We start from the raw sequence: 119,335 nt of genomic DNA on the forward strand, positions 1-119,335 counted from the left end.
ATTTTCAGAATATGTAATCAAGACAATCATCTTGATAATGCTGGTTTATATCTAAGTTGGTTTGGCACTAGGACTAAACCATTGCTTATGAGTGATGTTGGTCCGAGATATGATATATTGCATACAACAACACTTGTATGCTTGAGAGATCAATAAATTTTGATAAATTCTCCCCTCATATTTGGTTTGGTCGGGAACTAGATATTTACATCTTTTAGCATTTGACGGTACATGATTAATGGATATACCATGATGCACACGTATGGATTTTCCCAAAGAAAAATGGGGACATATGTCACTAAAATAAGGGGAGAGAATAGCGGCTAAGAAATATGTTGTGAATTATCATCGTATGATCCTCGGATAATTCAAGTCAAATCTTTCGGAAGCATTTTCGACCCAACTATTTCATATTTCATCTGCAAAATGCTTCTAATGTCCCTGAAGGACAGAGTCTATAACATGCATGGAGCATGGTAGACCAATCGGTTCCAAATATAATAATCCTTGAAAAAGGGAGGAGCAAATGATAATATTAAGGAGGCAAAGTGCTCTTGAAGAGCCGACGACATAACACTTCATGAAACCTTATGCGAGGTTCAGGTACCTGAAAATAATTAAGTATTGAGATCTCAGTAAGTTATGTCGAATTGCGAACCGATACAAAATGATATCTTGTCGACAATATCTTTGATACAATATGGCGCGCAATATTGTATAAAATTATGAGTATTCGAGTTCTACGTTTCTTAAAGCATGCTGACGTAGAAATAATTACCAAGTAAAATGATGCATCTTGGTAAACGTAATGTTTATTGGAAGTCAAACATCGAGAAAATGTCACATTATTTATGTTTGTACGGACCTATGTGGCTTACTTGATGAAATTTAGATGAAAATTCTGAAGGATATAAAATGCTGAAGCATTTGGTTTAAAGTCTCGGGAAATGTATTCAAGATTACAAAGATCACTATATGGTTTAAAACAATCGGGGCGCATGTGGTATAACTAAGTGAGTACTTGATAAATGAAGGATATACAAATGATGCCATTTGTCCATGTGTTTTTATTAAGAAAACAAAATCGGGGTTCATTACCTGGTTATGTTGATGACATAAATCTCATTGGAACTCGAAGAGCTCAAAAGGCGATTGAATATTTGAAGGAAGAATTTGAGATGAAAGATCTCGGAAAGACAAAACTCCGTCTTGGTCACGCAAATTGAACATTTCACAAAAGGGATCTTTATCCATCAATGCATATATAGAGAAAGTTTTAAAACGGTTTTACATGGACAATGCGCATCCTTTAAGTACTCCAATGATTGTTCATGAATGAGTAAAGATCCGTTCCGACCTCAAGAAGAAAATGAAGAGCTTCTTGGTCCCGAAGTACCATATCTTAGTGCAATTGGTGCACTTATGTACCTCCACCTTACGGAGACCGACATAGCGTCTCGTTAATTTGCTAGCAAGATATAGCTCTTCTCCTACAAAACAAAATAAGCATATATTGCGATATTTGAAAGCGATATGGGTCCGTTTTATACTAACAAAAAGTTTTGTTATTTATCCGATCCACATAAAGCTTATCCGTTTATGCGGAGGTACTACTATATCATGGCGATCCACTAGTCCATTGTGCTACTTCTTCGAATCATCGAGATAATAGCTATTCATGAAGCAAGTAGAGAATGTGTGTTTGAGATCGTTGATACATTCCATCGAGAAAGATGTGGCTTGAAATGTGATACAAAAATACCCATTTTATGAAGATAATCCATGCATAGCTCAATTAAAGGGAGGATTTATAAAAGGAGATAGAACGAAGCACATTTCACCAAAGTTAAAATGATCTCCGGAAGAATGGTGATATTGATTAAAAATTCGTTCAAGTGACAATTTTGTTCACCAAATCTTTGCCAACTTCAACTCTTGAGAAATGATATTTAAGATTGGAATGCGAAGACTCCGACATCCGAATCTTGGCGGGGAGTGAAAATACGCGTTGTACTCTTTTTCCCTTAATCAAGTTTTGTCCCATTGGGTTTTCTTGGTAAGGTTTTTAATGAGGCAACTCTCAAAGCGTATTTAGATATGTGTACTCTATTTCCTTCATTGAGGCTTTTTCCCACAATGGTGGTTTTTCCCAATAAGGTTTTTAACGATGCACATCAATGGACATCAGGGGGAGTTTATGAAATTATGAATGTCCATTTCTCAAATATAATGCTCCTTCCACCATGTTAATGGTTCTTCCTTTTTCTTCCACCATGTTAATGGCTCTCCCATTTGCTTCCACCATTTCATATATTAAATACATATGTATTACTATAAATAGAGGCATAAATTTTCATATGAGAGACACTTGTAACACATTTTGGAAGAATAGTAAAAATCTCTCCTCTTTTGTCATTCTATTTCTATGGTTTTCATCCATTAATATTGTTACTCTTTTAGCTTAGTTTTATAACACCCACTAATTAAGAAAAAGCAGTAAGTACTTGTACCTGATACTTACGCCCCTGTATTCATAACCGAACCATGTACTAACATATACGGATACGGCTAGTACTAAAACTGAAATGTGATGTCATAGTGTACTTCATACAAGTGTCAGACCTCCACCTTCCGGAGGTTAACGCAACCACAAGGAAAATAGAAAAACAAAAGTTTGTACTTACTTATAGCCTGTTTGATCAAGTTTTGTTTATCTTCAAAAATATTTTATTTTTTTAAAAGTGCTTATTTAAAAAAAAAAATGAGATATTTGGCAGTGCTTTTTTTTTTTCTAAAAATGAGATGTTTAGCTATACTTTTGAAAGAAAATAAGTATTTTTGAAGAATAGCAGAAGCAATTTTTTAAAAACTAAAAAAAGTAACTTTTTTCCGGAAGCACCTTTTTAAAAAATACTTTTGAAAAAAATACACTTAAAAACACTTTTAAAAAATTTGACCAGACACTAATTGCTGCTCAAAAATATTTTTTAAATTAATTGGCCAAATATAAACTGCTTCTCGTAAAAACTACTTTTTAAAAAAGCACTTCTCAAAAAAAATACTTTCAAAATAAACTGATTTTAAAAGCTTGACCAAATAGGCTATTAGTAATATATACATTGTACTCTTATCCTTGAGCTCATATGGCTTTTGGTTTTACCGTGTCCTCGCATATAACATTGAACTCTTATCCTTTGTTTCATTTTCTTCCCTTTTCATCAACCTTGCACTGCACGCTCTGTTTATACATTGTACTCTTATCCTTGAGCTCAGATGGCTTTTGGTTTTACCATGTCCTCGTATATAACATTGAACTCTTATCCTTTGTTTCATTTTCTTCCCTTTTCATCAACCTTGCACTGCACGCTCTATTTACAGATCTTTATCTGATGGAATCAAATTTCCAAATTTACGTTATTCATCAGATCCAAAATGTCAAAAGAGTGGCCTCCGTTCCAATGCTCTAGAGACAAAACCTAGATGGATTAGACTAGCGTGGCTTTACAAAAAATACAAGCCTAAAATACCTCCCATTATGAAGTTGAGAACCACGCAAAAGGAAGTGAGAACAAATATTTATTCTTATGTAGCAATCGAAATCGTTTGCTTTCTATATTTTCCTAAACATTTGCATCGACGTACCAGCATTGATCACTCAATCAGGAAAGAAATGCTTTTGAAGCAGAAATTTAAAGGGCCAAAGCAATACACTCAGCGACTAAATCAAAACTGATTTCACCCATAAGCTATGTTACTCGGATCCTCCAAAATGTGGCCGCACCATGCCGGGTCTTCCAAAAATAGTGTTTTTGGAGGATCTAACATGGGTGAGAGTTTTTGGGAAGTCCGACCAACATAATCCACCAGTGGCAAAAATTAACGGAGCAATTGAAACAGCAGCCGAACTGAATAATTTTACACTTGAGCCTCTTCCATACTTGGAGCCCTATGTTAAATTTTCTAAAGACCAGAAAGGGATTAAAGTTACAAGAACAATGTTGATGTATCAAAAGAATCAAATGCTACATATATGGTACACGCTTAGAAAATAAAGATCATTTTACACAAACCATTTCAGAAGCAGCATGACATTCTCCCCAGCCATCTTTGCAATGGATGCCAATCTGATCAGACTTTCACTACTTGTTATGCATATAATAATGGATCTTCCCTTCCTTTCCTTGCTCCGAATGGTGAGTTTGAAAGAAAAGCTGTGCCAACTTAGACCAGGATGGGGAGTAACACGTAAACCAAGTATATCCTATGGTATAGCATCACCAAAATCATAGGAGTGGAATCAGACACTAGCTAGACAAAGACTAAAAGTACATAATCTAAACGAACTAACTGTGCAATAACTTAATACATAGAAGAAAAACATGGGGAAAAAACCTAATTAAGGTTAATTTGAAAGGAACACATTTGCCAACAGTTGATTATTCCAGTATACCTAAATAACACATCAACGATCCCAACCAGAAGGCCTCCGTCTTTCTCTGGACTTCTCCTTTGAACTGCAAGGGTGAAAAAAAAAGGACAAATAGGTCTCACAAATTTAATTAATTTAATGTTTGTGTACTTCATTTACACTAATTCAAAAAACTGATAAGATAAGGTAGGTATAGTCACCTCTCTGAACTCTTCTGGTTAGCTCCATCTCTGGCTGGCTGACTAGAAGTATATGCCCCAGATGTAGCAGCAGTAAATGTGGAACTAGCACGGGAAGTGTTAGTATCTCCACCTATAGTCCCACCAGAGACAAAGCCTTGTAAGACCATTCTCTTGTTGGGATTGGCGGCAGCTGTGTTAATCATTCCTTGATTTTGAGAATTTGATGATGCAGCAACAAAGCTATTTTTAAATTGTGTCATCATGCCAGTCCTCAGGGAATTAACTGCTGCAGAACGGCTCGGAGCAGCGCTCTGGGGAGGGTTATTTGATTCGGCATTGTATCCAATACCTAGACCAAAATCCACACCTCGTACACCTCTATTGCTTCCTCCTCCCCTTCCTTTGGCCCTTTTTCCACCTGAAAAAAAAAAAAGCATAAAATTCTCATCAATAGTTTGGTTAGGCAATCAAGAATCTAAAGGAAACCCCACTTCTCTTCTTCCTAGGAAGAAAAAAAAAAAAGAGGTGTGGTTTTTTTTTTTTGTAGCGGGGGGGGGGGGGGGGGGGGGGTGGCAGCATTTGGTGTCCTCCAATAGAACAAAATCTTGAATCATAAGAATAAGTCCATACCTCCTTTCCTTGCATCCCTTTTGGACCGGAACCTCCCGTCCTAAGAGTTCACAAAAAATAAATATAATCATGCAAACAGGCAAAAGATCCGAGTATTTTAAGCAACAACCCAAAAAAAGAAGCACAAAACGAGGAGCAAAAAATGATTAGACAAAATTAAAAATGACCACATAGCCTATAAAATAATGACAATATTTGTCAAAAGGTGCAACGCACACAAGGATGATAAATAAGAGGTCGAGTGAAGGAGATAAAAGGATGTAAAGTATACCTTAAAATCACATGAAAATTTATCTCAAAGGACCTACAATCTATTGGAGTCTATGCAGCCGTAGCCAAAAATAAAATTATTTGAACCCGAGACCTCATGGCTCTCAACGCACCTCATTGACCACTAGGCCACACCCTTGGGCAATCTCTAGATAGTACATACTTCTCAATATATTTTCATATCATACCTTACCAGGTGCTACCCGATATTACATAGTGCTAATAACAATTATACCGAGGTTTACATGCTCTTTTTTTTCCAATTCACATCCATAAATAAAATAGTTAATATTCAATATATTAGTGTGGCATCTCAAGCTACTCGTTCTGCTAGAGAAGTTACAGATTTCTTGTGTTACAATGTCTCTGGCACCTCCAAATCATGTTGAAGCATCTCTGATTCATCCTTTAAATGTTCTGAGAGAAAAAGCAATACCTTCTATTTTTTTACTTCATCGAATACTTCAACGTGAACGCTAGCAACCCATGACTGTGCAATACTATTGGATCTCAGCAACCCACAACGTTACATCTTTGGACTCGTATATCGTTTCAGACACCAAAAGAAAAAACAAGCTTCTCTAATCTATGTATCATAGTTTTCTAGTAAAGAAAATCTCCGAAAAGGATGTCATTATAGATATTGACTTCAAAAGGAAAAATGCTTCCCTTTTCCTTGGTTTATCTTTTCCTTTTAGATGGGAGGAGGATTTGAAGGCGGCTACTTTAAAACTTGAACACAGGGTGCTGCTCGGTTTTATGAAAAAATCAAACACAAACTTTAGCAGTGGCAGTGAATGGACGTGAATGCATGTGATGTAACGCACTTGGTGAAATTTAAGAAGCTAAAATAAAAATAAAAAAGGAATCCCAAGCTTCAAGCATTTCAAAGAAAAATATAGAAGTACCTTCATAGCAAGGTCCATTAGTTCCACGGACACATTTTGACCAGCAGCAACCAAACTGTTCGCCAGTTCACCAGCAAAACGCGCTTCCTTATGAGTAATAAGAGTGTAGGCAGTTCCATCTTTGTCACCAGCACGACCTGTTCTCCCAATTCTGTGGACATGCATATCCATATCTTTAGCTATGTCATAGTTCACCACCGACTTAAGTGATTTGATGTCAAGACCACGAGCAGCAACATCAGTTGCGATAAGAACATGATATATGCCAGATTTAAATTTCTGCAGTGTCTCCATACGAGAAACTTGATCCTTGTCACCATGGAGAGCTGCAACTCTAAATCCGTTCTGAGCCAATTGGGATTCTATCTCATCCACTGTTGCCTTTTTCGAAGCAAAGACAAGAACATCACCATTGTCAATAAGTCCTGGGAGTTTTTCCAGAAGCCAAGGCAATTTTTCAGCATCTGAAGGAATCACTTCAACTATTTGTGTAATATCCTCATTAGCCATGCCAATCTCACCCACATTAACTCTTACAGGATCCGTCAATATTTCTCTGGCAAGCTTTTCAACTTTGCGGGGCATAGTTGCTGAAAAGAGCAATGTTTGGCGATCAGGTCTAATTTGACCAACAATGGACCTTATCTGAGGTTCAAAACCAAGGTCAAACATCCGATCAGCCTCATCAAGTACTAGGTAAGTTGCTCTCAACATTGTAAATGCCTTCTTTCTGATCATATCTATCAACCTCCCTGGAGTAGCAACAACAATCTCACACCCTGCCTTTAGTTCTTTGTATTGATCCAATTTAGACATTCCTCCATAAACTGCAGACACACGGATACCATGCGATTTCGAGAATTTCTTTGCCTCCACAAATATTTGATGTGCTAATTCCCTAGTGGGTGCACAAATAACTCCAATTGGACCTTCTTCTTTCTGAAGTTCACGCTGATCCATGATGTGGACAATCATAGGGAGCACAAAAGCAGCAGTCTTACCGGACCCAGTTTTAGCAATACCAATAATATCTCTCCCAGAGAGCACAATTGGTAATGCTTGACACTGTATTGGTGTAGGCTTTTCATATCCCTGTTTACTGATAGCTTTCATCAACTCAACAGAAAAACCAGAGTCTTCAAATGTCTTAATTGGCCTTGGAACATCAAAGCCGGATACACGAATCGCCAAGCTTGTCCTATATTCATTAACTTCCACATCGCTCATACCTGCATAGAGAAAAGCATTAACCTGGATGAAGGGAGATACTGATAAGGATAACGTGCAATCTAAAGAAGAACTAGCAAAACAATAATGGCTAGATGTGATCACCGTCAAGAGCTAGGCTACTTATTGACTGCACTAAACAACCCTACATTCAAATTACACATGAATACAAGGAGAAACAATAAGCTGAACCAGGGATCATCTCCAACTCCGTACAAGTAGTATCAAATTACAACAAGTCCCCAACCAAACATTTCTAAAACGGCTTCATCATTTTAAAGTTTAAACTAAGGATCAGAGCACCAGGGAAACGTTAGGGATTAGTACAACCCGATGAACCAAATACTGTATCTCGCTCCAAACGAAACTAAGAACAACATATCTTTGTAAAGTGCCAAACACTTGCTAGCAAAAAACTAAAACCACACAACACAAACTTTTATTTGATTGATAAAGCCACCCAACGCAACTAATCTTCACATGATTTACTAGAAGCCATTATTTATAACAAGCTCTAAAAAAACACCAGGACTGTCAGATCATCAACCTCATGAGACAAAAACTTAGTGGCTCTAATCAATTCAAAAAAAAAAAAAAAAAACCTTTGGTGGCTCTACTCTCCCCATAGGCGAATGTAATATGCAGGCGGCATCATTTTAAAGCTTAAACTAAGGATCAGAGCACCAGGGAAACATTAGGGATTAGTACAACCCCACATGAACCAAATACTGTATCTCGCTCCAAACGAAACTAAGAACGGCATATCTTTGTAAAGTGCCAAACACTTGCTACCAAAAAACTAAAACCACACAACACAAATTTTTATTTGATTGATAAAGCAACCCAACACAACTAATCATTTACTAGAAACCATTATTTATAACAAGCTCTAAAAAAACACCAGGACTGTCAGATCATCAACCTCATGAGACAAAAACTTAGTGGCTCTACTCTCCCCATCGAATGTAATATGCAGGCAGCTGGTGCAGCCGTACATTTTCCTCTGCTTGAACTACAAATATTGTGAAGCAAGAAAATTTGTGTTTATACTGAGTTTGCAAGTGCTGCTACAAAGTAGCAGCTGGTCCGACAGTGCTTTGTACCGACTAACTTAGAATCCTGAATTCGCCTTTAGTTTCTCACCTCTCATTAAAACAACAACAACGTACCTAGTGTAATCCCACAAGTGGGGTCTGGGGAGGGTAAGATGTACGCAGACCTTACCCCTACCTTTGTGGGGTAGAGAGGCTGTTTCCAATAGACCCTCGGCTTGAAAGAAAAGAAAATAATTTGAAGAAAGGTATCTAGTAAGATATGACAGCACAATAGCAAGACAAAGCAACTGAAACAACAGAAAATAATACAGATTGAAGAAATGAAGCTAAGTGATTACTAACTAGATACTACTGATAGGAAGAACCCTCGGCTACCTACTAACCTTCTAGCCTAATCCTCGACCTCCACGCCTTCCTATCTAGGGTCATGTCCTTATTTAAAATTTGGCTTTTCAGTGCACCTTATGTTATTTCTAACCAACAAAAGAACGAAGTTAAATTGTGGACCACAATTAAACTAGATCAAGACGAGCAACCGACAAGCAGAACACAGTGTACCTGAAATAGAAGGCTTTTCCTCATAAAAATCCTTGTTGAAGGGCTCATAGTCAATCTCACTATGCTCCAGTGCAGGAATAGGCTCAATCTTCTTTTTATCAACAACAATAGGATTATCGTCGGAATCATACTCAACTAATCCTGCATCAACAGCCTTTGCTGCAGCATACACCTCCTCATCCGAATTGTAACCAGCCTGAAGAGCATCAGCAGCCAATTGTAACCCTACATCCTTCTTCGCTCTCAAAAAACTCTCCATTGGATCATCATCTACATCATCCTTATACTTATCCAGTTTCTCTTTCGGCTTCGGCGGCGGCGCAGCCTTCATTTCTTCATGAATCCCTATGAATAAGCGCAATCATCGAGATTCAGGAAGCTATTTTAGTTTATTAATGATTCAAATGGATCAATAACAATAAAAAGTTGTTCAAATAGGGATTTCAAGTTGAAGGTTCATTATTTTAGATTTGAGTTTAGAGTCTTAGTTTTTTATTTATTTAACCTTGGACTTCCTTATATATTCTGCTTTCCTTGAATTGAACTCTTGTAACTAAACCGAATTACGGAATAGATACATAATGTATCAACTTTGTTTAAAGTGTATAATAGTGTATGAAAGGTGTTTATAGACAAATATTATGACCTAAATAGGAAAACAAACTCAAAGTATGGGCTAAGTGGCATAAATATTTTCAAAATTAGACATAAGAGTGTAATTTTCCCAACAAAAGATGGATTTTGAAGACAAAATACTCCCTCTGTCCTGAAAATAGATGTCCACTTTTACTTGTCCAGTTTAGAAAATCTAAGAATCAGGAGTTGGAAACTTCCGGGAATTGTTAGTGGCTGCACAAATTTTAAAGTATGTTTGATTGATTTCAGTTATTAGATTACTTAGCAATAATTAGGGGTGATATGGTAAAACTATCATTCCATTTTTGGCTTCTTAATAGGCGTGTCAAGTCAATACATGATGAATAAAAATGGAGAGAGGGAGTAGAAAGAAAACCTTCCATAAAGGCATCAAGTGGATCAATCTCATCATCTTCAGCGCCGCCATCATTATTGTTGTTTGTTCCGACAGCATCGTGTTCATCGTAGTCGATGTTATCTAAGTCGGTGTCTTCGTAATTGTCGTGGCTACTACCCCCGGCGCGTGAGGATGGAGGTACGTACAGTCGCTGAGGAGGTTCGTTTCGCTCGAAGTTGTATGTTGTTTGCTTATTAATGCCGAAACCTTCGAATCCGAATTTCCTCTTCGACATAGTATGAAGTTCAAACCCTAGTTTTACTGAACCCTAAAACTGAAGGTACCGATATGGCTTGCGTTACAAAACCTAAGAAAGTTTGGACAGAGCAGAGACCTAATCTAAACCCTCATGCTAATTATTGTCGATTTGCTTCTAAAACGCTTGTCCTTTTGCCGCTAATAGGAGCAGCGAGGGACGGCGACTGAACTAAGGTCGGCCCACAGGCTATCTTTTTCTTTTCTTTTCTTTTTATTTTTATTTTTTTAGTCTTTCTATTTGTTAAAAATCCTATTTTTATGGGGACATTTATGTGCCACTGGAAAAGGAAAACGTTTATTTTGGGGAACAAGTTTTGGGATAAATTTTCTTTTCTGAAAAATAAAATACATAGGAGTATTTGATAATGTTAGACCAAAGAAAGAGAAAACATAATACTATAATATATTGTACATTCGCTCTAAAATTGTAGGTCTCACTTTTAATTACACATGGCATATTTGGGAAAAAGATCATCAAAATAGTCATAATAAGCAAAACAAACATATAAAACAAAGCAATTTTTGTGGTAAAACTAAAGCAAGTTATAACTGAAAGATAGAATTCAAACACCATAAGTGATATCTCCTGAATTAAATCTATCATTAAAACTCATGGTCTTTATTTTTTTTGTTGGTATATAAAAACTTTTTATTATACCAAGTGAGTTTTGTACAAACAAAACTATAAGTAAGAGCAAAAGACATCTAAAACAGTGGACATAGTCTCTCTCATCTATTAACAGATACTTCTAGTCTACCAATTAACTACATCAGCATCTTGGGACAGCATGAACAAGTTTTACGGATCGTAATTCATGGATACCAATTTTACAGCATTTTTGGTATTCAAAATTTCCTCTACAGTGAACTTTTGAATGAGTAGCCTAATACGCAATTCAAATGTTCTCTTTTTGAGATGAAAGATTCTTTGATTTTCTTCCACTCATAGGCGTTTGTAGGAACTTCTTATGGACATGAAGCAATAACTTCTCCAGCGAGGTTTTGGTATTATGGGACACCATTTTGTGCTATGACTTGCTAGATCTTAATAATAGGTTGTATAATGTTGACATCATGAGAAAAACTTGTACATATAGCTCTAAAGTCAAATGAGCTAGTTGTACATATTGGCTTACTTGGTTGAATGAAAAGTGTTGGTGAAAATACAACTGAAATTACAATTACAAATGAAAAATAAAATGAAGAAATAAAATATCTTCAGGCTGAGGCGCGGATATCTCGCTCTCTTTAAAGAGATTCAAGCACACTGCAGCAAATCTACCAGTCCAGCAGTAATTTTTCTGACTTGTCTCCTCCAGGATACAACAGCCCGACCACGTCGTATAACTCAACAAACTCTGGATAAGATGTTTAGTCCAAAGCTCCACCAAAAAGAACACCTTCCTCCAACTAAACAAAACTCTTTTTTTTCTCACTCACTTTTCATGCACTCTATATTTTCTTTCTACCCTCACAAAGTAAGGATGACTAACTATTTATAGCTAGGAAAATTATCCTTGAATTGAATAAGGTATGAATGTGGTACTAAAGTAGGTAGATAATGGAAGAATTATTATTTGGAGGTTACATGAGTTACAACACTAAAGAAAATGAATAAGGGTGAGTAATGAGTAGGAGTTTACAAAGGAAAATAAGACCACATTCATCCATAACTCATATGAATAATGAGATAGTGAAAGAATAGAAAGTAATGGCCTATTAAGGCACCAAAACGTAAAGAGCAAAAGAGATCATTTCTCTGTCAATTTATGGCCACAACGGAAAGATGGTAAATGCTCTTGAACAGCCACTTTAATATAATAATAATAATAATAATAATAATAATAATAATAATAATATTAAAATGGTAAAAATATCCTTCAATCCCCCACTCATTTTAATATTAATATCAGAGAGTTTATCAGCTGAAGGTAGACTATTATGCGTAATGAAGGTGTGATTTGCATTGAACCTCCACTTAGTAAAACAATAATCTTTACTCTAAAGTCGTAGTGGTCTCAAACTTGAACTATGACTGCTTAAGGAAAATAAAGAATTACTGCTTACACATAATAATCAAGGTGTTTACATGAGCTTTCACAGCCAGCACATTACGGCATTGTGCTATCCCGGCTTCATGAATGATTTTGAGAACGAGCCCAATTCTCATAGGAAGCGGCCTACTTCCACACTCACATAGGTGAAATCGTCAAGGATGCTTCGTAACTTAACACCCCACTCATACTAGCTAAAATTTCATTAAGAGTTTATAAACTCAACCTCTACAAACCACTGCGAATAATGCACTCACACCATAGGAAGGAATAAATAAAATAGTGCATTTTCTCAATAAGTCATCATATGATTCGTTTTTTCCATTTAACCTCGGTTATAGGATCTCTAGTCCCCCGGTTGGGTTTTCTATATACGACTCATGAATTTACGGGCTTCAATCCCATCCCTCTCGATATGCTCCGTACCACTTTCTCTTGCCAAGGCCTTGGTTAGTGGATCCGCAAGATTATCACAAGATTTGACATAATCAACGTTAATGGTACCACTTGTCAAATATGATCTCACGAAAGATCGTGTTTTCTCCTTATAGTCCGGATTTACCGTCATAATAACGGTTTTGAACTCTACCAATTGCAAATGTGCTATCATAATGAATTAAAAGGCCAGAGGAATTGGTTTTTCAAAATAAGGAATTTGAAATAATAAATCTCTTAACCAATTTGCTTCTTCACTAGCCGAAGCTAAAGCAATTAGTTCGACCTCCATGGTAGAGTTAGCAATAATAGTTTCTTTTTTTTGATTTCCAACAAATAGCACCACCGCGAACGTAAAAATATAACGGTGGTAGAATAGGAATCACAGATAAAGTGTTCCAATCAGTACGTAAAAGCCTTCAAGTACAAAAAAGAGATATTTTTTATAAAACAAGCCATAAGTTTCGTACTCCACTAAATATTTCATAACTCTCGTTATAGCATGCCAATGTTCACTACTTGGCTTGCTTGTACCTCGCTTAAGTACTCCAATCGCATACGCAATATCGTGCCTAGTGCAATCGATCACATATCTCAAACTTCAATTAAGCTAGCATATTCCTTTGATTTATCACATCATTTTCACTTTTGAACAGAAAACAAGTGAACACTTGAATCAAAAGGAGTTACAACATGCTTGCAATCAAGAAAGTTATATTTTTTCAAAATTTTCTCAACATAATGTGTGTCGTGGAAAAATTACATCACATGTTTTAGTAATTTTTATTCCAAGAATAAAATTTGCCTCACCAAGATCTTTCATATCAAAATGGCTTCTAAGAATATTTTTAATTTCACCAATAACATTCATGTTAGAGCCAAAGATCAATAAATCATCAACATAGAGGCAAACAATAACATGTGAGTTATTCCAAGACTTATGATAAAGGCACTTATCACACTCGTTTGTTTTAAAACCATTTTCAATCATGTAGGAATCAAACTTCTCATGCCATTGCTTTGGTGCCGTTTCAAGCCATATAGGGATTTAGTAAGTTTACACACTTTGCTTTCTTGCACCGTTTCAACAAACCTAAAGTTTGTTCCATATATATTTCCTCATTTAGGTCCCCATTTAAAAAAGCAGTTTTTACATCCATTTGATGAATATGCAAATCAAAAATTGCAGCAATAGTCATTAAAAGCCTTATGGATGTAATTCTAGCGACCGGAGAAAAAGTGTCAAAAAATTCTAGGCCTTCTAGTTGTTTAAAACCCTTAGCAACTAATCTAGCCTTATATTTATCTACAGAACCATCCGGTTTTAACTTTTTTCTAAGGACCCACCCATTTACACCCAATTGTTTTACAACCCGGCGGTAAATCCACTAACTTTCAAGTTTTATTGAAAATAAGTAACTCCATTTCATCATTTACAACATCTTTCCAAAAAATAGCATCATGTTAAGATAAAGCTTCTTGTAAAGTGAGAGGGTCATCTCCAACATTAAAAACATAAAAATCAGGACCAAAATCTTTTTCTACTTAGCTCTTTTACTTCTTCTTAACTCAAAATCGTGATATTCTTTATTTTTCAAAACAGAAGTAGAAGAACTAGGTAGTGACAAAATATTTTCGTTAGTCCTATGACCCTCACTATTTTTAGAATCAAATGGAAATTTATTTTCATGAAAAATAGCATTACCTAATTCTATTATTATATTATTTTCAAGACTAAAAAATCTATAGGCTGTACTATTTGAAGCATAACCAAGAAAAGCGCAAGTGGTAACTTTTTACCCAACTTAGAAATTTTTGGATCCATTAGCCTTACATAAGCTAGACAACGCCAAACTCTTAGATATCACAAATTTGGCTTGTGACATGACCTTTCCACAACTCAAATGGTGTTAATTTTGTCTTTTTATGAGGCACACGATTCAACACATAACAAGCAGTCAAAATAGCTTCGCCCCAAAAATTTAGAGGTGCACTTGACTCAATAAGCATGGCATTTGTCAACTCAACTAAGGTTCTATTTTTTCTTTCTGCTACACCATTAGATGCAGGAGAATAAGGTGGAGTAGTTTCATGAAATATTCCCAATGATCTAACAAAAGAATTAAACTCATTAGACTCATATTCACGGCCTCTATCACTTCTAATTCTTTTTATGTCACGCCCCAAATCTGGAACGGCGTGACCGGCATTCGGTGCCAAACAAGGCCCGAGTGAACCACTCTAAATCTAAAACTCTACTAAGGCCTACCTGCACACAGATAATACCAACAAGCCGGTGAGGCCGTAATCTGGATATATATATATATATGCTGACTATCTCTTCTGAACTGGGCACACACATACCCAAAATATATATACACAACTGAGCAAGCCGATGAGGCTGCTATGTAGCTGACCAACAAAACTGAGAGCCGACAAGGCTACCTGACATTTCAACTACATACAACGTCGTTACACGACTACTCAGGAACACGAGTCGCGTAAAAGGATAGACAATACCCCGTCATACCCATGCATATACATGTCAAAATAACATAGAAGGACTACGCTCCGAACCAAGCGGGAGCACACCGACCGTAGCCGAGTGGAAGGCCTACCGAGCTAGATCGGCTCGTCTCGCTACCCGAACTGCGGCGCATGAACGCAAAGGTCCCCAAGCAAAGGGACGTCGGTAGCATTTAAATAATGTACCGAGTATGTAAGGTAAGATAACAACCTAAATGAAATAATAAGCTATACTGGATATTTCAAAGAAAGCATACCAGGGTGTTTCTACCCGGGATTGCCTTTCATCTGAGGCAAGATAACATAACTCTATAGATATAACTTCATGACCCGAAGGTCAGGCATAGATAACTCCATGAACCATAGGTCAGGTAATAACTCCATGTCTCATAGGCCAGGTATAATTAACTCCGTGACCCGTAGGTCATGTAATAACTCCATGGCTCATAGGCCAGGTATAATCAACTCCATGACCGTGGGTCAGTAATAACTCCATGGCTCAGGTGTGCATAATCAACTCCATGACCGTTGGTCGTGTAATAACTCCATGGCTATAGGCCAATTATAATCAACTTCCATGACCCGTGGCAGTCGCAATAACTCCATGACATCCGTAGAGGCCATTCTCCGTCTCACCGACCAAGTGGCCAAATAAAAAAATGTAAATATATGTATATCATGCATGTGTTGAAAAATACCGATCCTGTAACATGTCTTTTCTGTCTCTCTATGAACTCCAGGACATAGGAAGGGGATATAGCCCTTCAGAAACAATAACAGAACACTCGAAAATCATGCAATAATATGTCAAGCTCTACTTAGACAATTTCTGGTCACAAGGTTATTATGCTCTTACCTTATATGGAAGCATGTCAAGAAAAGAAGGAACAATTATTATAAGAACTTTGAGAATCATGAACTTCTAGCTTTTTGGGAATAAGAACATTATGGAAATCATGTAGGGTTCATAAGAAATGAAGGGACTAGCCTTAACATACCTGGACGCTTATTTCTCGACTTTCCAACTTACTTCCTGTCTTGCAATTTACTTAAGATCATTCGTAGTCTCGTAATCTACATATAAAACAATTCACACTATTGTTAGTCTCATCCTCATATGTTCGTCTTAAGCCTTCAATTTAAATCCATTTAGAATCTGTCGAAATTCGGGCAGCATCTCCCCTATTTATATGCCTAGCCCAAAATCATAATATCAACAACCAATCAACAATAACAACAATACCAACATCATCAACGTCATTATCCATACCAATATATTTCATTAAACATCCCACACGATGTTTTCCAAATTTCTCAACTAACCAACTTGTAATACGACTATTTAATAACTTTATCTCCGTAAATAAACCTAAATCAATATTAATAAGGGAAGATTCATACCTTACTTCCGCTAGAACCATAATATCTTCCATATCCGCCTTGAACCCAAGCCAATATCCTTTGCAAGACGATATTACAATCGCAACTATATGTTGTCCGAACCTAAATATGGAGATTTTCACTTAATTTGCGCTAAAATTTGATGGACGGAAGTTGGGGGAATATCCCAGAAAGTTTGGGGGAGTTTAGAGGGGTGTTTTGATGAAAATGAGGGGGTTTAAGGTTTTAGAGTCGGTTTCCACCGACTCGAAATTTGCCCTTCGCGTTCACAGCCTTGGGTCCCGTTCGCGAAGGGTTATTCAGCCCTCCTTTTCGCGTTCGCGGCCCTTTAATTTCTGCTCCGGCGGCCTAATTTGTAACGTCCATGACTCTCTACTCCGATGTCCTATCGACGAGCGGTTTGTTGCGTTGGAAACTAGACTTCATGAACTTCAATTTAGGCTTTTTCTTTGCTCTAAACTCCTCATATACTAAAATATATTCTTTCTCCAAGTTGGACTAAAATTTCTGTCCAAAATTCTGCCAACTTTTCTCAAATTTTTGATAAACTTATTTTCTTCGATTTGCTTGGTCCTAAAATCTTCCGAAACTCTCCATACATGATATTTATCATTAATCATACTTGATAATGGTCATGTTCTTTGGTTCCAAGGTTGTCCTTCCCGGTTAAGACTTACGAGATCGTAATTCATCCTTTACTTCATTGTTACGTATTTCCCCTGGCTTGTACCTTTTAAAACTTCATGGGACGTCTCTGATACTCCATTAATACGATGAAATACATGGCGTACTCATGCTCTGAAAGTGCAAGGTGTAACATTTTATTTTTCTACCAAACTGATTTTCAACTTCATGGAGATAGATTTTAAAATTTTCGAAAGCATCACTTTTATGTTTCATCAAGAAAACACTTGTATACTTAAAAAAAATCATCGATAAAAGTGATAAAATATTTATTTCCTCCACGAGTTAAAATTCCTCCAATTTCACAAATATCAATATGAATTAACTCTAACAATTCAGTTTTTCTTTCAACTTGAAAATGAGGCCTTTTTGTGATTTTGGCTTTACTACAAGCCTCACATTTTTCAAAATCCTTTTTAATCATTGGGATTAATCCTAAACTACTCATGATTCCCACATAACGATTATTAATATGATACAAAATGCCAAAAATTAGTAGAAGAAAGCATGTAAACAGAATTAGAAACTTTATTCATCTCAACATTCAACTTGAACATCCCATCACAAGAATACCCCTCTCCCACAAAAACACATTTTTTCACTATTACATATTGATCAGACTCAATAATTTGCTTGAAGCCTGCTTTATTAAGAAGAAAACTAGACATAAAAAAAAATTTCATGGAAGGAGTAAAAAGTACATCTTTTAATGTTAGTACCCTTCCAGAAGTGAAGCTCAACTCGACATCTCCCTTTCCAAGCACTTGAGTGGTGTGAGAATCACCAAGCATGATGGTTTTGAGCTCCTCAAAAGGAGTATACACTTTGAACCAATCTTTGTCATAGCATACATGACGGCTTGCACCAGAATCAGCCCACCATCCATCAACATTTTCAACCATATTTATGTTTGTTATCATCGCCACTCGTGGCTCTTCGGTAACGTTCGCCTGAGGTGTAGGACCACATTTCCGAAACTTGCAAAATCGAGCAATATACCCACTCTTGCCACAGACAAAGCATGGTCCTCCATTTTGTGCTTGGTTATTTCCACCATTATTTTTCTTGAATATTTTCTTCTTAGGCTTCATATAGGTATTTTTGTTAGCATTAGGAGCAGCATTATTTAAAGTAATTAAATTTATCTTATTTGTGACGGGTTGTAAGTTGCTCTGTTGCGTTTGCAAAAGTACATCTTGGCCCCTTGCCTCTTCTTCCATGCGGATTCGCATAATCAACGTCTCAAGTGAAGTTTCTTTTGTTTGTGATGCATAGTTTTTTGAAATTCCTTCCATGAAGGTGGAAGTTTATCTATTATGCCACAAACAATAAGGTTATCTCCAATTTTTATCTCCTCGGACCCGAGCTCTCCAGCAATCATTATAAAGTCTTGAGCTTGGTCTACCACTGATTTGTTGTCCACCATTTGGAAACGAAAAAATGCTAGCTAAAGATATTTTTTCGCTCCAAATTCTCCTGGTATCATATTTACTCTGCAATGCTTTCCAAATTTCTTTGCAGTAGAGTAAGTTCTATCATAATAATCATAAAAATTATCTGATAGACAATTAAGCAGATCATACCGACACTTGTAAGAATCCTCATCGTACTTTTCAACTTTTTCTTGAAGAGAAATAAGTTCTTCATCTTTCATGTAAGAGTTATCTACTTTGTTTGAATTCTTCTCAGTTAACACATAAAAAACATTGAGAAGACCTAAGTAGAAAAGTACTTTACCCTTTCATCTCTTAAAATGAGTACCGTTGAACCGAAATGACTTGTTGAGATCTCCCACTTTGACATCCGCAGATTTTTCAATTGTAGCCATGGAATCTCCTTAAAATTGTTGGTGAAATACAACTAAAATTACAATTACAAATGAAAAATAAAATGAAGAAATAAATATCTTCAGGCTGAGGCGCGGATATCTCGCTCTCTTTAAGGAGATCCAGCAGTAATCTTTCTGACTTGTCCCCTCCAGGATACAACAGCCCAACCACGTCGTATAACTCAACAAACTCTGGACAAGATGTTGAGTCCAAAGCTCTACCAAAATAACACCTTCCTCCAACTAAACAAAACTCTCTTTTTTCTCACTCACTTTTCATGCACTCTATATTTTTTCTCTACCCTCACAAAGTAAGGATGACTAACTATTTATAGCTAGGAAAATCATCCTTGAATTGAATACGGTATGAATGCGGTACTAAAGTAGGTAGATAATGGAAGAATTATTATTTGGAGGTTACATGAGTTACAACACTAAAGAGGATGAATAAGGGTGAGTAATGAGTAGGAGGTTACAAAGGAAAATAAGACCACATTCATTCATAACTCATATAAATAATGAGATAGTGAAAGAATAGAAAGTAATGGCCTCTTAAGGCACCAAAACGTAAGAGCAAAAGAGATCATTTCTCTGCCAATTTATGGCCACAACGGAAAGATGGTAAATGCTCTTGAACAGCCACTTTAATATAATTATAATAATAATAATAATAATAATAATAATAATAATAATAATAATATTAAAATGGTCAAAATATCCTTCAAAAAGTTTTTCTATTGGACCCAAAAAAAAAAAGCATAACCAACATATGTTTCACACTTTTTATGTCGACACGCTCTTTATATATTGTGGTGCAATAATTATAGCATATAATGCACATTCAAAATTTATAAGATGAGTAATGTGTGTTCATGACTAGAAGCTTTTAATATTGTATGATGATGATTTATTGACAACGCTTAAATATTGCTGCATGTAAATAATGGATCTCATACCGAAATAAAAAGAAATTGTTCTAATAAGAAATAATCTAGATATTAATTGGATACATTTGATAAATGATTCAATAGTATGAACATAAGCAAACAACTGTTGTTTCAGTTGACATACACTTATCACCCAATTGTCTTAATTGCACATTATGAATATTGTGTTCTCAATTGAATCATTAAAGTGGGTAATATCACAAAAATTAATTTACGAGCTGAAAATAAATATTTCTATTATTGTCTAATAAATGTATTTATTAATTAAAATAATATAATTCTAAATGATCCACATGAATGATAAATGACCCTGCATATATTACATTGTTTACGGTTTAAGAGCTGAAGATCAATCTATACTTTAGCAGTTAATGAACTAGTAATTGATATATATTGAGAAAAAGCAAAAAATATATATTCATTAAGGGATGTTCATGTATTTGAGTGTTTCATTGAGATACAAAATAAGATTATAAGAAAATAGGAATAATCTATCATAACAAAAAATTATCTCAACGTTACTCTTGATAATAATGACGCGAGACTAATTTTTCATTTAGCATTCAATATGACTTATTTTGTCAACTTTTATTGAGAACCATTAATAACTCTGTGTTAAGTATTATATAATAAGAATGTAATTGGACATTACCCTATAATTTGAGAAACAAAAGACCGAAAAAGACCCCTCAAGTCTTTAAATTAAGAAAAATGAATTTCTTTCGCTCGTTAAACAAGGTCTATTAAGTCTAAAAGGAGATTATAATTATTAAAGTTGAGATAAATAATTAAAATTCAAAAAAAAAAAATTTAGAAAGGTCCACATTACACGATCTCTCTGTCCTCCTCCTCCTCCTGCTTCCTTTACTCCTCATTATTCCTCTCCTCTTCCCCCTTCTTCCTTTTCATTTCAAGTTGAAAACAATTAAAAGTCAAGAAACATTACAAAAAATCACTCGAAATTTGGAGTAATTTGAATCATATTTGGATCAAAATTTGAAGTTCACTACTATTCAACCAACCTTTAAATTTTAAAATGGGTATGAAGATTCAAATATGATTTTTGTTTAAACCTGACCTCAGAGATGTTTGTAAGCATTAATATTTTTGTGGGATATAAATTCGTAAAATAATTTAGATTATATTTTAAATTTAAAGTATATTAGTCAAAATAAATAGTTTGGGCTCATATTACTACTTATAATAAGGGAGAATTGAAGATGTTATCGTCCTTAGTTAGGTTGCAACTAATGGTTACTAACCAAAAGGCTTCTCTTCCAAATTCAACCTTATACAGTTGTCCTTTATTCATCTACTAAAGAGGGTGACGTACAATGTACTATTACTTCTTTTATATGCCTCGGTTACTCCTACTATAAATTGATTTATAGGCTCAATATATTTAGTAAATTTTATTTAGACACATAAATTACGATTTTCCAATCGAGCACCTGAACACATGATAAAATATTTTTATTAAACATTTTCTGTTTAAATTTTAAAAGTTTTGTATTCTCAAGTGCTTATTACATAGATAAGTTAACCACTTAAAATATGTCATCTCCTTTAGTTATACGCATTAGCCTTAATAACTTGTAAAACCTCAGAATTGTTCCAATTATAACTAATGTGTATAATTAAAGAAAATGACATATTTTATGCATGTATACCTAAATATTACATAGTTTTTAGTTTTCCAAGCAATAGTAATATCAAAACAATTGTAACAAAAGGGAGCAAACTTTTTTTATGTTTTTTTACTATCATATTTTTTTGGAGGGGGGGGGGGGTGGGGAGGGAGATTTAAAAAGGATTACGCACTGTCAGTTTAGCATAGGGAAACATGATTAAATGAATCATGAAGCGTTGAAGCTTTATCTTTGTTTAAAAAAAATGAGTAGAATGTACATTTTATAAATTAATGTTCCACTTATAAACTAACAAAGGAAAAAATGTCATTTCCTCATCACATAAATTTTTGAAAAGCAAAAGGATTTAATTATATTAAGAAAAGTAATTAATTTTCTTCATAATAACATCTACGAACACTTCAGCAAAAGAATAAATATAGCATATAAATTGATGTCTCTTGAACCAATTTTTTTTTTTTTTTTGGAAGAAAATGTTATAGTTCATAACAGATGTTGTTAATCAAGTATGTTGCAGCTAAGTTGGATTCCAAGATATTTCCAAAGTTTAAATCTAAATAAAATCCAATAAGTAAATAAAATATATGAGACTTTATGTCATGTATTTGTTTGAAGGTAAAAAAAAAAAAAGGTCTAAAATAAGGACAAAAAAGTCTTTGTTCAGTTTTTAAATACTTTTGTGCAATTTAAATTTTTGGAGAGCATTTAGTTTTAGGAATTTCCAGCAAATATCGAACTAATCTTTCAATAACTTAATATTGCAAAGAATACAATAGCATCCACAATGTAGTCACTAAAGAGTCTTGTTTATGGGAAGATTATTCTCTCAATAGTTTTCATCATTCTTTTATATTAGTTTTTGATTTGATATGTAGGCCAGTTGGCCAAACTATATTAAATATTATGCTTCTTTTAGTAGAGCTTTCTTTATCGTCTGATTTATCGTCGTTCAAGGTTTGCAATTATTAGCCTCCGCATGACGATCATTTATTTTGATCCCAACAAGTGGTATCAGCGCCAATGGTTCAGCCAATGATTCGGCAATGTTCAGGACATGTTCAAGACAGTTTCAAATCAACAGCAATCAATTTCACGATAATGAAGATTTTATTCAGGAATACTACATGTAAAGATTAATTTCAACCATAATTTCAACATCCCTGCTGCTACATTTTTAAAAATAAAGAAAAATATTTTTAAACCAATTTTTACCCCATAATATTTTTAACCTTATTTTTTAAAAAAAAAATATTGCAAAGAGCGGGAAAAACGTTAATTAAAAATTTAATTTTAATCTTAGAGCACAGGCCAATTGACATTAGTAATTGAAATACTTATTTACGTTCAATAAAATATAAATTTAATTAATAGTTCAATTTTTTGGATTCGTCCATTAAATTGAGCTACAGATGATGAACTCGCTTTGTTAAGTCTAAGATAAATCTTATACTAGAGGCCTGATCTGATGTCACATGTCAAATGATATGGCACACAAGTTAAGTGAAAGAGCTAATAGGAGCATGGCACATGTAAAAATGACATAACATTATCAGTCAAATCAAAGGCCAGTGAAAATGCACCACATGTACAACTGACATGTTCCTGGTATCCTGCTAATCAAATATGGTCATGTCACTTCAATCTGATTTGTCGAAAAGAATTTGTCCTCATCACAACTCTTCCCTCCTACAACTATAATAGGGGTCTTTATAATCCAAAAAGACATTAGAATTTAAATAAGAAGCGACCAGGAGCTCATGGATCGAACATTATAAACTTCCCTACAAGTCACAATCCTGCAAGCAGTCAAGCATTTCTTTACAAATTTCAAATACTGAAGATCAAGAACAAAGACCAAATCAAATATCTGTTGGGTTTTAATGATTGGTTGAATGAGAAATGTAGGGAAGAAATATAGGGGGACAATGAATTGTTCCCCTTTGCTTTATGGAGGAAGAATTTCTCCCTCATTAGTAGTAGAAAGAAAAGTCCTTGTACTTAAATATAGAAGCATTCCTTCTAGTTGTTAAAGGGTTGAGAGGAAGGCAAGCCTCGCACCGTCGTCATCACTCGCTCGGCTCGGCTTCGGAAATGATCTGATTGATTGATAATCTTTTCGGACCAAAATTATTTAATTGTTTAATTAGTAATTAATTATCCAAAATTCTGACGCGGTTTCCGGATAAATTAAAATCCAAATTATGACCCGGATCCGTTTCTGACCCGATGACCCATTTTTCTTTCCCGGATTATTTCAAATATTCCCGCCACTTGAAAGGGTGCCACTGAAAGGTTGCACCTTACGCTTCCATGGCTATTTATAACATGTTGATCCCTAGATTTTTCCTTACGAAATTTCTGATATTCTTCTCTCTTCTGCTTTTGCACTTCATAAAATTCTCGTGTAATTTACAACCTTCGAGTGAGTTTGTTGTTCACCAAAGTTTGCAGTACCACTACTACGGTGAGTAAATCGTTCTATCTTCGGAGGATATATTCCACAATCTCGGTACATTGAGGGGAATAATTTCCGTAAGGACATATTGTACATTCAGTGGGCTTGATTTAATTCTGATAATTTTTTTTAAGATACTCTTTCTTCTAAAAAAATTTAGATTCTGTTGTTTTCTTGAATTTTTAGCTCCTGGTTTAAGTGTATTTTTGGTTACAAGTTTAATAACAATCTCAAGGAAATTAATTTATATATTTTTGGTAATCTGTATTTTGTTTCTGGAGATTAAAACCTTTCTGGTTTTCTACTCCGTTTGAATTTTTCTAGTCCAATTTGAAGAACATAAAAACTTCATTGGATTATTAAAGTTCATAAGAGTGAAACGATTTAAAAAACATAAAAACTTCATCGTTGTGAAACAGTTTGAACATATAAATCTTCACTGTTTGTTGTTCTGTTTTTGTTTATCATTGATTAAACTGATTGTCAGCTATTGACAGAGAAAAGAAAAAATGGTAATAGGATATCAATATGTCTACTGGAGCGGAGACTGTTGCGGCGGCAACTGTTGCATCGTCAAGGCGTTCAACTGTTGCACATGCCATGGTGCCGGCAGAGAAACCAGGATTCTGGAATTAACTTCAAAGGATGATAGCAAAGAATGTTATTTTGGTTGACCACTCTTGGTATGCAAAAGTTCACAAACGAAGATCCTCCTGTTCCTGAAGAAGGAATGCCAGAAACTTAGTGCTTCATGGTTGTTGAGGCTTGAAAGCATTCGAATTTCTTGTGCAAGGGTTACATCCTTAGTGCTTTAGAGGATGATCTGTACAACGTTTATAGTTCTGCGAAAACATCAAAAGAATTGTGGAGTGCACTTGAAAAGAAGTATAAAACTGAAGATGCATGCTTGAAAAATTTGTGGTTGCCAAGTTTCGAGACTACAAAATGGTGGACAGTAAGACTGTTGGAACCCAAGTTCAAAACCTCTTAGTCCTTATCCATGACCTTATTCTTTGAAGGTATAGTGATTAATGAGGCATTTCAAGTGGCTGCTGTGATTGAGAAGTTGTCTCCTTCGTGGAGAGACTTAAAAAACTATTTGAAACACAAGCGCAAGGAAATGTCACTGGAAGATCTTGTGATTCGCTTGAAGATAGAGGAGGATAATAAAGCGGCCAAAAGGAAGTCGCGTGGAAATTCAACGATTATGGGAGCAAACATCGTTAAGGAAGCTGCTCCAAATAATAAGAAAATGAAGAAGCCTTCAGGACAGAGGAAGGAAAAAAACAAGAAAAAATTCAAAGGCAAATGCTCTAATTGTGGCAAAGCTGGACATAAGGATCCAGATTGTCGGGCCCCGAAGAAAAATAAGAAAAAAGATCAGGCAAACATGATGGGAAAGAATGATGACATTGATGATCTATGTGCTACGCTCACGGAATGCAATTTGGTTGGAAACCCAAAGGAGTGGTGGATTGACTCTGGAGCCACTCGACATGTTTGTGTTGTCCAAGAAGCATTTGCTACATATACTCCAGCGGGACCCGAAGAAGAGCTTTCAATGGGAAATACTGCAACAGCCAAGGTTGAAGGATATGAGAAGATATTCCTGAAGATGACTTTCGGCAAAGTGCTGACGCTCAACAACGTTCTTCACGTTCCTACAATTAGGAAGAACTTAGTCTCAACTTCCCTACTAGTCAAAAATGGATTCAAATGTGTTTTTGTCTCTGATAAAGTTGTTGTAAGCAAAAATGATATGTATGTTGGAAAGAGCTACCTCACAGAGGGTCTTTTCAAACTCAATGTAATGGTTGTTGACAGTATTAATAAAATTCCATCTTCTTCTTAATTATTGGAGTCAAATGATTTATGGCATGTTCGTTTAGGACATGTCAACTATAAAACCTTGCGGAAATTCATCAACTTAGAATTATTGCCTAAATTCGAGTGTAATAAATTAAAATGTCAAATATGTGTTGAATCTAAGTTTGTTAAACATCCTTATAGGTCTATTGAGAGGAATTCCAATCCTTTAGACTTAATTCATCCAGATATTTGTGATATGAAGTCAATACCATCTAACGGTGGGAAAACGTACTTCATAACTTTTATTGATGATTGCACTCGATATTGCTATGTTTATTTGCTTAATAGTAAGGATGAAGCAATTGAAGCATTTAAGTAATACAAAACTGAAGTTGAAAATCAATTGAATAAAAAGGTAAAAATGACAAGAAGTGATAGGGGTGGAGAGTATGAATCTCTTTTTGCAGAGATATGTTTAGAATATGGAATCATCCATCAAAGTACTGCCTTTTACACACCACAATCCAATGGAATTGCGGAAAGGAAAAACTGAACATTAAAGGAAATGATGAATGCTTTATTGATAAGTTCCGGTTTGCCGCAAAACTTGTGGGGGGAAGCTATCCTTACAGCTAACCGAGTACTCAACACAGTGCCCCACAGCAAAACACAATCTATTCCATATGAAAAATGGAAAGAAAGAAAACCTAACTTGAAATATTTCAAAGTGTGGGGGTGTTTAGCAAAAGTACAAGTTTCTGTACCCAAAAAGGTCAAAATAGGACCAAAAACTGTGGATTGTGTTTTCATTGGATATGCTACCAACAACAAACATGTCAATTTTTGGTTCACAAATCCGAAAATCCCGACATCCATGTTAATACGGTAATTGAATCAGATAATGCTGAATTCTTTGAAAACATTTATCCTTATAAACATGAATGTGAGTCATCCAACGAAAGATCTAAATGACCACGGGAAGAACCAAAGGAAAATACACCAAGTAAAGAAGATCCAAGGCGTAGCAAATGTCAAAGGACATCGACTTCCCTTGGACCAGATTTTGTGACGTTTTCGCTTGAAAATGAGCCTCAAACGTTTAAAGAAGCCATGTCCTCTTCGGATTTACCATTTTAGAAAGAGGCAGTCAATAGTGAGATTGAATCAATCTTGAACAACCATACATTGGAATTGGTTGATCTTCCTCCCGGAAATAAACCATTAGGTTCGAAATGGATCTTTAAAAGGAAAATGAAAGCTAATGGTACTATTGACAAATATAAGGCAAGACTTATTGTTAAAGGTTATAGACAAAAAAAAGGTCTTGTTTATTTTAACACATATTCGCCGGTAACAAGGATAATATCTATTCGGGTGTTAATAGCACTAGCGGTCGTGTATGGTCTTGAAATCCATCAAATGGAAGTTAAGACAACTTTCTTAAATGGAGACTTGGAGGAAGAAATTTACATGGAACAACCTGAAGGTTTCGTGGTTCCTGGTAAAGAACAGAAAGTGTGCAAACTTGTTAAGCCGCTTTATGGACTAAAACAAGCACCCAAATAATGGCATGCAAAATTTGACCAAACAATGTTGGCAAATGGATTTAAGATTAATGAGTGTGACAAATGTGTTTACATTAAAAATACTCCAAATCATGAAGTCATTGTTTATTTATATGTTGATGACGTGTTGATAACGAGTAGAGATATTGCTGACGTAAATGCTACGAAGCGTATGCTGGCTAGCAAATTTGATATGAAAGACTTAGGAGTTGCTGATTTAATCCTAGGAATTAGAATTCATAAAACTCCACAAGGTCTAGAATTATCACAGTCTCATTATATTGAAAGGGTACTTGACAAGTTCAAGTATTTGAATTTCAATGTTGCAAAGACTCCAATTGATGTAAGTTTTGCAATTTAAAAGAATGAAGGTGAAAGTGATTCACAATTGGACTATGCAAGAGTATTGGGAAGTTTAATGTATATCATGAATTATACACGACCAGACATAGCATGTGCTATTAGTAAGCTGAGTCGGTTCACAAGTAATCCCAATCAAACTCATTGGATGGCAATGAAACGAGTTTTGGGGTATTTAAAACACACCCAAAACTATGCTTTACACTATAATAAATATCCCGCAGTAATTGAGGGATATAGTGATGCAAACTGGATCACCAAATCATCTGAAGTTAAATCCACAAGTGGATATGTTTTCACTATTGGTGGAGGAGCAGTGTCTTGAAAATCATCTAAATAGACATATATCGCCCGCTCTACAATGGAATTTGAATTTATAGTTGTAGACAAGGCCGGTGAAGAAGCAGAATGGTCCGAAATTTTTCGAAAGATATTCCATTTTGGACCAAACCTTTGGCACCTATATGTATATATTGTGATAGCCAAGCGGCAATAGGTAGGGTAGGGAGCGTTATGTATAACGGAAAATCTCGTCACATACGACGGAGACACAACACTGTTAGACAACTACTCTCTAGTGAAGTTATCACTATCAAATACGTAAAGTCAAGAGATAACATGTCGGATCCACTTACAAAAGGCCTATCTAGAGAGGCAGTTGAAAGATCATCGAAGGGAATGGGTTTAAGGCCTACGACAAGTCATCATGGCGGTAACTGTACCTAGTAGACTGGAGATGCTAAGAACTAGGTTCAAAGAGATCAAACAACGTTATGAATAACGGATCAACATTGTCAAATAACTCAACCCATTCTCATGATGAAGACAATGTTCAGAAATAAGGATAAAGCGTTAAGGCTTTTGATGAGTTAATAAAGCATTAAAGCTTTTTAATGGTTTCTAAGTTTGGCAGGATATGACCGAATAGTGTATCTATAGGATTACACGTTTCGAAAACACCTATGTGGGTGTGAAGTGTAAGCCGCTTCAAGGAGAATGATAGTAAAGACCCATTCTCTATGCACTCATGAAACCAGGCAATGTTCATGGCTGAAACGAACACAACCTTGAGAACCATAGCCAATTAAGGGTTAATTGTGTGACTTATGTTGTCTAGGTATACAATGAAGCTCGACGGTTCAAAGATATTACATCTACCGATTGACCGAGTATATCCGAAAGTTCACTACGGAAAGTTCAAAGGGAAACCTACTTATCCAGATGCAATTAATCTTTACTTGTAAATCACACACTTATCTGTGCATTCCTTTATCTTGTAGCCATTCCCCATTCATGTGGGGGATTGTTGGGTTTTTAATGATTGGTTGAATGAGACATGGAGGGAAGAAATTTGGAGGGAAAATGAATTGTTCCCCTTTGCTTTATGGAGGAAGCATTTCTCCCTCATTGGTAGTGGAAAGAAAAGTCCTTGTACTTAAATATAGAAGCATTCATTCTATTTGTTAAAGGGTTGAGAGGAAGGCAAGCCTCGCGCCGTCGTCGTTACTCGGCTTCGGTCAAATAATCTGATTGATTGATAGTCTTTTTGGACCAAAATTATTTAATTTTTAATTGTTTAATTAGTAATTAATTATTCAAAATTCTAATGTGGTTTTTCGGATAAATTAAAATCCAGATTATGACCGGGATCCGTTGATCCTCGGATTTTTCCTTATGAAATTTCTGATATTCTTCTCTCTTCTTCTTTTGCACTTCATAAAATTCTCATGTGATTTACAGCCTTCGAGTGAGTTCGTTGTTCACCAAAGTTTGCAGTACCGCTACTACGGTGAGTAAATCGTTCTATCCTGGGAGGATATATTCCACAACCTCGGGTACATTGAGGGGAATAATTTCCTTAAGGACACATCGTGCATTCAGTGAGCTCGATTTAATTCTGACAATTTTTTTTTTTAAGATACTCTTTCTTCTAAAATTTTCCAGATTCTGTTGTTTTCTTAAATTTTCAGTTACTGGTTTAAGTATATTTTCGGATACAGATTTAATAACAATATCAAAGAGTTCTAGATCAAAGTTACTTGTTCGTGAGATAATTATTGGTCGTCGTTGCGACCAAAGCGTTTGTGATGAATAAATCAAATCCACATCCATGTTCAAAATTACAATTCAAGATAAAGCTTCAAGTCCTTGGATTAAATACAAGCCAAGATCAAATTCAATATCAAGCTTCAAGCTCTTGAATTTAACTGTAACTCCAAGATCAAATTCAAAATCAAGCTCAAAGGCCATTGAATTTATCTCTAAAAAGAAGAATAATAGAATTGCAGATTCACTGTATTGAAATAAAATATTACAATTTTTTTAGTCTTAATTATTTTTTCGATTTGATTTGAGGAAAACAATTCAAATTCAATCCAAATAAATTCGAAACAATCGCAAATTTTGTATTCAACCTCAAAATACTATTTAAAATAATTCGACCAACACTCAATCTAAAACAGCAAGACAATCATGTTCCAATGTTCAAACCACTTCAAAACTTCAAGGTTGGTTCAACAATGGTGAGCTTTAAAATTTACTCCAAAAATAATTGAAATTACCTCAAACTGACCCCAAAATTTACACAATATTCTTTGGTAATTTCTAATACTCACTAACAATATCCATTCGATAAATAAAACCGATTTTTAAATCTGAATAAGAAGAAGAAACAAGAAAGGGTTTGGCAGGTGGGTAGTATTTTTTATTTTTTATGTGTGGATATTTTCTTACTTTTATATGTAGGGAGCTTTATGTAAACAAAAAATTTAAGCCTTTTCTTAAACACTTTTTAACGTCATTAGCATTAATGCAAAGTATATTATTCCTAGCAATTATTAATAATTAAATTTGTGCTTTTTCTTTTTTAATTTAAGACTCACAAGTCTCTTTTAATTTTAAGTCCACATTTGCTTGAGTATACATGACCAATTCCTCTAATATCTAGTGAAATTCTTTAAATTTAAAAATCATATCTGTTCAGAGAAGCATATATTAAAATACAACAATAAACTACAACTTTTCAGCTGAAGAGATTATATGAGCTAACAAAATTTTAACATTTTGTGAAAAAGATTCTCATAGCTAAAACAAATTAGTCCCTTTTTTGGCAACAGACTTGAAATAGTGCCAAAATTGAGTCTACGATTTTCTCACTTACCGTTATGGTAAGATTTAGCTATCAGAGGCGCACGTTAAAAGTTGAACCAAACCAAAGTATACATACCGACAACTCCAAAGCGGAAAAAGAGGAAATAAAAAAGAAAAAAAGAAAAATGGAAGTAAAGCTTTCGGTATACTAATTACACAGTGAAGCCAGCGACTCCCCCCCACCCCCCTCACCCAAAAAATGGCTAGATATGAAATTTATTCTTTGTTTGTTACTCATTTGATGGCTAATACATGTTGTTCTTGCTCGTAGTGTTATTTGTTGTTGTTGATGTGCTTTTCGATCTAGCCGTTGGTTTGTTTCAATTTGTTCAGATCCGACACGGTGTTGATTTTCATTGGCGTTAAGAGTGATGTTGGACTTGGAAAAGCTACTCTTCTTACCCCGTTATGCTAGTGAGTTTTTCTGCTTCTTTAGGTTTTAGGTTTTGCAGTTGTATTTCCATGTAAATTGTGAAATGAGAACTGTTTACTGATTGCCAAATTTCGTGTTTGTTACTAGTTTAGTTGGTTAATTTAGGGTTAAGTACTGTAAAAATTGATCTATGTATGCAAAATTTCTGAAGTAATAATATTGCTGTTGGATGCTTGGGCAAATGATATCCTGTTTTCTTGTTTTGCTGAAATTAGTTATTGCCATAGTGGCATCTATTTCTTCTTGTGGTAATGAAGAGTATTATTCCATTTCTAAAATAGGAAAATGAGAAAATTAAGGGGAAAGAAGAAGAATCTCGGTAGATTAGTGTGTGTGCATGTTCATGTGCAAAAAGAAATTACCCGTGGGAGTATATAAATCGGTGACCAGTGTATTTAGTTTGAGTGACTATCAATTCTAGGTGAATTTGAAGAAAAAGCAGAAGCAGGTCATAGTTTGGATTTTGGAATACAAATGTCTGTACTTATTAGCTATATGGTGTTACTACCAAAACTGGATGGCACAAACCTGTCGCAAATCTCTAAGGAACCAAGAAAAGGAATGGCTCCTGAACAACAATTGCAGAGATAACTAAAGAGAAGAAGATAAAGAGGGAGAGAAAGATCAATATTATTTCACACTAATTCACAATGTATTTCACAATAATTCCTTATCTAACCTTTTTTTTTTCATGCTTTCTCTTGAGTCAAGGATATTTCGGCAACATCCTCTCTACCTTCCATGGTAGGGGTAAGGTCTGCGTACACTTTACCCTCCCTCCCTAGACCCCACATTGTGGGATTACACTGGGTATGTTGTTGTTGTTGTTGTTGTAATAATTCACAATGTACAAGTCCCCTTTGTTTATACTGTAATCCAGCAGCTAAACTGCTCAACTGACTTAATTCCCCTCTAATAAGTTAACTAATATCTGTTATATATATAATATGGCACAGTTATACCCCTCACTTATTACACAGTTACAAGTATGCCCCTTAACACTAACTAGTTATCTTGTCTCTGTAATTGAATATAACATGTGGTGTAAATTGGAAAATGTATACAAAGTGAATATATTGATAGCATTTCTGAACTCCTCACATGCATAGGTTGAATATCTACTTAGATATACTTTTTGCACACCATCACTATCTTAATGTTAGTTTTCACTGTTAATGATATCCTTAATTTTAATACGAAAAAGTGACGCAGAATTAGTTACTTCTCAATTTCAACAGTGTTTACTCATATAATTGAAGGTGTAAATGGTGTGATTCTTTTGAGAAGACTAGGACATTGTCGCATTTTCCTCCCTAATTGTGAACAAATAGAAATACTTAGGCGTATGTATTTGTAGATTTGTCTTGAACCACAAATGGATTGTGTAAGATACTACCATTCATTAAGGCTTGCCTTGCGGTAATTTTCTGTAATTATTTCTCGTCCACCACGTATGCACTTTAGTGGGGCATCTCCATCTGTCACGTTTGCCTTTATCTCTTTCTTTTTTCTTGAGGACATTTGTGGCGACCGTTAATTTCTTCCTTTTAGATGCAAAATCTTAAAGTGAAGTGAGAATGGAGTAACTCATTGTGACCAACTTGACTATTTGATCCCTGATAGAATGTTACTTTGTTGTATTGATGCTATTTCTGCTGCAATCTCAGCTCATTATTCAGTTCTGTTGGTCCCTTAGCTTCATTTATCTAACTTATTGTTAATATGAATTTCAGAGGAATCAGAGAGGGGCCTATCTTTGACGCTGAAGCATTTAACAATTTTATTTTGTGTCTTGTGCGTCACTAATGCCGAGTTGCCTGATAAGCCATTTGAACAACAGCCCGTCTCTCTAGTCAACAAACCTGTTGAAGCACCTGGCGTACCTGATCTGCCCCTGCCGCCGAATGTACCTGCATTTCATAGGCAACATAGGAAACATTTTCCTCATGGTGCGCCACGGCTTGGGCTAGCTCCAGCTCAGCCTCCTGATTACGGTCCTTTAGTTACTGCTGCACAGCCTCCTTCCAGTTCCGGCTTATCGAAGCCATCAATGAAGAAAAGTGGATTGGTGCCTCCTAGTGCTGGCCTTGCACCTCCACATTCGGCAGATATTGCTCCAACACAATCCAGTCCTAGTACTCTACCGGCTGGTTTGGCTCAGCCACCACTTTCTCCTCACACTTCCAGTAAGAATCTTTCTGCTTAATGAACTTCAACCGAAGACCTACTGCGGCCTTGTGTTTATATGTCCTATTTCCTCCATTCTCACAAAAAAGACAAAAAGGGGGGGTGGGGGGTGGCAGGTGGGGGGAAGAAGACACTAATAGATACAAGGGTCATAATTTGGGGTTATGAATTATACTTTATGGGGCAGGAGAGTTTCATAAGCAGAAACTATATAAGAAGTACCATAAGACCATTTGATTTTAGAAATAAAGAGTCTGGTTGTATTTGGCTTTGAAGCTGGTTATGGATGTACTGGTCTGGTTCCGTTTCCAGAATCTATGAGTTATGAACTTTTGAAAATAATCTCTCCGAGGCTGAAAATATTTTACACTTGCATATGATTAGAAATTACTAATAAAAACCAGCTACACATCTTAGATTGCTGCCAAACTTCTGAATAGCTGAAAAATCATAGAACACTACTTTCTCTCTGTATGGACCCCCAATGGAGGGGAATACCAAAAAAGTGATGAGTGGGGTGGGGACAGGCCATAAATCTGAAGAAGAGTTTTATACTGAAATGCAAGGACCTGAATGAAAAAGAGGCCACAGTTTAATGTTGAGAAATCAGAATACAGTGTTGGTTTTGTTTGGAAAAGCTTATTTCCAGAACCGACCACTCATTTCGAAATTTGTTTTATACCAAACAACACTAGTGTCTGGTTTCCAAAATCATTCCTACTGGATTTGAGACCAAAAATCACTTGAAAATACTGAAAATAATGTTTAAATAATCAAGAAACAAGTCGATTCTCCAAATTACATAAATAAGGATAATGGGAGTGTGAATATATTCGCACTGGTGCAACATACAGGGCACATTTAAATACTGACTCATTTATTAAGTATCCTTTGGCGGCTAAGTTCAAAAACATTTATGTAAGAATCAAAAGCAATCTCTTTATAACATGTCAGTGAAGTTATCGCTAGGGGAGCTTTATATCCACATTTATGTATTTGTTTTTCTTGCTCATTTTGGCAGACTGTTGTGGACCAGATATGGTGCTCAAACGAGGAAGCCAGGACTGCCAGTGTGTTTACCCATTAAAGATCGACCTTCTCCTCTTGAATGTCTCATCAAATCCGAATTGGAAACTTTTTCTAAATCAATTTGCTTCACAATTGAATTTAGGGGTTTCTCAAATTGAGCTAATTAACTTTTACATGGTGGATCTTTCAAAGCTAAATATATCCATGGATATCACACCAGATAAGGGAATTAGCTTATCAACTAACAAAGCTTTTGCAATAAACACTTCATTATCAATGCATAAGGTCCATCTAGACCCAACACTAGTGGGTGGATACCAATTGCTCAACATTACCTGGTTTAAGCCACCAGTTTCATCACAAGGTACTTGCTTCTGGTTATATTTCACTTCTGATGTGCTGATAATTTCCTCTAGCACAGGCTAAATAATGGTTGGGGTGTGGGTTGGCGGGGGGGGGGGTGTGGTTTGAATGATTGTTATTAACCTTTAAATTCGACAGGTCTATTCATATTTTGTGAATTCTTTGATATGCAGCTCCACGTTCTGCTATGTCACCAGTTGAAGCATCTCCGAAGCTGCCTTCAGCTCCTGCAGTAACAGTGTCTTCGGGCAAAGGGAGACGTCCGAGTTTAATTCTTATTGTTGGGATTGTCGCTGGCATCTTAATCATCACTATCATATCAACACTCTTTATTTGTTTCTGTGGATCTAAGCAAGGGCAGAAGAAAAGATCACACAAAGAAGCTGGTAAGTGAAACTGTATATTCTGTGGACTTATGAAACTATCTAGGATTTGGACCATCTTCTTTTTAAAGTTCCACCTGCTAGGAACAGAAAGTTGGATTGGTGACAGAAGAAACAAGGATGGAAATGGCTCTCTTGTTAACTTGGACTTGTGTTACTTGAGAAGTAGTAGAAGCTTGATCAATAACTCTAGCAAACTCCGAACTTCTGGTCAAATAAGAAAGAAAGAAAAAAGTCTGCAGAAGGCTTTTCTTGATCTTTCGTTCAAAAGTAGGGTTAAAATGAGTTTTTCCCCATCTGCGAAGCTTTGGGTTGCCTATGACATCTTGAGCTCGCATAATTTCCTGTCTACAAGCTACTTAAAATGGTTATTCTACTTGAACTGGTTGGTCAAACCCAAACTACTGGTATTTAACAAAAAATATCATTAAATGACTGATAATAATGTACAGTTACCAGTTTCAAAAAATAAAATAAAAAAATGACTGATAATAATGAAGATATTGGAACTCCGTAAAACTATTTTTCTGCTGACTAGAAATATTTTTATCGGTTCTTTAAATGCATGAGATTATAAAGGAGATGTTTTTGTTTTTACTTGTAGCACCACATAAGTCTCTAGCTTTATAAACTTTCACTTATAATTTGATTTCTTGATAGCAAAACCAATGCGTGCGGCCGCTATTCCAGCTGAGGGATCGTTTCCCCATCCAACCAGTACACGGTATCTTCCATATGAAGAACTGAAAGAAGCTACAAATAACTTTGCATCATCTAGTATACTTGGCGAGGGAGGCTTTGGCAGAGTTTTCAAGGGTGTGCTGAATGATGGTACTGCTGTTGCAATAAAAAGACTTACTAATGGAGGTCAACAAGGTGATAAAGAGTTTCTAGTTGAGGTTGAGATGCTTAGTAGGCTGCATCACCGAAATCTTGTGAAACTTGTTGGTTACTATAGCAGTCGGGAGTCCTCACAGAACCTACTGTGTTATGAGCTTGTTTCAAATGGGAGTTTGGAGGCTTGGCTTCATGGTAAGTTTCTTTGTGACTTCAACTAGAGAGCTACAATTCTAAAGAAAACTAAAGAGCTAAAATATCTGCCTTGCTGTTTTAATTTGTATTTGCTTAACTGGTAAGAAGTCAGAAAAGGAAAAGTAACTCCAATTTTCAACGTGTTCAGCTCTCCTTATATGGCCTGTCTATTGAGATACAAATAAATAGGAATCGTCACATATGTTTTACAAGGTCTCAAAAGTCATTACAACGGTTCTGAGCTATTCAGCCATTACCCTAAAACTTGGAATGGATACTTAGTGGGCGTTTTCCAAATTTGAAATACAACTTCAAGTTGGATTTGGAATTTTCATGGCCAAACACTGATTTCAATAAAGTGAAAAATTATTCCGAAAAAAAGTGAATAATTTTTATGGCCAAACGGGTCTTCTATAACGCAGTAATAGAGTATGTAGATATCCTTCAAGTCTCAGTTTGCGTGTCTTGAGCCCAGGAAAAAAATCAGGCCTGCGCCTGAGGATGAGCCATTTAGAAGTTTAAGTGAACGGTTAAAATGTCCTCTTTCTAACGGTTTAAGTTTCTAGATAAGGTGGTCGTACAACTCAGTGTTGTGGCCTATTCAACTTATCAAGTTGTTTAACAACTGCAGTTTTGCTGCAGGCCCCTTAGGGTTAAACTGCCCACTGGATTGGGACACAAGAATGAAAATTGCGCTTGATGCAGCGAGAGGACTTGCATACCTGCACGAAGATTCTCAACCTTGTGTTATCCATAGAGATTTTAAGGCATCAAATATATTGCTTGAGAACAACTTTCATGCTAAAGTTGCTGATTTTGGCCTCGCAAAACAGGCCCCCGAAGGCCAGGCAAATTACCTCTCAACTCGTGTTATGGGAACATTCGGGTTAGTGTTTATTCATTAACACATGCTTCTCTAAGATATTAACATTGTCTAATTTGGGAAGCACGGTTTTGCAGGTATGTAGCCCCTGAATATGCCATGACTGGGCACCTACTGGTAAAAAGTGATGTGTACAGTTATGGCGTTGTCCTCCTTGAACTGTTGACAGGAAAGAAGCCTGTAGATATGGCACAACCTTCGGGACAGGAGAATCTTGTTACTTGTGTAAGTGTTATGCTGTTGGTACTTTTTTATACCATTACATTTCTTACTTCAGATCATGCAAGTGTAGTTGTGCATTTACTGATCTTCAGAATTCACGTCTCAATTTTGTCTACTTTTGGTTACTTTACAAAAGTAGAAACTTATTAATAGGCATTTGGCCATAGATTCCAAATATTTTTCACTTTATCTGGAATTTATGGAGTTGGAGTTGAAGGTGGAGTTGTGTTTGGTCATACTTTTTGCAAAGAATAGTTAGAGTAATGTTCATGTCTGAATGTACTTAAACACAACTTCAGAAGTGAAAAGTGAGTTGGAAAATAGGTTATAAGCTGTTTTCCAAATTTGAAATACAACTTCAAGTTGGATTTGGAATTTTCCAGGGCAAATGCTGATTTTCAAATAAAGTGAAAAATTACTCGGGGAAAAAGTGAATAATTTTTATAGCCAAACGGGACCTCATTTTGTCGTTGCACCTTCCTTGAAAAAGTTCTGTAAAAAGAAAGGGTTCTATTTTGTTTTCAGGCTAGACCAATACTTAGAGACAAGGATCGTTTGGAAGAACTTGCTGATCCAAGGCTTGAGGGGAAGTACCCTAAGGAGGATTTTGTGCGGGTTTGCACAATTGCAGCGGCTTGTGTTGCTCCAGAAGCTAGCCAACGGCCTACTATGGGAGAAGTGGTTCAATCGCTCAAAATGGTTCAGCGGGTAACGGAGTACCAGGATACTACTGTAAATTCAGGCACTCGACCTAACTTAAGGCAGTCTTCAACAACCTTTGAATCAGATGGTACCTCGTCTATGTTTTCTTCTGGTCCTTACTCTGGGATGAGTGTCTTCGAGAATGACGTGTCTAGGGCAGCTGTATTCTCAGAAGATCTTCATGAAGGAAGATGAAGATTGTTGGAAGGCCTTCCAGTGTTCTGATCTTTCGATCATAATGCAGCAGAATGGGAGAATTTGAAGTGGGTTGGCCGAAGTGAGACAGAACCTGCGCAGTGGATCTGCCAATGCTTTGGAAAATCTATTGGTTTCTTTCATCCCCTGTAGAGAGCCCAGTGTTCAATTTTCCCTGTATGGCCATTCTCTACTTGTTGGATGAGAGCCTGTATATATGTATTGGTTGATATTTGATGGCAGTGGTTCAGTTGAAGTGGGATAAAAGTTGAATTTTCTTTTCTCTTAAGTTTCTGTATCTGTGTGATGCCCCTTTGTAAATTCCTCTTTACCCTCAAATTATATACCAACTTTTAAGGGCTCTACCACTTATCATGGATTCTCCTTACAGTATCCTGGTTAGCAAAGCACAACTCAACTGGATAAGGAATTGTTTAGGGTGTGAGTGAGAGCTGAGTGTTTTGAGATTGTAAAAATAGTGCCACAGAAACTTGAGTTTGTAGAACTATGAGCCTTATTTCATGGTAAAATATGTTGTTTTGAAGTGCTTCCGAATTGTCTAAAGTATTTTCAGTTGCTGGGACTTTTGCTACTGGCATGAGCTTTGAAGGTGTTTTACCTTAATATTAGGAGATAGGATCAACCTACTATTAGCCATTAGGCCGGTTCTGTAGACGATTTTGCCTTGCTGTGAAAATTCAATACCTTCCTTAGAGGTAGTTCTGGAGATTATAGACACCAAAAAGACTAGAATGATATAAGTACGTGATAACCTTAGTTTCTTGTACAGATTAGCAAACAAGTCTCGGAAACTGCAAAAGATTCTGATAACCCACAAATTGCATGGAAACAACTTCGTTCGATCTGAAAGAAGTTGCTATGATATTCCAGTAATTAATAATAAATTAATATTTTTCTTTAAAATCATCTTGAGAGAGAAACTAAGTCTAAATTAGTGAAAATGCTAGGCCTAGCAACAGTTGAGCCGGCTCAGAACTCGACTCGATTCGCTTGTATTCTAGTTCTGCCCAACCTGGTTTGGTTTAAAAAAATACAAGAAAGGCTCAAATATGCCATTGAACTATCGGAAATGACTCATTTATGCCACTCATCAATAGTTTGGCTCATTTATGCCATCGAACTATAGAAAATGACTCATTTATGCCATCGAACTACAGGAAATGGCTCATTTATGCCACTCATCAATGGTTTGACTCATTTATGCCATTACTCATTATCAAAATGACTCATCCATGCCATATTTCATTAAAGCTGGTTTTACAATATCATATATGACACGTGGCCTCCAACTAGATTATGGTTGTGGGTGGGCAGGGTGTATGGGCCGGATTTTTTCTTAATTTGATATTTAAAATTGGGCTGGTTTAATTAAACGACGTAGACCTTTAATTGGAGGCCACATGTCATATCTTGTATTATAAAGCCGGTGTTAATGAAAAATGGCATGAATGAGTCATTTTGATAACGAGTAATGGCATAAATGAGTCAAACCATTGATAAGTGACATAAATGAGTCATTTCATGTAGTTCGATGGCATAAATTGGTCATTTCCTATAGTTCGATGGCATGAATGAGCCAAACTATTGATGAGTGGCATAAATGAGCCACTTTCGATAGTTCGATTTCATATTTGAGCCTTTTCCGTAAAAAAAATTAAGCTCGGTTAAATTTCAATTTGATCTTAGCTCGACTTGGTTAAGCTGGCTTGACTTGATATTGGAGTAGGTTTGAGTGGATTAGGCTCGACTTCGACGTTTTAGAGGAGCTAGAAGGGGTAAAACTTTGAAGTGCGTACGAAAGTCAGCTTTAAATGTTACTCCACCTTCTCAAAAAAGTTGTCTTGAGTTACTATTTGGATAGTGAAAAGATGTTTTCTTTAATCATATTTTTTCCAAAATATTTTGAATTTGTTAACTATAGTAATTTATAGTATTTTTTATGTAGTTTCTAAATGTGCAAATTTTATTTCAAAAAATAAATAAAGATACTACGTGCTAACTCACACCAAACATTAGTTAGTTTTACTCTCCTACTTCGAACTAAGACAATTTTTTAGAAAGGCAGGGAGTATTATTATTTTATTATTATAGATAAATCACTTACTTTTTATTTTTATTTAGTACGATAATCATATAAATTGAATTTACACGAAAAACTTTACCGATCCAATTGAGCCAAGTTATACGGTGTGTTTGGTATGACGGAAAATGTTTTCCATAAAAGTTTGAGGAAAACATTTTATCAATAAAAACAACCCACCCCCAACATCCACAAAACCCAACTCACCACCCCAAATCACCCACCCCACTATCAGTAGCGGAGCCAGAATTTTCACTTAGAGGGTTCAAAATATGAAAAAGTAAACACACGAAGAAGTCAAAGGGGGTTCAACGTCTACTATATATACATAAAAAATAGTTTTAACCATGTATAGACAGTGTAGTTTTTTGCCGAAGAGGGTTCGGAACCCCCTTGGCCCCTGCCCACTACCCCTACCCCAATTTTCTATTTTGTACTATTTTTTAATTTTATATAAAAAAAAAAAAATTTCTTCTTACACCTAATCCCCACTTCCCAAGCCGTACTCTCCACCATCAAAAGTTGCACTCCGAATTTAAAGACTTCGTAGTGATTTTGCTTTGAGTATACGTAAATGCTCTTAAAATGACATTTTCCAACTTGCGTACAAAATATAAAAAAAATTACAATATAGTAAACCACTTATTTTTTGACGGTGCCAAACACACCCATAGTTGATGTAACATGAGAAAGTCAGCACGTGCGTACAATAGAGGAGATGCTAACGTGTGCCGGGGGACTACACCCTGTGAAAATGCGCACATCTTGAAGCATAAAGACGTATGTGACCACGTATAGAAAAAAACGAGGGAAAATAAAGAGGATTATTGAGTCTCGGATCGCTAAGAAAAGGGAAAGGCAGTCCAACAAAACAAATTACAGGGTTGAGAGAGAAAGAGAGATAGTGTGGGGGTGGGGTGGTGGGTTGGGGGTAGGGGTGGGGGTGGGGTGTTGGGTGAGTTAGAATAGGAAAGGCAAAAATGGAGAAGATATTGAGACTCTTCTTTGGCTCTAACGCTAACCCTAAAACTAACTTACCCAATTCCCATCTTTCTTTCTTCTATATCTCTATCAAAATATCTCTATCAACCCTTTTACTCCTTCTTTATCAATTTGCTCCAACCCTATTATCTCTACCTTTCCTTTATTTCACTCTTTTGTTTGCCACTGCTTCTTTTTCGGTTCTGGGTCATTCACAAGGTATTTGCTTTCATCTTACTTTTGGTTCATGGGTATGTCCTGCTTCATTAATTGGACTGTCAATTTCTTTCTTTTACTGGACCGTATATGAATTGGATTTGTAAATGGGTCTACTATGATTTAATACTTCTGGTCTCAATTTGACTGTAATTCCTCTGCCAGTGTATGTTTTTGGGTCCGTCTAATGGGTCTCTTTTTGGCTAATCCAGTTAACCCCAAGTTTTGAGCAGGCCATTAATTCAATTAAACAATCAGCTAATTCGGTTTTGATTTTGTTGGTATTGTCGATATGAATCCTCAGTATCTATTCGGCTCTATTCAAGTGTGGGTACTTTTCAACTAGTTTTTTATTTGGAGGATTCATTGTTGTTTGGCTATTTTAAGATAACCATTAATCTACTGGAACTCTGGTTTATCCGTGCTTGGGATCACGTATAGGCGGAGTTACTTAAGGCCATTAATACATTATTGAAAATCCTATGACATCTTGTTGATGAATTGTCTTTGCACATAGGCTGAGTTATTTAGCGCTATTAGTACGTTCCTCAAAGCTCTATATGACAGACATTATACTGTTACTTGCATTTATCGAGGATACATTCATTCCCCGTGTTGTGGAAATTGTGGATAGCCGAATTGATTTCAGTATCATGTTTCTTAGTTGTTGTTAAAGGCACGCTGCAATACTGTATCAATGATGATAGTTTTCCTTACCGTTTTTTGTTGTTGTTTGATTTATTGGGTTTTGTGTGATGTTATAAAAAGTGATAGTGCGATGGTCTAGATAGCGGGTTCATGTATACTGCATGTGTGGGTGTTGCATCCCCTGGATGCATCTTTAAATAAATTAATTGCTAATGAAAGGAACTTCTTGTTAATTGTTTTTGCTTATCGATGTTTCTCTACATAAATGAATTAGAAAATAAAGGACATGTCTTTGAATATTTGCAGTTTCCTGTTTGGTGCAGCAATTGCCAAACTCATTTAGCAAGAGCCATCTTTTTGCCGTGATTAGTACACGTGTTGCTGGTGGGCCCTAGTCTTTTTTCATGTCATGGATGAGTCTGGTGGAACTAGATTTGAAGGGCTCAATCCTACTGTTAGGAAGAAAAGAAGCCACATGTTGCGGCGACCTAGACCTGAGAAGCCGTTTTTCCATGATAGCCGCGATCAGTCACCCTTAACACCAGTTTCAGATGATTTTGGTAGGGTTTCCAGTGATGAGAACATTGATGATGCCAGTGCTGGACGGAAAATGTTCAACCTTAATCATTGCATGTCTAGAGGCTCTGCTTCCAGAGTGGCTGACGGGGGATCTAGTCTTTTACATAGTAATGGAGTTCCAGGAGATGATACATATCCCCAGCATGGATCCTCTCTTAGGCAACCAGGAACTGTTCAGGATGGTGTTGGCAGTGATAGCAAGCTGAAAAAAGTTAAGTTGAAAGTTGGGGGTGTGACACGCACCATACAAACCAAAACCGATTATCGTGGTGCATATGGCGGTGGTTTGTCTACTACAAGTGCACGAGCCTTGGATGGCTCGCTGCCACGGCAGAAACTGACTCCACAGGTTGGTCACGTGTTTCTTCTCAAGTAGTTAATTATTTGGATTTCTTAAATCCTTGAATCATTAATCAAGGAAGTAATCTACTTTTATTGCTAGTAAATCTTTGGCATTTATTTCTTTGGTCAAATTTTCATTGTAATAAAATTTCAATGCTGTCCAATTAACCCTTTCCTCCCAATTTTAGGACACTTTGAGCAAAGACGGCCTTTCGGAAAGGAAAAGTGGGTTGCAAGGAATTTTATCGAGGGATTCGCCCAAAGGCTCTTTTGCTGCTGGAATGGGGAAGATGCCAGTGACGAATGCCTTTGAAAAAGGAGGTGACAAGTCAGATCCATCTCGTAAGAGTAAGAGGGTGCCAAAGAGGCGTGCATCGGAGTGGTTTGATGAGGATGACAAAGATGACGAGATTCGATACTTGGAGAAGCTTAAAACCTCGAAGATTGCAGGATATAAAGATTTTGAGGAGGAATTGACCAATAAAAGAAGTCTTTCCCGGGTTTCAAGGGTTAGCAGGTATGAAAAGGATGAAAATGTGGGAAGGTCAAGGAAAGATGTTAGGAAGAAATCAGAGCAAGGTTCTGAGGACACTGCTTATGAGGTGGAAGAGCTCCTGTCTGATGGCGAGCCTGAAGGAAAAAAGAAGCAAAAACAAAGGAAGGAATCCTCAGATTCATCGAACGAAGGGACGAGAGGAGAAATGACTCTTACAACACGACAGCGAGCTCTCCTATCTAGCAAGGATTCTTCTGCTTCTTCTGTGAGTCAGATTGAGTTCCCTAACGGTTTACCACCGGCACCTCCTCGAAGTAATACACTGTAGTTACATATATATGTTCCGGTCTTATTTCTTTGTTTTAGAACTTTTTTTCTGATTTTCAAATTTGTCTTGCCATCTTTGCTTTTCGACAGAGCAAAAGGAGAAGCTCACCGAGGTTGAGCAGCAACTGAAGAAAGCAGAGGCTGCTCAGAAACGTAGAATGCAAAATGAGAAGGCTGCTCGGGAATCAGAGGTTTGCCCTTGTTCCTTTTCTTGCTTACTGTATGTATTATATGATGATGAAATGAGCATAACCTTTTGGAATTCGCAGGCTGAGGCAATTAGGAAAATTCTCGGTCAAGATTCTAACAGGAAGAAGAAAGAAGATAAAATGAAGAAGCGGCAGGAAGAGTTGGCTCAGGTAAACTGCTTGTTGATAAGTACATTGCCTTCTGTAGCGATGTTACGAAACTGACAATTAATGAACATTCTATCTGGCAGGAGAAGGCTGCCAAAGAGCAGATGCTTGCGAAAAGCACTGTCAGAGTGGTTATGGGCCCTACTGGGACTGTGGTGACATTTCCTGAAGATATGGGTTTACCTCATATTTTTAACTCTAAACCTTGCAGGTAAGGGTTTTTCTCCATCCCCATTTTTGTTTTGTCTTCTGTGAAATTGGAGCCTGGATATTTTTGATTTGATACATGAAGGAACCACTATTTAAGTTGCTAAGGGGTTATGATTTGTGTTTTTATTGCTAAATTGCAGTTACCCTCCCCCTCGTGAGAAATGTGCTGGTCCTTCCTGCGTGAATCCTTACAAGTATCGGGATTCTAAGACAAAACTTCCTCTGTGCAGTCTCCAGTGCTACAAGGCAATTCATGAAAAGGGACAGGCTTGAAAGCCTGCTAAAAGATGTTATGACATATGCTCTTGCACATTATTTAGATTTAAGCTGGTATAATGAGGATATCTTTTCCATATACAGGAATCAGGACCAAAGATATCTGGGAACAAATTGTGTACAGGAATATTTTGGTTCCTTATATAAATGTATGCCCCGCTGCCCCTAGTTCATTGGTCATTTCTCCTTTTCTATTTCATTATCCCTATTTGTACATGTTATATTTTTCTAATTATTGGTCACCTCATTGCTGCACAGTCGAGCTATTTTTGGTGATTGTTGCCTTCTTTTTAGGAGTACATTCTTTGGGGAATGTCAAATTTTGTGTGTTTTTCTGCTGCAAGTTGTCATAGGAGGGTCTTATTACTTCCATACAAAGTATATCTGACGGAAACTCTGATTGAAGCTATTCTCAAACCTCTAAAGTTTGAATTGCTGAATGACTTGTAGTAATTACTTATACCTTAATATTGCTGTGTGGGCTTGCTCAGCTTACCGGATCAAGGTCTTGATAAAGGAGAAGGATTGCGGTAGCACAAAACTAGTCAATTTTCTACTTTTGAGTGTTGAGCGATAGCAGGATACCTACCAAAACAAAAGGCAAGTTAAGTTCGAACAGTTGTAACTTGTAAAGGGTTGTAAGGCAGACAATGTTATATGAGAGTGAATGTTAGGCCTCTACGGCCCAGCATGTTGGTTATACAACACTAGAAATAATCACGTTTGACAGAAGGGGCTAGTAACATAAGTAGAAGATAAACTGAACGTTCGCTGGAGATCATTTCGTCACGTCACAAATAGACTTCCAGATGCAATGATCTTAGGTGTGGAACATGGTTGAAAGTGTTAAAATAGACAAGGTAGAGCCAAAGTCACATCACATATGATAGGAAGTTGTCTTGAATGACCTACTACGTTGGAATTCACTTAGACTTGGCAAAAAATAGAGTGCAATGGAAGAAAAAGATCTATATAGGTGATGTCACTACTCAAGATTACTACTTAGAGGGTGTTTGGATTGGTTTATTTTAAGTGCCTTTTGGCTAATAAGTTTTTTTCTATTTTTTGTGGTGTTTGAGAAAGATCAAAGTTATTTTTAAGCACTTACTTTTAAGCACTTACTTTTAAGCCAAAAAAGTACTCCCAACTTATGACTTCTAGCTTTTAGCTTATAAGCTATTTTTAAAAAGTCAATGCAAACACCCCTTAGTCTTGTTGACATGCTCACATAGCCTAATATTTGCTATGTATTCTTTTTAATCTTGTAGATCTGTATGTCAGCAGAAATGTAGTGAACTTCTAGTATTAGAGAACGTAATTTATTGAATATTGGATCAAACGGGTGTAAATGGAGCAAAATGGTCAACATAGATTTTATATAATCGATCCTAGTTTATTTGGGATTGATATCATATTGTACTATAGCAAATGGCTTCATGGGTACATATTTTTTTATATTTGTGGTGCTTTTAAAATGTTTTTGGAGTGAGGACAAGTGCTCAAGAGGAGAGCAGAAATCAACAAGATTTGTGGCTTTACAAGTTTGGAAGAAAAAGCTCTTCTTTCGTCCTGGTAGCTATTTTCACTTGTAGTTTGTGAAATTAGTTATCAGCTGTTTTTAGAAACAACTTGGACCTAATTACCTAATTAGTCGTCGTGTCATAAATTTACCAGTTCCAAAAAAAAATAAAAAAAATAAAAAAATTAGTCTTTGTGTTATGTGATGTGTCAGTCACTTGACATCTTGGCTCAGAAGTTACCGTCTTAGAATTGTGCTTTTGACTAGGTGGCCATTTTCTATTATTCAGATATTCTCCCTTCTAAGAATGCTTTTTCTAACATAAATCGATGTTTCTCTAGAGAAAGAACTCACAAGTCAAAGCCCGTAGCTGAGGCAACTTGTTACTTGTAAGCAACAAATACTTAAGACAGGCTGTAAACATAATTGATCAAGGCCAAATAATTCCTATTGAATGTCACTGTATGTGAAAAAGGCACTTTCATTAGCAGACGTTATCCTCAATCCTCATCCTTGGACCCACGAGTGTGAGTCGTTCACAATTGGAATTTTTAATGGCATCTAAACCTCCTTTGAGATGCGGATTCTGGCATGAGAACATATACCCATTTTGAACCATTAGTGCAGCAAAATGCCAAAGAAGCAACATCTACAATGCACGCACGCACCTATATGCCTATTAGTATACGTACTATTGAAAAGGGTACCCATCAATATAGGCTCAAATATATCCTTATTATTATACTTTGGGTTCAAATATACCTTTGTACTATTGAAAAAGAGCTAATTATACCCTTCGTTATACTTCGAGTCCAAATATATCCTTACTGTTATATTTTGGGTTCAAATATACCCCTGTACTATTAAAAAAAAGCTAATTATACCCTTCGTTATATTTCGGGTTTAAATATATCCTTACTGTTATACTTTCGGTTCAAATATACCCCTCCTCCGTTAAAATTATTCAAAGTGGACACCAAATGATTTACACTAACAACAAAAAGCGATACACTACGTATGTCACCCAACCCAACCTATATCCCCAATTTTCTTTGTTCACATACGTGATACGCTTACCTCATCATATGGAATTCATTCTATAAATAAAATTATGGTTCATTTGAAAGATACACCAAACACCAAAATCATTTGCTATACACCAGCGAGAGCAGGTATTCCAATTATAGTGATAATCGTAGTAAGGTGGAAAGTCAAGAGTGTTTTTCTTTTTCGCGGGTTGGTCTTAGGAGTATTTATATCTTGGTTCGGTTTCCAATTTTATATAACCCGGGTCCCCGAGTACGCTTTGCGTTAAATCGAATATTTTGGTTAAAGGATTGCCCAACAAGTAGCTAATTATACCTATGTCTCATCGTTAATATAAAAAAGCTTAAAGAAGTTTGCGGCTTTAATGACGATAACGTGTCGAACCATATTTCAGCATAGGAGACATATGCCCGACCCCGCGGGAGCATCTTGAAAATTTGTATGCTCCTTCGGGTAACAACAAGATGTTTTTTGGCCGGGTTTAAAAATGGTTCCGCAACGACATCATCCGAATATTTTTTCAAGGGATATCTGACGAAGAAATTCAAGGCTTATTTCTACTTGGTCTCTACCGCCGATTCTCGGGGAAATTATTAGAACTCATTATATGATTCCGCGGGATCTTCGAAGAGATGAGATTAAAAATGTTCCTCCTCATCGATGTCTGTGCGACCGCGACTTTAAAATTAAATGTGAGGAAAACAGCAGCATGGACGCAAATGTGACATTATCCTTGATGCGGATCCGATAAATATTGTCGTTACGACGTTCGTCGGTCGCGGGGTGCCGACCGCTACGTGACATCACCAAGTTGAATTTTTCTCATCCTATACTCCGGTGACTTCGGGAACTTCGAGTACGGGTAACGACCGTATCTAGGGTCGGTGTCAGAACGATTTGTTTGAAAACCAGTATCGAACCAAACCAGTTTTAAACAATGTAAAACGCAGTTTGCACTCGATCTCCGCTGGGTGTTTTACGTAGGGATATGGAAAGTGGGAAGCTTACTAAAGGTTCCATGATCGTGGCTCACGGTTATACCGGGACTACGCCTCCTCCGTGCTGAGCATGGTAAATGCAACAGAGCAATAGCTCTTCAACGTTATGGCATAAGAGACTTAGCCACACAAAAAAGAAATTATTCTCATTTTCTCTCTCCCCCTTCTTCATCCACCACTACCATCTCCTCTCCCTTCACAACCACTACCGCCATTAGCACTACCACACCACCATCTCCACCTACAACGATGCAAAAAAGCTTTGCAACGCTTTTGAAATTCGGAATATTAGAATAATTCTGCTTTCCATTTTCTAATCAGTACCAAAATCAAAAGCATCCATTTGAAGAGCAATGAAAATAAGCTCTCTTGAAGGCTGATTTTTCTGGGAAAATTCAAAAGGAAATATATGTAGAGGAAGCAGCGACGCTTTGGCTTATTAGTGAGAGAAGAGAGAAAAGCACTGAGGAATTTGGATTTAATGCAGCAAAATAGGTTCTGCCAAGTATACAAAGCTAGATTGGTTTTTTAGAGTATCATCTAAGCGTAGAATAAACAATACGATTTTGTAAAAGCTATTTATGTTTAATCATTTTAAAAGCTATTTATGTTTAATCAGACACCTAAATAATTGACAAATGGTTGGTCACAGCTAATGGCGGAGATGGTGGTGCGGTGGTGCTAATGGCGGCAGTGATTGTGAAGGGAGAGGAGATGGTAGTGGTGGGTGAAGAAGGGGAAGAGAGGGGAAAATGAGTTAAGTATTCCAATCATTTGCTATACACCGCCGAAAGCGAGGTATTCCATAATCGAAAGAAAAAAGTCTCGCAATAAAAATATGAAAGCATGAAAGTGAGGTGTGTCATTATTGCGGTTTCCACGTAAAATTTGGTGTCATTTCACGCATTTTATTCTATTATTTAACCATAACTTAAAAAGCGTTTATCACTAATACCGCGAATATTATTTTTGCGGCTCATTTTTATTCCCATCACTCATTTACCCCTCTCTCCCCTTCTTCATCCACCACTACCATCTCTCTCTCCTTCACAACCACTACCGCCATTAGCACTACCACACCACCATCTCCACCTACAACGATGCAAAAAAAAGCTTTGCAACGCTTTTGAAATTCGGAATATTAGAATAATTCTGCTTTCCATTTTCTAATCAGTACCAAAATCAAAAGCATCCATTTGAAGAGCAATGAAAATAAGCTCTCTTGAAGGCTGATTTTTCTGGGAAAATTCAAAAGGAAATATATGTAGAGGAAGCAGCGACGCTTTGGCTTATTAGTGAGAGAAGAGAAAAGCACTGAGGAATTTGGATTTAATGCAGCAAAATAGGTTCTGCCATTTTTTAGAGTATCATCTAAGCGTAGAATAAACAATACGATTTTGTAAAAGCTATTTATGTTTAATCATTTTAAAAGCTATTTATGTTTAATCAGACACCTAAATAATTGACAAAAATCACAGCTAATGGCGGAGATGGTGGTGCGGTGGTGCTAAGGATAGGGAGAGGAGATGGTAGTGGTGGGTGAAACAGGGAAGATTGAGTTACGGGCGGTGCCAAGAGACGTGGCGTGGATCCATCATCACGTTCATTCGAAAAATTTTAATGGAGGAGGGATATAGAACCCAAAATATGGATTCAAAATATCGAAGGATATATTTAATCATTTTTGGCCCTTTTCCAATTAGTATAAGGGGCATTATATTATATATCTTCCCCATCAAATCAAACCACTCCATGAAAAATGTGTGTTTACCTTTGGTCACTATCCTCGTGTCTAGCTATCCTTCTGAGACACTTGGTAGTTGGGTGGCTCAGTGGTCCCAAAAACACAAAAAATTTAAAGGTTTGAAAAGTATAATGTCCCTACGCACACAAAGATGTGATGTGTTAGCTGAAAATAACAAGTAGATGATGAAATAATCGAGATATATGAAAGTTTGTTAAAAAAATCGTCATTATAAAAAAAACACCACTCACATCCAATTTTGAAGAGAAATGAGGAGCTTATCAATATTTTAAGTTAAGTCATTCATACCTTAAAATTTCAGTTTGGGTGCTTGAGTCTGCCGACATAGCACCAGAATAACCAAATATTCTGAGTTCGAAATTTAATAATCAACAAAATATTTTCACACACAGTGAGAAAAAAAAAAAAGAACCAAGGTTAACACAACATGTTGCAAACTTAAAACAAATAAATGAAACTGTCCATCCTATTGAAGAAAACAAAGCACCAAGTTTCCTTTACATGACTACAAAATGAAATGTTTGATGGATATCTTATATACAACGTGCCAAGTGACATAATGGCAACAAAACCCATCAAGCACTTCACAAACTTAATAGATCACTACTATAACCTATCTGAAACTGTGACTGATATCTGCATTTTACTAAGAGGGATCTACAAGGATTGCCTCCTCAAAAATGCCTGCAGAGGAAGTAGAAGATGGAGGTAGTTGCAATTCTCCTAGTTCATCATAAAAGTCATTTTCTTCTGATAATTCTGATTTTGGGAATTTCATTAGTTGAGGGTAAGAAAGGGGCAGAAAATCATCATGTGAAACTGTTCCCAAGAAATTATCAGTGGATAGATTCTCTTCAAGTATGCCTTGGGAAATACTGGTAGTAGTAGTAGTAGTACTACTACTATTTAATGGGGATTTTCTTTGTGGGTCATCATCATCATTGTCTTGGAGGGTCACGTGTTGATCCACTGTTGGTTCTTGATCTTGCTGCTGCAGAGTCAAGGCAGAATCTTCATTATTAGGCAAGTTTTGACCAGGATGATTATGGGTGGATGTGTATGTGATGATGAAAAAAGATGCATCTTTACTGCACCTTTCTACTTGTTTTTTAGCTGAACAACCTTTTGAACTGCTGCATCTGTAGTAACCCCTGTATCCAAAATCATCCATTTCATGTTTGCTGAGTTCTTTGCATGTAAATACCTCAAAAGCATAGTTAACTAAGAAAAGATCAAATGTACAGTTTCCACCAAAAGCAAGAAAATAATTTCCCACCATAGCAAATACATCACGATTATCCTATCCTTTTGGACGGACTTCGCTTTCCTTCAAAATTATATTTTCCACACTTCAACCAAACACCGAAGATATGTTTAAGAAAATAAGTAATAACTTCCATGATAGCAAATACACCAAGATCACACATAATTTGACCAACAGAGTCTAAATCTTGAATTCGCCTCTATAGCCTGACGGTTGGCACTGTACTAAATAACAGTTGACAGATTTAGAAGGGGAGAAGAGTAGTAAATGCACCTGGGATAAGGGGATCCTTTAATGGGTTTTTGTCCATATTTTCTCCAGGACCAACAATCTGAGGGTGGCCCTTCATTTTTCTGCTTTATATCTTCTGCTTCCATTTGCACTTTGATCACAACTTTCTGAGCCATCTTTCTAACATGAGAACATTCAGAACTGTCAGAAAAAAAACAGTAAAAAGTCCTTTTTTATGCTCACCTATCTCTGTGTTTGGAAACAAAAAGAAATGCCAAAAATTAGCTAATATAAATATATGCTCTTTAGAGTTTTTGGTAACTGAAAGTGAGCTGAATCACCTCTTTTTGGAGGCAACAAATTGTGGTTCAGGCAATCTTGATGTTTTAGACTCTGATTTTGGTGGCCTACTTCTACCCATGACTATATGATTTTCCTTCTGCTTTCTTGTTTTCTGTTCTTGAAAAAAATATAAAATAGATGGAGCTGCAAGGAGAGAATAAAGGGAAGAAAGTTGGAGCACTCCAATTGATTAGGAGAGAGAGAGAGACTGAGAAGATGAACTAGGCTTGAGAGAAGACAAAACTACGCGTTAAACAAGTTGTTTTCACTCCCATCTTTATCAGCTTATTAATTATAGAGCTATACCTCCACTGAACTATAACTGTGCCTATATGGAATATTGATTCATTTTCACCCTCTCCACTATCCTTTCCAATCATAAACTACTCAATATTTGCTCTTTTTATCTAGAACTAGGGTGTAATATGACAGCCAATGAAAGGTTTTGAAATCATTAGATATTTGAAATTTATTAGTTTGATTAATTTGAATTCGCATTTGGTAAGTTCACTAAGAAGATAAAGCGTTCCATATAAAACGAATTTTATTCTTAAAACTCGAACCCAAAACTTTGATTAACGATATAGGGATCCAAACTGTCACAAAGCACCCCATAGTGGGACGGAAACTCAGAGTTACTAGTAGTAACCCGTTTGGACAATATTTGGTTGAAGTTGAAAAATATGAAAATGAGTATTTGAAAGTTGAAATTGTGTTTGACCATAAATTTCTCGTGAAATACTTCTCAAATTAATTCTTTTAACTTTAAGTTCTCTGCTTCAACTTTAATTAAGTAATGGATAAATTATAAAATATTTTATATTATTTGCAAATACTCCATCCGTCCATGTTTATTTGTCCATATTTGACTTGGCACATCACTTAAAAAGCAATAAATAAAACGAAAAAAGTATTTCTACCACGTTGATTTTGGGTACAATGGCCCAGATAGGGGTAGCACAGCAAATTCACACGGGTATCTAGGTTTTTTATACGATGTCATTGCTACCTTTCCCTTTCAAAGTTCACCTTAGTTCAAAATTTGCATGAAATATCTCTCACCAATTCAATTTTAGTTTTTTCCCAATACATGAAGAATAGTCTTTTCACAGGTGTGACCACATTTGGGCCAAATCGGTGTGGCAGTTTAGCAGAATAAAACGAATGGTAATTTTACTACTATATCATCCCTAATTAATGGTAATTTTACTACTATATCATCCCTAATTGTTATAAGTCATATCATTCATTGAAAATGAATTAGAAATAATTAATAATTAATAATAAAGGTAGAATAGTATAACATGGTAAATTATTTCTTAATTTTTTAAACTGGACAAATAAAATTGCACATCTATTTTTAGTACAACGGACAAGTAAAAATGAACGGAGGGAGTAACATATATATCCAAAGTAATTGGAAGCCTCCAAATATTTGATTAGAGCCGAAATAGGAGTAGTGCAAAGAGCCGGTTTTCAAATAAGTAAATCGAATAATTCAATGTTTAGTTGGAGGCCGACATCAAGTATTGACGTATTGTCCTTATTCTGCGTGAATGACACTGTTTTCTCTAATAATGACTTAACTTCGATAAATGAGTTTAAGAGAAGATTAGAACCCAGTTTGATATGAAAGATTTAGGAGATTCAAAGTCTCTTATGGAGATTAAAGTGATGAGGTCGCAAAGAGTTTTGGAACCAAGTGTAAATATTCATTGGATTTATTGTTAAAAGCTAGTCTTTCTACATGCGTAGATGAAGGGGAGTTATTGGATGACCAACCTAGAATTTCTAGAAGATGGGTGCACTACTAAATAAAGGAGAAAAAAAGAGCTTCAAGCAGTGTTTTAAAAGGTGCGGGCGTAAGGCGAGGCGTTTTACATATGCCTCGCCCAGGCGTAAGCCCCGAGGCACGGGACGTAAGCCTCATGGGTATTTAATTTTTAATATTTTCTAAATTAATAAAATAAAAATATGAATAAAAAATATATTAAAATTATATAAATCAAAAATAATTAGTATAAAAATGTATATATTTATTATTAACATGCTAACATATGCAAGAACTATTAAAAAAATATTGAAAAAGTGAATGTAAAGATGTATTACACAATAACATGACTATGATGAAACATAATTAAAGTTGACAAAACGATAGTCTGTCCTAATACTTCAAAGATAAAATTGACAATAATACAAAGTTATAATTTTAAAACCTAAAACTAGATACAAATTAATACTCATTATAATACAAATAGCGCAGTAGAGTCTTCAAAACATTATCTAAAGTAGAGTGATATCAAAAAAATTCTAACACTAAAAATTATCTTGAAAAAGATAAATTGAAGAATGCTAAAAAAATCTTGAAGAAAATAAAGCATAAAGAAGGAAAATGCAAACATGGAAGATAGTAAGAATTGGAGGACAAAACTCTTTGCTTTATAGTTTAATTTGCATACAAAGGTGTAAAGTGTGTATGTTACTCTGTAAACAACAATGAGAAAAGCTTATGAAATTAGGATAAATGATTAGAAAAAACTTTTGACTTTTTGAGATATTTAGTTTGAGAATTTACTATGAGTTAATTACTGGATATTTAACTTCTTTTTTTTTTTTTTTTAAATCTTAAGCAATTTTGGCTCAAATTTGTAAAAGTTCCCGGGGCTTACGCCCCAAATGAACGCCCCAAATGTTGGGGCTTACGCCTAAGTGAACGCCTCAAGATACTTACGCCCCGCCTGTACGCCTCGGTGAGTTTTTAGTACGGCTCGCCCCGGGGCTACCCCGAGGCTCGCCTAAAAAACGCCTTTTAAAACACTGGCTTCAAGTGGGGATGGACCTTGAACCTTGAGGTAAATAACTTAGCCTTCAACCAAATGCACCACTAAGACTTTTGTACCATGGGTTTCAGAAGGTAATACCTGATACTCCCTCCAGATAAAAAAAAGAGTTCACTTAGCCATTTGCACATCCCTTAAGAAACTACTCACTCCAAGAAAAAAATATGTAAATTTACTAAACTACCTTTAATTAAATAGGCATTGGGATTTGATCACCTAACACTTAATAGGGGCAAATCTCGAAAGATAAGGTTAATTGTTTCTTAATTTTAGTGAGCACTTTTTTTGACCCAAAAAAAAAAGCTAAGTAGACACTTTTTTTTATCCGGAAGGTTATTGTAAGAATTATACACATAATATATCGAGTTTAATCGGATGATCATAGATTCACGTGACTTTTTTTTATTAACACTTTAATTCGCCACTGGGATGACCCATCTACTTGCGAGTATAGGTTTGCCACTTAATGCACTCTGAATTCATCAATGGTGGTGGTCCTTCTTGCTAGAAGCATAGGAATTTATAAGGTTTGTTTGTATCATATGCTGCTATTACCAACAGAGTTTTGAGGTGCAAATTCTTGATAGAGCCGCCATCCCATCACTACATCAGTAGAGGCTTGATTTTGATTTTCAATGTTGTGCCAAATATTCCAAACTCCTTTATGGTAGTTTCACTTTTTAGAAAATTTAAATAACTTTTCTGAATCTAAAGTTCTACACTATCTAGAGTTCTATAGCCGTACAACTTCTTCCAAAGATAGGGGACATAGGGTTTGGGGGCCAAAAGGCTACGGATAATGCCTGCATATATATAGTTGGATTTAGTGGTATTTATCTTTTTTTTTTTTAATTTAAAATATATATTAAGGAGATCAACAAAAATCAGTGACTTCAAAACTCTTTACTCTTCCTCCAGAAGTTGACAGAAGCAAATCAATCCTTTAGAGTCGGTGAGTTCAAAAATAACTGTACTGTAATTTTATTATTACATATATATTAAATACCTTTTTTATGCACACACATATGCACCTGTGCCCGCCATAATCAAATCTTTCAGTTGAACTGATTGAAGTTGAACCGTGTTAGACTCGAGTCTGGTTGAAGGTGGGATTAAGTAAAGCCATGTATAGTCACTTTTAACCTAAAGAATTTAACTCCAAACAAGAATTCCAACCAATTAACCAACAAAAAAACACTTCTTTATCGTAGCGCAAAGCACTTTTCTACTTTCTTGGGTGTAGGACTAATAAAAACGATTTTACATATACTGAAAGTATATAATTTTCTTTTATACATTAAGGTGTATGTATCTATCAGAGGATGGTAATTCCTGTAATTTTAGGTAATCAAATTCAGATCACTATTAATATATTTAGTTGATGTTGTAGGTTATCTTAATCTGATAGCTAGTATGAAAAGTTTATACATTGATAGTGCAAAATGATATATACCGAAGCAATTAAAATACACATAGTTCCAATTGCAAAGGTGATAAGTGTTGCGGTAAATGTCAGTTTTTCCAAAACATTTTGCTACAATTGGTGTCATTGCATCTATAGACTATTGTCTACAAAAGAGATGGAGAATGCCTAGCTTACTTGATGGAAATGGAACAGGTTCCTTTCTCCTTGGCGAGTGCATATGACTTTAGGATTCTTTAACCAAATTTCAGCCTTGGTATTTGGATTACTTGAGATTTTCCTTTTAACATAACTAAACTTCGTAAGGAAGAGGAATCCTTTTCTGATCTAGGACATGGATTCATACTTCACCATTTAGTATTGCATTCATATAAGAAAGATTGCAATATATATTGTATGGAGTTGGCCGGGTCCAACTTTCATGGCATTAGGGATTAGGTTTAAATTCCCTCCTCTCTGTACGATTTTATTTGCATTTAATATAATCCCATCGAAACATCCGAGCGTCGATGGTTCCTCTGAATTACAATAGCTTCCAACCATAAGCTATTCATTTTCATTAGAAACGACTAATTTATTATATATAGCAATATGAAATTTATGTAGCGAAAAAAAGGTTTACACATGCAAAACACCCAACTTTCAAATAATGGAATATAATGAAGAGACATGTCAAGGAGAGACCAGGTAAGCAACCAGCAGGGCCAGAAATAGAACTGTAGAAGGAAGAAAACAATCCCTCAATAATCTAATCCATCCCAAGTTACACTTATACATTAGATACTTTCCAGTTATATATAGCTCAATTCTTTTGGCTGAACTAAGAAGCTCGCAATCAAATAAAACACAAAAGTCTAACAAATCCATAGCAGTTAAGTTGAGGATCGGTCAATTTTTATCCCGTCAGTATATAAAAATTAAACTCTTTATATTTTTTTATACTACTACCACTTTCGTTACATGTCATGGTTTGAAGTCCCATCATGCGTTAGATTGGATGAAAACTAAGGAGGCTGCGATATGTCACCCAAAATCTACTTTTAATTTGGTGACATGAGACATCACGTTCTGTGACATTCCACCTGTGCAGGGTTCCCATATAATTTAAACTTCTTGATTAGGTGAGTGTTTTGGGAAGTTGCAATATCCACCAAATATCCCTTCTACGCTTCTCAAAAGAATATATATTGGGTTGGGTAGTTTATCCATTAGTTGAGAGGAAACAACTAAATAAATATTAGACCATATATCAATTATCATGCAAAGCATCAAACATGTTATGGCTTCCAAATAATCTAAGAAAAAGACTAAACTAATAGTATATATTATTATTGGATTTGTTGTATACAACATTAAATTATATTTATTCAACCAACCTTGATAGAGATAAGACATCGTGACAACCACTTCTTAATTAATTAGTTTCTTTTCTTCTTCTTATTCTTCCTTCGTTTACTAATCAGCATGTTCCATTTAATTTCTTCATTCTTGATGAACATATATAGTACTACTTCTCGTCTCTTTATGTGCAACAAGAATTCATTCAAGTCTCTTTTTTGTTGATTTCATTTAATGGGTTCAAGGAAGAAATTGGTTTCCCTCTTGGATTCATTTGCAAATTTTTTGAGAGAACCATTTCAATTTTTTACAACTATTCTCCTTAGCCTTCTTTTTCCTCTTTCATTTCTCATACTTTCTAGGCTCTCAATTGCTCATTATCTCATTGATCTTTTAGGCTATTCAACAGAAGCAGATAATTCTGATCTTCTAATCAAATTCTTCCTTCAAGTCAACCCCATTTTTCTCCATGTACTTGTTTCTCTTATCAGCGTTGCTTCACTGTCCCATGGCTTAACGGGTGGTACTTCGTGCTTTATAAAACGTACCCCAGAGCCAGTTTCAAGACCACGACTTTACACGGCGTGGATTTTCCTTTGCATATTGCAAATTTGCGTTGGCCTAGGAATTGAAGGTACGTTTTGGAATTAAAATTACTACATTCATTTCGGTGTTATCCATGTTTTTATTCTTAGGTGTATGATCTTTTTTATTACCCCTGGTCCATGTTTAGCCTTGCAAATTTGGCACAAAATAAGTACTATCTTATTAGAAAATCAGGAAAGGTCCCTTGAGGGACATAGCGATAAAATAGAAAATCAAGAGACATTGATAGCTTTTTCCGAAATTACCCTTTCTTCAATTAATGATCTAAAAATTCAATGGAACGATAAGAGGTAGTTTGAGAAGAGATAAATTAAGGGAAAGTTAATTAAATAACCCTTATATTTATGCTAGTAGTAAATGATTTTATTAATGAGATTAAAACCCTTAAAATAATATAGACAGGTGGTATAGCATTATTTATTTATGACTTAGGTATAGTATTATTTATTTATGACTTATGTTATCATTATGGATAAGTATTTAATAGTTGTGAGTCTAGAAGTATCTCTTATCGCGTGCCTATAAAACCCCGTCTTTGTACCAAGAAAAAACTCAATTTAAAATTATTATGTAAGTTGGATCTTTCTAAAAGTGTGCTTTAAGTTTATTTGTCTTCCGCATTTTTTGTGTCTTATAATATTTTATTAGTTTATCAAGAGCTTAGCTTAATTATATTTCGACAGGTAGCATAGCTGCTGGAATAGATGCCCATGATTTGGGCCATGCAAGGGGATTCTTGACAAGAGCTATATTCTTCTTGGGCCTACATGAAACAATGTTCTTTTGGTCCAAAACAATTGTGAAGCCAGTGGTGGATGACACAGTTTTTGGCATTGTTAGGGAAAATAGGTGGGCTGAAAAGGCAGCATTGGCAATGAGTTTTGGGGGGCTTTGGTGGTGGAGATTGAGAGATGAAGTTGAGTCCTTAGTGGTTGTGGTGGAGAAAAAAAGAGACTTATTAATTAGTATTGGATTAGCTGATTTTGTTGGTTGGTGGTTGTATTATTTAACTGTTACAATTGGTATGATCAAAATTGTGAAAGGTCTCATTTGGATAGTTTACGTAATGTTTGGTAGAAGAGTTGTTGTTGATACTGACAATAATGCCGGCGATTCTGGGAGAAATGATGAGAAGGTCTGAATTTGGACATTTTTTTTTTTTTTCTCTTGTATAATCTTTGTTAAAAAGAAAATTGATTATTTTGTTAATGAATCCTCCAGTTGGTCAACGACTTTCAATTGTGAATGTCGATTGAGAGGGAAACTCTTCTTTCTTTTGTGTAATTTTACTCCGAGGAAGTAAACTCAAATATCCAGAAAAAAAGAAGAAGCATTATAATGGAGATTAGAAATCCCAACATCAGACATAGGAAAATATTTATTACGTCCGATGTTTACAGCCAATCACATAAATTTATTTTGGTTAAATGATGACTTGATGTGAGAAAACACATTATTTAACCAACGGTTCATGAAGAAAGTGTATATAAAAAACAACTGTCATATGTTCATTGATTTGGTATAAATACCGCATATGTGAATATGTTTAGTTTCGCTTCTCCATATCAAACATAACGGTGACAGGCTAGCAGCAAGACAAATATGATCATATGAGTCCATTCAAAGCGAAGAAATCAAAGTGCTGCTAAAGTCTGCTATAACTATGTAAATGAGACAAATTGTTGTTTTGCGATTAATATCTTCCTTTACATCCAAACATGTCATTACGCTCTTATCCCTTTCTAATTGTCTTAAGCATGTTGTCCACATGCATATATTCCTTGATTAATCAAACATCTCCTGGCCGTGATCGAATTCTTGAAAGATCTATTTGGAATGTATTCTTTCACGTGGACTCTTCTGCCTGTCCATGCCAGGGAGACATCATATTGCACCAATAATCTAAGCTATGTTTTCTCTATGCACCAGGTTATGATTGGCTCCTTAGGGTAAGAATTTAATCACACCGGTGTTACAAGGAGAGATTTAATGAAGCGAGATAATCGAGTCAGTGGCGGAGTCAGGATTTTCATCTAGGGGTTCAAAAATATGAAGAAGGAAATACACGAAGAAACCAAGGTGGTTCAACATATATTATATATACATAAGAAATAATTTTAACCTTATATATACACTGTAATTTTTCGCCGAGGGAGTTCGAATGAACCTCCTGGAGCCTACCTAGCTCCGCCCCTGAATAGAGTAAGTAACATAGTTAGGCGAAAGAAATCTATATGCAAACACATGTCATTTATCTATTGATTTGATATAAACACTATGTTGTTGACAGGGTTTTACTCTTGGAGAGTCGGGTCAAAAGTTCACTTTCATTATTGATAATACTCGTTAAATCTGATTAATCCTTTGCTTATTTTCAGACGGTACTTGTGAAGCTACAAAGTCATTTGAGGCTACTTTGTTAAGGGTACCACTAATTTGTCCTGGACCATGGCCAATGTCTCGATCTCCAATGATAATTTTAGTGATTTCCAGGGTGATCACTTTCATCTTGAAGGATATGAGAGAAGTGAATTAGTCATCAATGGCGTTGAAGGTCCTTGGTTTGAACATGAAGATTGTGCAGATATTGATTCTCTTTACTCCATTTGTGGCCTTAACAATGAAGAGAATACATCTAATGAACAAGTTAGAACCAACTTATTGGAAGATCAGCAACAAAGGATATCAGATTGGACGCAAAATCATTTCCCCACCAACATGGTCATACCGGTCCAAATCCAATCCTCTATCAAAGCACCAAAGAATGATGATTTCCAACCTCAACTACCAGAACCTGGCAACTCTAGCAATGAAAAACCAAAGCCGTTTTCTTTAGCATCTTTGGACATACTGAACAATTATGGCAGACTGAGCAAGAAATCGAGTGAGGAAAACTTGAGCACTAATGCACTAAGCTGTGAGGCCTGCATAGGTAACAGCCACAAGTTGTCAATGGAAGAACTCTTGAGGGCTGCTGGAGAAAGGTACTGTCAAATCGTCTGACCATCTAATCTAAAAGTTTAAGTATTTAGATCTTTGCATACTCTGATACCATGTTGAAGTATGTGATCATCTCATCTAAAAGTTTAAGATGTTAGAGACAGCACACTTTTAATTACTTGATCATACGATGTCTCAACAGGTACGTACAATACTCCACCCAAAGGGTAGATGGTCTTTCTATGTTTATCCACGCTTATGGTTCGGCACTCTCAGGCCTTTGTATGGAGGAAACAAGGGATATGGAACTCGTCCACCTCCTCCTAACTGCAGCAGAACAAGTGAGTAATCAGCAATTCCATCTAGCTAGCAAATTGATTTCTCGTTGTATGTGGGTGGCATCTGATATAGGTAATCCAGTCCAGAGACTTTGTTTCTATTTTGCTAAAGCCTTAGAAGAAAGGATTGATCGATCAACTGGAAGATACACATGTACGGATGAAGATCGCCACCTCAAGTATATAAAAACTATGTCATTAGGAACCAACTCTGCATTCTTGACCTGCCACCAAGTAATTCCCTTCAATCAAGTTATGCAATTTGCAGGAATTCAAACAATTGTTGAAAATGTCCGAAGCGCAAAAAAGATCCATTTGATTGATTTTAATATCAGAAGTGGAATTCAGTGGACAGTCTTGATACAAGCTCTTGCAGAAAAAGGTGATAGTCAAATTGAGCTTCTCAAGATAACTGCAGTTGGAAGCACAGAAAAAGAGAACTTTGAAGTAACAAGCAACACATTACACAGTTTTGCCAAGTCCTTAGGTCTGCCATTTTCATTTGATCTAGTTTTTGTCTCAGACATGAAAGATTTCAAGAAAGAATCAGTCAATATTAAATCAGATGAGACTGTGGCTGTTTATTGTAACTCTATGCTAAGGACAATGTTACCAAGACCAGATTGTTTGGATAATTTGATGAAAGCAGTCAGAAGTATTGGACCAACCATTATTGTTGTTGGTGAAGTCGAAGCAAACCATAATTCACCATCATTCTTGAACCGCTTTATTGAGACACTTTTCTTTTATGGTGCATTTTTTGATTGCTTTGAGGACTGCATGGATCGAGGCAGTCCATGTCGAACAACAATTGAAGGGGTGTATTTTGGTGAAGGTATTCGGAACATTGTGGCGGCTGAAGGTGAGGAAAGGTTCACCAGGAATGTGAAGCTTGAAGTATGGAGAGCATTCTTTGCAAGGTTTGGTATGGTGGAAGAAGAGCTTAGTGAGTCAGCTTGGTACCAAGCTAATCTGATTCTCAAGCAATTCGCCCAAGGCAGTTCTTGTGATATTCAAAAGGATGGGAAAGGCCTCATTATTGGGTGGAAGGGAACACCAATTCATTCTCTATCCATTTGGAAGTTCTTGTAAGAAGACAACTTTCCTTGTTGACGAAACAAATAGGATGCTTACTTGCACAGTTCGTTTGTACACCATCAACGTTCTGTAGCTGGTATGACCATAAGGCATCTCCAAGCTACCTAAGTCTAGATTTTTGCTCTTAAACTCATATTTGTGGGATAGAGGGCTAGTGGTACCTGCTGTCCACCTTTCCTCCTTTGTTTTGAGCATCGTGTGAACAAAGAGTGGGCACAAGAAACGAAGGTCCTCATATAGAGTCGTATATATAGAGTCACATACATAAGCAGTGCGGGATACTAGGGAATGGATTGGTTAATTACTACTCCTATCCCTTTAGTTTGAGGATGTTAACCACAGAATTACAATATTACAAGAAACCCGTGATTAGGCCGGAAAGCATGAAGAGAAATTTTTGAAGTCCATGGTGCCAAAAGGTATAATCTCATTGCAAATGTCATGCTTCTTGTTTATCCTTTTACCAATAACCCAACTTTCCTATGCATGCAATCCCCCCACCCCCTTTTTATATATATATATATATATATATATATATATATATATATATATATATATAAATTGAATTAATGAACTTCTTACTGACAGAATATAAAAGGCAACCATGACTTCCACAAGGACAGAAAATCCAAAATATAAGCCATTCATACACAGTTCTTTATTTAAAGAAAAATCTCAAGGGTGGCCTTGTTAATTTTGTGCACACGTTCTTGCCTTTTTATTTTTTTGGTGAGGTGTCCATTTGCTTGTCCGCAATTCATGTATAGGTAGTCTTACATTTTCTTCAATTGTTAGACAATTATTATTCGCATAACCTGTCACCATCTCGATTTAGAAAATGACTACCTAGCAAAAGTACAGTATGTCCAAAAGTAAGTAGGCTGAATTTCTTAAGTTTGATCATAAATCACAACATAAACCATATTGTCCTTAGTGCCATGTCTTGTTTTATCTCTTGTCCCTTCTATTCTTATTAAACTCTAGAAAGCCAGCAATATTACTTTGTCATCTTAAACACAACGATTAACAAGATATACTATTGCATTTTTCTAGAGGATAATAACTCTTTGCAATTAACCGATATTGACAATACTACCTACTGCTAACCTTAGCGGATCAGGAGGCGCTTGCAAATTACTCTCAGCTCTGATATGGACAATCCCTTGTTTCATCGTGGATCATTCACTTCCAACCTAATCCCAGGGAATAATGGTTCTGTTAGAGGTTGTAGAGGAGTTGTTGGCAAGAGTTACAACTATTTATCAGTTATGGAGGACTCCATAGATATCCAGAACTTCTGTACCAATTATGGGTTCTATCAAGAATATGCAGCCAATCCACAAGTTCAAGAAATGAATAAACAACAAGAAGAAATGAATGTGTATGCTGCTCATTCTGCAGGTCAATTAAGTCGAGGAAAAATGAAGCTCAATGGTCTAGAAACAGGAAGCGATGTGGACAAGGTACCTTTTTCATCTCTAGCTCCTTTTGAATTGCTGAGGAACAATCCGAGCAAGAATACTGAAGGACATAAAGTTAGAGATATGAACGATGAAGCCAACGTGCACCAGAAGCTCTCAACTATGCAAATCATGAGGCTAGCTGGAGAAAGATTTATCCAATTCTCTTCTAACAAGTTCAGTAACATAAACAATCTTTTGCACCCGCATGGTTCTGCTCTCTCAGACCTTTCTCCTGAAGATAATCAAGACGTAGAACTTGCTCAAATCCTCCTAGCTGCAGCTGAGAAAGTTTCTGACCAGCAATACGACCGTGCAAGGAAATTTCTGGGTCAATGCCAACCACTTGCATCAAGCACAGGTAATCCTGTGCAAAGAGCAGTCTTTTATTTTGCACAAGCACTTGGAGAGAAGATCGATAGAGAAACAGGAAGGTTAATGCCAAAAAACTCTACAAAAGCAGATGAACTTAACAGTATCTGTGTGGCATCAAGATTCGACGCCTCATACTTAGCGTTACATCAAGAAGTTCCATTCACCCAAGTGGTGCATTTCACGGGAATTCAAGCCATACTAGAAAGTGTAGCAACAAAACCCAAAGTTCACCTAATTGATTTCCTTATCAGAACAGGGGTACAATGGGCATCCTTGATCCAAGCAGCGGCAGAGAGAAAGGATAAGCCAATCGAACACATGAAAATCACAGTAATCGAATCAGGAGATAAAGAAAGAGTATTCGAAACAGGCAAGTCTTTAGAGAGTTTTGCTAAGTCCTTGAACTTCCCTTTCTCTTTCAAGATCATCTTTTTACCAGATAGGAACCAACTAACCGAAGACCACTTCGACATAGAACCTGACGAAGGGGTAGTCATTCATGCAGCATTCTTTCTAAGGACAATGATTTGCGAACCAAACTGTCTAGAAACCGCGATGAGAGTTGTAAAAAAACTGCAACCATCATTAATGGTAGTATCAGAAGTAGAGGCAAATTTGAATTCACCTCTATTCGTGAACCGCTTCATAGACTCGTTATTCTATTACAGTGCATTATTTGATTGCCTGGAAGATGTAATGAAACGGGATGATCAACACAGGACGACAATCGAATCAGTGTCATATGGAGACGGGATTCGGAACATAGTAGGGAGTGAAGGGAAGGAAAGGGCAACAAGAAGTGTGAATCTTGATGTGTGGAGATCATTCTTAGGGAGGTTTGGAATGGAGGAAGTAAAGCTGAGTGACACATGTTTGTATCAGGCTAACTTGATTATTCAGCAGTTTGCTTGTAGGAATTCTTGCAGTGCAGATGTAAATGGAGGGTCTCTCACGGTTAGCTGGAAAGGGACCCCAATCTATTCCACTTCTGCTTGGAGATTCCATTGAGTGAATTCCTTCCTTCTTTTTGGAATTTTGTAACGTGTGTGGCCCTTCCCGGACCTTGCTAAATCAGGATGCTTTATGCTCCAGGCTATCTTTTTTTCTACATTTGTGAGTTTATCCATTGTTTGCTTTGTGTGAATTATTAGACCTTTTTTTCTTGAGTGATGCGTGTATTTGGGTGAACAATTCAAGTGATATATATATATATATATATGTTTAACGCAAAATCTGAAGGGGCAAACATAAGTTCAAATAGGTAAATGATAAACCTACTTCGACCAGTATTTATTGTCACCATGTAAAGCATTCCAATTATGAATGTGTCCGCACTTCGTTAAAATCCAAAGGGAGAACCGCGGAAGGATTTGAAGCCAAAAGGATATCGGGGTTTTATGTTGTCCTTATCTTTGAGATATTTTTCATATTATACATGAATTCGATGGAAGACAAAGAGGTTGTCGTTACTTTTTCTTTTAATGGAGGTAATCAGGTAATGCGAGGCTTCTGAATATGGCTTCTGAATATGTTGAATGTAAATGGAATGCTTCTAATATTATTTAATACACCGATTGAAGCCAAATGAATGATGTGCACCGTTATAACATCAGTTGCCTCATGACTACAATCGTTATAATCTCCAGGTAAGTGTCTTAATTTTTTTTTTAAGTTTTTTTTTTTATTATTATTTTTATTTTTTATTTTTTTTAGCATTGCACATAAAATGGAAAAATTAGGAAAAAGATCAAAAAAGGAGGAAAAATATAAATACCTTTCTTGGCCTATGAGGCATGCCGCATCTATATCTATATCTATCTATATTATATTAAAAACATGAATATAAATGTTGATTGACCAAAATATCCTTCAAATATTGAACGACTTTTAAACCCTTAACTGATAACTTTAACTTCTACTAAAAAAAGGATAAAATTGTCATTAAAAGAGGCCAGAACGCAGTCAGTTATTGATGTAAACACAAAGTCTAAATAGTCCAATCCTATTTAATTAGAGTTTGTCGAAGTTGAGTGGCCTTAATTAACGTCTGTCCAAGTTTTTTTTTTTTTTTTTTTTTGATAAACGTACTTCCTACTGTAAGACAGAAAACACATACATATACTTACATATTTAGATCTTTCCCTATTACAGAAGGTCTGCCCAAGTTTTTTAAAGGATGCCCAGTAGCAAATATATAACATATTTTAGTTTCAAATGACCAAGCAGTAAATTTTTGCCTGTATTATTTTCTACTCCAGAACTTATACATTAGATTAATAAAATATGTCAATATTTATAACATATATATTTTAATTTCAAATGACATGCGGTAAAGATTTCTATAATTTATTTCTGCTAAAAATTACTTTGGACATTAAGTAGTTTCTTATTTGAATTAGGCAAGAACTCCTAATATTTAGTAATTTAAAATTTCAATAAGATTTTATTTATATAAATCATTTGCTTAATATTTATTACTTTGAAATTAATTGAAATTTATAGACAATTCTATAATGAATTTAATTAAATAACAACGTTCAACAACGAAAATATCTCTTAAATATTGATCGACTTATAATAGAGTTTTAAAGAAATACGACTTCTGAATTTTCGTGTCCAAACTAATTTATAAATCAGTCTTTGCTATTGCGATTAAATCTATGTCCTACCTATTATTGATGATAATTATAAAACCATATCAACGAGGAAAGCGTATGAGACTCAAAATTTAAAGAAAATTGTAATAATATAAAAGAACTTAATAATAAAGATTTTGATTTCAATTAAATATTATTATCATATTAGAATAGAGATAGACATTCTTGTTGCCCTTTCAAACATATCAGTAATTTATTTCGAATACCCACCCCTTCCCAAGTTAGTCGTTACTTCGATTTGGACGAAGCTTGAGTTTTGTTACATTTGAATTTGAGTAAAAAGTGATTATATTATTTGTATCAAGATTTTGTAAACTTCATCTTAAACTAAAGATTTTATCAACATTGTTGGCAATACAATAATATTAGTCTGCAAAAGGAATTGTTTCTCAATGTAACTCTTAGGACAATTTTATGTGATACACGTGAGTTTTAACTTTAGTTTGATTTATTACTTATTGCATTCATGAGTAACTAACATATTTGTTCCTTCTCTTTCTTTTTGGATATCCTCAAATAATAAGTTATTAGTTAGTTAATTTTTGTTTTAATTTCTTGACTTCTATTATAATATTTAAGTTGTACAGGGAAATCCGAAGCCTCTATCCTTCGAGTGTGTACTGGGTAACCTGCATACTATACAATGACTCGCAAATCACACAGGAGATATAAATCACACTATGCAAGCCCGGTAGGACGAGCTCTGACCGAGAAGGCTGCTGGTGAGGGGAACCGATCCCACGTCTCCTATATGGGAAAAGACTCACCCAATCAACTCAGACAACCCTTATGGGTTTCAAGTTGTAAAATTGAACTATTGAAGTACACTATGTGTTGAATTTATTTGCAAAGTGTATTTGATGCAACGTCTACATCTAGGACTAAACAGTAGGATTGAAACGCTATGATGCATAATAACTTAAGGACCAAAGCTTCCTATAATAATTGAATGGTTGGTTAATATGCAAATTCACTTTAATTAGTATCTAATTATAATTCTGATATGTTACGAATGGTCTTTTGATTCAAAGCACTTGCTAATAATTGACATCGTATTAACGTGCGAGGCACGTTCGTTGAAACTAGTATATAATATAAAGCTAGACATAGATGAGGTGATGTGGCACCTCTCTATGACCAACATTCACATTTATCTTTTTTCTGGTTTATTTTGCATTTTCTTTTATTTTTTCATCTTTTTCAATCAATCACTATATTTAAGGCCCACAATATATTTATTACATAAAATATATTAACCCTACCGTTTTTCCCTTAATCAACCGATTAGCAGCCGTTTCATTCCTTTTGCTTCCCCTAATAAATTCATGATAACGTTTTTTTTCATAAAACATAAGGCTTTTTCTATGTTATATATAAATTGCAACGAAGAAGGTTGCCATGATCTTCCTCTTCCAGTTTGTTCTTCCAATTTAAAATTTACATGTGATAGAGTGGGACTAATTTTTTTAGTTCTTCCAGCAATTTGAGAGTCATATTATTTACTTTTTGTTGGAATTGTCCTGATTTTCTATATTATTATTTTGTTTGTAATATTGATTCGATTTGTTTCATGATGGATTTTTCTGTCGAAATTTTATGCTATAAAGGGCTTAGATTATTGTGTTATTTCTTTCTTTCACTACCAGCAAAAGCATGGATACTATGATTCAATTAAATATGCTTCAATTTCTTCTACCATTCATCAGAATTAATATTATGCATCATATTTTTCCTTCTTTGTCCACCTTTTAATTATTGTAACAACACTAATATATTTGAATTTTGGGTTTATAACTTGAGGGACTTTGTATTACAGGTATGATTCGTTGATTATATGATGTTTTGGGTATTGAAAAATAATGAGTTATAGATGAATCACTTTCTTGATCTATCGTTTATTCTCCTTTTCTACTTCATGTGACCTTTGAGTCCAAACATGAAAATTCGGTGAATAGTAAAATTTTAAATAAAGAAGTGAAGAAAAAAATATAATTACTATAAGGATACTCCTTTTTAATTTGTCATGTAGATAATAGTGCTTGAGTGAGGAGAAGATGATTTGATATACTATCTTTAAAAAAAAAAAAAAAAGTATTTTAATTGATTTAGAGTCCAGCCATGTGTGAAGATCAACATGACTATTATGAAGGGGGAAATGAATTAATAAATTATGTAAAGAAAAAAGGAAAGAAGGGAAGGGAAACAATTAAAGAAGGAAAATAGTGTATTGATTCGAACATTGAAATTAGAATCCAAATTTTGTGTCGTGCTTTCCTTCTTTGTGTCATTTTCATTTGAATTTTGCACAAATATATGTTGTAAATCAAAATCTAACTGCCTCATGAAGTTAAATACCAATTTAGGACATAAAACAGCTAAATTACTTATATACAAACTTAAGAAAAATGATTTTTCTCTTCTTTTCATTTTAAAAAGTGTTTTTTTTTTGGCAATTAATAATGAAAAATAAAAGAGATTTTTTTTTATTGGTTAAATTATCGTTGGTGTTTCAATGAAGAAGAATAATCTCACAGGGTGGATATAAATTTCTTTATTATGGCGTAGAGAATTAAATTCCAAAACACTACAATGTTTACCTCAATAATCTTGGAAATTGTAAAACTAAAATCCCATTTTATTATTGAAGGGTACCACCGAATAACGAATGCTAGAGTGTATGTGGGTACAGGACATCGGGTGGGAAACAAAAAATAAAAATAAAAAAATCATTGAATGGAGTACACTAGAATATGTAACTGCATAAAATTATTGAGTAAACTATCCAGAGCAATCAGTAACAGAATAACAAAAACTTTTAAGGATGAGTGACAACACAATTTTTTTTCCATGTATGACTAGGTTAGTTTCTCTTCTATTGGAGTTTGTTAATGGTTTTATTTGTAAAGTACATATGTTTTGATTTTAATGTCATTGTTATTGCCTTCCCATGATAAATTACATGTCTCTGTTGAAGCAAACTAAAAAAGAGTTATAGAATAAATATATGTATGAAGTTTTTATATCATTTTTATCTTGACTAATTTTATAAAAAGAAAATTGTTAATTAAATTCACTAATTTCTTTTTATTATCACGCAAAGCGCGGCCAAATTTACTAGTTTAGATTAATAACATGATGAGAAACTTTTTCGGAGCCTCCTTCATTTACTTCCAAAATCTTTTTGGCTCATCATAAACGTTTTTTATTATCTGAAGCATTAGAGTGCTATTACTTCATTTCTAATTCACTGATTCACTTTAGTGTAATTAAAAATTATTTAATAGAAGATTTCTTTTTCTTTAGATGTTTTATTACAATTTAATTTACTGTGGGGGCAAAATCGCAATCCAACTTTGAAGATAGGAGCTTCCCACTTTTAGTATAATATGATATATTCATACCGTAACAATTTTTTTAGGCTTAAGTAACTAAAACGCCCCCGAACTTGGCACAAATTGCAACTTTCGTCCCCAAATTATTGCCGCACTTCAAGACACCCCTAGACTTGGCAAAATGGGTTTTAATTAATCCCCGAGCTCATGACCCGGAGTGAGTGTAGTCACTCGCGGGTCCAGCTGGATTAAAACGCTTATGTGGCCATCCACGTGTAATATATATATGCCACATAATAAATGGCAATTAGAATCGGTTAAATAACCCGAACCGACCCTACCCGACCCGACCCACGTTTAATTAAACCCCCTTACGCCTCTAGAAGACTCCATTTGAACCAACACCCTCAAAAACTCTCTGTCTCCCTCTGATTTCTATGGAAATTTTAGGGTTCTAGTCTACAAATCTCGCTAAACACTAGTTGTTAGGGTCACATTCTGTCAATTCTTGGGTGTATTAAGTGTGGGTGGGTGGGTTCAAGTTCATCGATTAGTGTTCGTTGCAGCTGTTTTGGTGGGTTTCTTTTGGTCAATCATTTTATCTACTCCGATCGATCGTGGTTTCAGTTGTCTTCTTCAAAGGTTAGTGATTTTAACCTCTGTTTTTCGATTAGGGTTTCTTAAAGTCTATTAGCGTTCCGATTAGGGTTTCTTCAAACATGTTTGTCTTCCGAAATGCTTGATAATGCTTCTAGTTATAAAGAACATGAGTTTATGGCTACCGAAATTCATCGTTAAAGACTTGATTTTGTGCATGCATGTCTTTTGGTATTTTTGTAATTACCTGAAAAATTAGGGGCTCTTTTCTTTTTATTTTATTTGTCCTATGATAGCACGTGCTTATGTATTCTTGTAAAAATTGAAATCTTTTAGGGCTTTTTTCGATTTGTATGTTTAGGTTTTTCCGTAATAATTGAAAATTTTAGGGTGTTTTGGTTATATTGAAGTTAGGTGAAGGATTATTCTATGTAAAGGTGATGTCTTTTTCTGTATGCAAGCATGTTTTTTTTTTTGGTTTTTTGCTATTTTCTGTTACTTTTCATTTTCTGTGATTTATTGTAATTAGTATAAGTTATAGATGTAATTCATTGTTTGGCTGAGTTTTTGAATTGTTAAAACCCTCGTAGGCCGAGGAATGGCTACTAAGTACTTTCATTTTAGATGGAAAATTGGTGGTATATTGGTGAGTGAAGTGAGGCCTACTTTTGTCAGTAGGACAGAACATTCTTTTAACATTGATTTTGATCATTTGTCTATTCCCGAGCTAGTAGATCTTGCTAAAGAATTTGGGGTGATTAATTTAGGGACCACTTATATTGCACCTAAGGGGGTGCTTTGGTAAAATTAACATCGACAGGGATTTATTAGACCTAGGAGTACTTTTGAATGATGGGGATACAATTGAGATTTATGTGTGCAATGACTCTTCTTTTCGAGGATGTGGGACCTGTCAACCAGCATGTGATTGGTGGGGCTGGTGATAATTTATCAAAGCCAAGTGGGGATAAGGAATCTGCCAGTTTATTTATTCCCTATCCACCACTAGTTAATACAACACCAACTACAAGTCTAGATCTAGAAAATCCTTCTTCTCCAAACTGTGTTGAAGGGTCAAGCAAATACTAGTGGTGCTTTTGCTAGTAGTGATTTTGCTGCTGAGAATCCCACTGGTGATGTAGACAATTCTGAGGAAGAAGATGCAGTAAATGGGTCTGATTCTGAACTGTCTGATGATTATGGGAGTGATGTTCATGAAGAACTTAGGGTGGTGAGAGAAGATTTAAGAGAATACAAAAAAAACAAAGCTACTAGGGCTGCTAAGGATAGACCAGATGGGTTTTTAGGTGAGGCTGGAGTGGATGAAGGTTATGAAGACATTGATAGAGTGAGAACAAATCTAAGGGGTTATTTGGGAGGTGATGATGATGAGCCATATTATGACTCATCAGATGTAGATAGTTTTGCTTCTGAATCTGAGGGTGAAGATGTTAGTGATGATGAACAAGTTGAAGGAGGGACTGAATTGAGGGCAAGGAGGAAGACAAATAGGGTTGTGTATGATCCAGATTGTGAGAAAGTCATTTGGCAGGTTGGTCAAGTATTTCAAAATGTCAAAGAATTCAGAGAAGCTTTGACCAAATATGCTCTGAAAAAAGGTGTCCAGCTGGACAAGAAGAAGAATGACACAAGAAGGGTTAGGGTGAAGTGCAAAGAAGGTTGTCCTTGGATGTTATATGCTAGCAAGGAAAGTAGGAGTACAAACTTCACAGTAAAGACCTACAATCCTAGACACAAATGCCATAGGACCAACATCAACTTCCTTTGCAATTCTAAATTTCTGTCCAAGCATTATAAGGAGAGAATCACTTCCCAACCTACAATTAAAGGGTGGGAAATACAAGACTTGGTTAGGAAAGATTTTGGTATATATGTTGGGAAATCTGTCTGTTTGAAAACAAGGAAGATTGTTTTGAGAGAAGTCATGGGAGATCATATTGCTGAGTTTGGTAGACTCTTTGACTACGTGGATGTCGCTACAAACTAATCTGGCAAAGACATGTGTTGTGAATGTAATAGACAAGGAAGATGGTAAGAAAGAATTCAAAAATTTCTATATTTGTTTCGCTGCAATGAAATTGGGGTTCATGGGAGGTTGTAGGAGGTGTATAGGCCTAGATGGTTGTTTTCTGAAGGGTATTTGCAAGGGCCAGTTACTTGTAGCAGTTGCTAAAGATGGAAACAATCAAATGTTTCCAATAGCATGGGCTGTTACTGGAACTGAGACAAAGGATACATGGAGATGGTTTATGAGAATCCTCCAGGATGACTTGCAACTTGGAGATGGGACTGAGGTCACTATAATTAGTGACATGCAAAAGGTACCTTTTTTTTTCATTATTTGTTTTCTATTTAGGCATTATGTTCTATTTTCTGATTCTGCTATGTTTTTATAGGGTTTGGTTAGTGCTGCTGAAGAAGTATTTCGCTTGTGAGTTACGTAACGTGTGCTAGACACATTCGTCTAACTCGGGCCCAAAATTGGAGAGGTATTGAGAGGAGGAAAAAATTCGGAAGTGTGTTAGGTCAACATTTGAGGCGTAACTAAAAAATAGGTGAATGAGTTAGATCGGTTGGGTAGGGTATTGTTGAAGACCTTATTTCATACAACAAAGAAAGGTGGTGCAAAGTGTATTTCAAAGAATTTTCAAAATGTGATAGTGTGGACAACAATATGTCGAATCTTTTAATGCTTGATATCTGCTGCCTAGACACACAAGACAATTGTGTCAATGTTAGAAGAAATTAGAATCAAGGTCATGAATAGGATAGCTAAGATGAGGGCATTTTCTGAAACTTGGGTTGATGGGATATCACCAATGGCATTGAAAGTGTTCAATGCTAATGTTGAGAGGTCAATGAACTGTACACTTCACTGGAATGGAGACTGTGGCTTTGAAATCAAAGAGGGGTTAGGTACTCATATTGTTCAACTGGCAAGGGAATATTGTAGCTGCAGGTCATGGCAACTAAAAGGTATCCCTTGTGCACATGCCATAGCAGCTATGCACCATAGGAGAATTGATCCAAGTGAAAATATTGTACATTGGTACAGACAAGAGACCTATTTAAGGGCTTATTCTCACTTTATACAGCCTGTTCCAAGCATGATTATGTGGCCAGACAGTACAAACCCAAAGATAGAGCCTCCGGAAGTCAAAAAAATGCGAGCCAAGGAAGGTGCGAGTAAGAAAGGAGATAGGAGAAGTGAGAAGGGCTGGAAAGTTGACAAAAAGAGGGATAGCCATGACATGCTCTGGTTGCAAGTCTAGTACACATAACATAAGAAGTTACCCTTCAAGGCCTCCAACTGCATCAGCAACAACTTCTGCCCCTTCTAGGAGGAAATACTCAATGCCACCAACTGCATCAGCAACTTCCAAGAGCAAATACTCAAGGCCACCAACTGCTGATGGAACTTCCAAGAGGAAATACTCAAGGCCACCAGAAGCAGCAGGATCAACAAGAGCACCAAATGCACGAGCAACTGCTCCTCCAACTACACCAGCAACTTCCAAGAGGAAATACACAAAGCCACCAGTCCCTCCAAGGCCTAAAGCAACTACAAAGGTAACTGTAATATACATTACTTTGCTTACCATTAATTAGTCAAATATTAACTTATTATCTGTTAGGTTAATGCTTCCCAGCAGTCATCAACTGGAAGTACAAGAAAAAGTAGTGTTCATGACACTCAAGATGCATCTACAAGCATGGGAGGGGGCAGGACTAAGTACAAGAGGCCAAGGGTTGTTGGACAGGGTGTATTTGTGTCTGAGTCTGGATACAAATGTGTTAATGTACGTGTTTCCCAATCACCTAAGTTATTTATTATTATTTTTAGCCACTTTATGACACTAACCAATTTAAATTGCAGCAAGGAATGCCTAGCAGCAGGTTGGTGTCCACACCTAAGGCAATGAATTTAGCCTTGGTCACAGGTGATATTGGATACAAACCCAGCAAAGGATTGAAGTGGAAAGGAACAAAAGCAGTTACACAAAGACAAATCCAAGTGCAAAGTGTTAATCATAGAATCCAAACAAGATCAAAGGCTCTTGGAGTTCAAACAAGATCAAGAAAAGGAAAATCTCCAATGAAGTAGTCTGATATTTCTATGTTTAAGCTACCTATTTTTGGTGAAACTTGGATATGTAAGCAAACAATGTAGCTTGGTAGTTTTTGTTGACAGTTAGTGCTACTGTCCAGTTATTTTGCATATGACAATGACCTTGATTCGGTATTAAATGGTATTGGTTTATTGTCCAGATTTTCATTGAATGGTACTTGGTATTTTATGTCAAGGTTTTGCATTGAATGGTAGTTGATATTTCTGACCAGATTTTGATGTGAAATGGTACTGGTTACTGGTTTATATTGTCCATATTTTGCATTGAATGTTAGTTGGTGTTTTGTTCAGGTTTGCATTGAAATGGTCAATGCTTATTGTCCAGATTTGCATTGAATGGTAGTTGCTATTTTCTGTCCAGATTTTCTATTGAATGTTAGTTAGTGTTTTGTCCAGGTTTGCATTGAAATGGTCAATGTTTATTGTCCAGATTTTTCATCCCAGATTTTGATAGTGTCCATATGGCATAAATGTTGTTGGTTAGCGTGTTGAATAGGCTAACCATTACTAACCAGATGGTATAACGTATTGCTTCACACAGTCATCATAATCATATTCAATATGCTAACCAAAATTAGATTACATTGTTAATCATCTAAATAGAACTTCACTTCAACCTAATTAGTACTACAACCATTGTTAATCATCTAAGTACAATATGAGTACATCAACCTAATTAGTACTACTACCAGAACCAAGATAAAATATCAAATTAAATAGGACACTAATACATAGACAAATCTTCAATGTTTTTGACCACTTCAATTCTTGCTCATATTTGTTTTTCTTCTTCAACAAACCCCAAATAACAACATTAGCTTGCTCCGGAAATGGTGGTTCATACCAATCAAAAAATTTGCAAGAACTTCGACCTTTCACCTATAAAAAGTGAACGAAAATTAGTGACAAAACCAGGTAAAATTAGATGTAAATCAGTGACTAAATTAAACAAACCCAAAGAAAATCATACTAAAATTGAGATACTAAAAACATAAATTACATACCTTGTAATTTTGACAACCCCAAAATCTCCTTCCGATTGTCATCGGACCATGAAATCCTCACCACCGCCGGAAATCCACATCTACAAACTCTAGTCATGAGTACAATTGAGAGAGAAACTTACAATTGAGAAAGAAAATTTAACAATTAGAAAAGAAGGAGAACAAAAAGCTTGAATTTCAAGTTGTGGTGTATTTTAATGGGGGAGGGGTTAAATAAGAACAAGGGGCTGATGTTAGCCGTTGGAAAGAAATGTAAAGGGAAATGTGAAAATTGGATTTGTTACCATTTTTATGCTGATTTGGCACCTCTCACGCGCCTCTTGGCGTGTGACTACACTCACTATGCCATGTGGCAGCTCGGGGATTAATTAAAACCCATTTTGCCAAGTCTAGGGGTGTCTTGAAGTGCGGCAATAGTTTGGGGACGAAAGTTGCAATTTGTGCCAAGTTCGGGGGCATTTTAGTTACTTAAGCCATTTTTTTATTGAGTACTCTTATGATTTGCATTTGTATAGCCTACTTTTTCTCTTGCATAATTTCTTCAACTCAGCTTCCATAAACAGAATTAATCTTTCCATTTTAAATAAAAATGAGAACCTTTGGAAGGAGGATTTTTTCCAGGAGTTAAATATTTTGGTCCATGAAATATCTTTATTATCGTTGCATAAGCAACAATTAATGCAAGGCTGGGGCTAGGGTGTTTTGTATACACAACTCTGTTTAGTCCGAAATCTAAGTTCCATACATTGTAATTGAAAAATTGAGATTACACCACTGCTATTTGAATCTCACGTGAATTCTTATATTTTGCACTTGAAATGATATGGCATTTTAAAATAAGTTAATCACATCCGGAATAATTTCAGAAACTTTTTTCTCAAGGCTTCGTTATAACACTAATCTCCGTTATGGTTTAAGATATTACGCTTACTTTCCTTATTTTGATTTGTTTTTTTTTTTAACTCATTGTCATTAATATAAATATATGATTTGACTATATTGCCTTACATATATAGTCATTTATTTAATGAATTTGTAAGCACCTTTTTAATTACCAAAAGATCCATAGCGGGAGCTTAGTGCACTGGGCTGCCCTTTTTTATCCATTATTAGAGTACCAAAAAATTCAATGACAAACACAAAATCTACGACTTGGTATGTTTCATTGCTTCTAATTGTTATAAAGAAATCTAAAATAAAGAGATAAGTGTAATTTCATAAATCACAATGGAGATTAGTGTAATGAAGAGAAATCTAGGGAAAAGTCGTCTCTAAAATTAGTCCATTACATATAATATGTTTTATTAAGCTAACTGGCTATTTTGGAGTGTCAAGTCTTATTTTTAGTACAAAATACAAAAATTCGGGTGAGATTTACTTTTTAGATAACTTGGTAAGAGTCGAATGACTTTTATATGATAAATGAATAGAGAAGTACTTTTGTGTGATAAACTTCAAGTTGGATGATTATTATGTGACCAAAAATAGAATGTAACTTTTGTGTGATAAACTCAAAACTGAAGGATCACCGGTGAAATTTATTGTTGTGTTTTAGCAGGAACAAATTATAGCCTTTAGATACTATTTTGATGAGTTGTTACCATTTGAAGATTGAGCATTACTGAAGGGGATCCCAACTTGTCTATCCTTATTCCTTACCCAGTACAATTTAGAAATTGCGACAAGTAAGATAAGATTTCCTTTGCCTTATTTTATGTGACGTACTTTCCTTTTTAATTTATCCTTGAAAGAATGACATATGGTTTTTGAAAATTAATTAATCTCAGCATACCTAGTTTACTCTTAATGATATGATTTATTGGTATTAATTTTGATATGAAAGTTCATTCAAGTTCATTCCTTTATAAGAGAAGAAAATGAAACGACGTGCAGAATTCTCACCAGCACTCATTCAAAATGAGAATTTTGATACTTTACATATATTTAAAGTAAAAGTTAAAAAAAAAAAACCTTTTTTTTATTTATCGGAAAAGGGCTAACTATGCCCTTAAACTATTCGAAATTGAGCAAATATGCCCTTCGTTAACAATTTAGCTTACACGTGCCCTTACCATTCAATAGTTGGTCCAAATATACCCTTAATTTGACTGGAGCCCCTAATTAACTTAATTAGCTGATGCCCGTAAAATATGCAAAATTGAGCATATATGCCTTTCATTAATAGTTTAATATTATTTTAATATGTAAATATTTAACATTTCTTTTCTACTGATGTTTATGTAACAACAAAAGCCAAACACCAATTTCTAAGTCTGAATATAAATATCTAGCTTAAGTTAAAATTGTTATTTTTCTTACATATCTTCGGTGATGAAAATTGTAATTTATAAATATACTTTTGTTTTTCAGTTTCCTGAGTTGTTTTACAATTGATTCATATATTCTCTACACTATACTTGTGTCCTAAACTAGTGACGAGATAATTTTCACCATGTTATTATAAAATTACAAAGCAATGGAGCATGCATTAAAAGTTTAGTTATAGTGTTTAAATCAATAGTTTTCCGGAATAACAGCAATCCTCAAGGGTCAATTTTCTTAGGTGGGAAAACACTGTAATAAGAAGATTAGTGGCGTTGGAAAGGGGTTGTTAGCCAAAAACTGATTTTTAACTTGGTTAAATATGAAAAAAAAAACATATTTAATTATCATTCATGGGTATTATTAACGAAGAGCATATCTGCTCAATTCACATACTTTAAGGGCATCTTTGGCCTTTTTTGCTTATTAATTAACTAATTAGGTTACTTGGGGTGGGGGTGGGGGGCAGTAAAATTAAGGGTATACTTTGATCAACTATTGAACGGTAAAGGCATGTGTGAGCTAAGCTATTAACAACGAGCATATTCGCTTTTAGACCTTTTCATTTATTTATTAAACTTTGTGTCTAATCAAATATCTTCACGTAGAATTGGACAAGTAATAATTTAATCCTAATGATGATTTCATGTTATTATTTTGATTTTATTGATTTTTACTCTATGCTATTACATCTATTTATATTTCATGTTCGTCATTGAACCAAAAAAAAAAAAAACTTTGTAAACTCTCTAGTTAGATGAAACATTTTTTAATGAGAAAATTACAATGACATCATTAATTACTACATAGGTTTAAAATTCATGACGCAATTAATTTTTTTTTTTCAATTCTCCCTGTATCGATCATTTTGTAATATTTGATTCTTTAACATTTTATATATACTAGTTAACTTATCCCCGCTTCGCGCGGTGAGATATTTTTTTGTAAACTATCTTGATATGATGGGATAAAAAAAAAATATAATATCAATTTTAAAGAATAGAAATACAACAAAAGACATACATATGAAAATATCAAAAGTCAAAATCAAATGGATAAAAATATAGTGATGCAGTCAAGCATGTGAATGACGCTGCATATAAATTCCGCCAATATGAAAGAAGTTAACGTGACTGAAAATAAGCAACAACTCCAATTTTGGAAAGAACAACACATCAGGAGCAATAGTTTCAATTTTAGACAGAAATTGCTACTTCCTGCTGATAGACAAAACACGTGTTATTTAATAATTGTAAAATAAACAAAATATTAGTTGGTCACTATTTTCAAATCCTTTTCACCGCTGCTCCTTTAAGACATCTGATTACTACTTTAGGCTATTGTTTTGATTTTATCTGCCACAGACAGAGCAGGGAAATCCAGCTCATGAAGGGAAAATCAATCTTCAAAACTTCAGGGATTAATACACATCACAAAATCATTGTAACTAAAAGATCTTCCTGAGAATAAGATTACGATTTTCAGGTATTCTATTTATTCTTTCTAGTCCATCTTGATAGCATATTATTCAAGCTTAAATTTTGCTTTGAAGTTCATCCAAATACATATCAAATGCTAAAACCAAAAAGATAGCCAACAAAATTAAATACCCTGTCTTCTTCTCCAGCGATTATTGACTTGGATTCCCCGAGTTTTCAGCCCCTAATTATCTGCATTTGGTTTGCTACTATTAGTAAAGATGTAGATTAATCATTTAGGAAAAAATATAGACCTCATCAAAATGAGCCTTTCCTTTTTCCTTTTCTTCTCTTTCATAGGTGACTTCACAAAAAGTACAAACAAAAAATACACATCAAAATCAGGGCTTAATAACTCTGGTTGTTATCAATTCAAAGAGAGTGAATCTTAAACAAAAGCTGTATTGAAGTAATTTAACTATTGCGACAATGAATAGCCACTAAGTTTGGCACATGATTATATGATCATCTCCAAGTTTTAAAACGTGTCGTTAGCACTGTACAAGCACGGAAAATTTCTACTAAAATAACACATTCAATATACAGTGTCGTAATTGAAGTCATACTGCACAATCAAGTAGTGTATACCGACTATAACTCATGCACGCAGACAAATAAAATCTTCTTATTTTTTAAGCTAATAAACCTGAATTAAGTGAGCCGCGGCAGTGGCGACTCGCAAAGTTCAGTTCTTCAACGCTCTCTCTTAGAAAAACCTTTTCCAAAAGCACATCCCTCATAATCTTCTCCTCACTGGCAACTCGCTATGAAACCTGATCAAAACGTTAAAACAAAATCAGCCAAATTGTCAAACTCGCATTTCAAATCAAGCAAAAAACATCAATTTAATCAAATTTGAATAGGATATATCCCAAATTTAACTTATAATAGAGGACGAAAGACGACAACAAAAACGATGATGATCAGATGATGATTATGCATATAGAAGAACCTGGTATTTTCGAGATTCGTTCATGGCGAATTGAGATGATAAAAAATATAACCTGTTTGCAGTGGGGGAGCCAGGATTTCCGCCGAGGGGGTTCAAAATATAAAATAGTAAACATACGAAGAAGCCTAAGGGGGTTTAACATCTACTATATATACATAAAAATAATTTTAACCTTGTGAAAACAATTCCAATTAGTTAGTAGATTATGTAGAAAAATGAAGGAAAAATGCCAAAAAAAAAAAAAAAAGAGAAAAAAGAAAAATACCAATGCTTGTCATAGAAGGGTGCCATATCACCTTGTCTGTGCCTAACTTTATATTATATATAGATTACCAAGGGTAGAAATTGAAGAGGTGTGAATTATGAGTAGTTACTCCTTGTAAAGACATTAAATACACAAAGAGGAAAATACTTAAAATATTAGATATTGTCATTTTATAATTAGAAGAAGGCCAAAAAATGGAGAAAAAAGATAAATAAGAATGGAGGCCATAGAGAGGTGCCATATAGGATGGCCTCTTGCTAGCTTTATATTATATATAGATTTGTTATAGCAATCTTATATTTGAATTATAACTATATATGCTAAATGACGTATCAGCTAATGACATAACAACATATCTAAGACCTTCGTAAGATCATAAGAATGATATTTCTTCTTTCACAAAACAACATCCTTTTCAAACTTTAAGAGTCACATTTAGGGTGTACATACAAGGGTTAGGAATGGCAATCGGACGGGGCAAGAGGGTTGCGGGGCGGATTTAAACTTAACCCGCAAAGACTTCAACCACACCAGTGCAAGTAGACCAGCACTTAGTAAGGCTGTTACTTGTTGGTGATATGCCACATACTGATAACTCAAAAAGATCATGGTCCCCTGATGATTGTATGAGAATAAACCTGAGAGCTATTGAACTGAACTTAGTTATCATTTCAACGTAATGCCCCTCCTATCTATTCATTCTCAGGGTCAGGTCCTGTGAAATCCACCTCTTGCACCACGTGAGATGTAATGATGCATTGTCATGCATCTCCATTCCCCCAAAAAGTAAAACTTTTTTTATTGGAACTTATAAGCCTTTCCTTGAGGTTTTACTATTTTCTTCTGATAAGGCTTCTCAAACACTTGATGTGGGATCTCCAAGCCCCGAAAAAAGTTGGAACATCCACAAAAGGCTTTGTTCCGCAAGATGGTGGGCTCATACTTGGTGATCAACTGTTGTATATTTTTACGGTGTCAAGGCATGACATGCAATGTGGATTTGAGTGTCCTTCGTTGGCAAATTCTATGCAGCTTGGTAGGACGATAGAGACTCCTTTTATTGTACAACTTGTTGATGTTTGTGGGGTTGACATTAATACCACATAGAAAGAATTTATCTTTTCTACTGGCCTCGCGTTGCCCAGCATACTCTCCCCCGCGCCTCCATCCCTTGTAAATCTGCCCCGCCATCCCCTACTGACATTAACATTAAATATATTAATAGTAACTGTAATTTTTAGATTATAAATCATAAATGCAAATATCAAACTGTTAGTTTCCAAAGAAAAATGTGATAGAATAATTCACTTATTACTACAATTTTCTCAATAGAAGCGAAAACATATGGCTCATTTTATTGCATGTCATAAAATTGATGAAGCATGTCACATTGCATCTTTGTTGTTGAACATGTGGTCAAATTGCATGGTATTCCCAAAACCATAGTGAGTGATAGGGATTCTAAGTTCCTTAGACACTTTTGGAAGGAATTGTGGGGACGACTTAGGACTAAATTGTTGTTTTCTACATCTTGTCACCCACAAACCGATGGCCAAACCAAGGCTGTGAATATGACTTTAGGTTCTATGCTTAGGGTTATGGTTAAGGGAAAACTAGCATCTTGGGAAGATCATTTGCGTTTAGTTGAATTTGCATATAATAGAGTCATTCATATACTATTGCCATGTCTCCGTTTGAGGTTGTTTATGGTTTTAATCCACTAATCCCTCTAGATCTCACCCTTTTGTCTCAAGATGTTGTTTTGAGTTTAGATGGAAACAAAAGGGTCGAGGCCATGTAGAAGCTGCATGAAAAGGTGAGACTTCACCTTGAGAAGAAGGATCAAGAGACGTCCAAGAGAGCAAACAAGGGCCGCAAGAGAGTTTTGCTTGAACCGGGTGATTGAGTTTGGTACATTTTCGCAAGGAGAGATTTCCCAACAAAAGGAAGACCAAGTTAAAGCCTAGAGGAGATGATCCATTTAAGGTGCTTGAGCGACTCAATGAAAATGCATACAAGATTAATCTTCCCCCATAATTTCAAGTTCATAACACATTCAATGTGTGCGATCTCTCTCTAATGGATGTGGATGATGGTGACCCCTTAAATTTGAGGACAGATTCTTTTTAAGAAGGGGAAAATGATACAACCCAAGTTGCATCAAGGCCTTTCACAAGGAGCCAAGCTCGTGAACTTCAAGTAATGCAAGGGTTATTCATGAAAAGGGACGTACTTGAGTGCACTCTCGAGTCCTCCCGAGAATTCCAACTCCCGGGGATTCCAAGTATTGATAATTGCATGGGAGGACGGATTGGAGAAGAGTGTTGAAGATGACTATGCTTGCAATGAGGCTATTACTTAAAGGCTAGCATTTTCGAGTTTCATTTAATAGGAAGAACAACCAAACAAGGTCCTTACTTCATTAAGGATAGAATTGTAATAACTTAGTTGTCTTCCTTAGCTTTTTGGTATAAATAACTTGTCTAAACAACTTCCTAGGGTAAATTTTTATGAATATTGAAATTACTCAACTCATTAAGAGTAGAGAGCTTGTGAAGCTTTTGATTGTGAACCTTGTTGAGAGGATTGGTCCCTTGGGATCACAAGTCCTTTGAGGTCATCCTAAGAGTTTGGTGCTCTATTTGATTACAATTGGGAGGTCTTAGTTATTTTAGAACTTTGATTGCCAAATTGTGTCTTTGGGTGTGTCAATCTAGTTATCCTTTGTTTTCCTTGTTATTTTCTTGTCGTTTCATTTCCTTTATTGTATCATATTTGTTGCTTCTCCATGTTAAGGATTATTCTTCCTACACTAGGCAAATCAGAAAAATTGTTAAATCCTTTTATACCTGCAAAGCAAAAGCTAAGTTAGTTAAATAATCCGCCAAGCAATTGGCTTCTCTAAACACATGTTGAATTTTCACTTCATGATTATCCTTAAGAGCCTTAATTTGGTCCACCAAAGTTGCAATGCACCATGGTGTTTCCCATTTTCCTTCCATTAGGTTTCTGAGCAGCATAGAATCAGTTTCTATGGTTACATACTATATGATCTTATTTGTTTTTTGTAAATAAGGATGTGATTTTTAAAGAAAATGAGTTCCCTTTTAAGAACATATTACAAGTCAACCCATTTTTCAACAATCTAAGTTTACAGCTGCAGATGAGGAGTTGTATATGAACAACTACAACACAGATGATACAAACACAAACGAGAACCCTCATGAGCAGGCACAACCATATAGAAGTAAAATATCAAATGTACCAATTCAACCATTTCATCCTATTCAGACAGTGCAAACAATGTCAACACTTAAGCCCGTTACTCAACATATTCATGAACTAGTACAACATGCACCTGCTCAACTATCCAACTAAGGAAATCAAGAAGAGGCAAACAACTTCCAATATGGATGAAAGATTTCATCTTATTGAGCATTCATCATCAGGATACTCTATATGCAATTTTTAATTACATTTCATATGATCACTAAACTCTTAATATCAAGCTTTCTTATATACTTTCTCTTCTATTACAGAACCTAAGAATTATTCAAAAGCTATAAATGGTCCTAGTTGGGTGGAGGCTATGCAAGATAAGATTGCAGCACTTCAACGAAACCACACATGGGACATTGTTTCACTGACAGAAGGGAAGAAACGTATAGGCTGTAAGTGGATATACAAGATTAAATACAAAGCAATTGGAGAGATTGAAACGTTCAAAGCAAGATTAGTGGCAAAAGGATATAGTCAACAAAATGCCATACACTATCACAAACGTTTTCTCCTGTAGTCAATATGGTTACAGTCAGGATAGTCTTATCAATTGCAGCTTCTAAAAAGTGGCACATCCATCAAATGGATGTTCACAATGCTTTCTTACAAGGAGATCTTTATGATGAGATATACATGGATTTACCGCAGGATTTCAAAGTTAGGGGGAGTCTAATCCAGTGTGCAGACTCATCAAATCCCGGTGTGAACTAAAACAAGCACCTAGGCAATGGAATGCAAAGTTGACTAAGGCGTTGATCAACCTATAGTTCAAACAAAGTCAACATGACCACTCATTATTCACCAAGAAGACAAAAAATGGCAAAGTATTGTTCTTAGTATATGTTGATGATATGTTAATAACTGGAGACAGTATAAAATTGATTGAGAACACAAAACAATATCTTCAACAAATGTTCCAAATGAAGGACTTGGGTGAATTGAAATATTTTATGGGAATTCAATTTTCAAGATTCAAGCAAGGAATCCTAATGCATAAAAGGAAATACACTCTAAAGTTAATATCAGAACTTGGATTAGCTGCATCAAAACCAATTTCTACACCTATGGCATTCCTGTTAAACTTACTATAAAAGAGTATGATGATCATATTTTCAACAACAATCAGTCAGAAGATCAGCTACTACCTAATCAGGGCCCCCTATCAAAGGCTAATTAGCAAGTTACTACATTTGATAGTTACAAGGCTAGATATAACATTCAGTATACAAACATTTAGCCAATATCTTCAACAACCAAAATAAGCACACATGAATGTTGCCTTAAGGATAGTCATATATCAAGAACCATCCAGGGCAAGGAATTCTAATATCTAGCAGTTCTATACATAAAGTTACAACATTTTGTGATGCTGACTGGGCATCATGTGCTCACACTGGAAGATCAGTCATTGGATTCCTTATCAAACTTGGAGAATCCTTAGTATCTTGGAAATCGAAGAAACAAACTACCATCTCAAGAAGTTCTGCTCAGGCAGAATATAGGAGTTTAGCGTCCATAGTGTCTAAGTTAACATGGTTACTTGGAAGAACTTGAACTTAAAGTGGAACTACCAGTCACTATATTCAGTGATAGCATAGCAGCAATTCAAATTGTTGTCAATCCGGGCTATCATGAGAGAACAAAGCACATGCAGATTGATTGTCATTACATAATGGAGAAGATCCAACAAGGCAAGATGAAAACACAATATATTCCTACAAAAGAGCAACCAACTAATATCTTAACAAAAAGGATTGATCAAGGTTCAACATCAACTTCTCACTTCCAAGTTAGGTGCACTTGACATTTTCAGAGCTCCTAATTTGAGGGGGAGTGTTGAAGGAGAAGTTAGTTGATCCCTCAGGCAGGGGCGAATCTATGTATAAAAAATGGGTCACATGAACCCATGGTCACCTGAATAAATTCGGTATATTATGTATATAATCCTTAATATATATCTAATATTAACTGAAGAAACACATGGTCAAACTAGACCAAGTGGAGCATTGGTTAAGTGTTAGGTTTAATCCCCTAAGGTTGTGGGATCGCACCCTGCTAAATGCACTTTTGCATCTTTTTTTTTTTTTTTTAAAAAAAAAAAAATCTAAGGTGAACTCATCCTCTTGAAATCCTGGATTCGCCTCTAGGCATTATGATCATTTCAGTTATTTCCGAAAATTAGTTAAGTGGTTAGAGTTAGATTAGTAAGTTAGTTAAAGTATCATTAGGTTGTTATTTAACTTTGCTAACTACTCAACCATATATAGTTGAGATTACGTTGCAAATACATCACTTTGATTCATAATTCAATACACATGATCTCTCTTTCTTCTTCCCTCTGTTCTTTCTACTCAACTGTTTCTTTCTTTCTTCAAGATCATCAATGATGATCTAATTATCTTCAAATGCAGAAGGGAGATTCAAGATTAAATCCTACTATCAACACTTGCAGGCAATCTCACTCGTTAAGTGGCCATGGAGATGCATCTGGAAGAACAAAGCACCTTTGAAGGTGGATTGTTTTATATTGCTGGTGGCACATGTGTAACTCATGAAAACCTTTAAAAAATTGGAATTTCTTTAGTACCTAAGACTACTAAAGAGCATAATTAAAAAAAATAGTGCAATTCAAGACCAATACCACTCAATTCAAAAGTAGGTGCAAAGTCTAAAATAAAGATATTGATTGATCATTTGTTTCCTCCAAAATATGAATGATTCCTCCAACGGATCTACAGTTCTTTGTAGAGCCTCTATAATTATGTATCGTTCAGCTTCAGTTCTAAGCCCCAGAGGTATCCTATTGAACAACTCCATAAATTTTTTTCTTTCGTAAACAGCTTTTACAATACGGTATTCTTTGGCCGATGGTACTTTTCTTTCCTGGCACACGTGGTACTTTTATTTGACAAAAAAAAAAAAAAAAAAGAATTTCTATCTTTTTGGTATATCAAATGGCATTGTTTTTATGGGATTTTCGTGTAATTTTAAATCTCATTAACAATTTACATAAATAATTGTATGAGCCTCTCAGGGGAGGCCTATTAATAATAGAGGTGGACTGATAATAAATGCTGCAATCCTAGTGAAATGTTTTGGTCTAAATTTTGTTGGATAATTATCTTGTATATGTACTAAAATGGTGACAGCTGACAAGAAAATTGCCGTTACACAAAAATCTTATGCTCGACTCGATACAATATAAACATTAAAAAGAAAAAAGATGTATAGGAGATTACAAACTACTGTGAAAACATCCAGCTGACGAGTGTGATATCTACAACAACAACAACAACAACCACCCAGTGAAATCCCATAACGTGGGGTCTGGGGAGGATAGAGTGTACGCAGACCTTACTCCTACCATGGTAGGATGGCTATTTCCGAAAGACCCTCGGCTCAATAAAAAGCATAAAAAGAGGTCAGATAAGGCTAAGAGATTCAAAGCGATATGGAAATGCAAATAACGAAAGCGACACAGATAAAATAGGATAATCAAAGTATAGGAAACTTGACTAATAGCATAAATCGCAGCACAAGAAATTATCCGCAATAATGCGACTACTAATAAGGAAGGATAACGAGACTATCTACTAGCCTTCTACCCTAATCTGGGTCCTCCAAACCCTCCTATCTAAGGTCATGTCCTCGGTAAGCTGTAACTGCGCCATATCGTGTCTAATCACCTCTCCCAATACTTCTTCGACCTACCCCTAGTGTGATATCTAAAAGACCCAAAATTAGTGTGATATCTAAAAGACCCAAAATCCACACCCTAGCTATGTTGTTAACAAAACCATAATTTGTGTTTCTAATTGTGTTGTTGTTTCTTGAAAAGTATAATATTTTCATCAGCATGAAAATAAAAAAGCACATAATTGATCTCTTCACAATGTTAGAATTATTGCTTCATGTTGGTTTTTTTGTTTGATTTCCAATCCTTTTTATTTTTTCCCCTTTAATTTTAAATCAACCCAAAATATAATTTTGTAGATGCAAATTCATATATATATATATATATGGATTCCCCTCCAAAATGATAGTAGTAATATTTTGCAGATATGAATTTTACTTTAGAAGGTAACTAAAATGAGTTATCTTAAAAATTTATGTGAATAAATGTTTGAAGAAAAAACAATTAGAAAATATCACACCCAACAAAGAAATTTAAAACATAACTTGCTTGAAAAAAAAAAAAAGGAAAAGGACACAAATGGCTGCTGGGCCATAAATAATCCCATGCGCTGGCCCATCTATTCCCAAACCCAAAAATTAGCTCATAAACTATCAATTTTTTGCGCGGAGTGCCCTTCTTTTGGGGTGGTCTTTAAATTTTGCCCCTCATATTTGTGGTCTTTAAATTATGCCCCTCATATTGCCGGGGTCTTTAATTTTTGCCTTTCGCGCGAGTTCGAGTTCGAACCCTCGCTCAAGCAAAAATTAAAAAAAAATCGCAAGACAAGGGTTGAATCGCGTGTATGCGGACCGCATACTTTTGTTAAGGAATTACAAATTTTATGCCGAACCCGGCATACTCATACCTTATGGCAGACTTGGCATAAGTATACGGTCAAGATAACTTTGATAATTTCTTCACAAAGTTACGCCGGTGGGGGCATACTTTTAATGGGCAAACTTTCTTCATCACAACACTTGCACATAACACAAATTGGTTCTACACCAAGCCCCATTGTATGATCCTATTAGCAGTCGCTAGATTCTTCCATGTAAAGACAATCACATTGTGAAATATATTTTGGTCGAGTGGCATGTTGAAACACCATAAATTTTCAGTTGACTCTTTCGGGATTACCTAATAATTGCAAGAATTTAGTTCGAATCAAGCTTTTTCCGGTTGAGAAGAAGTATGCACTTGCTCCAGATTCTCCAAGAACCAATAATTTGTCTAACCATCCAATATGTCGCCAAGCATTTTGTTAAATTGGTCAAATCCTACTCTTTGACATAGTAGGCATGGATCCACTTTATCCATAAACTTTTATCTGGGACCGGCATAACTTTGTGAAGGAATTATCAAAGTTATCCGGATCCAGATACTTATGCCAAGTACGCCATAAGGCATAAGTATACGGTCCGCATAACTTTGATAATTTCTTCACAAAGTTATGCGGTGGGGGCATACTTTTAATGGGCAAACTTTCTTCATCACAACACTTGCACATAACACAAATTGGTTCTACACTCAAGCCCCATTGTATGATCCTATTAGTGATCGGCGAGTCTTCCGTAAGCACAACACATCACATTGTGAAATATATTTTGGTCGAGTGGCGTATTTGAAACACCATAAATTTTCGATTGACTCTTTCAGATTACCTAATAATTGCAAGAATTTAGTTCGAATCAAGCTTTTTCCGGGTTGAGAAGAAGTATGCACTTGCTCCCAGATTCTCAAAAAACCAATAATTTGTCTAACCATCCAATATGTACGCCAACCTTTGTTAAATTGGTCAAATCCTACTTTTGACATAGTAGGCATGGATCCACTTTATCCATAAACTTTTATGCGGATAGACGTAACTTTGTGAAGGAATTATCAAAGTTATGGGATCCGCATACTTATGCCAAGAATCGCCATTGTCATAGCATAAGTATGTCGGGTCCGACATAACTTTGGTAATTCCTTAACAAAAGTATCTTAGGTCCGTAAGCGAAATTTAAATTACGCTTGCGAATTTTTTTTTAAAATTTTGTAACGCGTGGGTTCGAACTCCAAACCTATGGGTGTTAGCGAAAGGGCAAATTTTAAAGATTTCAAATATGAGGGGCAAAATTTAAAGACCACCCGAAGAAGAACAGTGCGAATTGCCCATAAACTATTCCCATCTAGTAGCCAAATCTGTAACAAGCCTTTTGTGGTGACTTTTAGTCGCCACAAAAGATTTAAAAATCACCAAAAGCTGGCAGGTGGTCCGTACCCCCCATCACTTTAAAAAAAAAAAAAAAAAAAGTCAGACTTTTTTGTGGCGACTTTTAGTATTTTGCTACGAAAAATCGAGGAGCTTTTTTAATTAATTAAAAAAGTCGCCACCTAAAGGTTAAATATCCCAAAACATATATAATATGTGTATATTTAATAAGAAATATCCCAAAAAACTCTGAGGCGATTTTTATATATAATATGTATCGTTTGTGTATAAAAATATGTATCAGTACCAATATATAACGTATAAAAACTATATAAAATATGAATCACTAAGGTATGTATCATTTTTGTATATAATATGTATCATTTGTGTATATAATGTGTATTATAGAATAGAAAATTGTATCATTTTTGTATATAATATGTATCATTTTTGTATAGAAAGTGTATATATAATTTCGGCATGTGTATATAAACTATATCATCTTGTATAGAAAGTGCATACGTATAAAAAATATATCATAGAAACCATATCATTGTGGTATATAATATGTATCACTATTGTATATGTTAAAAATAAATATCATATCATTATTGTATAATATGTGTATAATAAATATATAATTAACGTATAATTTATGTATAATAAATGTAAGATTAATTCCAGCATATGGATATAAAATGTATAATTCTTGTATATAAAATGTATATATAATTCTAACATATATATATATATATATGCTGTAGCAGTCCTTTAGTGGGGACGTTTTTGTGGCGATTAAAGTCTTTTTTTTTTTTGTTATATTCTTTGTTATATTTTGGGGTCAAATATATCTTTATTATATTTTGGGATCAAATATATAGGTAAAGTTGGCTTAACGTGACGGGGCATGATTGGTACGGTAGTGGTGGAATATTTGTTTCCTAGTATCGTATTCGTTTCATGTCACATCAACAGTCTCCACGTAAGTCTGCTCTTACACCAAACTATACCCCTTAATTAATCACTCTCCTATTCTTCTTCTCAAATTATCTTCTACATACACACCCACTTCATGATCTCCTCCACCTCCATCTCTGAGGCCCTACCCACTGTGAGTTCCCCCTTTTCATGATTCTATCAATGTTTTAATTGGTTTTTTTAGTTAATCAGTTCTTGCAAATTCATTAAATTACACTACTTCTTCCACCCATCATCTTCTTGATCGATTTTTTCTTGTGGGGTATTTGATATTCTTGGAAAACTATGAAAGTTTTTTTAATGGAATTTTACCTTACGAAAACTGGGGAAAGAGTAGTAAAAATAGGAAAGTAGTGTGCTTTACATACTTCTTGGATTGTGTTTTACAACTATGTCTATTTGCTTTAATTGTCAATTTGAAAATTACTTCACGTCTAGCTAATGATATATTGCCTTAACCTTGTTCAATGAAATTATGGGCTATGAGTTCTTTTTCCCCTCTTTATGTACCCTTTTTTGTTGTTTTGATGTCATCAAATAATTTGGGCTTTACTTTAGGTAATTTAATGAAGTCTGATATTTTTTTTTTTATTCAATGATAGATGAGTATTTGTTTGTGTTTCTTTTTGATGACTAATTAAGCATGGATGAAAACCTTATCTTTCTAAATTGACAGAAGTCTGATGGAGAAGATGAAGGAGATACTTCGGCATCTCTAACGTACAGAATCAATCAGCTGAAAAGGCAAATTCAAGCGGACCGAGTTCTTTCAGTGAGGGTACTTGTTCCTTTGCATTTCTCTATTTTCTAAACTATTGTATATTCAACACTTAACTGTATCTCTGCTGATATTGTAGCAAGCACACAATACGGCTGTGTGTTCGCTCATACTCTTCATCTCTTTCTCTTTTGTGTTGAGTAGTGTTTGGCCCAATCAAACCTTAGTTAATGTAGAACATTAGCATTTAGCGGAAACTTTTATCTCAAATGGATATTTCTTTTCTGAAGATCTTTAAAAAAAAAAAAAAAAAAAAAAAAAAATTCTTATTCTGTGAGCAAAGCAATTAGTGAGTAACTTCTATTTTCTGAGTTACCAATTGGAAGACTTTTGAGTGGAAGTTCCAAAATATCAAAGTGTACAATTGAACAGGCTGTGAATTTGCTGATATGTATATACGTGCACATATACACATTATGCATGTATGTATGAGGGTAATTACATAAAAGCTGTCTATTTAAGTATTTCATCTTAAAGATGAGATGATCGATTCATACTCCTAGAGTCGAGTCAGATAACAAATTGTTTCCATAATTTGATGTATTAAGTATATCTCTGTAAGCTTAGAAGAGAGGTATTAAGGGATGGTCAAATATGGCTTTGGTATAGAAAGGTGCATACTATTCGGCACCGGAGAAACAAAACATCAATAAAATACCAGTATTTGAAATGAAGAATGCGAAGAAGGTTATATGACCCAATAAAAGGAAACATCAATGCCCCCAGGGCTTTGGTCTACGGTATGAGCGCAGTGCGTGATGTGTGGGTTAGGCGCACGTCATGAGTTTGAACCCTGCTCTGGACAAAAGTCTGGTATTTAAGTGAAGAAGGGTAGAGGGGTGGGCCAATTATCCCATTTAAAAGGAACCAATCCAAAAAAAAAAAAAAAGCTCTACTAATTGCTTAAAATGTTCATTGTAATTCAGCCAAAAAAAACAAAAAAAAAAGAAAAAGAAGAAAAAAAAGAAAAAGAAAAAAGAACCATAATTAGAATAAAGGGCAAAGGATTATCTGACATGCTTGTTTTTGTGTAGGACAAACATGAAGAGAACAAAAGGAAGCTAGAAAATCATGTTTCTGAACTTTTTTTGTTGGCTACGTCAAGGAGTGATACTATGAGGAACTCTGGGACTGGTAAAATGCTTTCTTTAAGAATATCAAATCCTCTCTGCGAAGTTGGTGGATTTCTTCAAGGTTCAGGAGACAGGGACTATGCTAATGGAGAGGAAGTCGTATCTTCAACAACTGCAAAGCTTCCCTTGATTGAGAATATTCCACCATATACCACTTGGATCTTTTTAGACAAGTATGTGATAATCATAGTTATATCATGTCCAATACTGTGAAGAATTCCATCGAAGAGGACACTTAAGGAGTGAAATTCTAAAAATAACATTTCTTGCCAGCTACATTGGATAGCTTTTTGTATATCGTCAACCTGAAATCTACTGTTTCACCAGTATAAGGCTTAATTAGAAGCACTAAAATTTGCATCTTTTTCTTTATTTTCTGTAGATTGTTTTGGATACAACACTTTCCTGACAAGCTTGAGATAGAACATTTGATCTTTGTCATGGTCCTTTTTTCCTTTTAATATCTATTTTGGTGATAAGTTATCATAAACAACTGAAGTCCCACTCTGAAGTCTTAAGGCAGTTCCACAATTTAATAGCTTGGAGAAGATTGGGGAAAAACTAGTTTCCAGTAGTATCATTCATCCATTGTCATGCAATTTAGCTAATCTTGTTCATTGTGCCTTCTCCACGCACTGTTCTTTAGCTTCTATATTATGTTCTTCTGAGTTTTTCGATTAGGCCAATAGTTGCAGCTTTAGACTTGCATGCTGCCATGATTATACTTTCTTCTTATTCAAAATGAGGATTTTATTTGCTCTTTGCTCTCAAGTCTTCTTCACAAAAGCACAGAAATCAAAGAATGGCTGAAGACCAATCAGTGGTTGGGAGAAGGCGGATATATTATGACCAGCATGGTAGCGAGGCCCTAATCTGTAGTGACAGTGAGGAAGACATCGCAGAACCTGAGGAAGAGAAACGTCGTTTCTCCGAGGGGGAGGAAAAGATTCTTTGGTGAGTTCAGATAATACATTATGTGTTACAACTTTATAAAATATTAGCACTTTGCCGTTGTTCAATTATTAAACAGATTTTTGCTTCAGTGTCGAAGATAAAAATTGACCATAGACTGTTTGAAGAATTGGCATTGATGTAGTTTATTTATCTCTCTCAGTGTTGCGTAACCAATGCTTAGTGCTTACACAGGGAAGGTTTGTATAGAAATTCTGCAACTGAGAGTTTTATCCATCAATCCCATCTCCCATTTTCTTTTAAATTTGAAATTTTCTCTTACTAGAATTTGAAGAGCTATTCTGTTAAGGGAGTATGATTTGATTGTTCTAAGTTGTTGGATCGACAGCTGATTTGCTATCCTGTCTTCTCCCAAGTTCCCTGCCTCAGTAGCCTGGGATATTGCCCTGTTTCTTTCCCTTGGGTAAAATAGTTAGGTACTCAGCTTTCTGTTGTTTATGTGGTCCGCCGAGCACCATCAGTGAACTGGAATGTCCTGCCTATATTTAGCCAGCTGGAGGGAGTTGCTAGCATTTCGTGCTAGTAGTTCCCTAAACAGAGAGGGTATAGCTGCAGATTTCAGACAGGAAATGCATTTTTTTTGCAGTGCTTGTCAGTTTGCTTCTCTTTTTGAGGTCACAGGACCAGCTTATGTTCATTTTTTGGGATTCTGTAGGATGGCTTCGCAGGAGTTTGGGCTTAATGAAGAAGTTCTGGACATCTTGACCCAATATGTTGGAGGCACCACTTTCGAAATCCTGGTAAACTAAGTTGGTGATGTAATTGGATAATGAACTTGTTAGATGTTTTGGTTACCGAATTTATGTGTGTTTGGGCGTGCTCACATGTTGAGGCATGTATCTCTATCTTTGATAGTTATCTTGTTTGTGGCTATCTGTGGAATCATTTTGTATACTATCTGATTTCTATTTTTGTTTGTCTGTTATTAGGAGCACTGTAATGTGCTTGGGGAAAAACATCAAGATGCGGACAGCAAAAGCTTGAAAGATTCTGGGGAAAGTGTATTTGGGGGGAGTAAATTTCTGGACAAAAGCCTTACTGCTGCTTTAGATTCTTTTGATAACCTTTTTTGTCGCCGCTGTCTGGTATGTGATTGAAACGTGTATTTTTTTAATGAAAAAGAAGTATAATGTGTTTTTAATTGGCTCCTGTACTACAACAGGTGTTTGACTGCCGTCTGCATGGTTGTTCACAAATTCTTATCGATGTTGTAAGCATCATCGCTCATCCAGCTTTTTCTATTGAATTTGTATATGAAAATCTGATAAGAGTCTTTCATTTGACAGAATGAAAGGCAGTCCTATTCATCTGATCTAGAAGATGACGATACACCTTGCAGTGATCAGTGTTATCTTAAGGTATTCTTTAGATATATACAAGTAAGGACATCATACTTTATCAAGTTAGGAATATCCCTCAATGTGTCATTTGTTTGTTTATTTTTTAAGATAACTCTTGTTTTTGAGGTACCCTGGAATATTTCTAGTATTAGTTCCTAAACTTGTTTAACTAAGCAGCTTAGCATTTTCAGTAAGTACCTAGGCAGCTCTGCTTTTACCATATAACTTTGGTATTATCTGGTTTGCTCGTTTTGGTTCCGACTGTCGAATGCCAAGTGATTTTTTCTACTATGTTTACTATCTGTGGAGTTGGTGATCATAAAAATACATTCTAGGCTTTTAACTCTATTTTGATTTTACGTTTTTTCCTTTCTATTACCATAATCAGTTCTGTTTTAGTAACACTTGCCACTGCTACGGAATTGCTTATTCTCATTTGCTAACTTGCTCTTCCCTTTTTCCCCCTCTTCTTTTTTCACTCACTTTCAGCTTTTTATGTGGGAGAAATTCGTTTTGGGGTTTTAGGTAAAAGATGCGGCAAACCAGATTAATTATTCAACTGTAGATCTACCGGAAGGGTCGCAAAAGCACACTTCAGAAGTGGGAGGTAGTACTGTGGTCACCAAAAGAACTGGAGATCCAGGTGACGATGATTCACACACTTTTGAGGACAGATCACTTTGCTGAAATTTTCTTTTCTTGTCTTTAACATATAAAATTACCTGCTGTTGGTTCCACTTGTGCATGTTTCCTTGTCACAATAGACGAGCACATTGATGAAAAAATGAAGCACGCAGTATCAGAGTCTATGAACGCAACTTTGAAGAAGTCAGATCTGATCTTGGATTACCAACAAGATTCTTCTTGTAAGAGAAGGAAATTGTCACTCCCTACTGCTGTTGCCATGGCAGCAGAAGATGGATCTGAGATCAATGAACTGTCTATTATCACCCATGATTATGTATCACATTCACAAGCACCAGACCAGTCTGGCTTTAATCATGGTGGGGACAGTGTCAGGAGTGAAGGAGAAGACACTAAAAAGGAAACTGTGAAGCACACATCCTACTCGAAAAATCTGCCAGAATGGAAACCCCTAGAGAAAGAACTGTACTCAAAGGGGATAGAGATTTTTGGGAGAAATAGGTATGGATTTTAGTTAATATTAGCTCTTTCTCAATAATATAGGATTACAATTTTTTACATTAAAATTTTAGTTAATATTGGCTCTTTCTCAATAATAGATTACAATTTTTTACACTAAAATAGGTCGAATCATCAGTGGTAAAAATGCATGACCAAGTGAATTGTTGCACTGGGGTTTTCTTTCCATGTGGATAACATCTGGTAAGGTAGTTGTTTCTTGTTGACAGCAGACCAGAGAGTGAGAGATTAGATGGTAAGATCAAAAGGGGTCTTTCTGAGTCTTCATATGTCACTTGGTACTTTTGGGAGTACTGAGGTCAGTAGTAACATATCCTTAAACTTTGCAGCCTTGCAATCTATGTCGTCCACATGCAATGATAGGTCAGACTAAGGGGTGACTCCGTGGACTAATCTCTCCCTATGCGTGGGTCTGGGGAAGGGCGGACATTGGCTCTCATTTATGCAGCCTTACCTTGCATGGGCTGTTTCCGCGTGCAATGATAGGTCAGACTCAGAAATAGAAACTGTCTTCCGTTCTTTTCCAGCTACAGACTGTTGCTCGGACTCTTTAAGCGGGCGTGTGTTCGGATCCTCCAAGATTAGTTGCTGTACTTTCCTCTTGAAAGTAGGGGACACTCATCTTTTGCTGGCCTTCCAGGGACCCTTTTACATTTTAAAAGAGTTCTTTTTTCCATGTCACGAGACAAAGGAAGCACCTGGATAAATGCTACACCATACTTTAGCAAATTTAGCCCCGATATGTTGAGAGTTCCCTTTCATTTTGTGCAGATCATATTCTAACCCCCCACCCCACCCCTCCCCCTACCTGTTTGGTTGTGCTTCTTAAGTTCAAGGAGTGGAATAAATGTTGCTGACAGATTCTTGTTGGATTATATTTGGTATATACTTAAATCAGATTGTCATGTCAATATGTGTCAGCTCTAATGTATATCTTGTACATTGCAGTTGCCTCATCGCTAGGAACTTACTTCCTGGGTTGAAAACTTGTATGGAGGTATCCTCTTACATGGATAGCAGAGCAGCAGCGCAACGTGGAGGCTCCACAAGCTTATTTTCAGAGGACAATGGGAAAGCTGACATGGATTACATGGTTTGTGCTCCTTTTCATGCCTAATCATTTACTTGAGGCTTTGGCTCAAAGATGGTAATACATGAATTCTCATATTCTTCTGGGCTTGAAATGACTAAGGGGTTCTTGTGGTACACAGATTTGGGAACATATCAATTTACCTACTTAATAATTGGGTGTTTGGGACTAAGAAAAGGTGTTTGTATTCTTAGAAACACCCCATATGCCGATATATTTCTATCCAAGGAGAAGGAATATTGTTAATGGGATCTTCTCTTTAAATTCTAAAATGGCGAAAGTCTTTCCTACTACATGATGGACTTAAATCCAAGGATAAAGCTTTAACAAAACAAAGCTAGTCCAATAAAGTTTTAACATATCCATATTTTAGGGCAATAAATTATATTACAGGCACTCATTATTTTCACTTTATAATAAATTACCTAAAAAGTTAATTTATGAAGGGGGATTGGCGACTTACGCATTCAGTGACTTTGGCACTGGACGTTCCCAAGCAAAATCTTCTTTTTAGAACCACAAGTCAGTGAAGTAGGCGACTCAATGATTGCAATTCAAGAACGGCATGAAACTTTGGCTCAGTACAGTAGCATTTGACTTTGGAAGTGTTATTTAATACCTGTAGTATAATCTAGGGCTGTATCATCTTAGCAACAATGGGACAAATCTTAAAGAGTAGAAAAAAGTATACCTATCTTGGTTCAAATATATGTAATGCTGAAGTACTTAAATAGAGGACAGACTTCTAATTCAAATTTGGACGCGCAGCCTACTATCAGCTTTGCAATAAAAAGAAAAAGCATCATGGATCTTTTGGTATTCATGATACCATATTGACTGTTATAACTATTTGGAACAGCAGGAAGTGCTACCTTCTAACATTCCGTACCCTCTTTTTTATTTTTTATTTTATGAGGATGGGTTAGCTTTTGACTCTCAAGAAAAACAATGGTTCTTCTCTATCCAGAATAAGATATTTTCACATGCAGCAGCAGGAAGAATCATATTGTTGAGAAATACTTCTAGTTCATTTTTAAGCGCAGAATGATGCACAAGTTTATTTTAGGAAGTTGAGAAAGTCGATCTTCTTCTTTGGAAATTCATGCATATATGAGAATATTATTTCCCTTGAATTTCTCATGCTATAAAGTGGAACATACTAACATATAAGGTGCTGCTGGAATTGAAAGTGCAAGTGCTGATTTGTTTTTTGTTAGCATTCTACTTTCCTAGATTAATTTGAGTTACTTCCTTCATGGTGTATACCCATCTAATTTGATGTATTTGGCTATTTAGGAGCCAGATATTCCGACAAAATCACGCTTTCTTCGTAGAAGAGGCAGAACACGGAAGCTCAAATATTCCTCAAAGTCTGCTGGGCATCCCTCAATCTGGAGAAGAATGGCTGATGGAAAGAATCAATCATGTATACTATATAATCCTTGTGGATGCCAGCCGATGTGTGGAAAGAATTGTCCTTGTTTGCAGAATGGTACTTGCTGTGAAAAGTATTGTGGGTATGTTGAGCTTTTGAATTTATCAACGAAGGATTTCATCTTTGACCTGTTAAGTCGGATGCTTCTCCAGTCCACAGTTTTCTCCTTTTTTTGCCTTTCTATTAACTATTTTTAAGCCCCCCTGTAAAGCTTGTTCTCTTTTCACTCATCCCCTCCTCCTGGATTCATTGGCGACTCTACTTGATGCTATGAATGGATCATTTGTGCCTACTGCAGCTGAAAGTTTTGCAGTGCATCAACTTTTTGCATTTACCCGAAATTGAACTCCCGTAAAATTGGACAGCAGTTATGTCCTCAATTGCATTCATTGTTATGTGAAAGAAGACTGCAGCTCGATGTTTTTGACTATGTTCATTGTTAAGAAAAGCTGTTCAACTTGATGCTTGCTCAGACTTTTTTATTTTTTGGTTTACTTAGGACTAGCTGGGACTTCATTTGTTCGCTTTCTGATATCAGTTCAGGAACCCGTCATCTCTCCTAATATCTCTTCTTCCGTTTCAGCTGCTCAAAAAGCTGTAAAAATCGTTTCCGTGGATGCCACTGTGCAAAGAGTCAATGCAGAAGCAGACAATGTCCGTGTTTTGCTGCTGGACGTGAGTGTGATCCAGATGTTTGCCGCAATTGTTGGGTTAGGTAAAATTTGCTAAAATCACGTCATTGTGGTTACCTTTAGTGGCTCATCATAAATGCTGATGATTTACACTAATTACCAATTTGAATCGCTCTGGATAATCAAGATTTTTAGAATTGTTCTTGACACTTGAAGTATATTATTAGGTTTACGTGTTATGAGTACAAATAAACAGCAAGAGAGCTCCAAAAGGCATTTCAAACGATATAGGCTGTAAGGGGAAGAAAACTCCTATATAGATTTGGCTGACTAGATTCAAATATTCTCTTTTGTGTCCTGTTTTATTGTGTAGATCTTTTTCAGATAGATAGATAGACAGGTTTCTGGGTAGCCAAATTGCTTAAATATTTGTGCTTCTAAGTCGACACCTTTTTGGGCTGAATCAATGGGAGACATTTGACTTGTCAAAAGGACAGAAATAAGAGTTGGCTAAAAGAATACTTTCAGCCCAGAGGAGAGCTTTTTTGGCCGAAAGATAAGAGAACAGCTAGGTGGACAATAAAGCACTGATCGTAGAAGGAGAAGTCTTTATTATAATATTGAGGTAGAAGACTTCGTGAAAACGAACAATGACTAGTAACTTCGTCCTCTATTTAGAAATCTAGAAGAGCTTGGGCATAATGCAAATACTATTCAAATGATAACAACAATAAGATATCAATAAGACACTACCCAGACCTATACATGTAAGCAGATAAAATCTCGAAAGTAGGGTGACAAATGGGGTCACTCCATTCCCGAGGTGATCGGATGAGAATCGAAGAAGACAATGTAAGTTATGGAATTTTGAAGGCTTAAGTTTGAGAAGTTTGACCAAATGTTGACTTTTGGGTAAACGTGCCCTAAATGGAAAAAAATGCATTTACAGGACAAAAAAGACTTTTTCAAAAAGCCTACGCCCGCCTATTCAACGGCGCTATTAGAGAAGCAGCTTCATTCCTTGACTGGTTGGGCTGAATTTGGACAGGTCAAAATGTTTAGTAAATGGTCGGGTCAAAGATTATGTGGGCTGAGATGGGTTGGGTCAAGATGAGTTAAACAATGGGTCATAACTTTACCTGTCCAACTCTTACCAAGTTTTAATTTCTTTGTTTGTTTTCTTAAAATTAATTTAAGTACCAAACGTAACTAACATAACTTTTTTTTTTCTCTTTATTATAGGGATATATAACATTATCAAACAAAAAAGTTAAAATATATTTTGACAAGGTTTCTCATTGGTCTATTTCTAGGGCACTAGGGCAGCCCGGTGCACAATGCATCCCGCGTTAGCAAGGTCTGGGGAAGGGCCACACCCCAAAGGGTGTGATATAGACAGCCTAACCTAATGCAAGCATTAGTGGCCGCTTCCACGGCTCGAACATGTGACCTAGATATTTGGCCCAAATCAGCCGAACTCTTAGACGGGTTGAATTTGAGCTGGTCATCATTGTAGTTGTAGTCTCCCAAAGTATATGATGAATTAATGGTATTTGTAGTAGCAAAATGATTTGGCAACTCCCTGGTTGAATTTGTTTATAATATTTACTTTCACGAACTTTAACGTTGTGAAGAATCCATCAGTGATCAAGTAAATCCCAAGACTAGGTACTCATGTGAATTATTTAACCAATCGCCTTATGAAGAACCTTCCTCCTTTCTTCAAATCCCCGCCCCCATGGACTCCCAAAAAGAAAATAAAGAATGACAAAGGTCTCAATTCTGTTGTCTTTCCAATTTATTACAGCTGACAGAGAATGATATTTGTAATCATGCATCTTTGTGGGTGTTTCATCTCAATGATGTGTTATGCGAAGAGGTCAACAACAATTATTCCTCCAATCTCATGGAAGTCACAGATACTAAGCTTTAGTAGTGCTGATGTAGTATTTACTTCTTGCATCATGACAGACTCTCTCTCGTGTTGCGAAGTTTCGCACAATTTATTGTTAGAGAACCATCACAACGCTGAAGTGCTTGTTTTCATGTTGCTTTCAAATACTCCCTCTGTTTCAATTTATGTGAACCCATTTGACTGGGCACGACATTTAAGAAAGAGTGAAGACTTTTGAAACTTGTGGTTCAAAATAAGTCTTGAATATTTGTGTGGCTATAAATCATTTCATAAAGTGAATTTGTTTCCAAATTAGGAAAGAGGTCATTCATTTTGGCACGGACTAAAAAGGAAATAGGTTTACATAAATTGAAACAGAGGGAGTAGTTATGTAGTTGAAAGCTAAATTGTAGCCTCTGAATTCACCCATGTATTACTTCTTGAAATATTGACACACTTTGCAGCTGTGGTGATGGCTCATTGGGTGAGCCTCCTAGGCAAGGAGAAGGTCAATGTGGTAACATGAGGCTCCTCCTAAGGCAGCAGCAAAGGGTCAGTCATTTTAGGGGTTTCAATTACTATATGACCTTTCACTACTTCAGTTATGAAACTCGTCTTTCCTTTTCTCCTTTTTTTCAATCCGTCTTGCCTCGTTTCTAAATTCTGACAGATTCTGCTGGGAAAATCTGATGTTGCTGGATGGGGAGCCTTTCTGAAGGTAAGCTGTATTCCTGTGTGATACATTTTCTCCTTAAGCTAGTGCTATAAAGTATTAATAAACTAATTAATTAATTTGTTTAATCTTTTTTTTTTTTTCCACCTAGAACCCTGTTTACAAAAATGATTACTTGGGAGAATATACTGGTGAATTAATTTCTCATCGAGAAGCAGATAAACGGGGAAAAATCTATGATCGTGCCAATTCGTCTTTCCTTTTCGACTTGAACGATCAGGTGAGCACTGCTAATTGTTTGAGAGCTTTTAATATTCCCTTGTATTACGAAATCTGAATCTTAGGACCATCGGTCCTGCATTTTATACCCTAGCAGCTATATTCTCTTATTTCCACAATCTAGAATGTCTGGCTCCAACAAGTTGTTAGTCATTTTAAATCGTGAATTTGGTGCATTACAATTTGCAATTCCAAAATATCCAATTATTAACCTGTGATGTCCTCCGGATTTACTGGTCATTCACGTATTTTGGATTCTTCTATCTGTATGCCTCGTTTCTCCAACCGAGGAAACAATCAAAATGATTACATAAGGCTACTAACTAAACACTCCCTTTAGTTAAACCCTAGGCCGGGGCTCATAAACTAGACAACTCATTTCAATAAATGAAGCTTCCCTTATATACTGTTTTAGGGGTGTTTGTCAATTGAGTCCTAGTTCTTTGATATTGAGGTTACTGTAATTTTTCGTTCTTTGCAAATATGACTTGAGTAGTGACTTGTGATCTAGAAGTTCTATGAACTTTTTGGTGAAAAACAAGTTAAAACGTGATAAGCTAACATTTTAGAGAATTTTATGGGCTTTTAATAAACATGTCATGTACTGCTCTCATCTCTTTATTGCAGTATGTGCTTGATGCCTACCGGAAGGGAGACAAGCTGAAATTTGCCAATCACTCGTCAAACCCAAACTGTTATGCTAAGGTACATACAATCCTATGTATTAAAGCTCAATAAAATTCTTGATTGTTGCTGATTCTGACACTTCTTTAGGTAATGCTGGTTGCTGGTGATCATCGAGTTGGGATATTTGCAAAGGAACGTATCGAAGCTAGTGAAGAGCTTTTCTATGATTATCGTTATGGTCCGGATCAAGCACCAATATGGGCTAGGAAACCTGAGGGCACAAAGAGAGACGATTCACCAGCGCCTCAAGGTCGACCAAAGAAACACCAATAATATCTTTGAGACAGTATGCTAACTATCTCAATGGTTGTAACATAACCATTTCTATCTTTACTGTGGAGTGCTTAACATGGAGGAGGAACAGAGGAAGGTGTACTACATCTCTTAATACAATATAGACGATTGTAAGAAACATTAATTTGTTTTTTCCTTTTTCATTACTCCATATTTTATTAGTGTGCTAATAACAAGACATTCAAAAAGTGATAGGAGAGAAGTCCGGCTATGTAAAGAATAAGCAGAAAAATGTAGAAAGAAACATGTATACGTATAGTCATCTTAAATGATAAAATAAGTTGTTTGGATTAGACACAAGATGTCTTGTAATAATACAGCTCATGTAGATTTGCTAGTCTCTTACCTTTTTGCCGAACCTTTTTACTCTATCTAGAACCAGTTTTGTCTTGAAACCCTTCTATGATTAGTTAGGGTGGTCAAAGTTCGAGACGAGACTTCATATTTTTTCTGCTGGACTTTATGGATCTTTTTGCGGATAGGGGTGTTCAATTGACTGAATTCTCATGAAATGGAAAAACATTGTCTTGATAAAAAAAAAAAAAAAAAAAAAAGGTTGCATTATTTGATGTCAAATTGTGGGAAGTCGACCGGAAATTATGTAAATTTGGAAGAACTCAAGCTAACATTTTCAAACAAAGTACATGCTTTTCGCTTTTTTTTTTTTTTTAATTCAAAAAGACGACGGAGGTCGTGTCATGTTGCACGGACCTGTTATTTGATCCATTTTGTTTCAATCCATGTTGAGCAAACTTTGGGTGAGTTGGATCACAAACAATTTATTAATTTGACAATTTTAACCCGTTCAACTTTGACAAACACATCCGTTTGCCATCTTAAGACATAATTGACACACAAGAGGGAGAGAACAAAAGATGAACCTCAACTTCACAGCTATATACAAGCCTAGCAAACAAGCTGAACAAATGAAAGAATTACAAATTTGAGAAGGAAGTTTCAGTTAGGCAAAACTCTTTCTCCTTTTACTTTCTAAATGCATATACAAGATTTCATTCCAGGTATCTGGAACACCTGGGAGACACCAATGGCTACAATCTTGACCACGCGAAGAGCTACCCCGTTTTCTTCCATATATTGAAGGATGACCATCAATCCTATAATCTGACAAACCAGTTATATTCAAAAAGGTAACTGGAGTCTTCATCTTGCCTATAATTTGCTCAACTATCATATTCTTCTCTGGGTATTCGCCTCTGTAAGTCTCGGGGATCGGTTGAGAAGCTTCTCTGCAGTGCCCACCAGTGTTCCACTGACCCCCACTGTCCAATTTAAGAAGAGGGTGATGAGCCAATATATCACAAATCTTATGACAGTGAGTTGAAAGCAAATTAAGGCATACCTGAAATGAGAAGGAGCAGAACTCCGGAAGAAAACTTGTGTTTTGCTTGGATTGACATATCTATCAATCCATGATGCCCAAGTTGTCAAGGCTTTTTCGAAAGCTGTTGAAACGTCAAGGCGAGGATGAACTTGATTCCTCTCCTGGTAGTAATTCTTCCTGTTGTGACACTACTGGTTAGAAGTGAGATTCAGAAAAAGGTAACACCGCATTTATCATGCACAAGAATATTAAAAAAAAAAAAAAAAAAAAAAAGAAATTAGCTACGAACTTCATCACTAATCTGTGGCTAAATTGCTCGTAGCTAACAGAATTTTTTGATAATCCATCGCTAGATAGTATTAGTGATGGTTAGCTACAGGATTTTCCAGTGGCTAATTCCATTTTTTTAGTATTATAATTAATTAATACTAACCAGTAACTTGATTTCTATCTTCGCGCAAAAATTGGCAGCATGCAGCAAAAAAACAATGTAGCTCATTAACTGGTATCGCCAAAGTTTTCTCTATATCCTGAATATCCTATCACGATATCATGATTACATTTTCACATTGAAATGTTAGCGACTCCAATTAAACAGCAGCAATTATGCCATAATCCCAAACAAATTGATTCATATGAATTCTCATTGATCGTGTCGCACCATTTAGGCTTCTCCAATTAAACATCAGTAAAAACCAGCTAGCTAGTCCCAAGTACCATATTCTAAAATAGACCTTCATATGGATCATTAAATGAAGAACTTCCACATGAACTCCTTAGAAAACAGATTCTATTCCTACCATTAGTGCTTGGCATATGTTAAACTGGAAGTAGCTTTATTTTTTTTTTAGTCCCAGGAAATATAGTTTCCAACAGGCTTACCCAGCTTTAGTTTTATGGTGACTCCACCAATGAGCAGTGTTAAAAACCAGGATATCAGCCCCTCTCCATCTTGATGAACCTTTGTCCATCGTATCAATACGCAGGGTTTGCACCCGTTTGCTGCCTATTCTTGCCTTGCCCTCATGAACCAAAAAATGAGTTACATAGTATTCAACTGTACATTGGTAGTCCTGCAACAATAACACCAAAAATTGAAACCTGGAAAAACACAACCTTTTGCATTTCAGTTAATCACAAATTTGAATTGATTACCACAAATTTGAAACAATAATTTCCCTTCTCCTTCGTTATTCTCCGACCACGGGTCTCATAAACCTTTCTTGGATCTTTGATGGCTCCTATTAACAAGCACAACATTGATTCCCATTGGTTCCTGTTGATTGAGTCACCAACGAACACTAACCTTTTGCCTCTGATAAATTCCAGCATCTGAGTAGCATTGAACCTGCAGTATAAGGGGTCGTTTGGTTGATGGTTAGGAAGTGGATTATTCATGTATTAAAAACCAACATAACTAGTACCGTGTTTGGTAGTATTTCACTTGCTATGTATAAAATTCAGTACACCAAGTACGGTGTTTAGTTATCAGTTTATAATTCCGCATAACTAATACATGTATAATTTATAAGAGAATCTATGCATTATTTTATACGTAATAAGATTAAAAAATACAATATACGAATAACTAAATCATGCATAATTAATCCCTGCATTAATACTAAAGTCATTAGCTAGGAACTATTTTTTCAAGCTTTCTTATCACTCTTCCTACTGTTTTACTAGCCCGACAATGAAAGCGTACAATTTAAGCAATGTATCAAATCCCACACACAAAAAAAGGGGGAAAAAGACAAGGGGCAAAAGAGTCAAGTTTTTATTGTTCTACCTTGGAATGTCACAATCTTGAGGTTGCCATCTCCATTTCATATAATTCATATCCAATCTTCCATTACTTTCACAACTAAAACCTTCATCAATGTAGGGACACGTAGCATTTGTATACAAAGGATAACTATCATCAAAGACCCACTTCCCTTTTGTGATGTCACATATTTTTTTCTTATTCACCACCTTGACCACATCACTAGAAACTTGTCCTTTCTTGGACAAAGTAATATTGACATTTTTCTGCTGCTTCTTAGTAGGGATACTACTATTGGTACTATGTATTTGAAGATCCTTAGAAGTTGGTATCAAAAAAGAACCAGAAACAGTTTCCGATTCTGTGGAACGGTTACCAAAAAAAGTTGAATTTTTTACACTGTTTATAGTATAAGCCACTAATTGAGGCTTACTTTCCTTTTCCGAGATTCCCTCAAATGTTGAAAAGTTAGAAACTTGGGACTCATTTTCAACTCTACTGAAATGGGTACCTACTAAAACTGATTTCTTGAATTGGGTTGCTGAGTAATTTCTGTGAAAAGCACTTAAAGTTTGAATCTTGAAGGGAGATCTGAGACCCAAAGAGACTGAAGTAGTAGTAGTAGTACTAGTGTTGAAGTGAAGATGAGTTTCTTGACGAGTAGATAGTGGAAGATTGAGGACCCAAAAAGAAAAGAAGATGAAAAATATTAGAGATAATGAAATGGTGAAAGAGAAAAGCCATAGCCTAGTGGGTTTGACGGAGAAACTCCTCTGTTTCTCCATAAGATTTCTCTGAGTAAACTATTTCTCACTGTCTTTTCTTTGTGTGGGGTTTAATTTTCAGGGCTTTCTTCTAGTATAATAAAATAAAGCTATTAGTCAAGAAGAGTGGTTATGATATGGTAATGAACAGAGAGACACATGCTGACATGCAAAGGTGCTTCATTTGGAATTTAATTTAATACTAATATACAACAACTAATCAAGGAAAAGAATATTAGTAGTACTATAGTACTATTCAAAATGATAAACATTCACAAGAGAGAGCACATAATGAAGATTGAGAAGTAGGCTCAACTCTCAAGCCTCAGAATTGATTGGGTGGTGGAAAAGATCGTGACAAATTTAATGAGGTTTGCTTTCCTTAACTTTCGGTTATACCTTAACTCCAATTAAAATAGATTAGTCGTCAACCGTGCACATGCTGTAAATATACCTAAGAAGCAAGAGCCATAAAGCTTTTTTTAAGTACATAATCTTTCGTGAAGTATCTTTTTCTTTTTTAATAGCAAAGAATTGATGGTTTTCCTGGTGGTGATGAAGTTAATGATTTAACATTGTGGCCTCATAGTGCCCCAAACTTTTGTAACTTCTAGCGTTGGGTTTTGATTAACATTATGTTTGGTTTTTAGAGGCGTAGACGTGAGTGGGTGCGTGGGTTGCTGGGAGGTGGGAGGGAGGGTGTAAGAAATGAGAAACTAGTGGTTTATTTTTTGTGAGTTGAAAATTGAATGAGAGTGTGATTGGTACGGAGCGGAAAAAAAAACGTTTCCAAATTTCTCGTGGTATGGTCAGAAAATATTTTAGAGTTTTTTTTAAGAATAACATGTTCCTTAAAAATTAGAAAAATGACTTTCTTGTAATGGTAGAAAATGATAAGCTCATTGTCTCCTTCGCATCACCACCTCCCACCACTCCTTGACCACCCTACCCCTGCCACCCCGCCCCGACAACCCCCTCTGCTTCCTACCCATCCCATTCCCACAGTACAAACAACAACAACAACATACCATGTATTATGAATCATAACTGGTGGTGTTATTGAATCTGTAGTTACAAGTGGCTCCCCATAGTATTTTCTAAATTAATATAAATATTTTAGGATAATATTTTCTTACATACTTATCAAACATCGAGAAGTAAATATAAAATTACTTATGTTTAAAAAATAATGCACACAGAGGCACTGGCACATGCTGACATGCAAAGGTGCTTTGGAATGTCACAGTAATATTAAATAAACTATCAAGAAAATAAATACTCCCTCCGTCACCTAATAAGTGTAACTTTAGTCAAAAAAAAATTGTCCTATAATAAGTTTCATCATAGGAAATCAAGACATAAATTGGCTAGCTTTTTCTAACTCTACCCTTAGATAAAAACTGACAAGTTAAAATAATATCTAAATGATGATTGAAAAAGCCATATAGTAACTCGGTATTTTTGTATTCCAATATCAAAAGGATTATTACTTGCATGCTCTAATCAAGAGAAAAAAGTAGTAATTTATTTTTATTATATAGGGCAATCTAATAAACTTCACATTGCATTATTGATTTCTTAATATGCATTTTTTTTTACTCATTGACAGTTATTATGGGACAGAGAAAGTGATGATAAATTATTCACAAGAGAGAGCAGATAATGAAAACGTATGCTCAGATTCTGGCGGAATGGTGGAAAAGATCGTGACTAAAATGAGTGAAGTTGGTTTTTCTCTTTACTTGTACTCATCCCTAAATTCCATTTAAAATACAGTTGTCAACAGTGGACATGCTGCAAATATACACAGCTAGGAAGGATTAGCTCTTTTTTCTTATTCTTTTACCATAAAAATATAGAAGTATACAAAAAATATTTCATCTGTTTTCTTTTTTTGTTTTTGTTTTTTATCTTTAAAAGAAGTAAAAGAATTCAGTTATGGTTATCTTGGCAATGAAGAATTGTGTGGTCCCACACTGCCCCTAAAATTTGTAACTTCTGGCATTGGATTTTGATCAACGTTATTATGGTTCAATTTTTAGATGGGGAGGGAGGGAAGGGAAAGAAAAAGTAAATGGTTGATTGTGCCTGAGGTGACAATTTTATGATTTAGTCCCATTTCTTGGTACAGTTGAAAGGGAAGAGGGAAAACATTGACAATTTAATTTCGATTGTTAGGTACGGTTGAAAAGGATGTAAAGAGGATATATTTCCTTCTTCTGCCCAATTTTGTCAAATTGAAAAGGTTCACAAGCTAGGCAGACGCAGAGTTTAGTATTATGAGCTTATTCTAATTTGGTAACTTTCACTAAATTATTATATGGGAGTATATGTTAAAAAAATATTTACTATCAAATAAGTATAAATAATAGATTTAAAGATAGTAAATTAAATATGTTATGATTGAATTTCAAAGAAGATTTGTGAAGGAGGCCACTTTCAAATCTTAATTAGAAATAAAGCCACTGATTTTTTTCCCCAAGTTTAGGGTTTAGAAAAAGGGCATGAGGTACATTTCATAATTTTAACAACTTTGGAGCTTTTAACTTATACACTTCAGTCCCTTTGACTTTTATTAAAATATACGAAGGCCCCTCTCTCTCTCTCTCTCTCTCTCTTCAGTCCCTTTCACTTTTCCAAATTTGAACTCTCTCAAGCTTCCAACCTACTCTTCCTCTCCTCCAAGCTTTGATATTGTTCAATCGTCGTCCCCAGGTATTTTCTTTAATTTTGCAACTCTATCGGAGCATTTTGAGCTCCATATTGCCCTGAAAGTTGTTAACTTTTTGCAATTCATGGTGTTCATAAAGTTCCGATTTTTATTCAAAATTTTGGAAGTTTAGTTGTTTGTTTCGATAATTCTTTTTCAGTTTTTGGTTATGTGTTATTTATACATGTTTTTCTTGTTTCGATCTTCCTTCTTTTGTTTTTGCTTTTTGCAAATGCATTTTGGTCTATTACTAGACTTTTAGTCGATTATTCTTGTTTTTATATCGTGGTTGATCAATGTCACTCTATTGTTTGTATATAGATCATAAAGAAAGCCTAGAAGTAGAGGAAGAGGAGGAAAAATGCTCCCCCATTCTGATGATATGGTTCAAACACGTTCTAATGCGAATTTTAAAGATTAAAAAAAAAAAAAAAAAAAAGAGGTGAAGAAGTTATACGAGATGGAAAAAGGAACAAAAAGTAGATAAGCTGATAGTGAGGCCTACTCAGACCCCATGGATAAGCATAGCGTGGATGGTGATCAAGGTGATAGTTATGTTTCTGAGGATGGTTCAAAGCACTCTAGCACTGACGATGGTATTGATCCCCTGTCCTTGACATATTGTGCAAAGGCAATTAAGATGGACCAGTATGGTTTGGATACTTGGCTGGATGATTTTGCTTCTTTCCCAGAAAAAGTTTCTGTTAGGAGCAGTCTTACGTTGTTAGCTGAATTTAGACAAGTGTTGAGAGATCAAAAACTCAAAAAAATGTGCAAGCGTTCATGTTTTGGTCAGCTTAGAAAACTGTTACAACACTTCATCAATTTTCATGGACGGATGGTCCACTATCTGCTTCTTTGTCATGTGGGTGAGAAAAAGAAGCGTGAGATGTGGTTCCTCGTCAATGACAAGCCTGTGTATTTTGGCTTGAAGGAGTTTGCTTTGATAACTGGTTTAGGTTGTGGATCCTATCCCAGCCAATCTAGAGAGGACAGGGTACTTAAGAAAGGAGCAGGATTCTGCTCAAAGGTTACTTGCGACAAGAAGATTTCAACAAAAATTTTATTGGTTGCGGTAAGAAGTTCTAGGCTAAACAAAGAAGAAAAGCTTAAATGTTGTCTTGTGTGGTTTCTGCATGTAATCTTGCTTGCCAAAGATACGACCAAGGGTGTGGATCATGATATGATTAAAATGGCTAATGTTTTGGAGTTCTTCTAGAGCTATCTTTAGAGAAAGGAATCCTTTGAACTCACCTTGGAATACTTGAAGCACAAGGTAGACATCCCCAGGCAACAACAAACCCACACTAATAAGAGGATGCCATCATATGTTTTCCATGGACATTCATGGTAATTATTATAAACCACCGGCGCAGTAGAGTATAGACTGTGTTATTTAGTTTTACACTCGGCGATTATTTGTGTCATTACAGATCTAGATATATGAAGCTTTCCACGCACATAGAAGGAATGCTGGCAAATCAGATGAGGTTCCTTTGCCTATTCCTAGGATGCTTAGGTGGCACACCACAAAAATGGAGCGATTTACTGAAGGTGATCCATTTAGGATTCCAACGAGAGCTTCTGAGGTATAATGGAGTCTATTATCAATGTTTTTACAAAAATATAAACTAAATTTTAATGTTTTGATTATTTGTAGGTTGTGTAACCTTACGTCATTCCTATAGTGCGTGAGATGAAGCAGGATTACATGAAAAACCTTTTATCATATAATGATGAGGTTAGCGATCCGATCATAGATACCTTGAAGGATGAATTGGAAGGCATGACTGTGTTGATTACAGAAAATCATGGCTCGAAGGCTCCTAGTAAGTCGGGAAAGGAGCACAAGGAGGTTTTTGATGTGGAGGATAGTCTGTCGGAAGTTTTTGTTGGTAATTCAGTCCTAAAAGGTGATGGGGGACGTTTTGGCATTAGGACGTCTAAGAGTCGTGCGGCTTCAAAGGGACCATCAATGCAGGTCGAGCAGGAGGGACTGCAGCAGCGTGTGGAGAAGATGGAGGAATATTTGAAGGTTTTTGTCGTCTATGTGGAGAAGGAAAGATTCAGAAGGAGCGAAAAGAAGAAGCTGGAGACTCTCAAAGAGAAAGGTGAACATTTTTAATTTTTTCTTGTCAAAGGGACCATCAATGCAGGTCGAGCGGGGAGGGATCGGCGGCGTGGAGAAGATGGAGGAATATTTGAAGGTTTTTGTCGTCTATGTGGAGAAGGAAAAAGAAGAAGAAGAAGAAGAAGAAGAAGAAGAAGAAGAAGAAGAAGAAGAAGAAGAAGAAGAAGAAGAAGAAGAAGAAGAAGAAGAAGAAGAAGAAGAAGAAGAAGAAGAAGAAGAAGAAGAAGAAGAAGAAGAAGAAGAAGAAGAAGAAGAAGAAGAAGAAGAAGGAGAAGGAGAAGGAGAAGGAGAAGGAGAAGGAGAAGGAGAAGGAGAAGGAGAAGGAGAAGGAGGAGAAGGAGAAGGAGAAGCAGAAGGAGAAGGAGAAGGAGAAGGAGAAGGAGAAGAAGAAGAAGAAGAAGAAGAAGAAGAAGAAGCTGGAGAAGAAGAAGAAGAAGAAGAAGAAGAAGAAGAAGAAGAAGAAGAAGAAGAAGAAGAAGCTGGAGACTCTCAAAGAGAAAGGTGAACATTTTTAATTTTTTCTTGTTGTAATTATGTTGTATGCGATATGCACTTTGTTAATTATGTCCAAAAAATGCAGTGCAAGCACCTATGGTTCAGCCAATCGTTGAGGTCCCTAGACCAGCTGCTGAGATTAAGAAGGTTAAGGTCCCTAGACCAGCTACTAATGTTGAGAAGGTTGAGCTCCCTAGACCAGCTGCTGATTTCCCTGTGCCAGTTGCTCAAGTTGAGAAGGCAGCAGATGGCCAACTGTTGAATTTGTGAAGGAAAAAGATGTCTTTGCTCAAGTTAATTAATGAGATAGATGCTAGTGAGATGAGTCAAACTGATCTTCAGTTTGACCCTGAAAAAGCTGTGTCGGGCTTTATTGCCCAAATTAATACTCCCTCAGTCCCAAAAAGATTGTCCTCTTTTGACTTGGCACAAAATTTAAGAAATAAAGAAAGACTTTTGAAATGTGTGGTCCAAAACAAGCCTTAGATATTTGTGTGGCTGTAGATCATCTCATAAAGTAAATTGTTTCTAAATATAGAAAGAGGACAATCTTTTTGGGACAGACTAAAAAGGAAAGGAGGACAATTTTTTTGGGACAGAGGGAGTAGTTCTTTGGACAATTAATTTGTTATTTGGGTTGTAACAAACAAGTAAGTTTTTATTGGATGTGTGTGGTGGATGATGGCAAACAATCAGTATTAATGCTTACTTTGACTGTTTTAAGAAACAAGTAATTTGACTCTTTTGGTTTTTTGAATTATTGTAAATTTTGTACCTAAGTGTGTTGTTGCCTTGTGAATTTGGATGTGCTTAAATATTTTGGATGTCCTCAAATATGGTTGTTTTTACAAGTAGTGATCACTTCTTAATATAATCTATTCCAAGGTTGGATCATTGCAACCTTATTATCCATCGATGATGCGAAGCCTTATTATCTGCTACAATGATTGTTGATCATCGACTATGAGTTAATGTTTACTATTATCGACTATGAATAAAGTTTATATACAAACTCAATAGAGATGTTATAACACTTGAGGACATTCACCTTTTTTTGTTATATATAAATATAAATAAAACCCGCTTCATATTGTTCATAATTCTGCATACACCCAAAATGAAAGACCTAATCCCACTATAGCCCTATTACATATATCCATATAGCAAACACCACTAATAAACCATACAAAAGCATCCTTAGTCCATTCTCTTCCACTTCAGCCACCATCAACCTTTGTTTTAGTTCATCCCTCTCAATTTTGGTATCTCCCAGCATAACTTTCAAGTGATTCTTCTTTTCTTCAGATTCTCTAAACAATGACTGAAGTAACTCCTCGTTCTCTAAAGATTCTCTGAGCCTATTTTTTAGTTCAAATTTGCTTGAGCCTTTTGATGTTGGTGTCTCAGGTCGTCCTTGGCTCCTTCTAGGTCCTGGGCTCATTTGAGATTTCTTTGCCAGATTTACTGCTATGTCAGGATGTGGATCAATAAACCTGAAATAGTTGCAGCCACCATATTCCTAAAAGAAACAATAAACAATTAGAGGCTTTTATAATGAAATCACATAAAAAAAATGCATATGTTAGGAATTAGAAGCTCATAGTTCCAACTGCACAATTAAACAATCTACGACCTAGATTCTTTGGGGTGCATGATGTCCTCAAGATAGCAGAAATAAATGTCGGGATCCTATGGTTGAGATGTTTCGAAAAGCTGAGACATATTTGGTGTTTTGATCAAGAAAAAAGAAAAGAGACTATGGAGATGTTTGATCAAGAAAAGAGACAATAGATGAGTTTGAATTTTGGTTCGGTTTTATATAGAGAAGGGTGCATTGTTAGCGTTGTAAGTTACAGAATTTTAAATTTAATTACCGTTGTTAAAAAATTATGTGGCTTGTCAGTCGAAATAAAGCAAAGTATGCTGGGTCAATAATAAACCAAATTGTTAATAAACCACTATAACCTATAATAACCCAAGGAAACGAACTATTGTAGACCACATTTTAGGTCGATGATAAACCAGAGAAAATAAAGGCGATTGTTAGAATGAGAATCCTGATGATTTTGCACAAGTTCAATAGACCCCACAAAAAAAGTGAAGCAGAAAAGGGGGAAAAAAATTGAACCTCAAACCCCAAATCTAAAAAAGCCATAAATAAATAAAATAAAATAAATAGAAAGACTTGATACCATTCAAATATTATGATAACACTTTAATACATCATATAAGCAAGCATACTCGTGCTCCGGTGTCCCCCTAACCATGTTCTTAGCCATTACACCTGCCTTCCTGTCACGACCCAGTCCCGTAGGCCGTGACTAGTGCCCGATCTGGGCACTCGTACCCATCTATCATTAATACTCAAGTCATGGCAAGCAAAATAGAAACGTATACAGAAAGGTACGGCACCGCGTACACATATACACACATATATCATGTATACAGACTGAGGATATACAGAACGCAACATAACTGAATAGTACTACCCACAACCCACGTTTATGTCTACAGGCCTCTAACAGTAATAACAGAATCATATGACGGGACAGGGCCCCGCCTCGTACTCGAACAAATATACACAAATGTAACAAAAGACTGCACACAACTGGGCTCCGATAAGCGGAGCTCTTCAAGATAGCCGAATGGGATCCTAAGTCTGGCGGTTCACCCAAACGTGTATCCGTACCGCGCGTATGAAACGCAGCCCTCGAAGAGCGGGTCCGCACGAAGTATGTACCGAGTATGTAAAGCGGTAAACACAATAACCGAATCATACGGAAATAAAGAGGATGAAAGTAGACAAGAATCGAATCTCATAAAACTTACCTCGAACGTAAATCATGCTTTTCAAAATCATTAATGGACCGAGTATCATAATTAAAGAAATCATCGTGAACATATGCATACATAACATGCCCCGCCCCAACGAGGGACGCGGTAGGTAAAATCATCACGCATATACGTGTAACGTGCCCCGGCCCCTCCAGTGAGGGACGCGGTAAAAGCGGATCGTCATACGCCATCCCGGCCACCTCCCCGTCATCACATCATCATATATATATATATATATATATATATATATATATATATATATAACATGCCCCGACCCCAGCGAGGGACGCGGCGAACAATGCAGGAATTGCACGAATACATGCCCTGCCCGGACGTTTTGAAAGTTAAACAAAGAACATCTCGCACGAAAGGTAGTAGTAGTGAGAAACCATATGCAATATAAAACATACCATGTTTGCCAAGACTCGAAAGAACAATCCAGACGATAGATCATTTAAAGGAAATCAGACAATAGCCATAAATCATACCTTTCGGAGTTGCGACGAATTATGTCAAAGACAAAACCTTTGGGATCGTTGTACATAGCAAAATACATCATAGAACTCAATGGAATAATCACAATGATCACTTTTTAATAATCGGAAGTTAGTCAAAAGTCGTTCTTACATAATGCTCAAATTAAGTCAACTAAGTCAACATGGAAAAATCTCGGAAATTGAGGGCCCACCTCGGGTCAAGTCGAGGTGGCGTACGTGAAATCACGAACATTAGGCTCTATGGAGCCACCTATGAAAATCTCAAGGTAATTCGGTCCCATTTGTGAGAGTTATAGATATTTAAGCTATTTTTCCAACAAAACATAAAGTATTTAATTCAATTCTATTGAATGAAAAGGGGCCAAATCTAAGCTCGGATTCCTAGGAGTAGAGTCGCTCCCGAGGCTCGTATCAAAACCTATTATGCCTAGGACATGCCAAGAGAACAAAAGGTGAAGCTTTACATACCTTATTTGTCTTCCTCGCTTGTCCAAACTCAAGTCCCGATTTCCTCAAAATCTACAAATGGTCATAGTTACCAAACATTACTATAGGCCTTTTTGGAATGCAATCTTAACTCAATATTTGTCTACAGAAATTTGGGCAGCATCTCCCCTGTAAATGCAACACCCCGAGAATTCAACTCGGCCAATTTCAACAACAACCAAGCCAACAACCAACTACAACATCAATAGTCGATTCACAATACGTCCCAACATTAATATCCAATCCCAACATATTCTAACACCAAACACATATTGCTACATACTTAGAAGCATTCCAATATAGTCAACTAACTTCATGCAATCAAATTAACATTAGCGCTCATACGTTCTATTACTAATCCGAACCCATTCAAACCATATGCAAGAACACTTTAAGCAATTCATACAATTTTTCAAACAATCCAAACACTGTCCAATGTACCCGAAATTGCCCCCAAACCCGAGAACAACATCAAATACACTCTTCTCTTCCAAATTCATAATTTACACCATTAATCCACACACTAACAATGCAATATTCATGAATGCAAAAATTACATAAAATCCACATAAATTCCCAAGTCATCCCATAACCAACATAACATTATTTTGAGTCATCAAACTTGCATTTTTCCTTATAAAATCCATAACGACGATAACGAAAATACTAGCGACGATTTGTTCTCTCACAATTGCACTATAGGGGCCATTCGGCCAACACCCTTTCAACACTTAGGGACGATTTTCATTCTTTTCTTCACACTACAACATTCAAAACATGCTAATTAACATTAATACATAGCTTATACACCAACACACACACACACGGCCAAAGCTCCATATGCACGGCCCAACTCCCACTTAGTTTTTATCATGAATTTCTTCCATTTTAGCATGCCACAACACATATAAACCATCTATAACACAAGAAAACAAGATTAAACTCACCTTTCTTCTTCAACTCCACCACTTGCCCAAAGTTGGCCAACGATAAAAACGAGCAACCCAACGCCCCAAACAACACTTCCACGTTATTGAGCACCTTTGAATTAGCAAGTTTGCTTGAAGAATCTATTTTTTTCTTGATCAATTCTTAGTCTTGTTTTTCCTCTTCTTGGCCGTGTCTCCCTCTCTTTCTTTCTCCTTGTGTTCTCTTGATTTTTCTAGAATTTGCTAAGTGTGAAAAATGAGTCTTAAGATGACTAAGTCATCTTTAAGTAGCAACACAAATTAATTCCATGTGGCCATGGCCCACTACTAAGTGGCCGGCCACCTTGCCCCCATTTTTTTATTTTTTTTTGAATTTTCAAACTTTCCCAAAATAGCACACTTACTAAAAATGGAAAATTCCTCCAAAGCACTCCCTTTAACATTTTCAAGACATTAAAATCATACACAATTTAAGCCTTTAAAACAAACGAAAGTCTCTCCGGATAGCCTTGTCCCTAACTTCTCATAATTCACTCAAGTTGTCCCTTGTTCAAAATACGGGATATAACACTCAACATGCCAAACACTTTGGTTTACAAAACGGAACTCCCTCGAAAACCGTTCGGATTCCTTTGTCGCGGGTCCTTTGTTGTCAATATATTTATTCATCAATATCGATGCAAGTACAAGAAATTCGAGGCATGCTTGCATGAGTGCTCATAACGTGTTCAACCCCCGCAAAGGTAATCACCATCGTGTTTGTAACGCGAAAACCATCCGAGTTCTCGGTTATTGACCGCAACATCCAACCACAGCGAGGAAGAGTCGCATTCCACCTTATAATATTTGTTATTTTGTTTGGTTTAAAACAAAAATGTGGTCTTTATCATAGCCTTCTTCAATAAAACCTTTGAACACTCTTTGTTCTCAAATGTTTGCCCATCGTAAAAAACCTTGCCCATCATCAAGCTTTGTTGCTTTAACCACTGTGGTTTCCCATCACCCCTATCATCTCCATCACACTTTCGTCATCACTTTCGTGATCATCCATATCCATAAAATGATTACCCATGCCCTAATTGAAAACATCATACCGCCAGGGAAGCGGCTAAAAGGGTGGGCTAATGAACCAACGGGCCTTCAACAACATTTATCTTTTAAAAAAAGC

At 35.8% G+C, this 119,335-nt stretch overlaps 10 protein-coding genes and 1 long non-coding RNA gene across 21 annotated transcripts; 7 read left to right on the plus strand and 4 right to left on the minus strand.

Moving 5' to 3' along the window:
* Positions 1-3,867: 3,867 nt before the first annotated feature.
* Positions 3,868-10,578, minus strand: LOC132063322 (DEAD-box ATP-dependent RNA helicase 24). Of its 2 annotated transcripts, XM_059455809.1 has the most exons (7): positions 10,272-10,578; positions 9,260-9,604; positions 6,420-7,648; positions 5,242-5,281; positions 4,630-5,029; positions 4,451-4,514; positions 3,868-4,261 (listed from the first exon to the last, which is right to left on the minus strand). In XM_059455809.1, exons 1-6 carry the CDS (start codon positions 10,525-10,527, stop codon positions 4,463-4,465), a joined length of 2,322 nt encoding a protein of 773 aa, XP_059311792.1. In that variant the 5' UTR covers positions 10,528-10,578; the 3' UTR covers positions 3,868-4,261; positions 4,451-4,462. The 2 variants fall into 2 exon arrangements, with proteins under 2 accessions (XP_059311792.1, XP_059311790.1); XM_059455807.1 differs by having other exon boundaries at positions 3,868-4,514.
* Positions 10,579-31,600: 21,022 nt separating this feature from the next.
* Positions 31,601-39,393, plus strand: LOC132063323 (serine/threonine-protein kinase PBS1). The gene is made up of 8 exons (XM_059455810.1): positions 31,601-31,827; positions 33,580-34,032; positions 35,055-35,426; positions 35,599-35,811; positions 36,469-36,840; positions 37,483-37,726; positions 37,801-37,948; positions 38,471-39,393. The coding sequence occupies exons 1-8, from the start codon at positions 31,785-31,787 to the stop codon at positions 38,840-38,842; spliced, it is 2,217 nt and encodes a 738-aa protein (XP_059311793.1). The 5' UTR covers positions 31,601-31,784; the 3' UTR covers positions 38,843-39,393.
* A 3,798-nt stretch (positions 39,394-43,191) lies between these two features.
* LOC132063324 (uncharacterized) lies at positions 43,192-45,554 on the plus strand. Its single transcript, XM_059455811.1, has 6 exons — positions 43,192-43,716; positions 43,898-44,519; positions 44,623-44,723; positions 44,802-44,891; positions 44,972-45,099; positions 45,239-45,554. Exons 1-6 carry the CDS (start codon positions 43,198-43,200, stop codon positions 45,369-45,371), a joined length of 1,593 nt encoding a protein of 530 aa, XP_059311794.1. The 5' UTR covers positions 43,192-43,197; the 3' UTR covers positions 45,372-45,554.
* A 5,597-nt stretch (positions 45,555-51,151) lies between these two features.
* Positions 51,152-52,832, minus strand: LOC132063325 (probable WRKY transcription factor 35). 3 transcript variants are annotated; one of them, XM_059455812.1, is made up of 3 exons: positions 52,540-52,832; positions 52,241-52,399; positions 51,152-51,854 (listed from the first exon to the last, which is right to left on the minus strand). In XM_059455812.1, exons 1-3 carry the CDS (start codon positions 52,617-52,619, stop codon positions 51,350-51,352), a joined length of 744 nt encoding a protein of 247 aa, XP_059311795.1. In that variant the 5' UTR covers positions 52,620-52,832; the 3' UTR covers positions 51,152-51,349. The 3 variants fall into 3 exon arrangements, with proteins under 3 accessions (XP_059311795.1, XP_059311797.1, XP_059311796.1); XM_059455814.1 differs by having other exon boundaries at positions 52,241-52,374; positions 52,540-52,826; XM_059455813.1 differs by having other exon boundaries at positions 52,241-52,378; positions 52,540-52,823.
* A 5,388-nt stretch (positions 52,833-58,220) lies between these two features.
* Positions 58,221-60,011, plus strand: LOC132062506 (uncharacterized). The gene is made up of 2 exons (XM_059455060.1): positions 58,221-58,775; positions 59,431-60,011. Exons 1-2 carry the CDS (start codon positions 58,376-58,378, stop codon positions 59,886-59,888), a joined length of 858 nt encoding a protein of 285 aa, XP_059311043.1. The 5' UTR covers positions 58,221-58,375; the 3' UTR covers positions 59,889-60,011.
* Positions 60,012-60,922: 911 nt separating this feature from the next.
* LOC132063326 (scarecrow-like protein 18) lies at positions 60,923-64,373 on the plus strand. Its single transcript, XM_059455815.1, has 3 exons — positions 60,923-61,731; positions 61,890-63,542; positions 64,236-64,373. The coding sequence occupies exons 1-2, from the start codon at positions 61,196-61,198 to the stop codon at positions 63,115-63,117; spliced, it is 1,764 nt and encodes a 587-aa protein (XP_059311798.1). The 5' UTR covers positions 60,923-61,195; the 3' UTR covers positions 63,118-63,542; positions 64,236-64,373.
* Positions 64,275-65,966, plus strand: LOC132061915 (DELLA protein RGL1-like). Its single transcript, XM_059454592.1, has one exon. The coding sequence runs from the start codon at positions 64,275-64,277 to the stop codon at positions 65,964-65,966; it is 1,692 nt and encodes a 563-aa protein (XP_059310575.1).
* Positions 65,967-74,790: 8,824 nt separating this feature from the next.
* LOC132062507 (uncharacterized) lies at positions 74,791-75,797 on the plus strand. Its single transcript, XM_059455061.1, has 3 exons — positions 74,791-75,135; positions 75,201-75,365; positions 75,443-75,797. The coding sequence occupies exons 1-3, from the start codon at positions 74,812-74,814 to the stop codon at positions 75,668-75,670; spliced, it is 717 nt and encodes a 238-aa protein (XP_059311044.1). The 5' UTR covers positions 74,791-74,811; the 3' UTR covers positions 75,671-75,797.
* Positions 75,798-76,340: 543 nt separating this feature from the next.
* On the minus strand, positions 76,341-77,167 carry LOC132062508 (uncharacterized). Its single transcript, XR_009416197.1, has 3 exons — positions 76,983-77,167; positions 76,699-76,778; positions 76,341-76,573 (listed from the first exon to the last, which is right to left on the minus strand). It is a non-coding gene; the product is annotated as an uncharacterized LOC132062508 (long non-coding RNA).
* A 14,598-nt stretch (positions 77,168-91,765) lies between these two features.
* Positions 91,766-104,577, plus strand: LOC132063327 (histone-lysine N-methyltransferase EZA1). Of its 8 annotated transcripts, none has more exons than XM_059455816.1 (18): positions 91,766-91,846; positions 92,519-92,620; positions 93,655-93,926; positions 94,546-94,707; positions 95,381-95,465; positions 95,655-95,810; positions 95,888-95,935; positions 96,012-96,083; positions 96,591-96,708; positions 96,830-97,211; positions 98,178-98,322; positions 99,616-99,836; positions 100,338-100,469; positions 102,745-102,832; positions 102,951-102,998; positions 103,105-103,233; positions 103,860-103,937; positions 104,007-104,577. In XM_059455816.1, the coding sequence occupies exons 1-18, from the start codon at positions 91,772-91,774 to the stop codon at positions 104,190-104,192; spliced, it is 2,499 nt and encodes an 832-aa protein (XP_059311799.1). In that variant the 5' UTR covers positions 91,766-91,771; the 3' UTR covers positions 104,193-104,577. The 8 variants fall into 8 exon arrangements, with proteins under 8 accessions (XP_059311799.1, XP_059311800.1, XP_059311805.1 ...); XM_059455817.1 differs by having other exon boundaries at positions 92,519-92,614; XM_059455818.1 differs by having other exon boundaries at positions 91,839-91,975.
* A 514-nt stretch (positions 104,578-105,091) lies between these two features.
* On the minus strand, positions 105,092-108,423 carry LOC132063328 (protein trichome birefringence-like 6). Its single transcript, XM_059455824.1, has 5 exons — positions 107,345-108,423; positions 106,711-106,903; positions 106,438-106,628; positions 105,574-105,732; positions 105,092-105,493 (listed from the first exon to the last, which is right to left on the minus strand). The coding sequence occupies exons 1-5, from the start codon at positions 108,103-108,105 to the stop codon at positions 105,175-105,177; spliced, it is 1,623 nt and encodes a 540-aa protein (XP_059311807.1). The 5' UTR covers positions 108,106-108,423; the 3' UTR covers positions 105,092-105,174.
* Positions 108,424-119,335: the final 10,912 nt, after the last annotated feature.

The sequence above is a fragment of the Lycium ferocissimum genome, chromosome 7 (genome assembly GCF_029784015.1).
Source record: "Lycium ferocissimum isolate CSIRO_LF1 chromosome 7, AGI_CSIRO_Lferr_CH_V1, whole genome shotgun sequence".
NCBI lineage: Eukaryota > Viridiplantae > Streptophyta > Magnoliopsida > Solanales > Solanaceae > Lycium > Lycium ferocissimum.

What these genes read in the sequence shown, in the direction of transcription:
- LOC132063322 (XM_059455809.1), bottom strand. Translation starts at nt 10,527, where the DNA reads ATGTCGAAGAGGAAATTCGGATTCGAAGGTTTCGGCATTAATAAGCAA. An exon ending in GGAAAAGCCTTCTATTTCAG is followed by an intron (nt 7,649 to 9,259) that starts GTACACTGTGTT and finishes TTCTCTATGCAG; the next exon opens with GTATGAGCGATGTGGAAGTT. An exon ending in AACCAGAAGAGTTCAGAGAG is followed by an intron (nt 4,515 to 4,629) that starts GTGACTATACCT and finishes TCACCCTTGCAG; the next exon opens with TTCAAAGGAGAAGTCCAGAG.
- LOC132063323 (XM_059455810.1), top strand. Translation starts at nt 31,785, where the DNA reads ATGTTGGACTTGGAAAAGCTACTCTTCTTACCCCGTTATGCTA. An exon ending in ACTTTCTCCTCACACTTCCA is followed by an intron (nt 34,033 to 35,054) that starts GTAAGAATCTTT and finishes TCATTTTGGCAG; the next exon opens with ACTGTTGTGGACCAGATATG. An exon ending in GCCACCAGTTTCATCACAAG is followed by an intron (nt 35,427 to 35,598) that starts GTACTTGCTTCT and finishes TTTGATATGCAG; the next exon opens with CTCCACGTTCTGCTATGTCA.
- LOC132063324 (XM_059455811.1), top strand. Translation starts at nt 43,198, where the DNA reads ATGGATGAGTCTGGTGGAACTAGATTTGAAGGGCTCAATCCTACTGTT. An exon ending in GGCAGGAAGAGTTGGCTCAG is followed by an intron (nt 44,892 to 44,971) that starts GTAAACTGCTTG and finishes TCTATCTGGCAG; the next exon opens with GAGAAGGCTGCCAAAGAGCA. An exon ending in TTTAACTCTAAACCTTGCAG is followed by an intron (nt 45,100 to 45,238) that starts GTAAGGGTTTTT and finishes GCTAAATTGCAG; the next exon opens with TTACCCTCCCCCTCGTGAGA.
- LOC132063325 (XM_059455812.1), bottom strand. Translation starts at nt 52,619, where the DNA reads ATGGGTAGAAGTAGGCCACCAAAATCAGAGTCTAAAACATCAAGATTG. An exon ending in TTTGTTGCCTCCAAAAAGAG is followed by an intron (nt 52,400 to 52,539) that starts GTGATTCAGCTC and finishes TTTTTCTGACAG; the next exon opens with TTCTGAATGTTCTCATGTTA. An exon ending in AAAGGATCCCCTTATCCCAG is followed by an intron (nt 51,855 to 52,240) that starts GTGCATTTACTA and finishes TTTTGGATACAG; the next exon opens with GGGTTACTACAGATGCAGCA.
- LOC132062506 (XM_059455060.1), top strand. Translation starts at nt 58,376, where the DNA reads ATGGGTTCAAGGAAGAAATTGGTTTCCCTCTTGGATTCATTTGCAAAT. An exon ending in CGTTGGCCTAGGAATTGAAG is followed by an intron (nt 58,776 to 59,430) that starts GTACGTTTTGGA and finishes ATATTTCGACAG; the next exon opens with GTAGCATAGCTGCTGGAATA.
- LOC132063326 (XM_059455815.1), top strand. Translation starts at nt 61,196, where the DNA reads ATGGCCAATGTCTCGATCTCCAATGATAATTTTAGTGATTTCCAGGGT. An exon ending in TTGAGGGCTGCTGGAGAAAG is followed by an intron (nt 61,732 to 61,889) that starts GTACTGTCAAAT and finishes ATGTCTCAACAG; the next exon opens with GTACGTACAATACTCCACCC.
- LOC132061915 (XM_059454592.1), top strand. Translation starts at nt 64,275, where the DNA reads ATGGACAATCCCTTGTTTCATCGTGGATCATTCACTTCCAACCTAATC.
- LOC132062507 (XM_059455061.1), top strand. Translation starts at nt 74,812, where the DNA reads ATGACATGCTCTGGTTGCAAGTCTAGTACACATAACATAAGAAGTTAC. An exon ending in GGCCTAAAGCAACTACAAAG is followed by an intron (nt 75,136 to 75,200) that starts GTAACTGTAATA and finishes ATTATCTGTTAG; the next exon opens with GTTAATGCTTCCCAGCAGTC. An exon ending in CTGGATACAAATGTGTTAAT is followed by an intron (nt 75,366 to 75,442) that starts GTACGTGTTTCC and finishes TTTAAATTGCAG; the next exon opens with CAAGGAATGCCTAGCAGCAG.
- LOC132063327 (XM_059455816.1), top strand. Translation starts at nt 91,772, where the DNA reads ATGATTGGTACGGTAGTGGTGGAATATTTGTTTCCTAGTATCGTATTC. An exon ending in ACTTGGATCTTTTTAGACAA is followed by an intron (nt 93,927 to 94,545) that starts GTATGTGATAAT and finishes ACAAAAGCACAG; the next exon opens with AAATCAAAGAATGGCTGAAG. An exon ending in GATGGGGAGCCTTTCTGAAG is followed by an intron (nt 102,999 to 103,104) that starts GTAAGCTGTATT and finishes TTTTCCACCTAG; the next exon opens with AACCCTGTTTACAAAAATGA.
- LOC132063328 (XM_059455824.1), bottom strand. Translation starts at nt 108,105, where the DNA reads ATGGAGAAACAGAGGAGTTTCTCCGTCAAACCCACTAGGCTATGGCTT. An exon ending in CAAGATTGTGACATTCCAAG is followed by an intron (nt 106,904 to 107,344) that starts GTAGAACAATAA and finishes CTTATACTGCAG; the next exon opens with GTTCAATGCTACTCAGATGC. An exon ending in ATTATTGTTTCAAATTTGTG is followed by an intron (nt 106,629 to 106,710) that starts GTAATCAATTCA and finishes TTATTGTTGCAG; the next exon opens with GACTACCAATGTACAGTTGA.